Source organism: Sturnus vulgaris, unplaced genomic scaffold, assembly GCF_052056855.1.
Source record: "Sturnus vulgaris isolate bStuVul1 unplaced genomic scaffold, bStuVul1.hap1 Scaffold_198, whole genome shotgun sequence".
Classification (NCBI taxonomy): domain Eukaryota; kingdom Metazoa; phylum Chordata; class Aves; order Passeriformes; family Sturnidae; genus Sturnus; species Sturnus vulgaris.
This window is the reverse complement of record NW_028276185.1, coordinates 8,656,685-8,780,025: the sequence shown is the minus strand read 5'-3', so window position 1 is coordinate 8,780,025 and position 123,341 is coordinate 8,656,685. Positions and strand designations below refer to the sequence as shown.

The following is a 123,341-nucleotide window of genomic DNA, read 5'->3' as shown; positions in this document are numbered from 1 at the left end:
TTGTATTTTCTGAATGTGACCTTTTTTTCAGGGGACATTTTCAATGTTCATTTTACTTTATTTTTTACTCTATAGAAATAATTCCGTTGTATTTTGTTATGTGCAAAGAGGTATGTGCTGGAAAAGGTTGTGGGAAATGGAGTTTTTTCTTCAATATATTTTCAAATCTGAGATGTGACAAGTCCAGACTTTGACTCCAGCAGCAGTGTCTGGTTCCAGACTGCTCTGCTTTTCACGGTGACATCTCAGTTCATTCAATTCCAGCAGTCAAAGCCCTTGAAACACGGAAAAGCTGAAAATGAGGTTGAAGCCCTTGGAGGGTTTGCTGTGTCCGTACATTCCCCATCTCCCCTGGTTTCCGTTCAGCCTCTCCACTCCTGTCCTAGAGCACATTGCTGTATTCAGAGTTCAGTACATGCTTTTATAAATAGATAGATACATGTGATTATTGTGTACACGATTCTCTTGCAGTGAGTTATTGTGATGGTAATTCCATGATGCTCTGCTTGGTGCCCAAAGAATGGTTATTGTATCTAAACCCCGGCAGCCCGGGAGGGGATGTGTGCGGGGCCGGGGCGGGGAGAGGCTCCTTGTTCATTCCGCGGGCGTTTTGAAGCCTCGCTGCTCGGGTTTTCCGCGGCTCTCTCTGTGCACCGTGGGTTTCTGTTTGGCTGAAAAGCGTTTTTGGCACAGACAAACAATGGAATTTTTGGTTTTTCTCGGCTCGGAGAGGCTGCAGGGGCAGCCTTGCCGTGCCTGGAGGCGAACTGAGCAGCTGCTGTGTCGCAGCCCGGGGGCTCCGCGCCGGCAGGAGCGGAGCGGCGCCGCTGCAGCCCAAAGCCGCTGCGAGCCGGGCCGAGCCGGGAGAGAAAACAGCCCGAGGCTTCAGCCCCGCTGCTTCGCCTGCCGGGACCGTGCCCGCGGAGCCCGGCTGGGGAGGAGTTCAAGGGCAGGCGAGCCCCGGGCTTTCGTCTCCTTCGGGACAGCCCCTGGTTGGTTTTTCCCCTGGGGAAGAAGTCGGCGGCTGTACCGTGTGTTGTGAGCAGGGATTTCTCTGGCATTTTGGGTCTTTTGTCCCAGGTGTCTGTGTGGGATAAGATCGGACAATTTAATATCTAGCAGTTATTTACTTTTTTCCCCCTTGCCCTGTGGGCTTGCTGTTTGTTAATAAACTGTTGAAGTGTTTTCCACTTTATTCTATTAATATTAATTTCGTGTTGGTGGAAAGGGATTATTGGAACCCTGTAGAGGAGATGACACTCACTCCAGAGTGTCCTCTTAAAAACCATCTCTCAAACTGAGACACCCTACAAGAGCTTAGAACATGGAATGAGCTCCACCCAGAGCTCCCACTTGATCCGGCACCAGGAGATCCAAACTAGGAAATATCCCTGCTGGTGCTTGGAAGGCGGGAAGAGCTTCAGCAAGAACCCCCACAGCATCAAGGACCACAAGATCCACGCTGGGAAGAGGCCCTACGTGTGTGGGGAGTGTGGGAAGAGCTTCTCACCGAGATCAGCCTTGACCCAACACCAGCATAGAGACAACTAAGGGAAGCCCTGTGAGTGCCCCGAGTGTGGGAAGAGCTTCGTGCTCTGCTCCAGCTCCATCCCCCATGGGAGGATCGGTGTTGGATGATCCCCAGTGACCCCCGTTGGGCAGAGCCCTGGTGATCCGTGGTCCTGGTGATCCCCGTTGGGTGGGGGGAAGGGGTTGGAGAGATTTCTTTCCCTTCTCCTTGTCTCGCTGTGATTTGGTTATAATAAATTCCCTCGCTGTGCCCAGGCTGGCTCTGTTGTTCCCGTGCCGGTGCTCGGGCCGGGATCTCTCCTGTTCCTTCTCTCAACTCCCGGGCCTCTCCTCAGCCAATCAGACAATGCGATGAAGAAGATTCAGCCAATCAGAGAGAGCAGCTGTGATGACTCACCGGTTGCCGGGCAGACCCGCAGCACCCAGTGTTCCCCACCTGGACCCGCCCTCCCCGCCCAGTCACGATCCCCCCGCGGGGTCCCCCCAAGTCCTTCCCCAGTCCCGCCCCACAATAAACGGGACGGGGCGAACTGGGAAACTTTACTGGGGACACTGGGAGCAGCCAGGCTGGGGCAGAGTGACAGCAGGGGAACACACGACCCCCCCAAAATCAGCGTGGGGACGGAGCGGGGGGGTCCCGGCCGCACCCGAGGCCATGGGGAGGGGCTGCAGCAGCTGCTGGGTCAGGAGCTCTGTGGGCAGAGAAAAGGGGGCAGCACCTGACTGGGGGCCCCATGGGGAGCGCACACGCTCCGGGGTCGGAACACGACCCCCGGGACCCTCCCCTCACCCTTCTTGCACAGGTAGAAGCCGAGCCCCAGCTCCAGGAAGACGAAACCCAACACGGAGCCCCCGATCCTCATCAGCACCTTGCTGCGGGCAGTGTCCGGCGGCATCTCTGGGGGTCCACAGGCGTCAAGACCTCCCAAAATCTCTCACAGACACCCCAAGCTACTCCAGTCACCCTCCCAGTCACCTCTAACCCACCCAGGACTCCTTAAATCCTCCTCCCAATATCTTCCCAGCCTCCCCAGGACCCACCAACGCTCCTGCTTTCCATCTCAGCATCCCATAACCCCCTCCCAGTTGCCCCCCACCACCCCAGGACCCCCAAACCCTCTCCCAGTCCCTACCCGGTCTCACCAGGACTCACCAGAACTTCTCCCAGTCTCTTCCCATCACAGCCAACCTAATTCCAACCCTTGATTTCCAGCTCCAGATCTTTCTCCATCCCCTCCAGGCTCACTCAAATCCCTCCCTGTTCCCCCCAGCTGATCCCAGTGTGTCCCCACTCTCTCCCAGTGCCCTCCAGTGTGTCCATCTCACGGTGGCCCTCGAGCTCCCAGCCCGGGCCCAGCTGCCTTCTCTGCTCCATGGATTTCTACGCTGCTGAGATCCAGGTGAGGTGGTTCCAGGGCCAGCAGGAGCTCTCAGGGCATGTGGTGGCCACCAGGACCAGGTCCCCAACAGGAGAGGGCTGGTGTGGCACTGAGAGGGACTGGGAATGAAATTGGAGAGAGTGGGGGAACACTGGGAGAGAGTGGATTGGACTGGGACAATGGGAGAGAGGGTGGAGGTCTGGGAGCGGACTGGGAATGGAATGGCTGGGGACTGAGAGGAATTGGGAGGGACTCTGGTGACACTGGGAGGGACCGTGAGGACACTGGAAGAGACTGGGATGGACTGGGAGAGCCACTGGAGTCACTTGGGGTGAGGGGCAGGAGGCCCCGGGGATGGGCACAAGAAGGGCTGACGTGTCTCGGGTGATTCCCAGGGAGGTTTTGAGGGGCTCCAGGGTCATTCCCAGGGCAGGGCCCGAGGGGACACGCTCTGCCCCACGCTCACCTCTGCACTCCACGAGGAACGGGCTGGACAACTCGTAGTTGTGCCGGCAGTGCCTGTCCACCGCAGCCCGTCTGTACTCCATCCATTGCGGGTCGCTGTTCCAGTGCCTGGCAGCCTTGTCCCCAAAGGAGGTGTCCCCACGTGCAGCCCCACATCGCTGCCCAAGTGCAGGAACTGCTCCCGCTTGGAGATGTTCCTCTCCACGAACCTCAGCCGGTCGGTGCCGTGAATGAAGTGACACTCGGACTAAACCATCTCCTGGAACAGCGCTGTGTGTGCAGGACACAGGTCCGGGGGTGCGCCCCCAGCAGCCCCCCAGCAGCCCACAGTAGCCAAGAGCTCCGGGGCAACCGCGACTCCGCACCCCCAGTGCCCCACGGCCGCCATGGGACCCTTCTTCCTGCTGTCCCAGTTCCTCTTTTCCACTCTTCTCTGTATTTTCCTCCCCCTTTCCCAACATTCCCCAGTCTCCAGCCCTCCCCAACATCTGTTTGGGGGTCCCACCTCCCCATTTCCCTTTCTCTCCCCACCGTTCCCACCACTTCCCTTCCCGCCCCTCCCTCTCACCCGAGAGCTACGCGCCCGCAGCCCGGGGGGCTCCCAGTGGCACCAGTAGGGCCCCAGCTGCCCCACACGCCCCATGGCCAGCGCCGGGCAGGGTCTGACACCTCCCCCTGTTGGAAACCTGGAAACTGAGGGGTTTGGACTTTCTGTGCTGACAGGCATTGACATCCAGGAAAACACTGCTTTGACCTGAGGTCTTGAAGAAGCTTTCCAGAATTGTGTGATAGAACTGAAATCACTGGTGTGTAGTTTGAATAGAAGTGTGTAATGTCCCATGGTGGACAATTTACAGCTTGGGTTTTTAGAATATAGTAATATATATAAAACAAGATGGAGGGTTTAGGGTGGAGTTTTCTTTCTTTTTCACCTTCTTCACGGGTCTAGGTGGTACTTTTGTAATTGGATAGAATATTCCACATTGCACGTCATGGGTGATTGGTTGTTGGGTTAAAAGTAAAAAGAATTTAGCTGTCTGTTCTTAATTAGACAAATTGGCCCTTAAAAGGCCTTGGAGAGAGAGAGAGAGAGATACGTGTCCATTTTTAGCCTGTTAGCTAGAAATGCTGTAGAACTCACTGTAATATTGATAAGAATTAATAAATATCTGAGTCCAAACATGAAATTCCGTCTCTAGAGCATTTAATCCTGACTCTAGAAAAACACAAAAGAAGATAAAATGCGATAGCCCCTCCCCAAATTCTCCTGGCGGGGGGCGCTGGGGGCGGGGCGCGGGTGGAGTCCAGGTGAGGAGCTCTGGGCGCTCTGGGACTGCCTGAGGAGTCATCAGCGCCGCGCGCTCTGATTGGCTCAATTATTTTGGTGCCTTCTCTGATTGGCTGAGGAGAGGCCCGGGAGTTGAGAGGAGGACCGGGAGAGATCCTGCCCCAGGCTAGCGGTGGAAGAACATCCAATTAACAAGGCATGCAGATCATTTCCCAGTGGTGCCCACACTCCTGTAGGAACTAAATGCACCGAGGATCTCACGAGGGTCACCAACTCTCTGGCGGCCAAATCCAGCCCTGCGCTCCCTGCGGGTGCGGGCACTCTGGGAAGGGCTCGGCTGCGGGTCAGATGGCCGGAGAGTGGCTTGGTGGTCACCTCGTGTGTGAGGCAGTGATGGGCTGGGGAGATGCGTGGACACTGCAGATAATCACTTCCAAGCAAAAATCATTCCAGGAAGGAGCAACAGCTTCTGACAGAGACCAAGTGTTGCCCCCAGGTGCTCCTGCCAACAGCCGCCTGCAGAAAGGAGCACACACACCAACGCACGTGGGCTTTGGCTGTCCTCAGGCAGAGAAGTCCCCAGGGGACACAGGTCTCTGTGGCAGGAGCAGGCACCAGCATTGGCAGGCCTTGGGGGCGGCAGGTCTCCTTTGGCAGGGACTCTGCCACACCTGCTGATTTCACTGCTCCCAGGGCTCAGAGCAGCATTCGTGCCCTGGGCCATACGTCCCGTGTCTGTGTCACACTCCTGTGTGTGTGACGGCCACCCAGCACCGGGTCTTGTCCCAGAGAGGCCCTGGCAGCTGCTGTGGAAGGCCCCGATGCCCTTCCTGCTGCAGCTGCATCGGCAACCGTGGGGGCTCCTTCTGCTGCCCTGAGCAGGCAGAGCAGAGGAGCATCTGCTTGTTGTTTGAGCCATTCCTAAAATTCCTGTTGGGCTGTCCTCGAACCTTGGGGGAACGTCTTCCTTGCAAGCTGAGCCACTTTGTGGGGGGCTGGGGGTGTCCCCAGGGCACGTGGAGGTGTGTCCTAGGGCTCTTTGTGACACAGTGCACCGTGGTCACCGTGCAATAGGAAAGGGACAGAGCGTACAAGGGTGACCCTTTGTGACACGTCGTGACATAGGTGCTGGCGGTGACACGGCCACACCACAGTGCTCGGTGCACTCGTCGGGACAGGACGGAGAGAGCGGTGCTGTGAGGAGCCCCCACACAGCCAGCTTGCTCCTTACTGACCCGGAGCTTTTCCAAAGCGTTTCCTCTGCCGGTGACCTCGAGGACAGACTGCAGGACACGGTGTCCTGTAGCCTTCCCAAGGCTTCTCTGTTGCAGGTGCCCACAAGGCACAACTGCAGCACTTGCTCATCTGGAGCTTTTCCAAGACATCTCTCCTGCAAGCAGTCCCAACTCCAAACAGTGACATGGAGCAGACACCACCCAGAGTGCCCAAGCTGGCCTGGGTGAAGGAGGAGGAGGAGGCTGCAGCTCCCTCAGCACAGCAGCCTGAAGAGCTGGAGCAGATCCAGCTGCTGCAGGAGGGTGAGTAGCAGAGCTGGGCCACAGGGCTGGTGCCTGCAGCCAGCTTAGCCCCATCCCATCCCATCCCATCCCATCCCATCCCATCCCATCCCATCCCATCCCGTCCCGTCCCGTCCCGTCCCGTCCCGTCCCGTCCCGTCCCGTCCCGTCCCGTCCCCTCCCATCCCATCCCATCCCATCCCATCCCATCCCATCCCATCCCATCCCATCCCATCCCATCCCATCCCATCCCATCCCATCCCATCCCATCCCATCCCAACATGCCCATGGATAGGACAGAAGAGGGGCTGGGGCTGAACCCCCTGGCAGCCACACCCCATCCCTGGAGCATCCCAGGGCTGTCCCTGCCTGGGAATGCAGGGCTGGCCTGTGTTCTCCAGCCTCTCCACAGCCCCTCAGCCCTGGCTGCGCTCGCTCTTTGCCAGGTGCCGCCATGGACCCGACACAAGAGCAGGACCCTGCCCGTGGCCGCTTCCGCAGAACAGCGCAGGTACTGCAGCCATCCCCACCTGGGCTGGGCCTGCTGTCACTGCTCAGCCCAGCACCGTGCTTGGAGCACTCCATGGATTCTCCCTCTCTTCCTGCCCTTCTCCTGCAGATGATCTATGAATTCATCATGTGCATTTGGTGGGAAGAGACCACCGGTGTGGGCACTGGGCTCTTGGCAAACTTTCCCCTCTTCACTGCTGAGACCGGGGCTGCCATGCTGGATTTGCTTGTGGAGAAGGGTGTCTCCAATCCAAAGCAAGTAAGCAGCCTGTGGCCAGGGCTTGATCACCCCAGGAATTGTGTGACACCTCAAGCCAGCTCTGCTGGGTTCCTTCAGTCTTTGAGGCCCAGCCCAATAGGGTGGGAAGGGCAGCACTTCTCAGGGGAAGCTGGGGAACCTGCTGCTCGGGCAGGTGTCCAAGTCTCCCCGGGCCTTCTGCAGGTGCCAGCCATGGTGAGGTACATCCACAAGTGGCTCACGGCCAACGAGTCTGCTGGGCACAGGCTGGACAAGGCCCTTCTGGAGCTGACCAGGGAATATCCCTGCGATGTGCTGATGACTCTCTTGCGCTGGGCCCCATCGGGTGACAGGTACGGCAGCCCCACCTGCCTTGAGGGTTTAGGGTTCTCCGGCCCGTTACCCTGTAGAGCCTGTCCCTGGTGACTGCCAGACAGGGGGACAGTTCCAGGAGCCTCAGGCTCCTCCGTTTGCCAGTGCTGCCATGTCAGCCCCTGAGCGTGCTGCCACGCTCCCTCCCTGCCCCTCAAGATGCCTGCACCCCCGTGGGCTGGCTGGGTGCTGCCAGCGAGGGACAGTGGGCAGAGGCAGGGCTGACGGCCAGCGCGGGCCCCTGCAGCAGCCCAGGCCACAGTGCTGTGGCCCAGACCCCCCTGACACAGAGCTCTGACCCCACAGAGCTGCTACGGCCATGTGGGGAGTGATCATGTCCTCCACTGGGACTGCGGAGCCGGCGCTGCAGATACTCCTCAATGTGCTGAACGCCTGGCCAGTGGACAGTGTGTACACCTCCGATGGGGACAGCACAGGAGTCTTTGCCCTGGCTGTGAGTTCCTGCAACTGACCTTGGCTTGCCCCTAGGCCACCTCTCCAGCAGCTAGCTCTCTGTCCTCCCCCCAGCTGCATCTCTCTGCCTCAGGCACTGGGGTGAAACCTGCCTTAGGGGCAAAGTTCAGGGGCACCAGGCTGGGCGCCCCCGAGGTGTCTCCCCCGGCCTCTCCCTGGCATGCTCGGGCCCTGCCACACGGATGTCTTGGCACTGAGTGTTGTCTCTGGGTGATTCATTTTTTGCAGGCAACCGTGACACTGTGGAGGGTCTTCAACCTGATCTGGTGCCCACCTATAGTGTTGGAGTATTTTCCCCGTCTCTTTCTGTGTCTGCTCTTCCAAGTTTACATCAGCGCACTGGATACGCCAGAGGAGGTTGATACCTTCTGGAAGGGGTGCCAGGAGCAACTGGGCCTTGCCACCAACCCCCAAAGGTGCCCCATCCCAGTCCTCCCAGTCTCCCCATCCCTTCCAAGGCAGGAGCCAGGGCTGCCAGCATCACCTGGGCTTTGCTCTGCACACAGGTTTGCGGTGCAGACCCTGAAGGTCCTGCTCTGCCGAGTGCAGTGTGAGCGTGTTGTGGTAGCCATGGAAGGCAAGGCTGGCTGGGACACGCTGCTCTGTACTGACACCCACCACTATGCAGTTGGACTCCTGGCCAGGTGAGACCCCCTTCTCCCTGCTGCCCCCAGCACTTGTGCCCAGGGTGCCCCACACAGTTCCCATGGGCAGGGGTGAGAGGGCTTTGTCACAAAGAGACGGACGAGCAGACTGGAAAAGGCTGGCACAGGAGGGTGCCCGGGAACAGCCACCTCCCAATGCGCCCACGGGGGGCTTGGGAAAAGACCAGAGCTCCGTGGGTCACTCCTGGGAGAGCTTTGCCCTCTCGGCTCAGGGGCAATGATGCCTTTTCCCCCCACCAGGGAGATGCGCTGTGTCTCCATGATCTGGTGTTGCAGCTTCATCTCCTGCCTCTTGGAGCTCCTCAGCCAAGACATTTCAGACTGGCAGCTGCCCGCCATGGCGTTCCTTGTGGAGGTGAGCCCCATGGGCAGCACAGCTGAGCTGCCTCCCACCTCTCTGCCCTCTCACAGCCTCAGCTGCCTGGGACGGTGCCCGTGCCCTGTGCTGCTGCCTTGGCTCAGCCCTGTGCAGTTCTGAGCTCCTTCCAGCTGGGCAGCCCGGTCACTGCATTGTGCCTTTCAGGTCCTGGACCTCCTGGACATCAAAGAATGGGGTGACAGCGTCCTGGAGATCATGGCAAGGCGCCTGCAAAGCACGTCCAGGGAGATGCGTCGCCTGGTGCTCAGAGGCCTCGTGCAGCTCAGCAAGGACCCCTCGATGGTGAGAAGACAGCAGCGGCTGAAGCTGTGCTGGCAGCGTGGGGCTGGGGAAAGCAGCCCCTTGGGCTTGGCTGGCCTTTGGGAGCTGTGGCAGCTGCTCCCAGCTCTCCTGCGTTGCTGTTCAGCTGCCCGAGTGCTTCAGGACAGCCCTTCGGCCCCTGGGCTCCACGGCAGCAGCAGCAGCAGCAGCGTGGGCTTGCCCTGCCTTGTCTTCCGTGCAGAACATTAGAATGTACAGCCTGACAGAAAGCCTTGTGGACCTGTTGCGGGATGCAGATGAAGACATCGTTGAGATGACCGTCGCGGTGCTCAGCTTTCTGCTCTCGCACAGACACCTCGCAATACCCAGCCCCATCGCCCTGCGGCTGGCTGGCGCGCTCTGGCCACTGCTGGACAACGTAAGGCTCTGTGCCCCCAGCCACGGCCACTGGGTGCTGCCCCCAAGTGTGGGGCCCCGTGGATTTTTGGGCCTGTGCACAGAGGGGCCTGGAGCAGCTGATGTGGAGGGCTTTTGCTTCCTTTCCAACAGGACAACCGCCATGTGCAGCTGCTCTCCATTCGCCTCTTCCAAGAGGTGATGAGGTTGGTAGCGGACAAGGGTAAAAAGCCCCTCAAGATGCTTGTGAGCAAGAGCCTGCTGCCACTCTTCTTCAACTGCCACGATGAGAACATGCGTGTGGCACAGGTGAGGACTCCTGGGCGCTGCTGTCCTCCTGGCAGGGGGCTCAGCTGTCTCCCTGCACCCGGGCACCTCATGGGCTCCAGCCTCCTCCTGGCCTTGGCACAGGGAGGCAGCTCCTGTGCCCTGGGCTGCGGTGCCATCTCTGGGTCTCTGCTGCTCTGCAGGCCTCTTGTGAAACGCTGCTTTCAGCGCTAAGCTTCCTGAAGAGGAGAGATCTTGAGCACCTGCTGATGGCGGATCAGATGTGGAGGTTTGGCGAGTGCTTGGTAAGAACGCTGCTCCCTTCCCTGGGCTGCCCACGCGGGCTCTTCTCCAGGCTCCTCTGGCCCCAGGGCCGGAGCTGATGGAGCCCCGAGCTCCATCAAGCCCGCGCCTTGCCGGGCCCTCTGCCCCGCTCAGGGCTGTGCGGGCAGGGCAGGCCGGGGCCAAGGGACAGAGCCCGCGCCAACCCTTCCCTCCGTGCCCTGCCGCTCTCTCCAGCTGGCACAGGACAGGAGCCGAGCGGCCGAGCTGCTGCGCCAGGCGCTGCCGTACCTGCGGAGCCCACAGGAGCCCCTGCGAGAGGCGGCCCTCAGGTTTCTTGGTGAGCCACAAGCCCGGCTCCCTCCCCGCCCCGCCGCAGCTCGGCCCCAGCCCCGCCTGCTGCCCCGGCAGCGCCATCCGGGCCGGGGCTCTGGAGCCCCGCCTGCCCTCGGCGCCGCTGCCGCCCTCTCGCAGCCGTGTCCTTGGGCGTCAGGATGCGGCGAGGGCCCGGCCTGAGCCCTGCAGGGGAAGGCGCTGCTGTGGCCGCAGGGCTGGCAGCGCCGCTGCGGGGCAGCTGTGCGGCTGGGGCCGTGACAGGCTCTGTGTTGGCAGGGATGGCCGGGCGGTTCCTGAGAGAGCAGCAGCGAGAGTTGCAGCTCATGTGCAGGGGTGAGTGAGGCCAGCGGGCTGTCAGCGGGGGCTGGCGCTGGCAGCTGCGTTCCCTGCCCCGGCTGGGAGGGCTCTGCTCCCTGCGCGCACGAGGGGCGGCGTGGGCAGAGCACAGAGACCTTCCAGGGGCCTGCGGGAGGGACATTCGTGGCCAGCGCCTTCCAGCTGATCCTTGCTGTCTCCTGCTTCCTCCAGGCTATGGCAAGAGCTGCCGTGTGGGAGGGATGGGGCAGGAGGGTCTCCCCAGGTCCCTGCAGATGCAGGCTCTGACTGTGGCTCTGTTCCTCTCTCTTCCAGCCCTTCAGGACATGACAGATGACACCAGCCCTGCCATCTCATGCCTGGCTCTTCAGACTCTGTACATCACCAGAGTTGTACAGAGCATTCCCTCCTCCCGACTCCAGCAGGTGCGAGATGGATTCCGCCGGCTCTGGAAGTCACGGCCTTCCCTGTGTCGCAGGGGCTGGTTGTCCTGTGTGAGCACTGTGGAGAACTGATCTGGGAGGCTGCGTCTGCTGGGGCCACCTGAGCCTGCAGGGAACACCTCTGCACTTCAAGGACTTTATTTCACCCCACTGTAGGATTAGTAAATTGCTGTTGTCATACACAGAGGTCCAGGAGCTTTCTTTTGGTGCCCAGAGTCTTCAGGCCCATGGGGAAGAGGCCAAAAAGGGTGCTTGTGCTTGGCAAGTGGGCCAAGCGTGCGGAGTGGAAGGGAAAGTGGCCAAAAGGCCCTTGGCCTTTGGTGTTTCTGTGGAAGCCTTAAGGCTTCTGACAGAGCGGGCGGGCAGAGGCCGGAGCTGCGGCGGGGATCCCTGAGAGACCGGTCCCTGGAGATGGCCAGCACCCCTCTGCCAGCCTGGAAGCGCCATCTGTGTCCTGCCCGTGTGTTGCTGGCTGGATTGCTGAGGGCTCTGAGGTGCCTCTTGATGCGGCTCCTCTGGAGCTCCTTCAGCAGCCAGGCAGGCCTGGGGGAGGCGTGGAGGGCACGGGACAGTGGGAGGCCATGAAGGGCTGCGGTGCTGCCAAGGCCTGCCCGGAGAAGGCAGTGGGAAGGCGTGAGGGGGATGCGTGTGGCGCTGGGTGGCGGGAGGCTGTGATGGGCCAGGAGGACTTGTGTGGATGGGTTGGTGGGAAGCCCTGAGGAACTGGGTGGCAGAGGCCATAAGCAGCCCCCAGACAGCCACCTTCTTCCTGCCAGCCGGCTGCTCTGGCGCTTCCCCGACGCGTCTCTGCTGCCTGTGGCAGAAGCCCTCGAGGCCTGGCCTCAGCAGGACGGTGGGGACAGCCCCGAGGTGCCCAGGCTGCTTTGGCCAGGGATAAGGAGGGACAAGGAGGGACAAGGAGGCCCTGCTGGAGCACGGCCACTGGCTGCTGCCGGCAAGGAGCAGTGGGAAGTGGCATCGCTGGCGATCAGCCCAGGTCCCCAGAGCTGTCCAGGCCACTGTGCTGTGTGGCCAAGACTCCCCTGACACTGAGCTCGGGACCCACAGAGTTGCTGCCACCATGGCAAGAACGATGTCTCCTGGAGCTGGCCTGTGGAGCTGCTGCTGTCAACGTGGCTCTGGACACCAGAGAAAAATGAGCAGAGTGTGCACAGGAACAGCAGCACCCAGAAGGCTTGTACCTCCTCAGGAAGACATGCACACCAGACAGGATGCCAAAAGAGGGGATGCTGTGTGCACAATTTTTCGTGGCTTGGCAAAGGGTTTAAGGGAAAGTGGTCACCATGGTTTTCTCTTGCCTTGCCAGAATCACAGCAACGCTTGGCAGCTTCAGCTGCAGCCTGTCCCCCTGACTGACCTCAGCGGCTCTGCTCGAGGGCACACTCGCCTTCCAGAGTCGGCTGTTGCAAGGCAGCAGCTTTGGTGCCATCGTTAGAGACTCTGATGGGACACGAGCCCTTAGCTGCAGCTGCTGACACTCTCCTCCATTGTTATAGTTTTGCCAATTTAAATATACTAATTTTTCTGCTGTGAGACAGAACCAGGAGCAAAAGAGCAAGGCAGGCCTAAAACTTAAAAAGGGTATGAAAAACTTTATTAACTACACAAAGAAAGAGAAAGAAAAGCAAATTCAGAATAAGATCTCTAGAGCACTCCTTCCTTCCCTCTCCCAACCTTCATAACAACAAAACAAACATACAAAAAACTACTTCAGCCAGTTCCCAAGGTAAATAGTCCTTTTCAGTTCACTTTGGAGAGAGAAGTTTCCTCTTGTCAGGCCATAGTGACTTCACCACAAGAAGGGAAAAAACCAGTCCTCTCATGGCTTCACTTTCACGATTTACATCTGCCTGGGAAAAAACTTGCAAAGTCGTGAAGTTCCTCCCATCTTCACAGCTTTCCCAAAGCTGTGCTTATGGGCCATACTCACGGGGTATTTACTTTTAAGAATTAACTGTTCCAAACCAAACATTTTCTTCATCACTCTTTCTCTCTGTTCATGCTCCATCTCCAGAAAAAGAGATCCCCTTTTCTCCTCGGGGCGAAGGATTCTCAACACAGATGCCTTTGATTAACAATCTACCAAATGGAACATCTCCAACCTCCCCGTGTCTTTCTCCATGGTTTACAGGAATATTCAGTACATCAGTTCATCCCTACAATCTTACAAAAGGATTTTCAGCCATCTTCAAAGCATCTCCTCATTCTCCTTCCATCTAAAGAAACTTAGCTCTTGCTTCACCGACTTTGGAGCATCTCCTTTCCCCCTCTCATATTCAAAGGAAAGCCGGAGGTCTGCAAAATCTTACCTGAGCACTAAAGAGTTAAAGTTTCACCCAGAAGTCACGGCGCTGGGTGTGGGGGCGGCTGAGATGTTAATCAGCTTTTCTGGAGCTTGCTGCAGCCCCGCACTGCCCATGGCCACCCCTGCTTCCAGACAGGGCCCGGCTGCCTCCCCCAGGCCGTGCGGGGGCTGGGCGGGCTCGGCCCCTCCAAAGCTGCTCCGAGCCAGCAGCAGGAGCCGGGCCCCCCCAGAGCCGCGGGCTCGTAGGGGAGGAAGCCGGGCTAAGGTCTCATCAATGAGCCTTTCCTCCCCCCGGCCATCGGGTTCCCTGGTTTGCAAACGGGGCCCAGCGGCCTCCCGAGCTCCCCCCACATGGGAGGGAGCCCGGGCTGGGCCGTTGTTACCTGCTCAGCCACCGGAAATAAAAGAGAGTTTTTTCCCGGGTTACCGCCTTCAAAATGTGTGCTCACCGAGCGAACTAACTTTCTCCAATTGGTTGTTCAGGCTGTCAATAACCAAACCAGCCTCCAATTGGTCCCATCAACTCCCAGAGGGAGTTCTCACACAGAGAATTTCTCTCTTGAGTTTCTTCTCCCCAGGTGTAACTAGCACAGAAGTTGATATTAGGGAAGATCCTGGTGCTTTCCACCAGTTTTAGAGGGTCATAAACGCTTTGGGGGATTTCCCGGTTAGTTTATGGGCAGATGTGACCCCTTTTTTGGGAGAATCCTGATGGTTTCCGCCAATTTTGGGGGTTCTAAACGCCTTGTGGTGGACTCAGTTCCGTGGGTTCTGGTGCCGCCCGCCCACGCTCCCAACTGGTCCGGACTGGTGCTCCCAGTGCCGCGTGGGGCGGGGCCGCGGGGACCCCCCCAGGGCACAGCGCGGCTGCTTTGGGGCTGGCGGCACCGCCCGGCGCTGGGCATGGGGCGTGTCGGGGGAGCTGGGGCCCTACTGGTGCTACTGGTGCTGCTGGGAGCTCACCTGTCTGGGGGCCAGCGGGACTCGGGTGAACGTGTGTGCTCCCCCCGGGGACCCCCAGCCCGGTGTCACTCTACCCCCGAACAGCTGCTCCCAGTATTCCCAATAAAGCTTCCCAGTTTGCCTGGTCCTTTTTATTGGGGGCCAGTGGGGAAGGACTTGGAGGGACCCCGCAGGGGGAGCCATGATGGGGGGGGTCGCAGAACTGGCCCCAGCATGGATCAGGAATGGGGACCCCCAGGAATGGTGGTGTCCCCCCATTCTCACCCTACTCTGGGGGACCTTGGGGGGACCCTGAACCCCAACACGACACCGTGCCAAACCCAAAGGTGCCAGGACCCCAATAAACAAACAGGGGAATTTGGGGAGGGGGTGCATGGGGGGGTGCCCAGGCTGGCCCAAGAGCCCAGCGCTGCCCCAGCCCGACCTGCCCTGGCTCCATCCCAGCTCCTACCACAGGATGTGATGGTGTTGGGAAAACAGGGGGGGTGAAGGGTGGGTGCTGGGCCCAGGGGGAGCAAGAAAAGGGATGGAGGGGGGCTCAGGAAGGACTGGGAGAAGGACTGGAGAGGAGGCAGGACTAGAAAGGAGGAGGAGTGGGACATCTCTCAGTGCAATTTGGTGGTCCCAGGGCCCTGACCAATTCTTTAGGGGTACCAGCCACCTCTTTTCCCATGCTCTTCCAGCCCTTTTCCACTGTCCCCCACTCAACCACCCCGACCTCATGCTTCTTTTTGAGGTTTCCAGGCCCCTCCTGCTATCTCTGGGAGTCCCATTCCCCTTTCCTTCAATTCAGGCACCTCTTGAAATCTTCTTTCTGGTGGAATCCCAAAGTATTGCGATTTACAGTGTGCAGTTTTGGAGAAGGACAGCTGTGTCTGGCTTTCCTCTCCCTGTTGTGGCCTCTCACCTGCCCCTGACACCCTGGGGGTGCTGGGATTTCCCTGCTGGGGCCAAGGACGTTCATTCCCTTCCAGGAGCCCAATGCCCGGCTGGGGCTCCAGGGCAGGGGGTCCTTGAGCAGCTGCCCCAGAACCTCCGCCAGGGTCTCCCAGCGCAGCCGGAGCCGCTCGGCCTGGGGTCCCCAAAGGCCTCAGCGAGCCCCAAGTCCCTGCCAGGAACCCTCAACTCCCTCCAAGCCAGCATCCCCCACAGCCCCTGCAAGTTCCCCCCATGGCACCGGCCGTGGCCGTGTCCCCACATGTCACTGGCCATGTCCCACCATGTCCTCACCCATGGCTGTGTCCCCACCATGTTTCCATCCCTGTCACTGTCCCCCACATCTCCATCCACGCCCGTGTCCCCCCATGTCCCCAGGAATGGCCACGTCCCTCTCCATGTCCATGTGTCCCCATGTCACTCTCCATGTCTGTGTACTACCATGTCTTTCTCCCTACCCAAGTCTCAGTTCAGTGTCTTTATTTTTATCCCAAGATTGGATGTTTTAAAGAGATGAAGAGAAATGAAAAGCAAATCCAGCCCAAAATAAAAGGATTTCTGTGTCCATGCTGGCTGTGAATCCAGCAGGGAAGGAGTGAGGAAAGAATACTTTTGGAGGTGTTTCCACCCCACTGTCTCCAAAATCTTGGTCTTTGCCCCAGTTCATCACCATTTTGCTGTGGAAAACACCCTTGGACAATCAAAAAATCAAAAATCAAAATCCTGGAATCTCTGAGGATGGAAAAGACCACCAAGACCATTCAGTATTCCTTGAAGCCACCAGAAGATAGGACTGAAAACAGAAGATTTTCTGGGGTTGAACATCAACAAATTCACTCTCCCCAAGGAATTCCCAATGTTGGTTTCCATCCCAATGGACATTCCTGTCCCTGCATTCATCCAGGGAGACAGGATGATGCAGAGCTCCCCCAGCCGGGTGTCTTCCCAACACGGATCACCAGGACCACGGATCACCAGGGCCCTGCCCAACGGGGGTCACTGGGGATCATCCAACACCGATCCTCCCATGGGGGATGGAGCTGGAGCAGAGCATGAAGCTCTTCCCACACTCGGGGCACTCACAGGGCTTCCCTTAGTGGAGCCTCCGTTGGTGTCGGGTCAAGTCGGAGCTCCTGGAGAAGCTCTTCCCACACTCAGGACACTCGTAGGGCCTCTCCCCAGTGTGGATGCGCCGGTGCCTGATGAGGTTGGAGTTCTGCTGCAAGCCCTTCCCACAGTCGGGGCAGCGGAAGGGCCTCTCCTCTGTGTGAATCTGCTCATGTACAAGGAGATTGGAGCTTCTCTGAAACCTCTTCCCACACTCAGGACACTCGTAGGGCCTCTCCCCGGTGTGGATGCGCTGGTGGTATCTCAGGTTGGAGATCTGTCCAAAGCTCTTCCCACATTCCAAGCAGGTGTAGGGCCGTTCTCCTGTGTGGATCACCTGGTGCTGCATTAGACCAGAGATGTCTCTGAAGCTCTTCCCACATTTCCCACACTCGTAGGGCTTTTCCCCAGTGTGGATCATCTGGTGCCGGATCAGATGGGAGCTGTCTCTGAATCCCTTCCCACATTCCTCACACTCATAGGGCTTCTCCCCAGTGTGGATCACCCGGTGCCGGATCAGATGGGAGCTCCACCTGAAACCCTTCCCACATTCCAAGCACTTGTGGGGCTTCTGCCTTCCAGGAGACTTCTCCACCAGCTCTGAGCTCTGCCTGGATCTCCGGCCGCCTTCCCGGCTCAGGGAGGGTCTTTCCTCCTCACAGCTCACTGGGCTGGGTTTCCAGCCCCTCCTCCTGAGGGATCCCAGGAAATTTTCCTCCTCCGCCATCTGCCCACCCCATGGGAATGAAGAATCCTGGTTTGGGGAAAAAACAAGAGGGGACTGCCTTGAGCTAGAGGTTCTTCCAACCGATGTGCAGCTGAGGAAGACACTGGGCATCCTGTGTTTGTAAGGACCTCCCAAACACCCAGACTGATCACAAAAATCCTCCAAATATCAAGACGCAGATCAAAAACTCCCAAAAAACCAAGATTCAGCCAAAACCCCCTGCAAAATATAAAGATTCAGGCCCAGCAAAAAAACAAAGCACCACGTCTTAGCCCAATAAAGCTCAGAAACAACAAGGTTCACCCCTCTGAAAATGGTGGATCCCCCTCTCCAGTCACCTGCTGAATGTGGAGGGGGGGGCCAACACACTGGGAGTGGAGGGACGCTGTAGGTTTGGAATCCTGTGCTGCTTCCCATTTCTGCTCCTCCTGTGTCTCTGCTTTTCCTCACATTCCTCTTCCTCCTACTATTCCTCCTTCTCCTGCACAATCCCACCTTCTCCTCCGATATGCATCGTTTGATCATTTTGTTCTTCAACTCTGCTTGTCCCTCCCTCCTCCTGCTGCCCCCAGGCCCAGCACCCACTGCCGGCTCCCTCTTCCCCCCAAACCCACAGCATCCCAGCGCAGGGGCAGCGATGGAGCTGGGGCAGCTCGGGCTGGGGCAGCGCTGGGCTCTCGGCCGCTCCCGCCCGCACTCGCTCCCCACTGCAGCCGCTGCCGCCACCACAGCGCGGGGGGGCCCGGCCTTGGCGCTCCCCCCCTCCCACCTCCCCAAATTCCCATCCAGGGGGGCGCTGGGGCCAGGAGACAGACAAGTGACAGATCAGGGGGGCTGGGAAGAGTCGGCAGCCAGAGAGCACTGAAAATCTCAGCAGTGACTACAGTGGCATCTTCGGGGACTGAACATGGCAGGGCACCCGTGGAGGGTACAAAGGAAAAGCCAGGAAGGGCTCCTGGCCAGAGGGATGAGAATCCCAAAATATCTCTGAAGGGTCGCTTGGGAGCATGTTGAGGGAGTTTGCACATTCTACCAGAGGTAATCAAGGACATAGAAACCCAGCAGCACAATAAGGGAAGTCCAGAAGGGATTTAGACAACAGGGGATGGAGGTTGTTGGTGTGCTGGGAAGGGATTGGGTGAAGGGGAGTGTGCAGGAATATGGTTCAGGCAAGAAGAAGCAGGAAGAATCTTATGGTAAGAAAATGGAAGATGGAAAAGAGGAGGAAAGGAAAACACTGAGGATGGGGTTGTTTTTCAGCAGGGTTTGATTCTCAGAATTTCCCAGCTGCTGCAGATCCTTTGTATCCCCGGTTGCCAGGACAGGCACACAAGGAGGTCAGGATTGCAGGGGGTTTCTCTGTGCTGGGCAGCGGCAGGAGCGGGCGCAGAGGGGCGGCACCGGGAGCACGGGCTGGGGGCCTGTGGGGAGCTGCGGGGCCGGGCCGGGGCTGTGGGGCAGCCGGGGCTCAGCGCCGGGCGCTGCCTGAGCCCAGCACCCCCCGGCAATTGCAGGCCCGGCAGTGGCCCCCGGCCCCCAGGAGGCTGCGGGACGCCCCGGCCGCTGCCCGGCCCCGTGGAGCTGCCGGCCCTGCCCGCCGGGGGGGCCGCGTTTGGACACTGCGGCAGGACAGGCACCGGCTCTGGGATACGGGCTGGCCACGGCAGCCACAGCACAAGGAGCAGCACGAAGGAACAGCTGGGAAATGGGCATTGGACATGCAAGGATCCAGATTCGCTTTTAAACATTTTCCTTGGGTCACTGCAGAAAGGAATGATTTAGCAGAAAGCTCCGCAGCTGTCAGAGGATGAGCACCCCCAGGCACTGAGGGGGCTGCAGGAGGGGCAGAAGAAGCCCCTGGAGCACTTGGTCACAAAGGCACAGCAAGGGAATGCAAGAAGGGAGGAGGAAAAGGCCAAGGGGAAGGCAAAGGCCATGGCAGAGTTTCTACAGCCCCTGAGGGATGAACCCCAGGGCCCAAGGGGGCCCCAGCACCCAGGGGCTCTCACATCCTTACACCATCTTCAACCAGGTGCCCTCCTCACACTGACACCATTCAGTCCTTGATGGCAAAGATGCTTTCTGGGGATGCCCACTTACACAGGGTGGTAAACTGGATTTTGCCTTTGAGTGGGAACAAGAGGTAGAAGGGAAAATGGAAAAGACATGGACGGTCCTTCTGCAGGGATGCAGGGAAGCACCAGCCTTATTGGGGCAAGCCTTGCAGAAAATATCACACGAATTTACCCCACCCCCAGGGATTGGGTTAATGCAGGATGTGGATGACTTGCTGCAATCAGGAGGACAAGAAGTGGTAGAAGAAGCCTCTGTGAAATGGCTGAATGTTCAGGCTAAAAAGCATCTTTGATTATTTGAAAATACAGCGCAAATGGTGGAGAAAAAAGTAAAATATTTCGGACATATTTTGACTCAAGGTTTGTGGTGTATTAACCCAGGGAGGGACCAGGGAATCTCAGAAGCAATATTACCCAGCACTAAAATGGAACTGGGACAATTCTGAGGATTAACAGGGATTTGCAGAACCTGCACTGAGGATTCTCTGTTCCAGCCCGAATATTGTACGACTTTTTAACCCCAGACAGCCCTAGTATTATGGTATGGACATAAGAAAAAGAACAAAACTTGAGAAAATGAAAAAACAAAGTGATTGACGCCACAGCCATGGCTCTACCAGAGTCAGAAAAGAAATTGGAATGGGATGTGGATGTTAAATAGGGCCATGCCAAAGGAATTTGGAATTCCCGGCTGCAGGAGCAGCATGGGAGGGCACCACTGACCCTGCACTGAAGGCAACGCAGCAGCAGCCAGGGCTCCACATCGGGCCAAGCCCCTGGGCCTGCCCACAGATCCTCTGCTGAAATCCTCTGCCTGGGCACCCTCCTTTGGCATCTCCACACACTGGGGCCAATCCTTGCTGCCACTGCTGGAGCTTCGCTGCTTTCTGTGCCTGCACTGCCACAGCTGCTGGGGAAGACAACGGCACAATTCCACTCTGCCCCTCAGTTACACTCACACACTGGGCTGCCGGGGATTCCATGGTCGGAAAATATACCGAGTGTAATTTTAAAAATCTATTTCTATACTCAGGCTTCATGTGCTTTGCATTGGGGAAACGAATTTGAAAGAGATTTCTAAGGAATGTTCCTCCACTCAACAGAGAGGAGTTTAACATCTCAATAGACTGGGAATAGCCCAAAAGATACTCACAAAGATAACGACCATTAAGGCCATCAGCAAACATCAAGGAACACCCACCCCAGACACTGCCCCTGGCATAGTTGGAGATGCCTGGTCTGCAAAAGGCTGAGAAGGAAATCCAGGAGTGCGGACTTAATTAATATAGAGGGGAAGAAATTTGGGTCCGATAGGAAATTAAATAGTAACAACTACACAACTTGGAAGCAATGAACATTAAACCAATGGATTTCTATGGGTTCAAACTGTAAAAAGGGAAAATCTAGTAAAACTCACGTGTCATGGAATGATTTTCTCTGCACACCCGGGCTATTTGTGGATGAAATGATTTCTGCTACACATCCTGGCCAGAATCAAGCAATTCCTTGATTCTCTAACAGTAGAAAGGCTGTTGAAGAGTTTTAGTTCTTCCCGCAGTTTTGGTGACAAGACTACACCATTAGAAGGTTTTTTCTTAATAATCCTACTTTTATAAGATTCATTCCAGGCAGAGTCAGGAGAGCAGCTTTAGAAATGCAAATTAACTCTGCTGAAGAAATGTATGGACAATTTACCAAACTATTCTTGCCTGGGGGAGGAATTTTGCAGATTTCCTCTGTCCCCCACTCCAAGCTCTGCCTGCCTGCACAGATGGAATTTGCACAACTAAAGGCAGAGCCCATAGTGAGGATATCTGACTGCAACAGAAATTGGTTAAGCTGCAAAGGGAAACAGCAAACGCAGAATGTTGGGAAGACTTCATGAAAAAAAGCGGGGGGGAAATCATCCCTCTCCTCACTCCAACCTGTGCTGTCACTGTCCAGGTTATATAGGGTGTATTGGGGCACTGGGGTGTTTTTGCAGCCACAAGTTCAGGGAAATGAGTTGGAAATTCGAGTATGTGGCGATTTAATTAGAAATGCAAACTAACACTGCTAGGGCAATGTGTGCAAGATGTACCAAACTCTTCTAGCCTGGGGGAGGAATTGGGCTGATTCCATCTGCCCCTCACCCCAAGCTCTGCCTGCTTGCACAGATGGAATTTGCACAACTAAAGGCAGAGCCCATAGTGAGGATATCTGACTGCAACAGAAATTGGTTAAGCTGCAAAGGGAAACAGCAAACGGAGAATTTTGTGCAACCTTCATGAAAAATAGAGGGGGGGGGGGAGTATCATCCCTCTCTCCAGAGCACTGGGGTGTTTTTGCTAATCCAGAGAAACCAGTTGGGGATCCAAGTATTTGATGATTTCATAAGATTAACGTGGTCAATGGATGCAGCCCTGGCTGCAGGGAGCACCCCAAAACTGGAAAAAAGATGAACAGACACCAGAACAGATCCTACACCACCTGGACCAGCCCCAGGTAGCCCTAACGAATTCATATCAGGAGACAGAGAAGTCATTTATCATTTCAATGGCATAGTTAGATTACACAATGTCCTCGAAATAACACCCAACCAGACAGCTCCAGCTCCTCACCTTCTTCCCGACCAATCCACTCAGATGAGGAATGCAACGTTTCCCGATGGAATGGAATCAGATGATCTATTAACAGAAAGTGGAGAAGTTTGTGGAAAATTAAATGACTCAAACTTCTGTTTGCAAACAGATCACAAAGGAAAAGTGGTGAAACAGATAACAAAGGAAGTGAGAAAGTAGCTCATATTCCGGTCAAATGTGGAAAGGAAGGGAATGGGACACGTTTTCGTGGTTTCCTGGCAGACCATGGGTGAAACGAATGCTGCTCCTCCTCTGACGTGCTGCAGAAATTCTCATCTTTTTACCATGCACGACACCTTGCGTCAAACAGGATGCAGGAAAAGAGATTGAGTCGATGGAAATTAAAAGTTAGTAAAGGCAATTCTTGAGAAAATGAGAGAAGGAGGGATTGAAAGCAGTAAGATTAATATCGTAGTAGGAGTGCATATTAGGAGGGACATGCTGTAGGTGGATCGGGAAGTCTGAACCTTCCAAGTACCTCAGCCAGTAGGGAAGTGGAGAGGGAGGTGCAGAAGGGAAAATGAGGATAAAAAGGAGGCGGCGCTTTAGAGACCGCATGGCAAATGCCGCATGGCGTCTCCCTTTGTTCATCAATAAAGTCACTTTTACAGGACTCCTCTGTCTCCTGCGGGCACACAAACCTCTGGCCACGGGAATTTTCCCGCACAGCCCCGGGCACAGGGCAGACACCTCTGTGCCACCCACAGCAACCGGGACGAGCCAGCGCTGCTCCGGCACCGGCTCCTGCCGAGGCCCCAGCGGGAAGGAGACCGCGGGCAGCCGCTCCCGCAGCGCCCTCAGCCCAGCGCCAACACGGGCCGGCACCGGCACAACCAACCCGCCAGAGCCCCCTGCCGCCCCCGAGGCCCGCAGCGAGCCCCGAGCCCCCGCACAACCGAGCGCGGCTCCCACCTGCGCTGGGGCCGCCTCCGAGCTCCGCCGCCGCCTCCCCGGGCTCCGGCCGCTGCCGCCGCTGCCGGGCCCGCACAGACGCTGCCACAATGGCGCCGTTGCTGCTCTGCCCAATCAGCGCGCGAGCACCACGAGTGACATTGGCACAATCAGCCAATGGCAGCGAGGGCCGAGCTCTGCACACGGCCCAGCCTCGGCCCGCGCTCTCAGGGCCCCCCGGGCTGTGGGAGGGCAAAGGCGGAGATGAGGAACAGCCCTGGAACGGGCCCGGGCCCGAGCCGCCATTGGCCTGGAAACACAAACAAAGTTCTCCGCAGCTCCCGGCACGCCTTTCCCAGCCCTGCGTGTTCGCTGCCTCCGGCTCAGCGCGCAGCCTTGGAGCCTCAGTGCCGCTACCCCTAATTAGGAGCGTCTGTGCATGGCTTTAATTTTCCCCAAAAAGGGAAAACTGCCCCACAAGCCCTGTGGATGAGTGGGAGAGGGGAGAGATTTCTGTCAGAAAACTCCAAAAACTCAGAGCAGGATAATAATGAGAGGTAAATGAAGACCCTTCAAACCAGCTTTCCACACGTCTTCCTCCTTCCAACTGCACCTCCTACCCCGGCAGTGCAGGGTTGGATAAACGACTCTGACTTTGTAAAATTTTAAAGGTTTATTAAATCTTACCAAAAAAAATACACCAAAAGACTAAATAAAGAGAAAAATCAGCGCTGGGAGCACAGGACTAAAGCAGCAGACCCGGGTGTGATTTGGGGGCCCGGGGGCTCCCCGAGCCGCCCCCGCCCCCCCCCGATCTCGGCCAACGGGTGCGAGCGGCGCGGCCCCGCTGCTGAGCACTGACCCCGCCCCGGGGGCCGCCGGGACCCCCCCGGAAAAACCCGCACCTGCACCCCCCCTTCAGTCCCTCCGACCTTCCCAGTCCTGGGGGAAAAGGGGGAAAGGGGAGGACCTGGGGCGGGATCACCCGGAGACCCCCGGGGTGAGGAGCAGGAAGGGGGAGGGGGGGATTGGGCTCGCTCTGAGTGGGGGGTCCCGCGCGAGGATTTGGGGGGGGGTTCGCTCGAGGAATTTTGGGGGTCCTCGTGCGACGGATCCTCGTGCATAGGGCTCCTCTCGTGCCACCGTCTCCTCGTGTCACCCAGACCAGTTTGGGGGGCTCTTTGTGTCATCCAGAGGAATCTGGGGGATCCTAGTGTCACTGAGAGCCCCACGAGTGTCACCAAGAGCTCCTCGAGTGTCACCAGGAGGAACGGGGGGTTCCTCGTGTCACCGAGAGCTCCGCGAGTGACACTGAGAGCCCTGTGTCACCAAGAGCCCCTCAAGTGCCCCCAACTCCTTGTGCCATCAGGAGTCCCTGGAGTGCCACCAGTTCGTCGTATCACCGAGAGCCCCTCCTGCCACCAGGACCTCGTGCCAGAGAATTTGGGGAGAGTCTCTGTGCTACCCGGAGCCCCTGAGTGTCACCAGCCCCGTGCCACGGTCCCCAGTGTCACCGCGGTCTCTCTCTGTGTCACACACCAGGAACCGACCCCCCCTCCGAGCACCAGGACCCCCGAATTTAACCGTCCTCGTGCACCGGGACCCCCTCAGGACCCTCGAGTTTCCTCTCTCCCCTCCTCGTGCACCGGCATCACCGGACCGCCCCCCCCTTTCCCGAGGAATCGCCGGAGACCCCCTCCATCAATCACCGGGCACCGGGACCACCAGAGGACCTCCACCATCAATCAGCACCGTCACCGTGCACAGGGACTCCCCCCCACCATCAAGCAGTGACACCCCCTCATCGTGCACCGGGACCGCCGGACCCCCCCTCAAACATCGCCAGCCTCGGGCACCGAGATCACCGGAGACCCCTCCATGAGTCACCGGGACCCCCCCGTCATGCACCAGGACCACCGGAGACCTCCCCAGGAATCACCGGACACCCCCTCACGAATCACCGGGCACCGGGACGCCCCCTCGGGCACCGGGACTGGACCCCCCCCTCGTGTACCGACCACCCTCCGGTGCACAGGGCTCAGACCCCCCTTTGTGCCCCCCCAGCCCCTCGCCCTCGCATTGGGCCCCCCCGGGGCCGAGGCAGAGCCCTCCCTGAGGGACACCCCTCATCCCCGGCCTGCAGCCGCCCATGGAGCCGCTGACCACAACTCCCTGCCTGCGTCCATCCGGCCAATTCCTCTGGCCCCGCACAGCCCAGCCTGCAAAGCCAGCACCTGCTGGGCACCTGCTCCATGCCACTTCCAGGGGCTTGGGCTGCTGAAGGGCTGCTGGGCTGGGCCCTTTGTGACACAGGGCCGTTCTATCGGGTTCCTGGGTGCTGTTGGCCATTCTGTTGTCCTGGTGACATGGCACAGCCCCGCCCTGCAGGGGTATATACGGGGCACAGGGCCCTGCGCTGCCCAGGGCCAGGAGTGCCACTGGCTCAGGAGGAAGCAGCTCCTGGGACCTCTGTGCTCCAGACGACGTTACACGTGGAGGAGGAAAAGGTGAACCCTGTTATAAATGAGAGACAAAAGTCTCGATATTCAGCAAAATTTAGATTGCTTTATTTGATATAGAAAGAGCAAGCAGCGCTGGGGAACGTGAGGGGTCACCGCCCACTCCATGCTCCACCGAACCTCGGTTTGCAGCCTCTTCTTATACTGTGGGTTCTCGTTGTACAGAAATTCACAAAGCCTTTGGATGATAATCAGTCACAGATAGCCATCCGGTCCTTCTAGATAACCAGCAGAGAAGTTCTGGGAGTCTGGTCCTTGAAATAGGCAGTATTGATTAGACAAAGGCAGGAAGGGCTTTTTGGGAAGTCTGAGTTTGCAAGCTGGTAGTCGATACAACTTATTTGAAAAACATAACATAACATAACATAACATATTATAATGTAAGATAATACAACATAATATAACATAACAAGGTGATTTTAAACAGAATTATTTTATCATATAATTTCCTTTATCTAGTGTCCATGCTTCATTTCAGAGCTTAGTATTCTGGTTTATACAAACCCCAATGCTTTTGTGATTAACACGAATCTTTTATCAACTATCACACCAGTCAGATCCAAAACAGTGGGAACATTCTGACAAGTCTCCGAGAAAATCCTAATGTATTTAACACTAATGCTCCGAAGAAGATCAGATCTTAATCTGTAAACACATTCCTGGTAGTCAGAGGCCATCTCACTAGTAGAGGGGAGAAGCTTCCTGCAGATGCAAGAGCCTCCTTGGTTTCATGTGAATCTTTCCCGCTGCAAAGCGTGGGGGGTTTCCCACTGGAACAGGGACAGCGTTCTGGGAACTGACTGTAGGCTGAACACAAGTGGCTCCAGGACACTTCCTGCTGGGACACTTGCCTCTGGGAACAGCTTCTTGGAGTCAGATGGGCTCCCCTTTTTACTTCCAGGCATTTTCTGCCCATCTGCATCCTCAGGGATGAGGCTGTTTGTCTCATAGCCGTGGCTCTGAGGGAGCAGGGACGCCTGTCCAAAGGGCTGCCTCCCTCTGCACTCTGGCAGCTCTCACCCAGGCTCTGGCAGGGGTGAAGGCTCTTGCAGAAATATCCCAAGGCTGGAGATCTTCCTCACCCTGCTCCTCCACTGCTGATACCACAGAGTTCCCTGCACATAGGAACATCACCTTTTCTTCTGGAGGAACCTTTTCAGCACAACACCAAGGGTCTTCTCCTGCGGCACCACCACAGCATCCTTAAAGCTGTGGACAAGAAAGTGACAGTTCCTGGAAACTGCTGCTGTGTGTCTGGCTGCAGGAAACCCCTTCTGGAATGCCATTGGTCTCTATTTTTTGCTTTCTGGATTTTCCTGGCCAATCTGCATTGATTGCCAGCGAAAATCGCGAGGGTGCGGCGTGAGCAGCGGCCGAAAGCGCTGAGCGGGGCCATCAAACCCAGCCCAGCAACTCCCGGCGTTCGCCAGCCCAGAGGTGGCGCGGACAGCGCGGCCGAGGGTGGAGAACCAGCCCGGCTGTGCGGGAGGGCTCTCACGTGGGAATGTGGTTCTCTAAGAAGGCCATAACTAAATGCTTGCATGGGGGTTTTGGCTTCTGGAGCAGTGGGGTAGGGCTGTTGTTGGTTCCTACCCCTCCATCCCAGGATGATGCAAGGGGTGAGGGATGCCATGTGTGCTGTGCACTGGCAGTGATCCTCAAGAAATCCTTCTAATCCTCTCCTTCGAGCTAGTCAAGCTCCCGGAAATGACAGGACAGAAAAAGAAAAAAAAAAGCTCAGCTTTGTGCCCTCCTGCCCTTGTGGGGTGAGGGACAGGAGGCAGAGGTCCAGCTTGGTCTCTCTCTGACCTTTCCTTTGAGACAACACTGTCTGCTCCCACCACAAAGGCACAGAGGGTGCTCTTTGCCCCCACCAGTGGGAAGTGGCTCTGCTGAGCCCACTGAGAGTGCTGGAAGATGAGTCTGTGAACGAAACAGTTGAATATTGCCTAGAGGGGGGTAGCAGGCAGTAGATGTGCCACCATTCTCTTTCCAGGACCCCACGGGGAGTACTAGAACAGAGGTCTGTGAGGCTGAGAGGTTGAATATTGCCTGGGAGGGTGGCAAGCACTGGATGTGACTCGTCTCATGTGGGCACTGGCCTGGCCTTTCCTGTTTGTGCAGAACAAGCTCACTGTTCACCACGGGTGTTCTGTTTCCAGCACAGATTCTCTGCGTGTTGTTTGCACTGGGAAGGAGATTTCTAGGTTGCCTTTTGTTTCTTCATTAAAGGCGAATGATGGTGGGCAGAGCTCTGCAGAGAGTGAGATGAAGAAAGGAAAAGGGTTGGTTGCCCCTAAGAACATGAGAGGAGAGGAACAGTCCCCTTGTCCCCCCCCCCGAGCCTCGCCAGAGTGAAATAACTAAGAAATTGTCCCCAAAGACCGGGTTTTGTGAAGCCTTGTGCTGCCTGCAGGAATGCGGGACCTGTCTTCGAGTATGTGTGTGGGGGAGGGTTGGGGAAGTAAGAAGAACTTCTAGTGACATATTTTAACTAATTGTAGGCATGAACTGTGCCACAGTGTCCCACCCATACTCCCCTCTCCTGTCCCCATCCCCACCGTGTCATGATCCCACAGAGAGACCCACAGGGGGGTCGGGGCCAGGAGGGCTCTAGAAAAGTGCAGTGCACACGTGTGCCAGTGTGCAGAGCTCTGTGTGCACACACAGACACCGAAGTGCACACGTGTGTCAGTGTGCACAGCTGCACACACGGATATTTTCTAGCGTGTCCAGATGTAAGAGTGCCCGTCCCGCTTTGCACAGTGTCCATGTGTGCGGGTGTGCACAGCACTGTTCACATCTGTGCACTGCTGTGTACACGTGTGTGGAGTCTGTGCACAGCTCTGTGCTTGTAGGTGTGCACAGCTCCGCAAGGGTGAGCACGGCTCTGTGTGGGACATCCGTGTGTCAATGACACTGCACGTATTCGTGTGCACGAGCTCTCTAAGGACAACAGGTCTTGTGCTTGTGGGCAGGTGAGCATTAGTGGAGACTGTGCCTAGGTGGGTGTGTGTCTGTGTGTCTGTGTGTCTGTGTGTGTCTGTGTGTCTGTGTGTGCCCGTCTGTAAGAGCCAAAACGAGCTATGTGGGGCTCCAGACGGCTCTTTAAAATGCTGTTTTTTGTATCCAGATGATACCGCAATTCACAGGTCGTGGAGCCTTTTCAGCCACAGCTGTAGGTTCGTCTGAAGCTTCTCTAGTTCTGGTTACAGTGCATTCTATACTTTCCATTACAGAGCATCCTTTACTGTTACCTATAGCCTATCCTTACTACTAACATAACCATATTCATGTTACTATTGTCCAATCACCAAAGGTTAGTATGACACACTTTAAGCTAGAAGTACTTTTTCAGTTTTCTTGCACTGGAAAATTCTGAGATCTTTTCTCTACTTGCCACACCAGCTTTCTTGTTTGTCTGTGAAAATCTTTTTGCTTGTTAAGAACATCTTTTGTTTGAGATGGATTTATCCTTTGCTCTAAGTCACACAAGCCCCGTCCGCCTCGCTCGCTCTTTGTCTCCTGGTGGCGGCGGCCCCGGGGCCGGGCTCTCCCCGGATCTGCCCAATCAGCGCGCGAATTCGAGGAGTGACAGCGGAACCAGCCAATCGCCGCGAGGGGCGGGCTCGGCACGCGGCACGGACTCTGCTCCCTTTGCCCGAGCTCCGCCATTTCTCGGAAACCTCGCCTGAGGAGCGGGCAGGAGGCCAAGGAACCGCTGCTGCCCTGAACCGCCGGGAGCTCGGGGTGAGCGGGAGCTGAGGGCGCTGGGAGCTGGGGGTGAGTCCGGGATGGAGCCCAGACCCACCTGCAGCCTCGGCAGGAGCCGATGCCGGAGCAGCGCTGGCTCGTCCCGGTTCCTGTGGGTAGCACAGAGGTAGCTGCCCTGGGGAAGGGGGGTGGAAGGGGAAATCCCTCTACGGGATAATTCACGTGGCGAGAGGTTTGTGTGCACAAAAGAGACAGAGGAGTCCTGTAAAAGTCACTTTATTCATGAACAAGGGGAGAGGCCATGCGGCATTTGTAATGCGGTCTCTAAAACGCAGCCGCCTTTTTATCCTCATTTTCCAGGCCGGATCTCCCTCTCCCTTTCCCCACTGCCTGAGGTACTTGGAAGGTTCAGACTTCGCGATCCGCCTACTTCATGCCCTCGTTAATATGCACCCCTCCTTTTGTATAACATCCGGTATTCCCGGCTCTGTTAAGTGTTTCTCCTTCTCGAAGTTCAGGAATTGAGAAGGATCTTGGTTGAGCAGCTGTCCGTGCCAATTAGTTTTCTGAAACTGATGGTTTGTCTTGTTACTTCCTTTTGTACAAATTCCTGGCCCTGTCTCCGGGCACATTCATCTTACTCTGTTCAAACCCTCTTCTCATTTTCTCAATAATTATCTTCACTAACTTTATTACCATTGACTTAGTCTCTTTTCCTGGATCCTCTTTGATTTTGGGATTATTCTCAGTGACCTCATTCCCTGTCCTTTTGTAGCCGTTTCTGGATCAGGAGGCCTGGCTGCCACCTGCGTCCCCTTGCTCACCTGCTGAATGAGCTGCACTCAGTGCATGGTAAAAAGCTGAGAGTTGCTGCAGCACATCAGAGGAGGAACAGCATTCGTTTAACCCATGGTCTGCCAGGGAACCACGAAAACGTGTCCCATTCCCATCCTTTCTACATTTGGATTGGAATATGAGCTATTTTCTTCTTTCCTTTGTTATCTGTTTCACCACTTTTCGGTTATCATCTGTTTGCAAATAGCAGTTTCAATCATTTAATTTTCCACAAACTCCTCTCCTCCTTTTAATAGATAATCTGATTCTATCCCATGGTGAAATGTCTCATTGTTCATTTCCTTGGATTGGTGGGCAGTAAAGTCAGGAGCTGGAGCTGTCTGGTTGGTTATTATTTCGAGGACAGTTTTTAACCTAATTATGCCACTCAAATTATGATTATGATTTTTTGTCTCCTGATACGAAATCATTAGGGCTTCCAGGGGCTGGTCCATGGTGTTGTAGGATTTGTTCTGGTGGCCGTTCATCTTTTTCCCATTTTTGGGTGCTCCCTCCAGCCAGGGCTGCATCAATTGACCACTTTTCTCTAAATAATCATCAAATACTTGGATTCCCAACTGATTTCTCTGAACAGTGACAGCACATGTTGGACTGGGCAGAGGGATTATTCCCCCCTCCCACATTTTTCATGAAGTTTTCACAACGTTTTCCTTTGCTGTTTCCCTTTGCAGCTTAACCAGTTTCTGTTGCAGTCAGATATCCTCACTATGGGCTCTGCCTTTAGTTGTGCAAATTCCATCTGTGCAAGCAGGCAGAGCTTGGGGTGAGGGGCAGAGGAAATCAGCGAAATTCCTCTCCCAGGGAACAAGACCCTGGTACATTGTGCACACTTTGCCCTATCAGTGTTAATTTGCATTTCTAAAGCTCCTATCCTGGCTGTGCCTGGATCCAATGCTTCTATTCCAGAGCAGTCATTGGGTGATCCACAAGTGCACCCCCACAATCTGCATTATTTTTTGCCATTTTTTTTTCCTTTTTAACAATATTTCTTAAATGTTTATGCATTGAAGCATCACCTTTAAAGCTTTTCTGGTATTGCAAAATCCACCCTAAACGTGAACATGGAAAAACCCATATGGAAATGTTGCCATCATTAAGAGCCATTCAAAAATATACACAAAAATTTCCAATGCAATCAAGATTTTCCTACTTCTTCTCCAAGGAGTAAAAATTGCTTGTCACATCCTTGGCCCAAACCTAACTGACAACACAAAAGTAGGATTATTCTCCACTAGATGGAGAATTACCAGGGTAAAAAATTTCACACACCAATTCCAAGGGAGATAATGGAATATCTGCCCTGGATCTGGCACTTTTTCTGGCCAAAGCCAATGGCAAAAGCCATAGCCATGGCATCTTGGCTTCTATCACCAGCTTCCAAAGGTGTTTCTTTATTTCCTGTTTGTTCTTTCAACCTGACCTGAGCTCTGGGGGTGCAAGGGCTTGTGAAGGTCCCATTGTATTCCTAAAGCAGCCATGGATGCACGTGGGAGGAGCAGGTGGGATTGTGCAGGAGAAAGAGGAATAATAGGAGGAAGAGTAGGGACACAGGAGTAGGAAGAGAAGAAACAGGAAGGAGCACAAGGTTCCCCCCTCCCTGTATCTGCAGCCTCTCCCCAGGCCTCAGGAGCATTGTCCCCATCGCATGCAGCAGGTGACCGGAGAGGGGGATCCATGATTTTCACATGGGTTAATCTTGGTATTTCTGAGCTTTATTTGGCTAAATGTTGGTGCTTTGGTTTTTTGCAGCAGTTGAATCTTTCTATTTTGGAGAGGGTTTTGGCTAAATCTTGGTGTTTGTGGGGGTTTTGATCTGCGTCATGATGTTTGGAGGATTTTTGGTTTGAATCTTGGTGTTTTGGAGGTTCTTACAGACACAAGATGCCCAATGAGTTCCTGAGTTGCACTTGGACAAGGAGGAACACCCAGCCCAACACACTCTTCTCTTGTTTTTTCCCCAAACCAGGATTTTTCATTCCCAAGGCATTGGCAGATGGAGGAGGAAAAGCCCCGGAGATCCCTCTTGAGGAGGGGCTGCAAACCCAGCCCAGGGAGCTGCGAGGAGGAAAGACCCTCCCTGAGCCAGGAAGGCGGCCGGAGATCCAGGCAGAGCTCAGAGCTGGTGGAGAAGCCTCCTGGAGGGGAGAAGCCCCACGAGTGCTCGGAATGTGGGAAGGGTTTCAGGTACAGCTCCCAGCTGATCCAGCATCAGAGGATCCACACTGGCGAAAAGCCCTATGAGTGTGGGGAATGTGGGAAGGGATTCATCAACAGCTCCAGCCTGATCCGGCACCAGAGAGTCCACACTGGGGAAAAGCCCTATGAGTGTGGGGATTGTGGGAAGAGCTTCAGGAACAGCTCCAACCTGCGCCAGCACCAGATGATCCACACTGGGGAAAAGCCTTACGAGTGTGGGGAATGTGGGAAGGGATTCAGAGACAGCTTCTGCCTGATCCGGCACCAGATGATCCACACAGAGGAAGGGCCCTACGAGTGTGGGGAATGTGGGAAGAGCTTCACCGACAGCTCCAGCCTGATCCGGCACCAGGTGATCCACACTGGGGAAAAGCCCTACCAGTGTGGGCAATGTGGGAAGAGTTTCAACTACAGCTCCAGCCTGATCCGGCACCAGGTGATCCACACAGGGGAAGGGCCCTACAGCTGCTTGGAATGTGGGAAGAGCTTTGGGTGGAGCTCCGGCCTGATAAACCACCGGCGCACCCACACTGGGGAGAGGCCCTACGAGTGTCCCCAGTGTGGGAAGAGGTTTCAGAGAAGCTCCACTCTCGTCAGACATGAGCGGATTCACACAGATGAGAGGCCCTTCCGCTGCCCCGACTGCGGAAAGAGATTCAACCGCAACTCCACCCTCACTCTCCACCGGCGCATCCACACTGGGGAGAGGCCCTACAAGTGTCCCAAGTGTGGGAAGAGGTTTCAGACCACCTTTAATCTCCTCGTACATGAGCGGATTCACACAGAGGAGAGGCCATTCTCCTGCCCTGACTGCGGGAAGGGATTCAAGCAGAACTCCACCCTCACTGTCCACCGGTGCATCCACACTGGGGAGAGGCCCTACGAGTGTCCTGAGTGTGGGAAGAGCTTCTCCAGGAGCTCAACCTTGACCCAACACCAACGGAGTCACCACTAAGGGAAGCCCTGTGAGTGCCCCGAGTGTGGGAAGAGCTTCGTGCTCTGCTCCAGCTCCATCCCCCATGGGAGGATGGGTGTTGGATGATCCCCAGTGACCCCCGTTGGGCAGAGCTCTGGTGATCCCTGTTGGATAGGGGAAAGGGGTTGGAGAGATTTCTTTCCCTTCTCCTTGTGCTGCTGTGATTTGGTTATAATAAATTCCCTCGCTGTGCCCAGGCTGGCTCTGTTGTTCCCGTGCCGGTGCTCGGGGCGGGATCTCTCCTGTTCCTTCTCTCAACTCCCGGGGCTGTCCTCAGCCAATCAGAGAATGCGATGAAGAAGATTCAGCCAATGAGAGAGAGCAGCTGTGATGACTCACCGGTTGCCGGGCAGACTCACAGCACCCAGTGTTCCCCACCTGGGCAGGTGTAAGGGTCGGTCCGAAATTCCCCTCGATTTTGCCTCCCGACCGTCGCAAGGAGACCTCGAGGACCCCACCCAGGCTGACTCTGGACAATGGTTTACTGGCCGGGCCAGGTGGATGCTCGTGACTGTGTGCTGGTGTATTGTGTTCACTGGACTGTGCTGTTGTGGCACCAACCAGAGACTGTGTTGTACCAACTGAGGACTGCTTGTCCGTACCTGTCTCCTGCAGCACCACACAATGGTCCATAAAACTTCCCACCTCTTGGCCAGAGGCCACTCGCTTTGGAGAAGGACTATAAAAGAGCGACCCTCTGGGAAAGACCCTTTGAGATCTCTCCACTGATGAAGACCCCCTGGAGAAGACCCCTGAGATCTCCCCACGGACGAAGACTCGTCTATCGCATGACCCGTGAGGACGCCCGTCTCATCTGTTGGTAGCTATTCTCCCATCCCTTCCTTTCCTTCCCCTTTCCCTATACTTTGTTTCCTATACCTCTCCCCTTTACCGTAACTGAATTGTTGGCATTTGATGAAATGCATTGCTGTTGTTGAATAAACTGATTTTCTGCTGTTGAATAAACTGATTTTGTCCCCTGCATTTTGCCTGTTTGCACCTTTGAGATCAAAAGAACCATCACGACCCCCACTCTGCGTTAATAGCGGATGGTGACAGCAGGGTCTGCAGCGGCTGCTGGGACAGGAGCTTTGTGGGCAGAGAAAAGGGGGTAACACTGAGCCAGGGTTCCCCAGGGGGAGCACACAGGCTCTGGAGGAGGGGGCACACGACTCGTTAGGACCCCCTCTCACCTTCTTGCACAGGTAGAAGCCGAACTCCAGTGCCAGGAAGATGAAGCCCAGCACGGAGTCCCCAATCCCAATCAGCACCTTGGTGTCGACGGTGTCTGGCAACATCTCTGGGGGTTCACAAGTGTCAGAACCCCCCCAGACCTGTCACAGATACCCGAAACCCCTCTAAGCACCCTCCCAATTGCCTCCAGCCCACGTAGGACCCCTTAAAATCTCCTCCCAGTCTCTTTCCAGCACGACCAACCTCATTCCAACCCCTGCTTTTCCATTCCTGATCTTCCATCCCCTCCAGGCTCACTCAAATCCCTCCCAGTTACACCCAGCATCCCCAGACTCCCTCCCAGTGCCCACCAGGACCCCCGGAACCCCATCCCACCCTCCCCAACATCCTTCAGACACCTCAGCCATTCTAAAACCCTCAGCCTTACTCCCAGTTTAAACCAGGCTATCTCAAACTCTCTCCCTGTTACTCCCAGCACACCTCAATCCCCTCCCAGACCCCCCAGTGCCTCCCCACTCCCCCCACACTGTGGAGTCCGGGCCGTGCCCCAGTGCCGGCTCAGGGGGTGCTCCAGGCTGACGTGCTCCACCTGGAGCTGGAGCTGACCCCGTGCCGGGGGGGTTTCCAGCAGCACCTGGAGCTGGTAGAAATCCAGTCCCCATTGGGGACCAGGTTGGTGGCCACCACGTGTCCCGAGAGCTCCGGCTGGCCCTGGAACCAGCTCAGCTGGATGTCGGCAGGGTAGAAATCCATCAGGGAGCAGAGCAGGCAGCCGGGGCCGGGCTGGGAGCTCGAGGGAAGCAGCGAGATGGACACACTGAGTGGCGCTGGGAGAGAGTGGGAACACTGGGATAAGCTGGTGGGAACTGGGAGAGGTGAAGGAGGGCTGGTGTGGCACTTTGAAGGACTGGGAATGAAATTGGAGAGAGTGGGGGAACACTGGGAGAGAGTGGAGTGGATTGGGATAATGGGAGAGAGGGTAGCGGTCTGGAATTGGACTGAAAAGGACTTGGAACAGACTGGAAGGGACTGGGAAGGCACTGGGAGAGAGGGTGGAGGTCCCGGATTGGAATTAGAAATACTGGGAGTGGACAGGGAATGGAATACCTGTGGACTGAGAGGAATTGGGAGATACTCTGGTGACATGGGTAAGGACTGTAAGGACAGCAGGAGAGACTGGGATGGACTGGGAGAGCCACCGGAGTGACTTGGGGTGAGGGTGCAGGAAGCCATGGGAATGGGCACAAGAAGGGCTGACGTGTCTCGGGTGATTCCCAGGGAGGTTTTGAGGGGCTCCAGGGTCATTCCCAGGGCAGGGCCCGAGGGGACACGCTCTGCCCCACGCTCACCTCTGCGCTCCACGAGGAACGGGCTGGACAACTCGTAGTTGTGCCGGCAGTGCCTGTCCACCGCAGCCCGTCTGTACTCCATCCATTGCGGGTCGCTGTTCCAGTGCCTGGCAGCCTGTCCCCAAAGGAGGTGTCCCCACGTGCAGCCCCACATCGCTGCCCAAGTGCAGGAACTGCTCCCGCTTGGAGATGTTCCTCTCCACGAACCTCAGCCGGTCGGTGCCGTGAATGAAGTGACACTCGGACTAAACCATCTCCTGGAACAGCGCTGTGTGTGCAGGACACAGGTCCGGGGGTGTTCCCCCAGCAGCCCCCCAGCAGCCCACAGTAGCCAAGAGTTCCAGGGCAACCCCGACTCCGCACTCCCAGTGCCCCACGGCTGCCATGGGACCCTTCTTCCCGCAGTCCCAGTTCATCTTTTCCACGCTTCTAAGTATTTTCCTCCCCCTTTCCCAACACTCCCCAGTCTCCAGCCCCCCCCCCCCCCCATCATCTGTTTGGGGGTCCCACCTCCCCATTTCCCTTTCTCTCCCCACCGTTCCCACCACTTCCCTTCCCGCCTCTCCCGCTCACCCGAGAGCTCCACGCCCCCAGCCCGGGGGGCTCCCAGTGGCACCAGTAGGGCCCCAGCTGCCCCACACGCCCCATGGCCAGCGCCGGGCAGGGTCTGACACCTCCCCCTGTTGGAACCCTGGAAACTGAGGGGTTTGGGCTTTCTGTGCTGACAGGCACTGACCCCCAGGAAAACACTGCTTTTGACCTGACGCTGGGAAGAACGTTTCCAGAATTGAGTGATAGATCTGGGATCACTGGTGTGTTGTTGGAATAGAAATGTGCAGTGTCACATAGTGGAAAATTTAGAATTTGTGATTTTAGAATATAGTAATATATATTAAACAAGATGGAGATTTTAGGGCGGAGGTTTCTTTCTACTTCAATTTCTTCGCGGGTCTAGGTGGTACTTTTGTAATTAGATAGAAAATTCCACATTGCAGGTCACGGGTGATTGGTTCTTGGGCTATTATGGTGTCTTTTTTAAATTGGACTCATTGGCCCTGTGATAAATGTGATTCGTGCTAATTAAGTTGTAACTATATTAACAAAATTGTATTTAGATCAATAGAAGACAATTGTTACAGAGTGAGAAGGGGGAGATGGGTGAGACAGGATAAAAGACATCTTACAGATGTTGGGAGTTGAAGAAGGAGGTTGGAAGAAAGTCAGATAAGAATAGTCGAAGGACGAAGGTCTGATAAGCGGCATCTAGAAATACAGCTTCAACCGTGAAGCTGTCAAAAATGGAATGATCACAAGCATGGGACTTAATTAAAGTCATGTTATGGAAAACATCTGCTCAGTCACACAGGGCGCCTGCGCTACCTGCAGGTCACACCTCGGTCACTGATGATGATGATGGGCCTTCATCGGAAATAAGACCCTTAAAAGGATAAGAGACCCCCAACCCATTAGTAGAGCATGCGCCGTGCAGTATAGTTACGTAGATTTTAGGAATAGAAACTAGGAGGAGCTTTCTAGAAACTTCTGTAGCCTACAGTATATAAGTGGGATTGTTAGCCTGGATGCTTTGATACGTGAGGAATGGGAGCCACTCCCCGTATCCCCGGTCGGAGGGGGCCCCTCCCCGGTCGGTTTTACTTATGCTTTATACGAACCTCAATTATACTAAATTACTTACTGCCAAATTTTGTATATTCTTAAATATATGCACTTTGATTGTTTCATCTCCAATACTTTAATTGTCATCTCCAATACTTTGATTGTATTCATTTTGTTACTATTAAAAACTTACTATTAAATTTAATCTTGTTGCTTGATAAATTGAGAAAAATAGAACATCATTCATAACAGCCCTTAAAAACCCTTGTAGAGAGAGGTACGTCGCCATTTTTCGCCTGTTAGCTGTAAGTGCTGTAGAACTCACTGTAATATAGATAAGAATTAATAAACATCTGAGTCCGAACACGAAATTCCATGTCTAGAGCATTTAATCTCGACTCTAGAAAAACAAAAAAGAAGATAAAACGCGATACCCCCTCCCCAAATTCTCCTGGCGGGGGGCGCTGGGGGCGGGGCGCGGGTGGAGTCCAGGTGAGGAGCTCTGGGCGCTCTGGGACTGCCTGAGGAGTCATCAGTGCCGCGCGCTCTGATTGGCTCAATTATTTTGGTGCCTTCTCTCATTGGCTGAGGAGAGGCCCGGGAGTTGAGAGGAGGACCGGGAGAGATCCTGCCCCAGGCTAGCGGTGGAAGAACATCCAATTAACAAGGCATGCAGATCATTTCCCAGCGGTGCCCACACTCCTGTAGGAACTAAATGCACCGAGGATCTCACGAGGGTCACCAACTCTCTGGCGGCCAAATCCAGCCCTGCGCTCCCTGCGGGTGCGGGCACTCTGGGAAGGGCTCAGCTGCGGGTCAGATGGCCGGAGAGTGGCTTGGTGGTCACCTCGTGTGTGAGGCAGTGATGGGCTGGGGAGATGCGTGGACACTGCACATAATCACTTCCAAGCAAAAATCATTCCAGGAAGGAGTAACAGCTTCTGACAGAGACCAAGTGTTGCCACCAGGTGCTCCTGCCAACAGCCGCCTGCAGAAAGGAGCACACACACCAATGCACGTGGGCTTTGGCTGTCCTCTGGCAGAGAAGTCCCCAGGGGACACAGGTCTCTGTGGCAGGAGCAGGCACCAGCATTGGCAGGCCTTGGGGGCTGCAGGTCTCCTTTGGCAGGGACTCTGTCACACCTGCTGATTTCACTGCTCCCAGGACTCAGAGCAGCATTCGTGCCCTGGGCCATACGTCCCGTGTCTGTGTCACGCTCCTGTGTGTGTGACGGCCACCCAGCACCGGGTCTTGTCCCAAAGAGGCCCCGGCAGCTGCTGTGGAAGGCCCCGATGCCCTTCCTGCTGCAGCTGCATCGCCAACCGTGGGGGCTCCTTCTGCTGCCCTGAGCAGGCAGAGCAGAGGAGCATCTGCTTGTTGTTTGAGCCATTCCTAAAATTCCTGTTGGGCTCTCCTCGAACCTTGGGGGAACGTCTTCCTTGCAAGCTGGGCACTTTGGGGGGGGGGGGGGGGGGGCGCGGGGGGTGTCCCCAGGGCACGTGGAGGTGTGTCCTAGGGCTCTTTGTGACACAGTGCACCGTGGTCACCGTGCAATAGGACAGGGACAGAGCGTACAAGGGTGACCCTTTGTGACACGTCGTGACATAGGTGCTGGCGGTGACACGGTCACACCACAGTGCTCGGTGCACTCGTCGGGACAGGACGGAGAGAGCGGTGCTGTGAGGAGCCCCCACACAGCCAGCTTGTTCCCTACTGACCCGGAGCTTTTCCAAAGCGTTTCCTCTGCAGGTGGCCTCGAGGACAGACTGCAGGACACGGTGTCCTGTAGCCTTCCCAAAGCTTCTCTGTTGTAGGTGCCCACAAGGCACAACTGCAGCACTTGCTCATCTGGAGCTTTTCCGAGACATCTCTCCTGCAAGCAGTCCCAACTCCAAACAGTGACATGGAGCAGACACCACCCAGAGTGCCCAAGCTGGCCTGGGTGAAGGAGGAGGAGGAGGCTGCAGCTCCCTCAGCACAGCAGCCTGAAGAGCTGGAGCAGATCCAGCTGCTGCAGGAGGGTGAGTAGCAGAGCTGGGCCACAGGGCTGGTGCCTGCAGCCAGCTTAGCCCCATCCCATCCCATCCCATCCCATCCCATCCCATCCCATCCCATCCCATCCCATCCCATCCCATCCCATCCCATCCAACATGCCCATGGATAGGACAGAAGAGGAGCTGGGGCTGAACCCCCTGGCAGCCACACCCCATCCCTGGAGCATCCCAGGGCTGTGCCTGCCTGGGAATGCAGGGCTGGCCTCTGTTCTCCGGCCTCTCCCACAGCCCCTCAGCCCTGGCTGCGCTCGCTCTTTGCCAGGTGCCGCCATGGACCCGACACAAGAGCAGGACCCTGCCCGTGGCCGCTTCCGCAGAACAGCGCAGGTACTGCAGCCATCCCCACCTGGGCTGGGCCTGCTGTCACTGCTCAGCCCAGCACCGTGCTTGGAGCACTCCATGGATTCTCCCTCTCTTCCTGCCCTTCTCCTGCAGATGATCTATGAATTCATCATGTGCATTTGGCGGGAAGAGACCACCCGTGTGGGCACTGGGCTCTTGGCAAACTTTCCCCTCTTCACTGCTGAGACCGGGGCTGCCATGCTGGATTTGCTTGTGGAGAAGGGTGTCTCCAATCCAAAGCAAGTAAGCAGCCTGTGGCCAGGGCTTGATCACCCCAGGAATTGTGTGGCACCTCAAGCCAGCTCTGCTGGGTTCCTTCAGTCTTTGAGGCCCAGACCAATAGGGTGGGAAGGGCAGCACTTCTCAGGGGAAGCTGGGGAACCTGCTGCTCGGGCAGGTGTCCAAGTCTCCCCGGGCCTTCTGCAGGTGCCAGCCATGGTGAGGTACATCCACAAGTGGCTCACGGCCAACGAGTCTGCTGGGCACAGGCTGGACAAGGCCCTTCTGGAGCTGACCAGGGAATACCCCTGCGATGTGCTGATGACTCTCTTGCGCTGGGCCCCATCGGGTGACAGGTACGGCAGCCCCACCTGCCTTGAGGGTTTAGGGTTCCCTGGCCCGTTACCCTGTAGAGCCTGTCCCTGGTGACTGCCAGACAGGGGGACAGTTCCAGGAGCCTCAGGCTCCTCCGTTTGCCAGTGCTGCCATGTCAGCCCCTGAGCGTGCTGCCACGCTCCCTCCCTGCCCCTCAAGATGCCTGCACCCCCGTGGGCTGGCTGGGTGCTGCCAGCGAGGGCTGGTGGGCAGAGGCAGGGCTGACGGCCAGCGCGGGCCCCTGCAGCAGCCCAGGCCACAGTGCTGTGGCCCAGACCCCCCTGACACAGAGCTCTGACCCCACAGAGCTGCTACGGCCATGTGGGGAGTGATCATGTCCTCCACTGGGACTGCGGAGCCGGCACTGCAGATACTCCTCAATGTGCTGAACGCCTGGCCAGTGGACAGTGTGTACACCTCCGATGGGGACAGCACAGGAGTCTTTGCCCTGGCTGTGAGTTCCTGCAACTGACCTTGGCTTGCCCCTAGGCCACCTCTCCAGCAGCTAGCTCTCTGTCCTCCCCCCAGCTGCATCTCTCTGCCTCAGGCACTGGGCTGAAACCTGCCTTAGGGCAAAGGTTCAGGGGCACCAGGCTGGGTGACCCCGAGGTGTCTCCCCGGCCTCTCCCTGGCATGCTCGGGCCCTGCCACACGGATGTCTTGGCACTGAGTGTTGTCTCTGGGTGGTTCATTTTTTGCAGGCAACCGTGACACTGTGGAGGGTCTTCAACCTGACCTGGTGCCCACCTATAGTGTTGGAGTATTTTCCCCGTCTCTTTCTGTGTCTGCTCTTCCAAGTTTACATCAGCGCACTGGATACGCCAGAGGAGGTTGATACCTTCTGGAAGGGGTGCCAGGAGCAACTGGGCCTTGCCACCAACCCCCAAAGGTGCTCCATCCCAGTCCTCCCAGTGTCCCCATCCCTTCCAAGGCAGGAGCCAGGGCTGCCAGCATCACCTGGGCTTTGCTCTGCACACAGGTTTGCAGTGCAGACCCTGAAGGTCCTGCTCTGCCGAGTGCAGTGTGAGCGTGTTGTGGTAGCCGTGGAAGGCAAGGCTGGCTGGGACACGCTGCTCTGTACTGACACCCACCACTATGCAGTGGGACTCCTGGCCAGGTGAGACCCCCTTCTCCCTGCTGCCCCCGGCACTTGTGCCCAGGGTGCCCCACACAGTTCCCATGGGCAGGGGTGAGAGGGTTTTGTCACAAAGAGACGCACGAGCAGACTGGAAAAGGCTGGCACAGGAGGGTGCCCGGGAACAGCCGCCTCCCAAAGCGCCCACGGGGTGCTTGGGAAAAGACCAGAGCTCCGTGGGTCACTCCTGGGAGAGCTTTGCCCTCCCGGCTCAGGGGCAATGATGCCTTTTCCCCCCCACCAGGGAGATGCGCTGTGTCTCCATGATCTGGTGTTGCAGCTTCATCTCCTGCCTCTTGGAGCTCCTCAGCCAAGACATTTCAGACTGGCAGCTGCCTGCCATGGCGTTCCTTGTGGAGGTGAGCCCCATGGGCAGCACAGCTGAGCTGCCTCCCACCTCTCTGCCCTCTCACAGCCGCAGCTGCCTGGGACGGTGCCCGTGCCCTGTGCTGCTGCCTTGGCTCAGGCCTGTGCAGTTCTGAGCTCCTGCCAGATGGGCACCCCGGTCACTGCTTTGTGCCTTTCAGGTCCTGGACTTCCTGGACATCAAAGAATGGGGTGACAGCCTCCTGGAGATCATGGCAAGGCGCCTGCAGAGCACGTCCAGGGAGATGCGTCGCCTGGTGCTCAGAGGCCTCGTGCAGCTCAGCAAGGACCCCTCGATGGTGAGAAGACAGCAGCGGCTGAAGCTGTGCGGGCAGCGTGGGGCTGGGGAAAGCAGCCCCTTGGGCTTGGCTGGGCTTTGGGAGCTGTGGCAGCTGCTCCCAGCTCTCCTGCGTTGCTGTTCAGCTGCCCGAGTGCTTCAGGACAGGCCTTCGGCCCCTGGGCTCCATGGCAGCAGCAGCAGCAGCAGCGTGGGCTTGCCCTGCCTTGTCTTCCGTGCAGAACATTAGAATGTACAGCCTGACAGAAAGCCTTGTGGACCTGTTGCGGGATGCAGATGAAGACATCGTTGAGATGACCGTCGCGGTGCTCAGCTTTCTGCTCTCGCACAGACACCTCGCAATACCCAGCCCCATCGCCCTGCGGCTGGCTGGCGCGCTCTGGCCACTGCTGGACAACGTAAGGCTCTGTGCCCCCAGCCACGGCCACTGGGTGCTGCCCCCAAGTGTGGGGCCCCGTGGATTTTTGGGCCTGTGCACAGAGGGGCCTGGAGCAGCTGATGTGGAGGGCTTTTGCTTCCTTTCCAACAGGACAACCGCCATGTGCAGCTGCTCTCCATTCGCCTCTTCCAAGAGGTGATGAGGTTGGTAGCGGCCAAGGGTAAAAAGCCCCTCAAGATGCTTGTGAGCAAGAGCCTGCTGCCACTCTTCTTCAACTGCCACCATGAGAACATGCGTGTGGCAGAGGTGAGGACTCCTGGGTGCTGCTGTCCTCCTGGCAGGGGGCTCAGCTGTCTCCCTGCACCCGGGCACCTCATGGGCTCCAGCCTCCTCCTGGCCTTGGCACAGGGAGGCAGGTCCTGTGCCCTGGGCTGCGGTGCCATCTCTGGGTCTCTGCTGCTCTGCAGGCCTCTTGTGAAACGCTGCTTTCTGCACTAAGCTTCCTGAAGAGGAGAGATCTTGAGCACCTGCTGATGGCGGATCAGATGTGGAGGTTTGGCGAGTGCTTGGTAAGAACGCTGCTCCCCCTTCCCTGGGCTGCCCACGCGGGCTCTTCTCCAGGCTCCTCTGGCCCCAGGGCCGGAGCTGATGGAGCCCCGAGCTCCATCAAGCCCGCGCCTTGCCGGGCCCTCTGCCCCGCTCAGGGCTGTGCGGGCAGGGCAGGCCGGGGCCAAGGGACAGAGCCCGCGCCAACCCTTCCCTCCGTGCCCTGCCGCTCTCTCCAGCTGGCACAGGACAGGAGCCGAGCGGCCGAGCTGCTGCGCCAGGCGCTGCCGTACCTGCGGAGCCCACAGGAGCCCCTGCGAGAGGCGGCCGTCAGGTTTCTTGGTGAGCCACAAGCCCGGCTCCCTCCCCGCCCCGCCGCAGCTCGGCCCCAGCCCCGCCTGCTGCCCCGGCAGCGCCATCCGGGCCGGGGCTCTGGAGCCCCGCCTGCCCTCGGCGCCGCTGCCGCCCTCTCGCAGCCGTGTCCTTGGGCGTCAGGATGCGGCGAGGGCCGGGCCCGAGCCCTGCAGGGGAAGGCGCTGCTGTGGCCGCAGGGCTGGCAGCGCCGCTGCGGGGCAGCTGTGCGGCTGGGGCCGTGACAGGCTCTGTGTTGGCAGGGATGGCCGGGCGGTTCCTGAGAGAGCAGCAGCGAGAGTTGCAGCTCATGTGCAGGGGTGAGTGAGGCCAGCGGGCTGTCAGCGGGGGCTGGCGCTGGCAGCTGCGTTCCCTGCCCCGGCTGGGAGGGCTCTGCTCCCTGCGCGCACGAGGGGCGGCGTGGGCAGAGCACAGAGACCTTCCAGGGGCCTGCGGGAGGGACATTCGTGGCCAGCGCCTTCCAGCTGATCCTTGCTGTCTCCTGCTTCCTCCAGGCCATGGCAAGAGCTGCCGTGTGGGAGGGATGGGGCTGGAGGGTCTCCCCAGGTCCCTGCAGATGCAGGCTCTGACTGTGGCTCTGTTCCTCTCTCTTCCAGCCCTTCAGGACATGACAGATGACACCAGCCCTGCCATCTCATGCCTGGCTCTTCAGACTCTGTACATCACCAGAGTTGTACAGAGCATTCCCTCCTCCCGACTCCAGCAGATGCGAGATGGATTCCGCCGGCTCTGGAAGTCACGGCCTTCCCTGTGTCGCAGGGGCTGGTTGTCCTGCATGAGCACCATGGAGAACTGATCTGGGAGGCTGCGTCTGCTGGGGCCACCTGAGCCTGCAGGGAACACCTCTGCTCTGCAAGCACTTTGTTTCACCCCACTGTAGGATTAGTAAATTCCCGTTGTCATACACAGAGGTCCAGGAGCTTTCTTTTGGTGCCCAGAGTCTTCAGGCCAATGGGGAAGAGGGCAAAAAGGGTGCTTGTGCTCGGCAAGTTGGCCAAGCATGCGTTGTGGAAGGGAAAGTGGCCAAAAGGCCCTTGGCCTTTGGTGGTTCTGTGGAAGCCTTAAGGCTTCCGACAGAGCGGGTGGGCAGAGGCCGGAGCTGCGGCGGGGATCCCTGAGAGACCGGTCCCTGGAGATGGCCAGCACCCCTCTGCCAGCCTGGAAGCGCCATCTGTGTCCTGCCCGTGTGTTGCTGGCTGGATTGCTGAGGGCTCTGAGGTGCCTCTTGATGCGGCTCCTCTGGAGCTCCTTCAGCAGCCAGGCAGGCCTGGGGGAGGCGTGGAGGGCACGGGACAGTGGGAGGCCATGAAGGGCTGCGGTGCTGCCAAGGCCTGCCCGGAGAAGGCAGTGGGAAGGCGTGAGGGGGATGCGTGTGGCGCTGGGTGGCGGGAGGCTGTGATGGGCCAGGAGGACTTGTGTGGATGGGTTGGTGGGAAGCCCTGAGGAACTGGGTGGCAGAGGCCATAAGCAGCCCCCAGACAGCCACCTTCTTCCTGCCAGCCGGCTGCTCTGGCGCTTCCCCGACGCGTCTCTGGTGCCCGTGGCAGAAGCCCTCGAGGCCTGGCCTCAGCAGGACGGTGGGGACAGCCCCGAGGTGCCCAAGCTGCTTTGGCCAGGGACAAGGAGGGGCAGGGAGGGACAAGGAGGCCCTGCTGGATCACGGCCACTGGCTGCTGCAGGCGAGGAGCAGTGGGAAGTGGCAGCTCTGGCGATCAGCCCGGGTCCCCAGAGCTGTCCAGGCCACTGTGCTGTGTGGCCAAGACTCGCCTGACACTGAGCTCGGGACCCACAGAGCTGCTGCCACCATGGCAAGAACGATGTCTCCTGGAGCTGGCCTGTGGAGCTCCTGCTGTCAACGTGGCTCTGGACACCAGAGAAAAATCACCAGAGTGTGCACAGGAACAGCAGCACCCAGAAGGCTTGTACCTCCTCAGGAAGACATGCACACCAGACAAGATGCCAAAAGAGGGGATGCTATGGGCACAATTTTTCGTGGCTTGGCAAAGGGTGTAAGGGAAAGTGGTCACCATGGTTTTCTCTTGACTTGCCAGAATCACAGCAACGCTTGGCAGCTTCAGCTGCAGCCTGTCCCCCTGACTGACCTCAGCGGCTCTGCTCGAGGGCACACTCGCCTTCCAGAGTCGGCTGTTGCAAGGCAGCAGCGTTGGTGCCATCGTTAGAGACTCTGATGGGACACGAGCCCTTAGCTGCAGCTGCTGACACTCTGCTCCATTGTTATAGTTTTGACTTGCCAATTTAAATATACTCATTTTTCTGTTGTGAGACAGAACCAGGAGCAAAAGAGCAAGGCAGGACTAAAACTTAAAAAGGGTATAAAAAACTTTATTAACTACACAAAGAAAGAGAAAGAAAAGCAAATTCAGAATATCTTCAGACCACTCCTTCCTTCCCTCTCCCAACCTTCATAACAACAAAACAAACATACAAAAAACTACTTCAGTCAGTTCCCAACTTAAATAGTCCTTTTCAGTTCACTTTGGAGAGAGAAGTTTCCTCTTGTCAGGCCATAGGGACTTCACCACAAGAAGGGAAAAAACCAGTCCTCTCGTGGTTTCACTTTCAGGATTTGCATCCGCCCGGGAAAAAACTTGCAAAGTCGTGAAGTTCCTCCCATTTTCACAGCTTTCCCAAAGCTGTGCTTATGGGCCATGTTAAACCCATGAGGTATTTAGTTTTAAGAATTAACTGTTCCAAACTAAAATTCTCTTTATCTCTCTTTCTCTCTGTTCATGTTTCATCTCCAGAAAAAGAGATCCCCTTTTCTCCTCGGGGTGAAGGATTCTCAACACAGATGCCTTTGATTAACAATCTATCAAATGGAACATCTCCAACCCCCCATGTCTTTCTCCATGGTTTATAGGAATATTCAGTACATCAGTTCATCCCTACAATCTTACAAAAGGATTTTTCAGCCATCTTCACAGCATCTCCTCATTCTCCTTCCCTCTAAAGAAACTTAGCTCTTGCTTCATTGACTTTGGAGCATCTCCTTTTCACCCTCTCATATTCAAAGGAAAGCCGGAGGTCTGCAAAATCTTACCTGAGCACTAAAGAGTTAAAGTTTCCCACAGAAGTCACGGCGCTGGGTGTGGGGGCGGCTGAGATGTTAATCAGCTTTTCTGGAGCTTGCTGCAGCCCCGCACTGCCCATGGCCACCCCTGCTTCCAGACAGGGCCCGGCTGCCTCCCCCAGGCCGTGCGGGGGCTGGGCGGGCTCGGCCCCTCCAAAGCTGCTCCGAGCCAGCAGCAGGAGCCGGGCCCCCCCAGAGCCGCGGGCTCGTAGGGGAGGAAGCCGGGCTAAGGTCTCATCAATGAGCCTTTCCTCCCCCCGGACATCGGGTTCCCTGGTTTGCAAACGGGGCCCAGCGGCTTCCCGAGCTCCCCCCACATGGGAGGGAGCCCGGGCTGGGCCATTGTTACCTGCTCAGCCACCGGAAATAAATGAGAGTTTTTTTCCTGGGTTACCGCCTTCAAAAGGTGTGCTCACCGAGCGAACTAACTTTCTGCAATTGGTTGTTCAGGCTGTCAATAACCAAACCAGCCTCCAATTGGTCCCATCAACTCCCAGAGGGAGTTCTCACAGAGAGAATTTCTCTCTTGAGTTTCTTCTCCCCAGGTGTAACTAGCACAGAAGCCGATATTAGGGAAGATCCTGCTGCTTTCCACCAGTTTTAGAGGGTCATAAACACTCTGTATAATTTTGAAATTAAGGGGCTCTCAGGCAATGATATGGAAATAGGAATAACAGCAACTATGAAATTAACAACAAACAGAACAGGAGCCCAGTTCCAGTCTCTGGGCCACGGGCACTTTCCCCTTTGGTGCAGTTGCTGTCACAGCTGGCAGTGAGCTCTGGCAGGCTCCTGATGGGCAGGTGCGACGATCCCCGTGCGGCTGCAGGGGCACTGGGGTGATGGCAGCTGTGTCCCAGATGGGAAGGGATGGAGGAGAGGCAGGATGCTGGGAAAACAGCAAGCTGAAGCAGGAGGGCGTCCAAGCAGGGGTGAGGGGTCCAAAACAGAGAGGCAGCTCCCGGCATTGGGATGGTGGGGGGGTAGCAATGACCTTTCTGCTCCGAGAGCCAAAAGCGAGCGAGAGCCAGCAACTGCCCCCCACCCTCCTTTACCTGCTTCTAATTCCACAGTGTTCCCCCTTTCCTTCCCCCCTGTCTCCCCTGGCACTCCAAGAGAAACCCCCAAAATACCAAGAAGGCTCTGCCTCCCCCTGTCACTAACCATCACTGCTGAAACCTAGCCATCAGTGCTTGTTGGCATGTCTATGGGAAAAAAAATCCATAGGCAGAGAGGAAAGGAGAAAGCCAACCCCCAAGTCATGGTGATCTCATGGTCATGCTCATCTTGTGCTCGTCTTGTGGTCAACTCATGGCCACAATCATATGATGGTCATGTCAGGATCACAGCTGAGTCATCGTCATGGCCATCTCATGGTCATGTGTAGCAATGAGGAACAAAGACACATGGACTTGATTGCTTGCTCCGAAGAAGATCGTTTATTGTAACCAACTGAGGCTTTTTATACTCGAAACTTAACCCAAACTTAACCCAAACTTTACTGAAACAAGCCCACATTGGCTGCCTGTCACTGCGGTGTCGCTGTTGCCGTGTCCCTTTACCCAGTCAGCTCTCTGATCATGTGGTGTCCACGCATCTCCCCAGCCCATCACTGCCTCACACACGAGGTGACCACCAAGCCACTCTCCGGCCATCTGACCCGCAGCTGAGCCCTTCCCAGAGTGCCCGCACCCGCAGGGAGCGCAGGGCTGGATTTGGCCGCCAGAGAGTTGGTGACCCTCGTGAGATCCTCGGTGCATTTAGTTCCTACAGGAGTGTGGGCACCGCTGGGAAATGATCTGCATGCCTTGTTAATTGGATGTTCTTCCACCGCTAGCCTGGGACAGGATCTCTCCTGCTCCTCCTCTCAACTCCCGGGCCTCTCCTCAGCCAATCAGAGAAGGCACCAAAATAATTGAGCCAATCAGAGCGCGCGGCGTTGATGACTCCTCAGGCAGTCCCAGAGCGCCCAGAGCTCCTCACCTGGACTCCACCCGCGCCCCGCCCCCAGCGCCCCCCGCCAGGAGAATTTGGGGAGGGGGGATATCGTGTATTATCTTCTTTTTTGTTGTTCCAGAGTGAGGATTAAATGCTCGAGAGATGGAATTTCGTGTTCGGACTCAGATGTTTATTAATTCTTATCTATATTACAGTGAGTTCTACAGCACTTACAGCTAACAGGCTAAAAATGGACACGTATCTCTCTCTCTCTCTCTACAAGGCCTTTTAAGGGCCAATCTGTCCAATTAAGAACAGACACCTAAATTCTTTTTACTATTAACCCAACAATCAATCAGCTGTGACCTGAAATGGGGAATTATCTATCCAATTACAAAAGTACCACCTAGACCCGTGAAGAAGAAAGAATCCGCCACCCTGAAATCTCTATCTTGCTTTATATATATATATATTAATATATTCTAAAACCCCAAGCCCTAAATTTTCCACCATGGGACATTACACACTTCTATTCAAACTACACACCAGTGATCCCAGTTCTATCACTCAATTTTGGAAGCCTTTTTCACGGCCTCAGGTCAAAAGCAGTGTTTTCCTGGGGTTCAATGCCTGTCAGCACAGAAAGCCCAAACCCCTCAGTTTCCAGGGTTTCAATAGGGGGGAGGTGTCAGACCCTGCCCGGCGCTGGCCATGGGGCGTGTGGGGCAGCTGGGGCCCTACTGGTGCCACTGGGAGCCCCCCGGGCTGGGGGCGCAGAGCTCTCGGGTGAGCGGGAGGGGCGGGAAGGGAAGTGGTGGGAACGGTGGGGAGAGAAAGGGAAATGGGGAGGTGGAACCCCCAAACAGATGTTGGGGAGGGCTGGTGACTGGGGAGTGTTGGGAAAGGGGGAGGAAAATACAGAGAAACCTGGAAAAGAGGAACTGGGACTGCGGGAAGAAGGGTCCCATGGCGGCCGTGGGGCACTGGGGGTGCAAGGTCGGGGTTGCCCCGGAGCTCTTGGCTACTGTGGGCTGCTGGGGGGCTGCTGGGGGGACACCCCCGGACCTGTGTCCTGCACACACAGCGCTGTTCCAGGAGATGGTTTAGTCCGAGTGTCACTTCATTCACGGCACCGACCGGCTGAGGTTCGTGGAGAGGAACATCTCCAAGCGGGAGCAGTTCCTGCACTTGGGCAGCGATGTGGGGCTGCACGTGGGGACACCTCCTTTGGGGACAAGGCTGCCAGGCACTGGAACAGCGACCCGCAATGGATGGAGTACAGACGGGCTGCGGTGGACAGGCACTGCCGGCACAACTACGAGTTGTCCAGCCCGTTCCTCGTGGAGCGCAGAGGTGAGCGTGGGCAGAGCGTGTCCCCCCCTCGGGCCCTGCCCTGGGAATGACCCTGGAGCCCCTCAAAACCTCCCTGGGAATCACCCGAGACACGTCAGCCCTTCTTGTGCCCATCCCCGGGGCCTCGTGCACCAGCACGGGAACAACAGAGCCAGCCTGGGCACAGCGAGGGAATTTATTACCAACCAAATCACAGCAGCACCAAGAGAAGGGAAAGAAATCTCTCCAGCCACTTCCACCACCAAACGGGGATAACCAGGACCACGATTCACCAGGGCTCTGCCCAATGGGGGTCACTGGGGAATCATCCAACACAAATCTTCCCATGGGGGATGGAGCTGGAACAGAGCACGAAGCTCTTCCCACACTCGGGACACTCTCAGGGCTTCCCTTAGTGGTGCCTCTGTTGGTGTTTGGTCAAGGCTGAACTCTGTGAGAAGCTCTTCCCACACTCAGGACACTCGTAGGGCCTCTCCCCAGTGTGGATGCGCCTGTGCCTGATGAGGGTGGACTTGTGCTTGAAGCCCTTCCCGCAGTCGGGGCAGCGGAAGGGCCTCTCCTCTGTGTGAATCCGCTCATGTTTGAGGCGATTGGAGCTGGTCTGAAACCTCTTCCCACACTTGGGACACTCGTAGGGCCTCTCCCCAGTGTGGATGCGCTGGTGGTATTTCAGGGCAGAGCTCCACCCAAAGCTCATCCCACATTCCAAGCAGGTGTAGGGCCGTTCCTCTGTGTGGATCACCTGGTGATGCATCAGATAAGAAATAGTGCTGAAACTCTTCCCGCATTTCCCACACTCGTAGGGCTTTTCCCCAGTGTGGATCCTCTGGTGTCGGATCAGCTCAGACCTCCAGCTGAAACCCTTCCCACATTCCAAGCACTTGTGGGGCTTCTCCCCTCCAGGAGGCTTCTCCACCAGCTCTGAGCTCTGCCTGCATCTCCGGCCGCCTTCCCGGCTCAGGGAGGGTCTTTCCTCCTTGCAGCCCCCTGTGCTGGGTTTGCAGCCCCTCCTTGTGAGAGATCTCCGAGGCTTTTCTTCCTCCTCCATCCACCCACGCCTTTGGAATGACAAATCCTGGTTTGGGGGAAAACACAAGAGAGCACCTTGGGGTGGGGGTTCCTCCTTCCAAAGTTCATCTCAGGAAGTCATTGGTCATCTTGTGTCTATAAGAACCTCCAAAACACAATGATTCAGCAAAAAAACTATCCAAACATCAAGACACAGATCAAAACCTCCCCAAAAAGCAAGTTTCAGCCCAAATCTCCTCTAAAATATAAAGATTCAGCCCCTGCAAAAACAAAAGCACCAACATTTAGCCCTATAGAACTCACAAACACCAAGTTTCACCCCTGTGAAAATCATGGATCATCATCTTCAGTCACTTGCTGCAGGTGGGGGGAGCAACGCTCCTGGGGCTGTGGGAGAGGCAGCAGATACAGGGAGGAGTGGAACATTGTGCCGCTTCCCATTTCTGCTCCTCCTCTGGTGTCCCTACTCTTCCTCACACTCCTCTTCCTCCCATTAGTCCTCTTTCTCCTGCACAATCCCACATTCTCCTCCCACGTGCAGCATTTGACCAATTTGTTCAACCCTGCTTCTCCTTCCCTTCTCCTGCTGCCCCCAGGCCCAGCACCCACTGCCGGCTCCCTCTTCCCCCCAAACCCACAGCATCCCAGCGCAGGGGCAGCGATGGAGCTGGGGCAGCTCGGGCTGGGGCAGCGCTGGGCTCTCGGCCGCTCCCGCCCGCACTCGCTCCCCACTGCAGCCGCTGCCGCCACCACAGCGCGGGGGGGCCCGGCCTTGGCGCTCCCCCCCTCCCACCTCCCCAAATTCCCCTGCCGGGGGGCGCTGGGGCCAGGAGACAGACGAGTGACAGGTCGGGGGGGGGGGGGGGGCCGGGAAGAGTCGGCAGCCAGAGAGCACTGAAAATCTCAGCAGTGACTACAGTGGCATCTTCGGGGACTAAATATGGCAGGGCACCCGTGGAGGGTAGAAAGTGAAAGCCAGGAAGGGCTCCTGACCAAAGGTATGATGATCCCAAAATATCTCTCAAGGGGCCCTTGGGAGCATGTTGAGAGAGTTTGCACATTCTCCCAGACGTAATCAAGGTCAGGGACACCCAGGGAGGCATGAAGAGAAGTCCAGAAGGGATTTACACAACAGGGGATGGATGCTATTGGTGTGCTAGAAAGGGACTGGGTGAAGGGCAGTGTGCAGGAATATGGTTCCGGCAAGAAGAAGGAAAGTTGCCAGCTGACTCACATCTTTTCTATCCCCGGTTGCCAGGACAGGCACACAGGGAGGTCAGGATTGCAGGGGGTTTCTCTGTGCTGGGCAGCGGCAGGAGCGGGCGCAGAGGGGCGGCACCGGGAGCACGGGCTGGGGGCCTGTGGGGAGCTGCGGGGCCGGGCCGGGGCTGTGGGGCAGCCGGGGCTCAGCGCCGGGCGCTGCCTGAGCCCAGCACCCCCCGGCAATTGCAGGCCCGGCAGTGGCCCCCGGCCCCCAGGAGGCTGCGGGACGCCCCGGCCGCTGCCCGGCCCCGTGGAGCTGCCGGCCCTGCCCGCCGGGGGGGCCGCGTTTGGACACTGCGGCAGGACAGGCACCGGCTCTGGGATACGGGCTGGCCACGGCAGCCACAGCACAAGGAGCAGCAGGACAAAGGAACAGCTGGGAAATGGGCATTGGACGTGCAAGCATCCAGATTAGCTTTTAAGCATTTTCCTTGGGTCACTGCAGAAAGGAATGATTTAGCAGAAAGCTCAGCAGCTGTCAGAGGATGAGCACCCCCAGGCACTGAGGGGGCTGCAGGAGGGGCAGAAGAAGCCCCTGGAGCACTTGGTCACAAAGACACAGCAGGGGAATGCAAGAAGGGAGGAGGAAAAGGCCAATGGGAATGCAAAGGCCATGGCAGAGTTTCTACAGCCCCTGAGGGATGAACCCCAGGGCCCAAGGGGGCCCCAGCACCCAGGGGCTCTCACATCCTTACACCATCTTCAACCAGGTGCCCTCCTCACACTGACACCATTCAGTCCTTGATGGCAAAGATGCTTTCTGGGGATGCCCACTGACACAGGATGGTAAACTGGATTTTGCCTTTGAGTGGGAACAAGAGGTAGAAGGAAAAATGGAAAAGACATGGACAGTCCATCTGCAGGGATGCAGGGAAGGAACAGCCTTATTCGAGTAAGCTTTGCAGAAAGTATCACAAGAATTTACCCCACCCCCAGGGATTGGGTTAATGCAGGATGTGGATGACTTGCTGCAATGAGGAGGACAAGAAGTGGTAGAAGAAGCCTCTGTGAAATGGCTGAATGTTCAGGCTAAAAAATATTTTTGATTATTTGAAAAAACAGCGCAAATGGTGGAGAAAAAATAAAATATTTCGGACATATTTTGACTCAAGGTTTGTGGTGTATTAACCCAGGGAGGGACCAGGGAATCTCAGAAGCAATATTACCCAGCACTAAAAAACAGCTGGGACAATTCTGAGGATTAACAGGGATTTGCAGAACCTGCATTGAGGATTCTCTGTTCCAGCCCGAATATTGTACGACTTTTTAACCCCAGACAGCCCTAGTATTATGGTATGGACATAAGAAAAAGAACAAAACTTGAGAAAATGAAAAAACAAAGTGATTGACGCCACAGCCATGGCTCTACCAGAGTCAGAAAAGAAATTGGAATGGGATGTGGATGTTAAATAGGGCCATGCCAAAGGAATTTGGACTTCCCGGCTGCAGGAGCAGCATGGGAGGGCACCACTGACCCTGCACTGAAGGCAACGCAGCAGCAGCCAGGGCTCCACATCGGGCCAAGCCCCTGGGCCTGCCCACAGATCCTCTGCTGAAATCCTCTGCCTGGGCACCCTCCTTTGGCATCTCCACACACTGGGGCCAATCCTTGCTGCCACTGCTGGAGCTTCGCTGCTTTCTGTGCCTGCACTGCCACAGCTGCTGGGGAAGACAACGGCACAATTCCACTCTGCCCCTCAGTTACACTCACACACTGGGCTGACGGGCATTCCATGGTCGGAAAATATACCGAGTGTAATTTTAAAAATCTATTTCTCTACTCAGGCTTCATGTGCTTTGCATTGGGGAAACGAATTTGAAAGAGATTTCTAAGGAATGTTCCTCCTTAAACTCAACAGAGATGAGTTTAACATCTCAATAGACTGGGAATAGCCCAAAAGATACTCACAAAGATAACGACCCTTAAGGCCATCAGCAAACATCAAGGAACACCCACCCCAGACACTGCCCCTGGCATAGTTGGAGATGCCTGGTCTGCAAAAGGCTGAGAAGGAAATCCAGGAGTGCGGACTTAATTAATATAGAGGGGAAGAAATTTGGGTCCGATAGGAAATTAAATAGTAACAACTGCACAACTTGGAAGCAATGAACATTAAACCAATGGATTTCTATGGGTTCAAACTGTAAAAAGTTAAGGGAAAATCTAGCAAAACTCACGTGTCATGGAATGATTTTCTCTGCACACCCGGGCTATTTGTGGATGAAATGATTTCTGCTACATATCCTGGCCAGAATCAAGCAATTCCTTGATTCTCTAACAGTAGAAATGGTGTTGAAGAGTTTTAGTTCTTCCCGCAGTTTTGGTGACAAGACTACACCATTAGAAGGTTTTTTCTTAATAATCCTACTTTTATAAGATTCATTCCAGGCAGAGTCAGGAGAGCAGCTTTAGAAATGCAAATTAACTCTGATGAAGAAATGTATGGACAATTTACCAAACTATTCTTGCCTGGGGGAGGAATTTTGCAGATTTCCTCTGTCCCCCACTCCAAGCTCTGCCTGCCTGCACAGATGGAATTTGCACAAATAAAGGCAGAGCCCATAGTGAGGATATCTGACTGTAACAGAAATTGGTTAAGCTGCAAAGGGAAACAACAAACGCAGAATGTTGGGAAAACTTCATGAAAAACAGCGGGGGGGAATCATCCCTCTCCTCACTCCAACCTGTGCTGTCACTGTCCAGGTTATATAGGGTGTATTGGGGCACTGGGGTGTTTTTGCAGCCACAAGTTCAGGGAAATGAGTTGGAAATTCGAGTATGTGGCGATTTAATTAGAAATGCAAACTAACACTGCTAGGGCAATGTGTGCAAGATGTACCAAACTCTTCTAGCCTGGGGGAGGAATTGGGCTGATTCCATCTGCCCCTCATCCCAAGCTCTGCCTGCTTGCACAGATGGAATTTGCACAACTAAAGGCAGAGCCCATAGTGAGGATATCTGACTGCAACAGAAATTGGTTAAGCTGCAAAGGGAAACAGCAAACGCAGAATTTTGTGCAACCTTCATGAAAAATAGTGTGTGTGTGGGGAATCATCCCTCTCTCCAGAGCACTGGGGTGTTTTTGCTAATCCAGAGAAACCAGTTGGGGATCCAAGTATTTGATGATTTCATAAGATTAACGTGGTCATTTGATGCAGCCCTGGCTGCAGGGAGCACCCCAAAACTGGAAAAAAGATGAACAGACACCAGAACAAATCCTACACCACCATGGACCAGCCCCAGGTAGCCCTAACGAATTCATATCAGGAGACAGAGAAGTCATTTATCATTTCGATGGCATAATTAGATTACACAATGTCCTCAAAATAACACCCAACCTGACAGCTCCAGCTCCTCACCTTCTTCCCGACCAATCCACTCAGATGAGGAATGCAACGTTTCCCGATGGAATGGAATCAGATGATCTATTAACAGAAAGTGGAGAAGTTTGTGGAAAATTAAATGACTCAAACTGCTGTTTGCAAACAGATCACAAAGGAAAAGTGGTGAAACAGATAACAAAGGAAGTGAGAAAGTAGCTCATATTCCGATCAAATTTGGAAAGGAAGGGAATGGGACACGTTTTCGTGGTTTCCTGGCAGACCATGGGTGAAACGAATGCTGCTCCTCCTCTGACGTGCTGCAGAAACTCTCAGCTTTTTACCATGCACGACACCTTGCGTCAAACAGGATGCAGGAAAAGAGATTGAGTCGATGGAAATTAAAAGTTAGTAAAGGCAATTCTTGAGAAAATGAGAGGAGGGATTGAAAGCAGTAAGATTAATATCGTAGTAGGAGTGCATATTAGGAGGGACATGCAGTAGGCGGATCGGGAAGTCTGAACCCTCCAAGTACCTCAGCCAGTAGGGAATGGGAGAGGGAGGTGCAGAAGGGAAAATGAGGATAAAAAGGAGGCGGCGCTTTAGAGACCGCATGGCAAATGCCGCATGGCCTCTCTCTTTGTTCATCAATAAAGTCACTTTTACAGGACTCCTCTGTCTCCTGCGGGCACACAAACCTCTGGCCACGGGAATTTTCCCGCACAGCCCCGGGCACAGGGCAGACACCTCTGTGCCACCCACAGCAACCGGGACGAGCCAGCGCTGCTCCGGCACCGGCTCCTGCCGAGGCCCCAGCGGGAAGGAGACCGCGGGCAGCCGCTCCCGCAGCGCCCTCAGCCCAGCGCCAACACGGGCCGGCACCGGCACAACCAACCCGCCAGAGCCCCCTGCCGCCCCCGAGGCCCGCAGCGAGCCCCGAGCCCCCGCACAACCCAGCGCGGCTCCCACCTGCGCTGGGGCCGCCTCCGAGCTCCGCCGCCGCCTCCCCGGGCTCCGGCCGCTGCCGCCGCTGCCGGGCCCGCACAGACGCTGCCACAATGGCGCCTTTGCTGCTCTGCCCAATCAGCGCGCGACAACCAGGAGTGACATTGGCACAATCAGCCAATGGCAGCGAGGGCCGGGCTCTGCACACGGCCCAGCCTCGGCCCGCGCTCTCAGGGCCCCCCGGGCTGTGGGAGGGCAAAGGCGGAGATGAGGAACAGCCCTGGAACGGGCCCGGGCCCGAGCCGCCATTGGCCTGGAAACACAAACAAAGTTCTCCGCAGCTCCCGGCACGCCTTTCCCAGCCCTGCGTGTTCGCTGCCTCCGGCTCAGCGCGCAGCCTTGGAGCCTCAGTGCCGCTACCCCTAATTAGGAGCGTCTGTGCATGGCTTTAATTTTCCCCAAAAAGGGAAAACTGCCCCACAAGCCCTGTGGATGAGTGGGAGAGGGGAGAGATTTCTGTCAGAAAACTCCAAAAACTCAGAGCAGGATAATAATGAGAGATAAATGAAGACCCTTCAAACCAGCTTTCCACACGTCTTCCTCCTTCCAACTGCACCTCCTACCCCGGCAGTGCAGGGTTGGATAAACGACTCTGACTTTGTAAAATTTTAAAGGTTTATTAAATCTTAGCAAAAAAAATACACCAAAAGACTAAATAAAGAGAAAAATCAGCGCTGGGAGCACAGGACTAAAGCAGCAGACCCGGGTGTGATTTGGGGGCCCAGGGGCTCCCCGGGCCGCCCCCCCCCCCGATCTCGGCCAACGGGTGCGAGCGGCGCGGCCCCGCTGCTGAGCACTGACCCCGCCCCGGGGGCCGCCGGGACACCCCCGAAAAAACCCGCACCTGCACCCCCCCTTCAGTCCCTCCGACCTTCCCAGTCCTGGGGGAAAAGGGGGAAAGGGGAGGACCTGGGGCGGGATCACCCGGAGACCCCCGGGGTGAGGAGCAGGAGGGGAGGGGGGGGGGGATTGGGCTCGCGCTGAGTGGGGGGTCCCGCGCGAGGATTTCGGGGGGGTTCGCTCGAGGAATTTTGGGGGTCCTCGTGCGACGGATCCTCGTGCAAAGGGCTCCTCTCGTGCCACCGTCTCCTCGTGTCACCCAGACCAGTTTGGGGGGCTCTTTGTGTCATCCAGAGGAATCTGGGGGATCCTAGTGTCACTGAGAGCTCCTCGAGTGTCACCAGGAGGAACGGGGGGATTCCTCGTGTCACCGAGAGCTCTGCGAGTGACATTGAGAGCCCTGTGTCACCAAGAGCCCGTCAAGTGCCCCCAGCTCCTTGTGCCACCAGGAGCCCCTGGAGTGCCACCAGCTCCTCGTATCACCGAGAGCCCCTCGTGCCACCAGGACTTCGTGCCAGAGAATTTGGGCAGAGTCTCTGTGCCACCCGGAGCCCCTGAGTGTCACCAGCCCCGTGCCAGGGTCCCCAGTGTCACCGGGGTCTCTCTGTGTGTCACACACCAGGAACCGACCCCCCCTCCGAGCACCAGGACCCCCGAATTTAACCGTCCTCGTGCACCGGGACCCCCTCAGGACCCTCGAGTTTCCTCTCTCCCCTCCTCGTGCACCGGCATCACCGCACCTCTCCCCCCCTTTCCCGAGGAATCGCCGGAGACCCCCTCCATCAATCACCGGGCACCGGGACCACCAGAGGACCTCCCCCATCAATCAGCACCGTCACCGTGCACCGGGACTCCCCTCACCATCGAGCAGTGACACCCCCTCATCGTGCACCGGGACCGCCGGACCCCCCCTCAAACATCGCCAGCCTCGGGCACCGAGATCACCGGAGACCCCTCCATGAGTCACCGGGACCCCCCCGTCATGCACCAGGACCACCGGAGACCTCCCCAGGAATCACCGGACACCCCCTCACGAATCACCGGGCACCGGGACGCCCCCTCGGGCACCGGGACTGGACCCCCCCCTCGTGTACCGACCACCCTCCGGTGCACAGGGCCCGGACCCCCCTTTGTGCCCCCCCTGCCCATCCCGGGGATTCCGCCCCTCCCCTTTGACTTCCCCCGGGAACAGGAGCGGGAATGGGGGGGGGGGCCGTGCGCTGGGGGGGCACCGGGGTGTCCCCAGCACCGGGGGGAGTCCCTTGGGGCTCGCTCCTTTCCCCCCATTTCCTCCTCCGGTTATCACCAGGGACCCTCCCAATTTACCGGGGCTCCTTCTATTCACTGCGCCCCCGTTCACCGACCCCCCCAAAGCGTTGGGACCCCCCCCCTCACTCACTGCCCCTGCCCCACCCATGGGACCCCCCGCTACTCACCGCTCCCCCCGTCACCAGGACCCCAAAATCCATGGGACTGCCCCCACACTCATCAAGACTCCCCCCAAATCCATGGGACCCCTCCCTCCCCCCCACTCACCACCCCCTTCTCAGCACTCCCCGGGCCCTCCCCATTGATCGAACGCCCCCATGGCCCCCCCAGCCCCTCGCCCTCGCATTGGGCCCCCCCGGGGCCGAGGCAGAGCCCTCCCTGAGGGACACCCCTCATCCCCGGCCTGCAGCCGCCCATGGAGCCGCTGACCACAACTCCCTGCCTGCGTCCATCCGGCCAATTCCTCTGGCCCCGCACAGCCCAGCCTGCAAAGCCAGCACCTGCTGGGCACCTGCTCCATGCCACTTCCAGGGGCTTGGGCTGCTGAAGGGCTGCTGGGCTGGGCCCTTTGTGACACAGGGCCGTTCTATCGGGTTCCTGGGTGCTGTTGGCCATTCTGTTGTCCTGGTGACATGGCACAGCCCCGCCCTGCAGGGGTATATACGGGGCACAGGGCCCTGCGCTGCCCAGGGCCAGGAGTGCCACTGGCTCAGGAGGAAGCAGCTCCTGGGACCTCTGTGCTCCAGACAGTTGCACATGGAGGAGGAAAAGGTGAACCCTGTTATAAATGAGAGACAAAAGTCTCGATATTCAGCAAAATTTAGATTGCTTTATTTGATATAGAAAGAGCAAGCAGCGCTGGGGAACGTGAGGGGTCACCGCCCACTCCACGCTCCACCCAACCTTGGTTTGCAGCCTCTTCTTATACTGTGGGTTCTCGTTGTACACAAATTCACAAAGCCTTTGGGTGATAATCAGTCACAGATAGCCATCCGGTCCTTCTAGATAAGCACCAAAGAAGTTCTGGGGGTCTGGTCCTTGAGATAGGCAGCATTGATCAGACAAAGGCAGGAAGGGCTTTTTGGGTAGTCCGATTTTGCAAGCTGGTAGCTGATACAATTTATTTGAAAAACATAACATAACGTATTATAATGTAACATAATACAACATAATATAACATAACAATGTGATTTTAAACAGAATTATTTTATCATATAATTTCCTTTATCTAGTGTCCATGCTTCAATTCAGAGCTTAGTATTCTGGTTTATAGAAACCCCTAATGCTTTTGTGATTAACAGAAATCTTTTATCAATTGTCACAATTTCCCCACTTCTCTTTTTTTATCCCATTGATTTGTGTTCTGGTTTCAAATTTTGTCAGTACCTCTTGTACTAGATTTAATTCATGTACTGTTATTAATTTTGTTGCCTTCTCAGGGTCTGTTGGTATTGTAGCAACTTGCATTCCTTGAACCACCGACTGGATTAGTCGAATGAAGCATGGAACAAGACAAGGGATGAACAGTAGTTCTAATAATGCACATGTTAACATAAACCCTAATTTCTTCCACCAAGCTCCCCCCCAACAGGTTATTCCACCAATTATCATTAAGCATAGTGTTTCAGTTTTGTACAGGTACATGGGCTATTCGTTTTATTTCTTCTGCAATTTTAGTAATTACTTCACTATTATCATAAATTTCTAATCAGTATTCAGAATTATTAAATTTCCCACACACTCCCCCTCGATATTTTTGTTTGATTTCACTCTAGCAACTGTTCTGGCCCTAATCCTTCACCCCACCTCCTTGGCCATTGTTCAGTCATCTGCATTCCTCTACAGATCCAACAGTGAGTTAAGATCAGTAGTAATTTCTTTCATTAATTCTACAAATAATTTTTTCCCGAGGTGGGTAATTCCCGTTCGCTGAGTTGTTGTTTTATTCTCTCATAGAAGTTAAAACTTCCCCCACGGTTTGTCCTTTTTCCCTTGAACATTTTAGTTTTTTTTTTTTAATCAATTCCTCCTTGTAGTGATCTTGCACTCCTCCCTGATCTGAATATCCCCACATACCTTCTTTTGGGAAGCAGAGGTGTGTCTCTCCTACTGGGCAACTTTGGTATGCTGATGGAGCCCACCCTCCTTTTTCCAAATTGGTGGCTACCCAATTTTTTCCATAATAGTGCATAATGTGTTTATTACAGCAGGCCGAATTGATGTGTGTGTGGAAGGCAAGGGTGGATACCGTGCATCCCCGTACCCAATTGTCTGGTGACACTTGGAACAAGCATCAGCATTATTTCCTTTTATCATCATTAGCAATAGGATGACTCCCATGACCATTTTCATCCCTCTGCCTCCCTCAAGGCCTACGGGGTTGCTGCCAGTAGCCGAGGTTTGTTTGATCTTCTCGGCAGCAGGGAATATGTCCTGGGGTCTCCCACTTTGTCTTTCTCTTTTGGTAGTGTTTCTTAATTTTGTCCCAGCTTTTAGCTTTAACATTCCAGTACGAGGTACAGCAGTAACAGCTCGGTATACACAACCCTTCTGACACTCTATTGCCAATACCTCTGCTCTGGCTTTCTTTTTTTGCCTTGTTCCATTCTCAAATTACTCCCACCAGTTATGATCATCAATTTCGATTTCTCCTTGTGCTGATAGGGTATTAAGTACCTTAATAGTTTCCTTACATTCATTTCTTCTACACTGAACACATAATGCGAGTGGGGGATACCCACCATAGGAATGACACCACAACAACTCAGTACAATATGGACTCCCTTTTTTTTTCTTTTAATGAACGGGCTACAATCACACCCCTTCACTGCATTAATTCTTCTAGGGCTTGTCCAAACAGATTGGGGGATTCTGTAAAGCCCTGAGGCAATACTGTCCAACTCAGTTGTTGTTTCCTGCCCTTATCAGGATATTCCCATCCAAAGGCAAAGCAATCTCTGCTACTTTCCTCTAATGGGCATGCCCAGAAGGCATCTTTTAGATCTATTACACTATACCAAGTGTAGTCAGGGGACAGCTGGTTTAAGAGAGTGTAAGGATTTGCTACTACCAGAAATTTGGTAACAGTTCGCTGATTTATAGCTCTCAAATCCTGTACCAATCTGTAATTCCCGTCTGTCTTTCTGACAGGCAGAATAGGAGTATTATGTGGGGACATTCATGGTTCCAAAGCCCCCTGTTGCAAAAGGTTTTCTATGAGAGGCTTAAGGCCCCGTCTCCCTTCCAGAGATGTTGGATATTGATGAACTCGGATAGGTAAATCGGGATCAGTGATTTGCACTTTGATAGGTTTCATTTTTAACTTCCCTATTTCCCCAGGGGTGTACCACACCTCAGGACATATTTGCTCCTCGTCCTTTTGGGTTAAAGCAAAAATTTTAAGCTGCCCTTGTGATACTTCAATTTTCAAATCCTATGCTATTATTAAAACCCTCCCCAATAAATTCTTTTCTGCCTCTGGCAGTAACAGCAGATCTTTTAATTCAATTTTGTTCTTGGTCTCAATTTGCACATTTTTAATAATAGGGACCCGAAATGGTTCACCTTTTGCTCCAACCACGAGTGCTGTTTCCCTACTAGGTTTACAGCCTTTTGGTAGGTGTTTAATTGTGGATTTTTCGGCTCCTGTATCTACTAAAAATTCCACCTCTTTCCCCTGGGGACCAATCTTTAAATTTATCAAGGGCTCTTTGGATGGTATGGTCCCTAATACATACAGCCCCTGACACCCCTATTCATCTTTCTGGAACATTTTTTCATCCTGTATCCGTTCTTTGCAGTTTTTCTTTATAGGACCTTTCTTGTTACAGTAAAAGCAGGTTCGCCTTGGTGAATTCTTTCCTGCTTCATTTTCTTGTTTTGGTGGGGGTTTTCGTGGTTTCCCTCCCCCTTTCTGCTGGGTTTCTTTCTGTGTTTCATGAACTGCAGCTATAAAGATTTTTGCTTTTGCTTTCTGCTTCTCTTAGCAATTCTTGTAACCCCTAATCTTGCCAATCATCTAACTTTTAAAATTTCTTTCTAATATCTCCCCACGATCACCCATGATCGAGCAACAAATTGGGTTTTGAGGAGTGCCTGACCCACTTGTGTGTCAGGGTCTATCCCGGAGTACATTTGGAGATTTTTCCTCAGTCGCTCCAACCAGTCAGTCGGGAATTCGTCCTTTTTTTCTTGTTCACTAAAGGCTTTATTAATATTTTGTCCTTTAGGAACTGATTCTCGGATACCTTTAACGAGTGTCCATCTTAAGTCCATCATATTCTGGCGATGGACATCATTTTGATTATCCCAGTTAGGATTATTTAATGGCCATTTCTGGTCTCCCCCAGGTCCAATCTGATGCTCCCGGTCCCATACCCTCATTCCAGCCTGTCTGATCATTTCCCGTTCTTCCGTGGTGAACAGGATACTTAATATAGATTGTAATTCCATCCAAGTATACATACTTGGTCTGAGGAATTGATCTAGTCTCTCTGACACCCCTATAGGATCTTCTAATAGTTTTCCCATTTCTTTTTTAAAGTTTCTCACTTCCCCTGTGTTCAAGGGAACATTTACAAATCCAATTAATCCAGCCTGTTGTCCTGCTAATGGCACTTCCCTCAGGGGGTAAAGGCGAGCCTTTGTGTCGTTATCTCCCTCCTCTCTGGTGATACCATCTCTCCTGGTATTCCTTTGACTGGAGCCAGTTCTTAGAGCTATGGGAGTACCAGGAGGAGAAGTGGGTGCGTGGGGGGGTCTCCTGTATTTTCTGTATTATACGGAGGTGGGAGATTATCGAGAGATTCCCAGGTAACCTTTTTTTTATTTACATCCTCTTTTTCTTTTGAAGTATATATCAAGGATGGCTTGGACTGTTTTGCCCACAGGGCAGCATACTCACATTCCTCTCTGTTAAATGGTTCTTTACAAGCCACATATGTGTTTCATGCCCGACAAATTCAACCCTCAAATGATCCGAACATGGGCCAGTATAGGTTATCTTTACGGATCATTTCTCTGGTCCATTCCACCATGCAATATTGAATCAATTTTTCTTTACTTTTTCCTTTGTATAACACCCCTGTGTCCCAACATTTTAATATTACTCCCAAAGGGCTGCCTGGTGGTATTTCTGGCAACCTACTTGTCTTGTCTTTATTTTCCCGGTCCCTTTGTGGACCAAATGAACTTGAACCTCTTCGTGGGTCCCTGGGACTCAGAATCTTACTCTCTCTTTGTCCCATTTTTACCTCAAGGGACTGTCTTGAGGTGTTTGTGCTCCCCGATGTGTTCTGCCCGAACCCTTGCCTCTCCTTGGGTCAGGATGGACTGGAACCCGCCTCTACCTGGGCTGGGATGGGAAAAGCAGCTTTTCCCTTCTCCCTCCGTGACTGGTGTGTTGCAATCTGCTTTTCTTTTCCTCCCCCTTCCCCCTCTCCCCGGGTCCCGCCTCTTCCAGGACTAGGATGGGAAGGACCCAGCCTCTACCTGGGCTAGGACAAGAAAAGCAGTCTCTCCCTTTGTGCTCACTCGCTTCGTCCGGTCACCGGCCAGGTCCCTCGCGGGATGCTGGAAACGCGGATAGAAGGACTCCACTCTCGCTTCGCAGCAAAGGCCACGTCTCATTCAGGCAAGCACACAGTCATCCCCACCAAACCACACAGATACTCACAGTCCGATGCTCCTGTCTGGCTCTTCGTGCACGAGAATTCCAGGTGATTTTGCCGCGGTCTTCCGGGGAGATTTTCCTTGCTCAGTCTCTATGGTGCGGGACGTCGATGGGTCCCGAGAATCACTGACGAACCGGGGCCACAGCAGTGGAGCGCCTCCCCGAAATCGCAGTGCCTCTCAGGGCTCCAAGGACGTCCCGGGTTTCGGCACCAAATTGTTATAAATGAGAGACAAAAGTCTCGATATTCAGCAAAATTTAGATTGCTTTATTTGATATAGAAAGAGCAAGCAGCGCTGGGGAACGTGAGGGGCCACCGCCCACTCCACGCTCCACCCAACCTTGGTTTGCAGCCTCTTCTTATACTGTGGGTTCTCGTTGTAATCAATAATTTTTGGATTTTTGATGTCATAAGCAGTGGTGGTTGAATAAACATCCTTACACAGATTCACAAAGCCTTTGGGTGATAATCAGTCACAGATAGCCATCTGGTCCTTGTAGATAACCACCAGAGAAGTTCTGGGAGTCTGGTCCTTGAGATAAGCAGCATTGATTAGATAAAGGCAGGAAGGGCTTTTTGGGAAGTCCGATTTTGCAAGCTGGTAGCCGATACAACTTATTTGGAAAACATAACATAATATAACATAATATAATGTAACATAATACAACATAATATAACATAACAAGGTGGTTTTAAACAGAATGATTTTATCATATAATTTCCATTATCTAGTGTCCATGCTTCACTTCAGAGCTTAGTATTCTGGTTTATACAAACCCCAATGCTTTTGTGTTTAACACGAATCTTTTATCAATTATCACACAAAGAAAAACCTTTTAAGTTCCGCTTTTGATAACTTAAGAGTGTTCACAACTTGGTAATAAATGTCCTTTTGAGGAGGGCTGAACTTAGCACTACTGATCAAATTGCCCATCCTCAAAACTCCAATCTCCCACCCAGCAGTAAAAGAAAAAACTAAAGGAAGAAGACCCCGGTATTTCTTAACTCACTCTTTTCTTCGGGCTAAGCAAAGCCCACTGGGTCAACAGAAAAGCTGCTGGGGAGGCCGTCGGGCCGGCGATTGGTCTCCAGAGATGTTCCACAGAAGGTCCCAGTCACCTCTCAGACGGCTTCCAGTAGAACGCGGAGAGCTGTGCTCGGGGAGCTGGCCGTCCCGAAAAGCAGCTTGTGTCCTGCAGTTGGTGCTGCAGGAGAAGCTTCTCCAGGAACTCTTTCGCGGAGGTCCCGGTCTTTGGGCTCCGGTTATCGCGGCGGCACCGGCTGGAAGGAGCCGGTGGGCGCGGGGCGAGCGCTGGTGCCGAGACCTTCCAGAGAAGCGTCTTTAGAAAGACGGCCTGGGGGTTACAGGCACGTTCCCGCTCTCGGGACGAGAGGGATTTCAGCTCTCTTGTGTGAGCCCCGCTTCTGCCGACGGTGGAGAGAGGGACGGGAGCCACGTGTGGTGATCCAAGGCGGAGTTTGTTCCTTCTCGAAGGGTCCAGGGACGAAATGGCTCGAAGGGGCAGAGGGAATGGGGACACTGGGGTGGTGCCATGGGTGGCACCGGTGACGCTGTGATGGCACTGGGGACACTGGGATGGAACTGGGAGCACTGGGAGGGGACGTTGGGATGGGGACATTAGGAAGGGACAGGTGACACTGGGGTGGTGACACCGGGATGGCACTGGGGGCACTGGGACAGGACCAGTGACACTGGATTGGTGACACTGGGACAGAACTGGTGGCACTGGGATGGAACTGGGGACACTGGGATGGTGACACTGAGAGCACTGGGCTAGTGGCACTAGGACAGGACTGGTGGCACTGGGCTGGTGACACTGGTATGGGTCAATGACAGGGTGGCACTGGGCTGGCACGGGGACACAACTGGGAGAACTGGGACAAGAACACTGGGACAGGATGGGGGACACTGGGATAGCACTGGGGACACTGGGCTGGTGATGACATTGGTATGGGGACCCTGGGGATGTGGTACTGGGACAGGACTGGTGGCACTCCGATAGGACTGGGGACACTGGGCTGGAACTGGGTTAGTGACACCAGGCTGGTGGCACTTGGGTGGTGACAGAACTGGTGGCACTGGGTTGGTGACAGTGGTATTGTGACAATGGGGCAGTGGCACTGGGACATAACTGGGAGCACAGAGACAAAACACTGGAACAGGATGGGGGACACTGGGCTGGCACTGGGAGCACTGGGAGGGAACTGGTTTGGAGACATTGAGATGGTGACATTGGTATGGGGACAATGGGGTGGTGGCACTGGGAAGGAACTGGGGACACTGGGATTGAACTGGGAGCACTGGGATGGTGACACTGGGACACAACTGGTGGCACTGGGACACAACTAGGAGCACTGGGACAGGGACTCTGGGACAGGATGGGGGACATTGGGATGGGACTGGAGACACTGGGAGGGAACTGGGAGCACTGGGATGGTGATATTGGTATGGTGGCAATGGGGCAGTGACACTGGGCTGGCACTGGGACCTCTGGGAAGGAACTGGGAGCACTGGGCTGGTGACACTGAGACAGGACTGGGGACACTGGGGTGGGAGTGGCTTGGTGGCACTGGGTTGGTGACAATGGGTTGGTGACAGTGGGATAGAACTGGTGGCACTGGGATGGAACTAGGGACACTGGGCTGGTGGCTCTGGGGTGTCCCTGGTGCCACTGCTCAAGTGCCACTGTGCTGGTTGCCCTGCTGCCGTGTCCCTGGTGCCACCTGTGCGGTGTCCCCATGTCCCCCCAGTGTCCCTGGACTCGGCGCGCTCTGCCCTGGGGGTGGCCAAGGACAGTCACCTGCTGCTGGCCCTGGGCACGGTGGCCGTGTCCTGCCAGGTGATCCTGCAGGCCTCCGTGACATCGTGGTGACACCTGGCCACCACCGCCCATGAGCACTGGGCCATGGCCCAGCGCCTGCGTGACCATGCCCAGTGGGTGGCGACCGCCAGGGCCAGTGCTGAGGCCACTGCGGCCACCAGCAAGGTCACCACAATGTCCAGGGGTGGCTGGACAGGGTGACATGGCATGTGGGGACCTTGGTGAACTTTGTTAACCAGGACATGGTGGTGGCATGTGGGGGACATGGCGACAGGGGTTCCCCAGAGCTGCCCGGGCCCTCGGGGACATCGTGGGGGTCTTGGGGACATCGGTGGAGGGACACAAGGAGGTGATGCAAAAGCGGGAGGCAGCCCGGGATGCAGGGACATGGTGGGGACACGGGGTTGTACTGTCACCCCGAGGGACACTGGGGACCTTGGTGTCCTTGCCTTGGGGACATCGGGGCCACCCTGAGGTCGCCTGTCCTGTTTTGGGTCACTACGATGTCCCTGCAGTGTCCCCACGTGACCGCAGTTTGTCCCCCTGAATTGTTAAAAACCGGAATAATCACGGACAAAGGCGCTGTAACTAATTAAAGTTACAAAGTGGTGTGTTTATTCACCGGCACGGGAGTCACCTCCCAAAGGCGTGACCGCCCCGAACAAGGTTCTTTGCCCTCTATTTATTGCCCAAGATCTTACATACAATACATGTGCATAACCCCAGCACCTCCCATCCCCACCCCATATTAAAATGAGCCCATTCGTCCTTCATGCGTGCGCAGTTCTTCTCTTGAATTGGGTCGGTGGTCTCGAAATGGGTCAGTGGTCTCGATGGATGAAGTCAGGAGAGTCTTCATCAGGTCTCTGTGACCCTCTGGCACGATCCAAGGCCTCGTGCTTCATGATTAACGCATTATTATTTTATTTATTATTTTATGTTCTTCTATACCTAAGTTCATAATAGCAGATAATTATACCAATTAGCTCTTGCCTAAGCATCAAGTAATTACCTACCTAACTCACATCTTGGCCATGGAAACTCCTTCTACCCTTCGCAAAAATCTTAACTCTTTCAAACCATGATTCAACTCTCCATGTCTGTGCCCCACCATGTCTTTGTCCCTCCATATCCCCACCCATGTCTCAGTTCAGTGTGTTTATTTTCAACTGTGTTACTTGTTTTAAAAGGATGAAGAGAAATGAAAAGCAAATCGAGGCTAAAATAAAAGGATTTCCTTGTCTGTGTGAGCTGAGGACCTATGTGCTTGAGTGGGAGGGAAAAATATTTTTTGGAGGACTTTTCACCCCACTGTCTCCAAAAGCTTGGTCTTTGCCTCAGTTCATCACCATTTGGCTGCCGAAGACAACCTTGGGCAATAGGAAATGAAAATCCTGGAATCAGTGAGGTTGGAAAAGATCTCCAAGACTGTTCCTGGATATTCCTGGATACCACCAGGAGATAGGATTGAACACAGAAGATTTTGTGGGGATCAAAGTCAACAAATCTGCTCTCCTCAAAGAATTCCCAATGTCAGTTTGGGCCGTGATGGACGTTCCTGCCCCAGCATTCATCCAGGTGCCCACAAGGAGACAAGATGATGCAGAACCCCCTCAGCCAGGTGTCTTCCCAACACGGATCACCAGGACCAAAGATCACCAGGGCTCTGCCCAACGGGGGTCACTGAGGATCATCCAACACCAATCCTCCCATGGGGGATGGAGCTGGAGCAGAGCACGAAGCTCTTCCCACACTCGGGGCACTCACAGGGCTTCCATTAGTGGTCACTCCGTTGGTGTCGAGTCAAGTGAGAGATCTGTGAGAAGCTCTTCCCACACTCAGGACACTCGTAGGGCCTCTCCCCAGTGTGGATGCGCTGGTGTTTTCTCAGGTCAGAGCTCCATGCAAAGCTCTTCCCACATTGCGAGCAGGTGTAGGGCCGTTCCCCTGTGTGGATCACCTGGTGCTGGATCAGGTTGGAGCTGTTGCTGAAGCCCTTCCCACATTCCCCACACTCATAGGGCTTCTCCCCAGTGTGGATCCTCTGATGCTGGATCAGCTGGGACCTGTAGCTGAAACCCTTCCCACATTCCAAGCACTTGTGGGGCTTCTCCCCTCCATGAGGCTTCTCCACCAGCTCTGAGCTCTGCCTGGATCTCTGGCTGCCTTCCCGGCTCAGGGAGGGTCTTTCCTCCTCGCAGCTCCCTGGGTTGGGTTTGCAGCCCCTCCTTGTGAGAGATCTCCGGGGCTTTTCTGCCTCCTCCATCCCTGCACACCTGGGGAATGAAAATTCCTGGTTTAGGGGGAAATAACAAGAAGAGAGCTCCATAAACTGGGTGTTCCTCCTTCCCCAATTCATCTCTGGTAGTCATTGAGCATCTTGTGTCTGTAATAACCTCCCAAACACCAAGATTCCTGCCCAAAATCCTCCAAACTTTAACACACAGATCAAAAACTCCCCAAATATCAAGATTCAGCCAAAATCCCCTCCAGACATGTGCTGGTTTGAAAGCAAAACCAATGAGAGAATCAGTCAGAAATACAATTGGATAGGAAAAAGATAAGAGAAAAAAATACATGCAATAGTACAAAAGAAAACACCTGACAGAATCAGAATACAACCTGACACCCTGCTAGTTAGGGTGGTGGTAGCAGTCCCGATGAAGTGGTCTTGTTGTAGTAGTGATGCTGTAGAAAGGTCTGGTAGCTCTTGTCCTCTGGAAACCAGTGGGTAAGGGCTGCCTTGGTGTTCCCAATCTCAGATTTTATATAGGTAGGAAAGGCTTGGCTCCTCCCCCTGGCTGGAGCATCTCCCAATGGGATGATGGAATTTTATCAGTCATGCAGTGGGACTCAATGGCCCATTAACAGAAGATATCTTCCTGGAGGAAGGATGGGTTGTGGAAAAGATAAAGAACACTGCCCCACCTGGTTTTAACAGATGGCCCATTAGCAGAGGATATCTCCCACAGAGATAAGGATCACTGCTCCACCTGGTTTTTTCCACCACTCTTTGTTCTTTTGTTTCTTCCTGGGACCTCTGACTGGTTACTTCATGTTTGCTGCTGATTTCCTCTCCCTTTTGAAGATGAAAATGGTAAAAGTGTCTTTGACCTGCCTTGCTGAATATTGTGAAGAGGAACAGTCATCTACTGCAAGTGGAAGTGTCACAGGTGGAGCAGAGTTCTGTGAGTGCTGTATCAAACCAGACCTCGTCAGACCTGCCAGAACAACTGGTCCATGCTGCCCTTCACTGCTCTGCCTGTTCCCCACTGTTTCATGCCAGAGTAATTTAACTGCTGTTAATTGGGTGTGTGTTTCACTCGAGCCAGTCCAGCAGAACCAGCAGAAAGCAGCCCCAGAATGAATGGGGCTCTGCAGAGGAGCCCCAGACTATTCATCAGCCTGCCCGCAGAACTGGCTCCAACTCTGAACCCTTGTGACCACACTCTGAAGAAGACACACTTCTGATATTTCTGAGGCACTTATGACCGAGGCACTGCACGTGCTTGTGCAGGTAAGAATCCCCAAGTTCTTTCTGTCAGGAAAATTAATCCACAAACACCAGAGGTTTATGTCCAAAAAGGAGACAGAGGAGTCCTTTTTGCTTTATTCAAATAAAGGGAGAGGCCATTGGACATTCCCCTGCGATCTCTCAAATTTTTGGAGGACGCAGCCGCCTTTTTATCCTATTTTCCCGGCTGCATTTCCCTCTCTCTTTCTCCTTTGGCTGAGGTACTTGAGAGGCACAGACTTCCTGGAACGCCTGATACCTGAAATTCCCCTCTAATGTATAACCCTCCCTTTTCATTTTTAATTCTTAGAGAATTCATAGTTTTCCCCCCGTTGCTTCTTTCATCTTTCAATATCCAATTTCATTTATCAGCAGCCTTACAGTTTGTTTGTAAAGGCAAATATCTCTTTCCATTCATCAATCAGTAGAATCCATCCCATTGTTTCTTTTATCTCTCAGTGCTAGCCTTATCTACAAGCAGATCCACAGCTCATTTGTAAAGACAAATTCAACATTCCTCTCAGCTTTGATTTCCCCCAAAATGGGAAAACTGCCCCAAACCCCAGGGGATGAGTGGGGGAGAGATTTCTGGCAGAAAACTCCAAAAACTCAGAGCAGCATAATGAGAAGTAAATGGAGACCCTTCAAACCAGCTTTCCACTCACCTCCTTCCTTCCAGCTGCACCTCCTACCTCGGCAGTGCAGGGTGTGAGAATTGGCACTTGCTCTTTTAAAACTTTCAGCAATTTCTTAAATCTTAGAAAAATACAGCAAAAGACTGAATTAGGAGAAAAATCAGCACTGGGAGCACAGGACTAAACCCCCACGTGCTCCCCTACAGAATGGATGTTCTGCCTTTTATGCCCCTGGGCCCTCCCAAAGTCTTGTCGCCGAACTCCTTCTCTGCCGTCCATTGCTGGAGACTCCTTTCTTACATCTGCACTGGAGGTCAGGTGTAGGAACAAGCCGGCCCTCCCCAAATGCCCCGACTGCCTGAGCCATGTTGTGACAACAATGCAAGGGGGAGGGGAAAGAGGACTATGGGAGGATATATTACAATAACATCATTATACATCCACAAAACTTATCTTAACATACACACACTGTTCATCCTTTAATTGTGAGAGCCAACCACCACATTGCTCATCTGTAACAACAGCGACTGCACTGGCCCCCCTAGATCAGAGGGGGATGGAGCCAGTGCCAGTCCTCCCGAATCGGTGAGGGCAGAGACTACCCCCTGCCCACCTGGGTATTGCATCAGCCCAATACATATTTACAAAAGGCTATACATATTCAAACACTTAAACAGAGTTTCTCCCCTGTCCTACCTTTTTCAAGCATTTGCAGTTTTCCCAGTCCTCATCATTTGTTACTTTTCAATACATTCAACAGGTGTGAATTCCTTCACTGGTTAAATCTTAACATTACAACAACTCTTCACCAACATTCACAACACAACACTCGCATTAAAAGATCTCTAAACTTTAGGAAAACTTCTTTTACAAAAGTCAAGCTTAGAAAACACATAGTATTCACTCTAACAATTGCTAAAGCCAGCAGTGTAATATATTTATCACAGTGGCCTTGAGATTAGAGCCAGGATTGGGCTAGGGAGTGTGACTGGGGCTACCATTGGGCTTAGGACTAAGAATGGTGTTGGCCTTAGGGCAGGAACTGGGGCTGAGTTTGGGAATTCAAGCTAAAGCTGGCATTGGAGTGTGGGGTGGCACTCAAAACTACCCTTAGGGCTTGAGACTGCCATTGGGGTTGGGCTTAGAGTTGCTATTGGGGCTGGCTTTGGGCATAGGGCTAAACGTGGCATTTGGTTTTAGAATTGGGGCTGGGCTTTGCGGTTAGGGCTTGGTTTTAGATTAGAGCTGGAATTGGGGTTAAGGCTAAATGTGCCATTTGCCTTAGGCCTGGCCTTGAGATTGGCTCTGGGGCTGCACGAGTCTGGCACTGGGATGAGATTAAATCCAGGAGAGTGAGTGTGTCTCAACATGGAGTGAGATTGAGATCAGGATCAGGGTGAGCTTTGGGACCGAGCGCACGCCCAGACGGACAGGGGAGATGTCACTGCAGGATGTCCCTGGCATTGTCACAGCCCTGCTCAGGCACCACCAAAAGGCAGCAGGAGCTGGCTGGTCCAACATCCAGGTGCTTCCAGCTCCGAGAATATCCCTCTGTCCAGTCCCTTCGGCTGTCCTGGACAGGCTCCCTCCGGGCTCTTTGTCACCTCCTCGATGGCAGAGCATGGGATATTGAGTGGCTTCTAGGACCTTGCAGAGTCCTTGAGGAGGGCAAGCCTTGCTTAGCCACAACCAAATTCTCTCCCTGTCATACACAGCATTCCCATCCTGCATCCAATCCCATCCCTGTGCCACTTTCTGGGAAGAAAGGAAGCCCAGTCAAATCCAGAAGAGTGGGAACATTCAGACAGTTCTTGAGAAAATCCTCATTTATTTAACACTAATGCTCCTAAGAAATCAGATCTTGATCTGTAAAAACATTCCTGGTAGTCCAGCTTTGCTTTCAAGGACCTGTAATTGTCTGTCGGGAAGGCGGCTTTTGTTGTGAGAACCAGTGATTGGCGGGAAGAATGGGACTAAGAGCAAGGCAGAAATTCACCAGGGGAAAAAGAAATGGAAATATGTCAACAGATAGACTCTTAAATAGCTCCCTGGGAAGAAAACTAGCCCGGTGGAAATATGACTCCAACACCAAAGAACTTAAGATGATATAGAGTTGTGTAATAGAATAGACTAAGAGAGTAATTAAGTCCAGCTATGTTTACTGGTCGTGGGATGAGTCACATGAGGAAAGGATATGTCAGGTTTTAAACATCCATGTAAAATCTAAAGAACAACTCTTGTACAGATCTGGGAGAGGGCATTTCTCACTGAAAAACTTTTCCATCTCTGGCCTCTCAGTCCTGAATCTCAAGGGAAAGCTACTCTGCACCCCATTCCCTACGAACAGAAAATCCTGGATTTGGGAAAAACACTGGCTTGGGGTGTGCTTTCTTTTCCTCCTCTCTTTTGCTACCTCCTGACTTTTCTCTCTCTCTGTGAACACTAATTTTGCTGTACACTTTCCCTCTGATAATTGAACTGTTTACCACATCAAATGTAACAGTTGTTCTTCCCCCAAATTAAACACAAGAAGGTGCTACTTCCCTTTCAGGTTAAAATAAGAGCCTGAATGCAGTGATTTCCAAGTGAATAAATTACCTTTCCCTCTTTCAGTCTGAAATGAGCTACTGCCACCTGCACTTGCCCTTCCCTTCCTCTCCTGAACCACCGAACAGCCCCACTGGGATGGCAGGAGCTGGGCCTGGGAACTGCTGCCTTTGGAGTTGCATCTCCTCCTCCCGTGGCCGCTGCTCAGAGCCCAGAAGTGCTCTGAGAACTTGAAGTTGTGGCAGCTGGGTTAGAGCCTACATGGGAGGAGGAGAAGGTTCACCAGAGCCCTTCTCCTGCCGTGCCAGCTCCAGGGCAAGGAGTGCAATGGAAGCCAGCCAATGTCCAAAGCCCATCTGCTCTGCCAGTTCCCGTGGGAATGAGCTGCTGCAGAGGGGAAGATTTGGGTGGGAATGTGGTTCTCTAAGAAGGCCATAACTAAATGCTTGCATGGAGATTTTGGCTTCTGGAGCAGTGGGGTAGGGCTGTTGTTGGTTCCTACCCCTCCATGCCATGATGATGTAAGGGGTGAGGGATGCCATGTGTGCTGTGCACTGGCAGTGATCCTCAAGAAATCCTTCTAATCCTCTCCTTCGAGCTAGTCAAGCTCCTGGAAATGACAGGACAGAAAAAAAAAATAAAAAGGTACTCAGTTTTGTGCCCTTCTTCCCTTGTGGGGTGAGGGGCAGGAGGCAGAGGTCCAGCTTGGTCTCTCTCTGACCTTTCCTTTGAGACAACACTGTCTGCTCCCACCACAAAGGCACAGAGGGTGCTCTTTGCCCCCACCAGTGGGAAGTGGCTCTGCTGACCCCACTAAGAGTGCTAGAAGATGAGTCTGTGAACGAAACAGTTGAATATTGCCTAGAGGGGGGTAGCAGGCAGTAGATGTGCCACCATTCTCTTTCCAGGAACCCACTGGGAGTACTTGAACTATCGACGATGAGAGAGAGACGGGGACGCTGAATGGTGATCAAAATCCAATTTTTACTGAGCACTACATGTGCTTATATACCATTTACAGGAAGGCTGGTAATATTTTACTGCAATCACATAGACAAACCTTACATAGACAAACTCTCACATAGACAAACTTTACATTTGGACTCAGTAAAATCTTATTTCCCATAACCCAGACTTGATCCAGTCCTCCTGCAGTCAGATCTCTCTTTGCTCTTGCCAGGAATCCTCGTTGTCAGGCTGCATTTGCTGATTAAATCTGCAGTACTATCAGTCTCATTTGCATTACCCATATCCACATCTCCCCCGTTTCTTTTAACTAAAAATACACTCTTAAGCGATTTGTCTATTAAATTCTTAACACACTGTAAAATACAAGGAATAACTACTACAATGCATAATATGATGCCTAATACATACAAACCTATTTTAACTAAATTCCTGATCCAGCCAGTGAGTCCCCAGTGCCCTAAGAGCCAGTTCAGCCAGTCGTACCCATTATCTACCCGAAGTTTATTCACACCTTCTTTCAGGGCTTGAATGCTGGCATAGATGGGCTGGGAGTGGTCAGAAAGGTTAAGGCAACACATCCCATCGAATTCCTCAGCCACAGGCGGCGGCGGAGCTCGGAGGCGGCCCCAGCGCAGGTGGGAGCCGCGCTCGGTTGTGCGGGGGCTCGGGGCTCGCTGCGGGCCGAGGGGGCGGCAGGGGGCTCTGGCGGGTTGGTTGTGCCGGTGCCGGCCCGTGTTGGCGCTGGGCTGAGGGCGCTGCGGGAGCGGCTGCCCGCGGTCTCCTTCCCGCTGGGGCCTCGGCAGGAGCCGGTGCCGGAGCAGCGCTGGCTCGTCCCGGTTGCTGTGGGTGGCACAGAGGTGTCTGCCCTGTGGCCGGGGCTGTGCGGGAAAATTCCCGTGGCCAGAGGTTTGTGTGCCCTCAGGAGACGGAGGAGTCCTGTAAAAGTGACTTTATTGATGAACAAAGAGAGAGGCCATGCGGCATTTGCCATGCGGTCTCTAAAACGCAGCCTCCTTTTAATCCTCATTTTCCCGGCTGCGTCTCCCTCTCCCTTTCCCCACTGGCTGAGGTACTTGGAAGGTTCAGATTTCCCGATCCGCCTACTGCATGTCCCTCTCAATATTCACTCCTACTACGATATTAATCTTACTGCTTTCAATCCCTCCTCTCATATTCTCAAGAATTGCCTTTACAAACTTTTAATTTCCATTGACTCAATCTCTTTTCCTGTGTCCTCTTTGGAGAAAGGTGTCGTACATGGTAAAAAGATGAGAGTTGCTGCTGCATGTCAGAGGAGGAGCAGCATTCGTTTAAGCCATGGTCTGCCAGAGAACCACGAAAACGTCTCCCATTCCCATCCTTTCTCCGGAATACGAGATATTTTCTTATTTCCTTTGCTATCTGTTTAAGCGCTTTTCGGTTATCATGTGTTTGCGAACAGCAATTTGAATGATTTAATTTTCCACAAACTCCTCCTTCTTCTGTGAATAGATAATCTGATTCTATCCCACGGTGAAATGTCTCGTTCCTAATGTCAGTGGATTGTTTGGCAGGAAGTTCAGGAGCTGGAGCTGTCTGCTTGGTTATTATTTCAAGGATACTTTTAAACCTAATTATGCCACTCAAATTACGGATGGATTTTCTGTGTCCTGATATGAATTCGTTAGGGATCCCAGGGGCTGGTCCATGGTGTTGTAGGATTTGTTCTGGTGGCCGTTCATCTTTTTCCCATTTTTGGGTGCTCCCTCCTGCCACGGCTGCATCAATTGAACACTTTTATCTTATGAAATGATAAAATGTTTGGATTCCCAACTGATTTCTCTGGACTAGCAAAAACACCTCATTGCTTTGGGGAGAGGGATGTTCCCCCCACACACACTTTTTTTCATGAAATTTGCTCAATATTCTCCGTTTGCTGTTTCCCTTTGCAGCTTATCCAATTTCTGTTGCAGTCAGATATCCTCACTATGGGCTCTGCCTTTAGTTGTGCAAATTCCATCTGTGCAAGCAGGCAGAGCTGGGGGTGAGGGGCAGATGGACTCAGGGAAATTCCTCCCCCTGGCAAGAAGGCCCTGGGGCATTGTCCACACTTTTCCAGAGCAATGTTAATTTGCATTTCTAAAACTCCTCTCCTGGCTGCCTGGAACTAGGATTTTCTTCCAGAGCAGCCTTTAGGTGATTCACACGTCCACCCTCACAACCTGCTTTATTTTTCTTTTTTATTTTTTTAACGCTTTTTTATTAACTATTTATGCGTTAAAGCCTCACCATTAATACTCTTCTAGGTTTGCAAAATGCAACTTAAAGGTGAGCTTCTAAAGATTCATTCTGAAATTCTGCCGTCAGTAAGAGCCACCACAAATATATAGAAAAATATTCCAATGCAATCAAGTCTTTTCTGCCTCTTCTCCTAGCAGTGAAAATTGCTTGTCACACCCCTGGCCCAAACCTAACTGACAATCTAAAAGTAGGATTAATGTGAAAAATTTTTCTCATGGTGTAATCTTGTCACTGAAACTGCAGGGACAATAAAAAACTCTCCAACAATATCTTTAGTGTTAGAGAGTTAAGGCATTACTTGATTCTGGTCAGGATGTGCAACAGAAATAATTTCATCCACACATAGCCCGGGTGTGCAGAGAAAATCATTCCATGAGATGTGAATTTTACGGGATTTTTCCTGAAATTTTACAGTCTGAACACATTGAAATCCATTGGTTTAATGTTCATTGCTTTAAAGTTGTGTAGTTATTAGTTTTTGGTTTCCTATTGGACCTGGATTTCTCCTCCTGTGATGTTAATGAGGTCCCAATCCTGGATTTCCTTCTCAGTCTTTTCCAGACCAGGTGTCTCCATCTATGCCGGGGCAGTGTCTGGGGTGGGTGTTCCTTGATGTTTGCTGATGTTTGCTTGATGTTTTGTTGAATGTTGTTATCTTTGTGGGAATCTTTTGGGCTATTCCCAGTCTGTTGAGATGTTAAACTCATCTCTGTTGAGTGGTGCAACATCTCTTAAAAAAAACCTTTTAAAATTTCTTTCCCGGAACAAGGGCAAACCGAGCCTGACTAGTAAAATGAAAGGTAAAAAAAATTTAAAGCTTGTATATTTTCCAACAGTGGAATCGCAGGCAGCCCAGTGTGTGAGTGTAATTGAGAGGCAGAGTCCTGGGTGGATGCTGTGAACAGCAAAGTGCCAAGGTAGGCTCTGTGCCAGCCCAGCTTCCTGTGGCAGAGATTTCACAAGAGACAGGATTCTGGCCACAGACTGCTTGAAATATACATCCCTTATCTCCAGCCCGCGCTAGGTGGAGAATTCCCAGGGTAAGGAATTGCAAAGATCAATTCCAAGGGAGATAATTGAATATCTGCCCTGGCTCTGGCCAAAGGTTATAATGGCCGGATGCTTGGCCTTCAGCCAAGGGCACACACTGACTCAGAAAACACTTCCTAAATGCAGCAACATGTTGCATATTCATAGACCTTCCTGCATTATTCAGAATCATTCCCCTCCAACCTGTAAATCATTATTTTTGCCTTCCCTGGGGTTTTAGTGTCCCATAATCCAGGAATGTGAAGAATTTCCTGATTATCATTTTTACCATTCTCTGAGTTAGTTACATGAAAAAAAGCTTTTTACATCAAAATGTTGTAGTCCAAAAAAATATATTTATCACTACTATTTCTAAGTTCTTTTAATCGCAGTACTAAAAGAAACTACGTTCATGCAGCAATGTTTTCCAACATATAACACTCATTTTAATACTTGCTAAACGCCAATAATATAATATGTACTTATAACACACGTAGGATTCAGATTTCTTTCCTGAGTCTTGAAGAGCCATAGGTGGGGCACCAATCATTTTGTTATTTTTCATTTTCTCAGATTTTATTCCTTTTCTTATGTCCATACCACAACATTGAGGTGATTGGGGTTTAAAAAGTGATACAATTTTATGGGTAGAACAGAGAATCCTCAATCCAGGTCCTGCAAATTCCTATTAATGCTCAGAATTCTTGTACCTCCTTTTCAGTCCTGGATTACTTCTGACATTCCCCAGACCCTCTCTAGGTCAAGACACCACCAAACTTCAGTCAAAATATGTCCCAAATTTTCTCTGGCATTTGCTCTTTTTTTTTCAAATACTCAAATATTATTTCTAGAGGCTTCTTTTCTTCCTGATTGGAGCAAGTAATCCACATCCTGCATTAACCCAATCCCTGGGGGTGGGGTAAATTCTTGTGATATTTTCTGCAAGGCTTGCCCCAATAAGGCTGGTGCTTCCGTGCATCCCTGCAGAAGGACCGTCCATGTCTTTTCCATTTTCCCTGGAAAAACACAGCCCCTTTGGCCCTGGGGATCATCCCTGAGGGGCTGTAGAAACTCTGCCATGGCCTTTGCCTTCCCTTTGGCCTTTTCCTCATCCCTTCTTGCATTCCCCTGCTCTGCCTTTGTGACCAAGTGCTCCAGGGGCTTCTTCTGCCCCTCCTGCAGCCCCCTCAGTGCCTGGGGGTGCTCATCCTCTGACAGCTGCTGAGCTTTCTGCAAAATCATTCCTTTCTGCAGTGACCCAAGGAAAATGCTTAAAAGCTGATCTCGATGCTTGCACGTCCAATCCCCATTTCCCAGCTGTTCCTTTGTCCTGCTGCTCCTTGTGCTGTGGCTGCCGTGGCCAGCCCGTATCCCAGAGCCGGTGCCTGTCCTGCCGCAGTGTCCAAACGCGGCCCCCCCGGCGGGCAGGGCCGGCAGCTCCACGGGGCCGGGCAGCGGCCGGGGCGTCCCGCAGCCTCCTGGGGGCCGGGGGCCACTGCCGGGCCTGCAATTGCCGGGGGGTGCTGGGCTCAGGCAGCGCCCGGCGCTGAGCCCCGGCTGCCCCACAGCCCCGGCCCGGCCCCGCAGCTCCCCACAGGCCCCCAGCCCGTGCTCCCGGTGCCGCCCCTCTGCGCCCGCTCCTGCCGCTGCCCAGCACAGAGAAACCCCCTGCAATCCTGACCTCCTTGTGTGCCTGTCCTGGCAACCGGGGATACAAAGGATTTGCATCAGCTGGCAACTTCTGAGGATAAGAGCCTGCTGAAAAACATCCCCATCCTCAGTATTTTTCTCTTTCTCCTCTTTTCCATCATTCTTTGTCTTCCCACATAGATTCTTTCTGCTGCTTCTTGCCTGAACCATATTCCCTGCACTTCTCATCACACCAACAGCATCCATCCCCTGTTGTCTAAATCCCTTCTGGACTTCCCTTATTGCCTCCCTGAGTGTCCATGTCCTTGATTACCTCTGTGAGAATGTGCAAACTCCATCAACATGTTCCCGAGGGACCCTTCAGAGATATTTTGGGATCATCATCCCTTTTCCCGGGAGCCCTTCCTGGCTTTCCCTTTCTACCCTCCACGGGTGCCCTGCCATGTTTAGTCCCCGAAGATGCCACTGTAGTCACTGCTGAGATTTTCAGTGCTCTCTGGCTGCCGACTCTTCCCAGCCCCCCTGATCTGTCACTCGTCTGTCTCCTGGCCCCAGCGCCCCCCGGCAGGGGAATTTGGGGAGGTGGGAGGGGGGGAGCGCCAAGGCCGGGCCCCCCCGCGCTGTGGTGGCGGCAGCGGCTGCAGTGGGGAGCGAGTGCGGGCGGGAGCGGCCGAGAGCCCAGCGCTGCCCCAGCCCGAGCTGCCCCAGCTCCATCGCTGCCCCTGCGCTGGGATGCTGTGGGTTTGGGGGGAAGAGGGAGCCGGCAGTGGGTGCTGGGCCTGGGGGAAGGAGAAGCAGGCTTGAAGAACCAAGTGGTCAAATGATGCACGTGGGAGGAGCAGGTGGGATTGTGCAGGAAGTAGAGGAATAGTATGTGGAAGAGGAATGTGAGGAAGAGCAGGGACACAGGAGGAGGAGTAGAAACGGGAAGCAGCACAAGATTCCAAACCACCATATATCTACAGCGTCCCTCCAGTCCCAGGGCTTTGGTTCCCCCCCAACATTCAGCAGGTGACCGGAGAGGAGGATCCATGATTTTCAGAAGGGGTAAATCTTGGTGTTTCTGAGTTTTTTGGGCTAAAAGTTGGTTCTTTGGTTTTTTGCTGGGCTTGAGTCATTATATTTTGCAGGGAGTTTTGGCTGAGTCTTGATGTTTGGTGAGTTTTTGATCTTTGTCTTGTTGTTTGGAGGAATTTTGGGCTGAATTTTGACATTTTGGAGGTTCTTATAGACCGAAGATGCACAGTGACTTCATGAGTTGCAATTGGGCAAGGGGGAACTTCCAGTCCAAGGTGCTCTCTTCTCATGTTCTCTCCCCAAACCAAGATTTTTCATTCCCAAAGGCATTGGCAGATGGAGGACGAGGAAAAGCCCCGGAGATCCCTCTCGAGGAGGGGCTGCAAACCCAGCCCAGGGAGCTGCGAGGAGGAAAGACCCTCCCTGAGCCGGGAAGGCGGCCGGAGATCCAGGCAGAGCTCAGAGCTGGTGGAGAAGCCTCCTGGAGGGGAGAAGCCCCACAAGTGCTTGCAATGTGGGAAGGGTTTCAGCCAGAGCTCCAGGCTGATTCGGCACCAGAGGATCCACACTGGAGAAAAGCCCTACGAGTGTGGGGAATGTGGGAAGGGCTTCACCCTGAAGGGCAACCTAAAGCAACACCAGAAGATCCACACTGGAGAAAAGCCCTATAAATGTGGGAAATGTGAGATGAGCTTCAGACACAGTTCCATCCTGATGCAGCACCAGGTGATCCACACAGGGGAACGGCCCTACACCTGCTTGGAATGTGGGAAGAGCTTTGGATGGAGCTCCAACCTGAGAAGACACCAGCACATCCACACCGGGGAGAGGCCCTACGAGTGTCCCAAGTGTGGGAAGAGGTTTCAGACCAGCTCCAATTGCCTCAAACATGAGCGGATTCACACAGAGGAGAGGCCCTTCCGCTGCCCCGACTGCGGGAAGGGCTTCAAGCAAAATGGCAACCTCCATGTCCACCGGCGCATCCACACTGGGGAGAGGCCCTACGAGTGTCCTGAGTGTGGGAAGAGCTTCTCAAAGAGCTCTAACTTGACCCAACACCAACGCAGCCGCCACTAAGGGGATCCCTATAAGTGCTCTGAATTTGGGAAGAGCTTCTTGCTCTGCTCCAGCTCCATCTCCCATGGGAGGATCGGTGTTGAATGATCCCCAGTGACCCCCGTTGGGCAGAGCCCTGGTGATCCGTTTTGGGAAGACACCTGGCTGGGGGGGCTCCACATCTTCCTGTCTCCCTTTGGGCATAGGGATGAATGTAGGTGCAGGAACGTCCATCGGGACCCAAACTGACATTGGGAATTCCTTGGGGAGAGCAGATTTTTTGAATTTCAAGCCCAGAAAATCCTCTATCTTCATTCCTACCTTCTGGTGGCATCCAGGAATACTGAGTGGTCTTGGAGGTCCTTTCCAACCTCAGTGATCTCACAGTTTTGATTTCCTATTACTAAAGAGTGCCTTCCATAGGAAAATGGTGATGGACTGGGGCAAAGAACTAGATTTTGGAGACATTGAGGTGGAAATTCTTCCAGAAAAGGTTCTTCCCTCCCACCCAAGCACGTGGATCCTCAGCCAGCAGGGACACAGAAATCATTTTCTTTTGGCCTGGATTTGCTTTTCATTTCTCTTCATCCCTTTAAAACATCCAACACTGGCTTGAAAATAAAGACACTGCACTGAGACATGAGTGGGGACACGGGGGGACAGTGACATGGTGGAGACACAGCCATGGGTGAGGACATGGTGGGACATGGCCAGTGACATGTGGGGACACGGCCATGGCCGGTGCCATGGGGGAAACTTGCAGGGGCTGTGGGGGATGCTGGCTTGGAGGGAGTTGAGGGTTCCTGGCAGGGACTTGGGGCTCGCTGAGGCCTTTGGGGACCCCAGGCTGAGCAGCTCCGGCTGCGCTGGGAGACCCTGGCGGAGGTTCTGGGGCAGCTGCTCAAGGACCCCCTGCCCTGGAGCCCCAGCCGGGCATTGGGCTCCTGGAAGGGAATGAACGTCCTTGGCCCCAGCAGGGAAGTCCCAGCCCCCCCAGGGTGTCGGGGGCAGCTGAGAGGCCACAACAGGGAGGGGAAAGCCAGACAGAGCTGTCCTCCTCCAAAACTACACCCCAAAAATCCCAAAATTCAGGGATTCCTTCCAGAAAGAAGCTTTCAAGAGGTGCCTGAATTGAGGGAAAGGGGAATGGGACCCCAAATGTAGCAGGAGGGGCCTGAAGGCATTAAAAACAAGCATGGAGGATGGGAGTGTTTGACTGGGGGGCAGTGGGGAAGGGGTGGGTGAGCAGGGGAAAAGAAGGGGAACCCTTATATAGTTGGGCAGGGGGATGGGATGCACAAATTGCATTGGGAGGGGTCCCAGTCCTTGTCCTTTCTAGTCCTGCTTCCTCTCCATCCCTTCTCCCAGTCCTTCCTGAGCCCTCCTCCTCCGCCTCCATCTGTTTTCATGCTCGCCCGGGGCCTAGTGCTCATCCTTGCCCCCCCGTTTTCCCAACATCATGCTATCCCATGGTAGGAGCTGGGATGGAGCCAGGGCAGGTCGGGCTGGGGCAAAGCTGGGCTCTTGGCTCAGCCTGGGCGCCCCCCATGTGCCCCCTCCTCAAATTCCCCTGTTTGTTTATTGGGGTCCTGGCACCTTTGGGGTTGGGGCGGTGCTGTGTTGTGTTTCAGGGTCCTCCCAAGGTCCCCCAGAGCGGCGTGACAAGGGGGGGACACGACAATTCCTGGAGGTCCCCATTCCCAATCCATGCCAGGGCCTGTTCTGCCCCCTCCCCAACGATGACTCCCCCTGTGAGGTCCCTCCAAGTCCTTCCCCAATAAACAGGACCAGGCAAACTGGGAAGCTTTATTGGGAATACTGGGAGCAGCTGTTCGGGGGCAGAATGACACCGGGCTGGGGGTCCCCGGGGGGAGCACACACCTTCACCCGAGTCCCGCTGGCCCCAGACAGGTGAGCTCCCAGCAGCACCAGTAGCACCAGTAGGGCCCCAGCTCCCCCGACACGCCCCATGCCCAGCGCCGGGCGGTGCCGCCAGCCCCAAAGCAGCCGCGCTGTGCCCTGGGGGGGTCCCCGCGGCCCCGCCCCACGCGGCACTGGGAGCACCAGTCCGGACCAGTTGGAAGCGTGGGCGGGCGGCACCAGAACCCACGGAAGTGAGTCCACCACAAGGCGTTTAGAACCCCCAAAATTGGTGGAAATCATCAGGATTCTCCCAAAAAGGAGGTCACATCTGCCCATAAACTAACCGGGAAATCCCCCAAAGCTGTTTATAACCCCCTAAAAGTGGCAGAAAGCAGCAGGATCTTCCCTAATATGGGCTCCCCAAGTCCTTCCCTGTGGGGCCCCACTCCAATGTCAGAGCCTGTTGGAATGTGTAAAATTAGAAGCCTCTCTGAGTCACTCAGAGAAAAGAATGGAGGGATTTTATTAAAGCCTTTAGAGAAATTAAAATATATTAAGCCACACAGACATGAAGTAGAAGGTTAAGTTTTAGTTTTAATTCAGTAGGAATATTATTTAATCACATAGATATGAAGAAGAAGTTTTAGTTTTAAATAAGAATATATTTTAAGTGCCTTAAGAGAGTTTAAACCCCTAAAATCGATTTTAAAGTTCAGAAACTTAGCCCCGGACTGTGCTAGGTTACAATGGAAGGATATGCCCAAAATGATGTATTCTGTGACCTCTTCATGAGCTGTGGAAACCAGGTGGGGCAGTGACCCTTGTCTCCATGGGAGATATCCTCTGCTAATGGGCCCTCTGTTAAAACCAGGTGGGGCACTGTTCTTTATCTTTTCCACAACCCATCCTTCCTCCAGGAAGATATCTTCTGTTAATGGGCCATTGAGTGCCACTGCATGACTGATAAAATTCCATCATCCCATTGGGAGATGCTCCAGCCAGGGGGAGGAGCCAAGCCTTTCCTACCTGGATAAAATCTGAGATTTGGAACACCAAGGCAGCCTTTTTCCATTGAATTCCAGAGGAAAAACCAGACATTTCCATTTTTCATCACTGAACCTTTGGAGGAAAACTGCACCCTTCTAGAGGACCAGTGCTCAACTGAACAACATCTGTCATCCAGGAGGACTGCAGCCACCATTTAATGGGACTGCTACCAACACCCTGACTGACGGGGTGTCAGGTTGTATTCTGACTCGGTCAGTGTTTTGGGTTTGTTCTTTGTAATACTGTAGTTCCATTTTAATTTTTCCTCGTAAAGAACTGTAATTTCTATTCCCATATTTTTCCCTGAGAGCCCCTTAATTTCAAAATTAAAATAACTTGGAGGGAGGGGGTTTACATTCACCATTTTAAAGAGAGGTTCCTGCCTTTCTTAACAGACCCCTGTCTTTCAAACAAAGACAGGAGGTTTTTGGTTCTGAATCCTGGTGTTTGGGAGGTTCTTACAGACATGACATGCCCAGTCCTCCTGAATTCTGGAGATGAACTTAGGCAAGGAGTTTATGGAGCTCTCTTCCTGTTTTTTCCCCAAACCAGGATTTTTCATTCCCAAGGCGTGGGGGGATGGAGGACAGTGAAAAGCCCCATAGATCCCTCATGAGGAGGGGCTGCAAACCCAGCCCAGGGAGCTGCGAGGAGGAAAGACCCTCCCTGTTCCAAGAAGGTGGCCAGAGATCCAGGCAGAGCTCAGAGCTGGTGGAGAAGCCTCCTGGAGGGGAGAAGCCTCACGAGTGCTTGGAATGTGGGAAGGGTTTCAGCTACAAGTGCAGGCTGATCCAGCACCAGATGATCCACACTGGGGAAAAGCCCTACGAGTGTGGGGAATGCAGGAAGAGCTTCAGCAACAGCTCCACCCTGATCCAGCACCAGGTGATCCACACAGGGGAACGGCCCTACACCTGCTTGGAATGTGGGAAGAGTTTTGGGTGGATGTCCTCCCTGAGATACCACCAGCACATCCACAGTGGGGAGAGGCCCTACGAGTGTCCCAAGTGTGGGAAGAGGTTTCAGAGAAGCTCCAATCTCCTCCTACACGAGCGGATTCACACAGAGGAGAGGCCCTTCCGCTGCCCCGACTGCGGGAAGGGATTCAAGCAAAATGGCAACCTCACTGTCCACCGGCGCATCCACACTGGGGAGAGGCCCCACGAGTGTCCTGAGTGTGGGAAGAGCTTCTCACAGAGCTCTAACTTGACCCGACACCAACGTAGGCACCACTAAGGGAAGCCCTGTGAGTGCCCCGAGTGTGGGAAGAGCTTCGTGCTCTGCTCCAGCTCCATCCCCCATGGGAGGATGGGTGTTGGATGATCCCCAGTGACCCCCGTTGGGCAGAGCCCTGGTGATCCGTGGTCCTGGTGACCCCACTGGGTGGGGGGAAGTTGTTGGAGAGATTTCTCTCTCTTTTCCTTCTTTTGTTATGATTTGATTGTTAATAAATTCCCTCGCTGTGCCCAGGCTGTGTCTGTGACACCCATTTTGCTGTTTGCTCTGTTTGCTCGTCCTATCTTAATCTGATCCTGGAGCTCCTGGTTAAACTTTCTCTTCCCTTGCAGCTGGAGAGGCAGGGTCAGTGGCTTTGGTGGGTGCCTGGCATCGGGCCAGCGTCACCCAGGCCATGGGCACCCCTGAGATCCCAGTGTGGGGATGCATTCCCCCACTCCTAGAGAAAGTGCCGACCCAATCTGTGGCTGGGATGAAACATGGTTATGACTGGAGCCCACTCTCTTGTGACCCTCTCAACAGAAATCCAAAAGGAGACCTTTGAGCTCTCCTGGGCCACCGTGGGCTGTGACCAGCAGTCTCCCTCTGAGGGGCCTCTCAGAGCCAGCAAACCCTCGGCTTTGCTGTGCCTGGAGGATCGCTGAAACACGACGTGTCCTGGGCCCATACCCTCACTGCTCAAGGCCCCATCCTTCGGCCAGTGGGAGATGCAAAAACATCTGAAGGGAGGATTTCACTGAGCTCTGGGGGGAATTTTTCACAGGTACCTTGTTTGCACTGACTGTTCTGTCTGTGTGTGTGCCCCTGCACATATGCTATAGCAAATCTGGGAGAAATACACCTTTCCTAGATGAGGAAGTAGTGTGGATATCTAAGTTAGGCCTGTAAGCAAGGTTTAGTTATAGTTATGAACTTACTTATATTTTGTAATTCTTAAATGTTTTGCTAAGTTTTTAAATGTAAATCATAAGCTAAGTGTTGTTCTTCCATTAAATTACTAAGTACAACATGGAAGTTATAGCTATAAGTTAGGTTAAATGCTGTTAAGTGTTAGTGCTCTGTTGAATTGTTAATCTTAAATTATAAGCTAAGCCAGGTACTAGTTCATTGTTGTACCTCTGTTGTATTGCTGGGGCTAAGGTATAAGTTAAGTGACAAATTAAGGAAGCAGTTAAAGTACTGCTTAGCATTGATTAGTTTTTAGGCCATGTTCCTTTTAATCCTTGCCTGCACTCTCTTTTGGCCCATGCACGTAAACACAGCACACACCCACCCACACTTCCCTAGAGAGTTCTCAGTTCATTTCTGTTTTGGTTGCCTGGATTTTTTTGGTTTTGTTGTTGCTTGTTTTCCCTTGTTGTGCCTTAGCTGTTCTGTAGGCAGTACAGTGAATCTTGCCATTAAACTTGTTGTATTTTGTCGCTCAATATTAAATCTGACTTTTGTTCATGCCCTTGTAACCAATTTCTAAGCGATCTCAAACGCTCTCATTCATGACAGCACCACAATGTCCCGCATCACCGAGGGCCCTGACACACGCCCGTGTCACCGCACCGAGGATCTCACGAGGGTCACCAACTCTCTGGCGGCCAAATCCAGCCCTGCGCTCCCTGCGGGTGCGGGCACTCTGGGAAGGGCTCAGCTGCGGGTCAGATGGCCGGAGAGTGGCTTGGTGGTCACCTCGTGTGTGAGGCACTGATGGGCTGGGGAGATGCGTGGACACTGCACATAATCACTTCCATGCAAAAATCATTCCAGGAAGGAGTAACAGCTTCTGACAGAGACCAAGTGTTGCCCCCAGGTGCTCCTGGCAACAGCCACCTGCAGAAAGGAGCACACACACCAATGCACGTGGGCTTTGGGTGTCCTCTGGCAGAGAAGTCCCCAGGGGACACAGGTCTCTGTGGCAGGAGCAGGCACCAGCATTGGCAGGCCTTGGGGGCGGCAGGTCTCCTTTGGCAGGGACTCTGCCACACCTGCTGATTTCACTGCTCCCAGGACTCAGAGCAGCATTCGTGCCCTGGGCCATACGTCCCGTGTCTGTGTCACACTCCTGTGTGTGTGACGGCCACCCAGCACCGGGTCTTGTCCCAGAGAGGCCCTGGCAGCTGCTGTGGAAGGCCCCGATGCCCTTCCTGCTGCAGCTGCATCGGCAACCGTGGGGGCTCCTTCTGCTGCCCTGAGCAGGCAGAGCAGAGGAGCATCTGCTTGTTGTTTGAGCCATTCCTAAAATTCCTGTTGGGCTGTCCTCGAACCTTGGGGGAACGTCTTCCTTGCAAGCTGGGCCACTTTGGGGGTGGGGGTGGGGTGGGGGTGTCCTCAGGGCACGTGGAGGTGTGTCCTAGGGCTCTTTGTGACACAGTGCACCGTGGTCACCGTGCAATAGGAAAGGGACAGAGCGTACAAGGGTGACCCTTTGTGACACGTCGTGACATAGGTGCTGGCGGTGACACGGCCACACCACAGTGCTCGGTGCACTCGTCGGGACAGGACAGAGAGAGCGGTGCTGTGAGGAGCCCCCACACAGCCAGCTTGTTCCTTACTGACCCGGAGCTTTTCCAAAGCGTTTCCTCTGCAGGTGGCCTCGAGGACAGACTGCAGGACACGGTGTCCTGTAGCCTTCCCAAGGCTTCTCTGTTGCAGCTGCCTACAAGGCACAACTGCAGCACTTGCTCATCTGGAGCTTTTCCGAGACATCTCTCCTGCAAGCAGTCCCAACTCCATACACTGACATGGAGCAGACACCACTCAGAGTGCCCAAGCTGGCCTGGGTGAAGGAGGAGGAGGAGGCTGCAGCTCCCTCAGCACAGCAGCCTGAAGAGCTGGAGCAGATCCAGCTGCTGCAGGAGGGTGAGTAGCAGAGCTGGGTCACAGGGCTGGTGCCTGCAGCCAGCTTAGCCCCATCCCATCCCATCCCATCCCATCCCATCCCATCCCATCCCATCCCATCCCATCCCATCCCATCCCATCCAACATGCCCATGGATAGGACAGAAGAGGGGCTGGGGCTGAACCCCCAGGCAGTCACACCCCATCCCTGGAGCATCCCAGGGCTGTCCCTGCCTGGGAATGCAGGGCTGGCCTCTGTTCTCCGGCCTCTCCCACAGCCCCTCAGCCCTGGCTGCGCTCGCTCTTTGCCAGGTGCCGCCATGGACCCGACACAAGAGCAGGACCCTGCCCGTGGCTGCTTCCGCAGAACAGCGCAGGTACTGCAGCCATCCCCACCTGGGCTGGGCCTGCTGTCACTGCTCAGCCCAGCACCATGCTTGGAGCACTCCATGGATTCTCCCTCTCTTCCTGCCCTTCTCCTGCAGATGATCTATGAATTCATCATGTGCATTTGGCGGGAAGAGACCACCGGTGTGGGCACTGGGCTCTTGGCAAACTTTCACCTCTTCACTGCTGAGACCGGGGCAGCCATGCTGGATTTGCTTGTGGAGAAGGGTGTCTCCAATCCAAAGCAAGTAAGCAGCCTCTGGCCAGGAATTGTGTGGTGCCTCAAGCCAGCTCTGCTGGGTTCCTTCAGTCTTTGGGGCCCAGCCCAATAGGCTGGGAAGGGCAGCACTTCTCAGGGGAAGCTGGGGAACCTGCTGCTCGGGCAGGTGTCCAAGTCTCCCCGGGCCTTCTGCAGGTGCCAGCCATGGTGAGGTACATCCACAAGTGGCTCACGGCCAATGAGTCTGCTGGGCACAGGCTGGACAAGGCCCTTCTGGAGCTGACCAGGGAATACCCCTGCGATGTGCTGATGACTCTCTTGCGCTGGGCCCCATCGGGTGACAGGTACGGCAGCCCCACCTGCCTTGAGGGCTTAGGGTTCCCCGGCCCGTTACCCTGTAGAGCCTGTCCCTGGTGACTGCCAGACAGGGGGACAGTTCCAGGAGCCTCTGGCTCCTCCGTTTGCCAGTGCTGCCATGTCAGCCCCTGAGCGTGCTGCCACGCTCCCTCCCTGCCCCTCAAGATGCCTGCACCCCCGTGGGCTGGCTGGGTGCTGCCAGCGAGGGCCGGTGGGCAGAGGCAGGGCTGACGGCCAGCGCGGGCCCCTGCAGCAGCCCAGGCCACAGTGCTGTGGCCCAGACCCCCCTGACACAGAGCTCTGACCCCACAGAGCTGCTACGGCCATGTGGGGAGTGATCATGTCCTCCACTGGGACTGCGGAGCCGGCGCTGCAGATACTCCTCAATGTGCTGAACGCCTGGCCAGTGGACAGTGTGTACACCTCCGATGGGGACAGCACAGGAGTCTTTGCCCTGGCTGTGAGTTCCTGCCACTGACCTTGGCTTGCCCCTAGGCCACCTCTCCAGCAGCTAGCTCTCTGTCCTCCCCCCAGCTGCATCTCTCTGCCTCAGGCACTGCGCTGAAACCTGCCTTAGGAGCAAGGTTCAGGGGCACCAGGCTGGGTGACCCCGAGGTGTCTCCCCCGGCCTCTCCCTGGCATGCTCGGGCCCTGCCACACGGATGTCTTGACACTGAGTGTTGTCTCTGGGTGGTTCATTTTTTGCAGGCAACCGTGACACTGTGGAGGGTCTTCAACCTGACCTGGTGCCCACCTATAGTGTTGGAGTATTTTCCCCGTCTCTTTCTGTGTCTGCTCTTCCAAGTTTACATCAGCGCACTGGATACGCCAGAGGAGGTTGATACCTTCTGGAAGGGGTGCCAGGAGCAACTGGGCCTTGCCACCAACCCCCAAAGGTGCTCCATCCCAGTCCTCCCAGTCTCCCCATCCCTTCCAAGGCAGGAGCCAGGGCTGCCAGCATCACCTGGGCTTTGCTCTGCACACAGGTTTGCAGTGCAGACCCTGAAGGTCCTGCTCTGCCGAGTGCAGTGTGAGCGTGTTGTGGTAGCCATGGAAGGCAAGGCTGGCTGGGACACGCTGCTCTGTACTGACACCCACCACTATGCAGTGGGACTCCTGGCCAGGTGAGACCCCCTTCTCCCTGCTGCCCCCGGCACTTGTGCCCAGGGTGCCCCACACAGTTCCCATGGGCACGGGTGAGAGGGCTTTGTCACAAAGAGACGGACGAGCAGACTGGAAAAGGCTGGCACAGGAGGGTGCCCGGGAACAGCCGCCTCCCAAAGCGCCCACGGGGTGCTTTGGAAAAGACCAGAGCTCCGTGGGTCACTCCTGGGAGAGCTTTGTCCTCTCGGCTCAGGGGCAATGATGCCTTTTCCCCCCACCAGGGAGATGCGCTGTGTCTCCATGATCTGGTGTTGCAGCTTCATCTCCTGCCTCTTGGAGCTCCTCAGCCAAGACATTTCAGACTGGCAGCTGCCTGCCATGGCGTTCCTTGTGGAGGTGAGCCCCATGGGCAGCACAGCTGAGCTGCCTCCCACCTCTCTGCCCTCTCACAGCCGCAGCTGCCTGGGATGGTGCCCGTGCCCTGTGCTGCTGCCTTGGCTCAGGCCTGTGCAGTTCTGAGCTCCTGCCAGCTGGGCAGCCCGGTCACTGCTTTGTGCCTTTCAGGTCCTGGACCTCCTGGACATCAATGAATGGGGTGACAGCCTCCTGGAGATCATGGCAAGGCGCCTGCAGAGCACGTCCAGGGAGATGCGTCGCCTGGTGCTCAGAGGCCTCGTGCAGCTCAGCAAGGACCCCTCGATGGTGAGAAGACAGCAGCGGCTGAAGCTGTGCTGGCAGCGTGGGGCTGGGGAAAGCAGCCCCTTGGGCTTGGCTGGGCTTTGGGAGCTGTGGCAGCTGCTCCCAGCTCTCCTGCGTTGCTGTTCAGCTGCCCGAGTGCTTCAGGACAGCCCTTCGGCCCCTGGGCTCCACGGTAGCAACAGCAGCAGCAGCGTGGGCTTGCCCTGCCTTGTCTTCCGTGCAGAACATTAGAACGTACAGCCTGACAGAAAGCCTTGTGGACCTGTTGCGGGATGCAGATGAAGACATCGTTGAGATGACCGTCGCGGTGCTCAGCTTTCTGCTCTCGCACAGACACCTCGCAATACCCAGCCCCATCGCCCTGCGGCTGGCTGGCGCGCTCTGGCCACTGCTGGACAACGTAAGGCTCTGTGCCCCCAGCCACGGCCACTGGGTGCTGTCCCCAAGTGTGGGGCCCCGTGGATTTTTGGGCCTGTGCACAGAGGGGTCTGGAGCAGCTGATGAGGAGGGCTTTTGCTTCCTTTCCAACAGGACAACCGCCATGTGCAGCTGCTCTCCATTCGCCTCTTCCAAGAGGTGATGAGGTTGGTAGCGGCCAAGGGTAAAAAGCCCCTCAAGATGCTTGTGAGCAAGAGCCTGCTGCCACTCTTCTTCAACTGCCACGATGAGAACATGCGTGTGGCAGAGGTGAGGACTCCTGGGCGCTGCTGTCCTCCTGGCAGGGGGCTCAGCTGTCTCCCTGCACCCGGGCACCTCATGGGCTCCAGCCTCCTCCTGGCCTTGGCACAGGGAGGCAGCTCCTGTGCCCTGGGCTGCGGTGCCATCTCTGGGTCTCTGCTGCTCTGCAGGCCTCTTGTGAAACGCTGCTTTCAGCACTAAGCTTCCTGAAGAGGAGAGATCTTGAGCACCTGCTGATGGCGGATCAGATGTGGAGGTTTGGCGAGTGCTTGGTAAGAACGCTGCTCCCTTCCCTGGGCTGGCCACGCGGGCTCTTCTCCAGGCTCCTCTGGCCCCAGGGCCGGAGCTGATGGAGCCCCGAGCTCCATCAAGCCCGCGCCTTGCCGGGCCCTCTGCCCCGCTCAGGGCTGTGCGGGCAGGGCAGGCCGGGGCCAAGGGACAGAGCCCGCGCCAACCCTTCCCTCCGTGCCCTGCCGCTCTCTCCAGCTGGCACAGGACAGGAGCCGAGCGGCCGAGCTGCTGCGCCAGGCGCTGCCGTACCTGCGGAGCCCACAGGAGCCCCTGCGAGAGGCGGCCGTCAGGTTTCTTGGTGAGCCACAAGCCCGGCTCCCTCCCCGCCCCGCCGCAGCTCGGCCCCAGCCCCGCCTGCTGCCCCGGCAGCGCCATCCGGGCCGGGGCTCTGGAGCCCCGCCTGCCCTCGGCGCCGCTGCCGCCCTCTCGCAGCCGTGTCCTTGGGCGTCAGGATGCGGCGAGGGCCGGGCCTGAGCCCTGCAGGGGAAGGCGCTGCTGTGGCCGCAGGGCTGGCAGCGCCGCTGCGGGGCAGCTGTGCGGCTGGGGCCGTGACAGGCTCTGTGTTGGCAGGGATGGCCGGGCGGTTCCTGAGAGAGCAGCAGCGAGAGTTGCAGCTCATGTGCAGGGGTGAGTGAGGCCAGCGGGCTGTCAGCGGGGGCTGGCGCTGGCAGCTGCGTTCCCTGCCCCGGCTGGGAGGGCTCTGCTCCCTGCGCGCACGAGGGGCGGCGTGGGCAGAGCACAGAGACCTTCCAGGGGCCTGCGGGAGGGACATTCGTGGCCAGCGCCTTCCAGCTGATCCTTGCTGTCTCCTGCTTCCTCCAGGCCATGGCAAGAGCTGCCGTGTGGGAGGGATGGGGCAGGAGGGTCTCCCCAGGTCCCTGCAGATGCAGGCTCTGACTGTGGCTCTGTTCCTCTCTCTTCCAGCCCTTCAGGACATGACAGATGACACCAGCCCTGCCATCTCATGCCTGGCTCTTCAGACTCTGTACATCAACAGAGCTGTACAGAGCATTCCCTCCTCCCGACTCCAGCAGATGCGAGATGGATTCCGCCGGCTCTGGAAGTCACGGCCTTCCCTGTGTCACAGGGGCTGGTTGTCCTGTGTGAGCACTGTGGAGAACTGATCTGGGAGGCTGCGTCTGCTGGGGCCACCTGAGCCTGCAGGGAACACCTCTGCACTTCAAGGACTTTATTTCACCCCACTGTAGGATTAGTAAATTGCTGTTGTCATACACAGAGGTCCAGGAGCTTTCTTTTGGTGCCCAGAGTCTTCAGGCCAATGGGGAAGAGGGCAAAAAGGGTGCTTGTGCTCGCCAAGTTGGCCAAGCGTGCGGAGTGGAAGGGAAAGTGGCCAAAAGGCCCTTGGCCTTTGGTGGTTCTGTGGAAGCCTTAAGGCTTCTGACAGAGCGGGCGGGCAGAGGCCGGAGCTGCGGCGGGGATCCCTGAGAGACCGGTCCCTGGAGATGGCCAGCACCCCTCTGCCAGCCTGGAAGCGCCATCTGTGTCCTGCCCGTGTTTTGCTGGCTGGATTGCTGAGGGCTCTGAGGTGCCTCTTGATGCGGCTCCTCTGGAGCTCCTTCAGCAGCCAGGCAGGCCTGGGGGAGGCGTGGAGGGCACGGGACAGTGGGAGGCCATGAAGGGCTGCGGTGCTGCCAAGGCCTGCCCGGAGAAGGCAGTGGGAAGGCGTGAGGGGGATGCGTGTGGCGCTGGGTGGCGGGAGGCTGTGATGGGCCAGGAGGACTTGTGTGGATGGGTTGGTGGGAAGCCCTGAGGAACTGGGTGGCAGAGGCCATAAGCAGCCCCCAGACAGCCACCTTCTTCCTGCCAGCCGGCTGCTCTGGCGCTTCCCCGACGCGTCTCTGGTGCCTGTGGCAGAAGCCCTCGAGGCCTGGCCTCAGCAGGACGGTGGGGACAGCCCCGAGGTGTCCAGGCTGCCTTGGCCAGGGACAGGGAGCGACAAGGATCCCAAGCAGGCCCTGCTGGAGCACGGCCACTGGCTGCTGCCGGCGAGGAGCAGTGGGAAGTGGCAGCGCTGGCGATCAGCCCGGGTCCCCAGAGCTGTCCAGGCCACTGTGCTGTGTGGCCAAGACTCCCCTGACACTGAGCTCGGGACCCACAGAGCTGCTGCCACCATGGCAAGAACCATGTCTCCTGGAGCTGGCCTGTGGAGCTCCTGCTGTCAGTGTGGCTCTGGACACCAGAGAAAAATGACCAGAGTGTGCACAGGAACAGCAGCACCCAGAAGGCTTGTACCTCCTCAGGAAGACATGCACACCAGACAGGATGCCAAAAGAGGAGATGCTATGGGCACAATTTTTTGTGGCTTGGCAAAGGGTGTAAGGGAAAGTGGTCACCATGGTTTTCTCTTGACTTGCCAGAATCACAGCAACGTTTGGCAGCTTCAGCTGCAGCCTGTCCCCCTGACTGACCTCAGCGGCTCTGCTCGAGGGCACACTCGCCTTCCAGAGTCGGCTGTCCCAAGGCAGCAGCGTTGGTGCCATCGTTAGAGATTCTGATGGGACACGAGCCCTTAGTTGCAGCTGCTGACACTCTCCTCTATTGTTATAGTTTTGACTTGCAATTTAAATATACTCATTTTTCTGTTGTGAGACAGAACCAGGAGCAAAAGAGCAAGGCAGGACTAAAACTTAAAAAGGGTATAAAAAACTTTATTATCTACACAAAGAAAGAGAAAGAAAAGCAAATTCAGAATAAGATCTCTAGAGCACTCCTTCCTTCCCTCTCCCAACCTTCATAACAACAAAACAAACATACAAAAAACTACTTCAGTCAGTTCCCAAGTTAAATAGTCCTTTTCAGTTCACTTTGGAGAGAGAAGTTTCCTCTTGTCAGGCCATAGGGACTTCACCACAAGAAGGGAAAAAAACAGTCCCTCGTGGCTTCACTTTCACGATTTGCATCTGCCCTGGAAAAAACTTGCAAAGTCGTTTCCCAAAGCTGTGCTTATGGGCCATACTCATGGGGTATTTACTTTTAAGAATTAACTGTTCGAAACCAAACATTTTCTTCATCTCTCTTTCTCTCTGTTCATGCTCCATCTCCAGAAAAAGAGATCCCCTTTTCTCCTCGGGGTGAATGATTCTCAAGACAGATTCATTTTGATTAACAATCTATCAAATGGAACATCTCCAACGTCCCCGTGTCTTTCTCCATGGTTTACAGGAATATTCAGTACATCAGTTCATCCCTACAATCTTACAAAAGGATTTTCAGCCATCTTCACAGCATCTCCTCATTCTCCTTCCATCTAAAGAAACTTAGCTCTTGCTTCACTGACTTTGGAGCATCTCCCTTTTCCCCTCTCATATTCAAAGGAAAGCCGGAGGTCTGCAAAATCTTACCTGAGCACTAAAGAGTTAAAGTTTCCCACAGAAGTCACGGCGCTGGGTGTGGGGGCGGCTGAGATGTTAATCAGCTTTTCTGGAGCTTGCTGCAGCCCCACACTGCCCATGGCCACCCCTGCTTCCAGACAGGGCCCGGCTGCCTCCCCCAGGCCGTGCGGGGGCTGGGCGGGCTCGGCCCCTCCAAAGCTGCTCCGAGCCAGCAGCAGGAGCCGGGCCCCCCCAGAGCCGCGGGCTCGTAGGGGAGGAAGCCGGGCTAAGGTCTCATCAATGAGCCTTTCCTCCCCCCGGCCATCGGGTTCCCTGGTTTGCAAACGGGGCCCAGCGGCCTCCCGAGCTCCCCCCACATGGGAGGGAGCCCGGGCTGGGCCGTTGTTACCTGCTCAGCCATCGGAAATAAAAGAGAGTTTTTTCCCGGGTTACGGCCTTCAAAAGGTGTGCTCACCGAGCGAACTAACTTTCTCCAGTTGGTTGTTCAGGCTGTCAATAACCAAACCAGCCTCCAATTGGTCCCATCAACTACCAGAGGGAGTTGTCACACAGAGAATTTCTCTCGAGTTTCTTCTCCCCAGGTGTAACTAGCACAGAAGTCGATATTAGGGAAGATCCTGCTGCTTTCCACCAGTTTTAGAGGGTCATAAACACTCTGTATAATTTTGAAATTAAGGGGCTCTCAGGCAATGATATGGAAATAGGAATAACAACAACTATGAAATTAACAACAAACAGAACAGGAGCCCAGTTCCAGTCTCTGGGCCACGGGCACTTTCCCCTTTGGTGCAGTTGCTGTCACAGCTGGCAGTGAGCTCTGGCAGGCTCCTGATGGGCAGGTGCCACGATCCCCGTGCGGCTGCAGGGGCACTGGAGTGATGGCAGCTGTGTCCCAGATGGGAAGGGATGGAGGAGAGGCAGGATGCTGGGAAAACAGCAAGCTGAAGCAGGAGGGCGTCCAAGCAGGGCTGCGGGGTCCAAAACAGAGAGGCAGCTCCCGGCGTTGGGATGGTGGGGGGTAGCAATGACCTTTCTGCTCCGAGAGCCAAAAGCGAGCGAGAGCCAGCAACTGCCCCCACCCTCCTTTACCTGCTTCCAATCTCACCGTGTTCCCCCTTTCCCTCCCCCCACCCTCCGGGAGAAATTCCCAAAAAACCAGGGAGGCTCTCCCTGGTGCTGGGACCCAACCATCAGTGCTTCTTAGCATGTCAATGGGAAAAAAATTCCACAGGCAGAGAGGAAAGGAAAAACCAACCCCCAAGAGAGGCTTATCCAGTTCTTCACTGATTTGAGGTTTATCAGGTGTTGCAAACACTGGGATGATGGTACAATGTTTAAATGTTTGGTAATAATCTAATTTCACAAGTGTTTTTAATTATATCTGTTATCGGAAATGTTTTGGTTTGTTGTAGCAGAATTATTCCCGATTACTGTAAGTTTTGCTTTTACTACATGTATTGTTTTGTTTTGAACTTCCCTTCATGTTCATGGCAAGAGTCATGCATGCTGTTTTTAAAACAAGGAAGGGGGAATTAACTCCTAAATATTTACGTATTTATAAAGATTTTTTTTGCTATATTTATACCAAAAAAAGGTAAAATATTTTAATGTAAGGCTCTTCAATTGAAGGTACAATGACAAAGTCTAATTAATTCATTAACTTAAGGAGAAGGTATGCATGTGTTTTTATCATCAACAAGTTCAAAGTAGTCACCTGTTCATTCAGCCAAACATCAAATGCGTCCAAGAAAATGAAGCCCAGGGAGAAGAAAAAGAACCTAATCACCATGCAGCCTTCGTGGCCAGAACAAAACCAGAAGCAGGACTGCCAAGACATGGCTGTGTCTGGAAATTTACAGGCAAATTGCCAACAAAAGCCTTGTGTCATCATCATGGAATAGTGTTCCTACTAACCTTCTTCAGTTATTCCCTGTTCCAGGATCCAAGAGCACATTCAGTGATGTCAAAGATCAACATTTCCAGCTAATGGACTATTTGGACTTTAAAACAATGGTCATTTATTCCCATTTGCTCCGACACACTGGACATTATTCTTTTGTTTTCTCATGCTGTGAAACCCTGTGTCAATGACATGATAGAATTTGCTAAGTTTTGTTGATTGTAATCGGTCTTTTATGTATCTTATCCCTTATCTAACAGATAACCTTATCTAACCATATCTAACTGTAATAAACTTAATGAGATAACACCCTCACAAGAGAGAGCTATTTTAACATCAGAACATATGAACCTTCTTTGAATTAATTAAAAAAGGTGAGATGTTGCAGTCAGGTAGACGAATTATAAAAGGCTTCATAAAATCAGGTCTTGCTCGCTGCTAAATTAACAGCTAACCTGTCACTTCTTCTATGTGCAGCTAAGTAACTTGCTTGTTCCCAGGTGAAAACAATCTTAAGCATGAAAACAATTAACACAACAAGCTATTCTGGTAAGAGAACCATTTGCACCTGCAAGAAATAAGAAATCTGTCCTGCTGGGGACAAGGACGTTCATTCCCTTCCAGGAGCCCAATGCCCGGCTGGGGCTCCAGGGCAGGGGGTCCTTGAGCAGTTGCCCCAGAACCTCCGCCAGGGTCTCCCAGCGCAGCCGGAGCCGCTCGGCCTGGGGTCCCCAAAGGCCTCAGCGAGCCCCAAGTCCCTGCCAGGAACCCTCAACTCCCTCCAAGCCAGCATCCCCCACAGCCCCTGCAAGTTCCCCCCATGGCACCGGCCGTGGCCGTGTCCCCACATGTCACTGGCCATGTCCCACCATGTCCTCACCCATGGCTGTGTCCCCACCATGTTTCCATCCCTGTCACTGTCCCCCACATCTCCATCCATGCCTGTGTCCCCCCATGTCCCCACGAATGGCCACGTCCCCCTCCATGTCCATGTGTCCCCATGTCACTCTCCATGTCTGTGTCCCCACCATGTCATTGTCCCCCCATGTCCCCACCCATGTCTCAGTTCAGAGTCTTTATTTTTAGCCAGTGTTGGATGTTTTAAAGGGATGAAGAGAAATGAAAAGCAAATCAAGGCCAAAATAAAATAATTTCTGTGTCTGTGCAAGTAGAGGATCCACGTGCTTGGGAGGGAGGGAAGAACATTTTTTGGAGGAGTTTCCACCCCACTGTCTCCAAAATCTTGATCTTTGTCCCAGTCCATCACCATTTGGCTCCAGAAGATACCCTTGGGTAAAAGGAAATCAAAATCCTGGAATCACTGAGGTTAAATGTAGTAGTTTTGGTTTCTTAATTTGAATTTTTTTGTTGTGAGAGAGGATTAAGAAGTAGACAAAAAACAGCTTTTACTTTAAATGGTATAAAGAGAAATTTTATTACTAGAAACTATAAGAAAAAACCCTTAGAAGAAAACTTTAGTCTACTGCTTTTTCTTCCATACATTTTTTTAAATACTAAACACGTACAAAAACAACTCAGTCTACCATCTCTAAAATAGTTTTTCACTCATTTACTTGAAAGAGGAGACTTTTTTTCAGTCTATGGAGATTTCTTCATAAGAAAACGGATTCTTCTTGTTTTGATGTTACAGTGATTAGCTTCCCAGGAGAATGAAAATCTGATTACTATCTAAAAAGCCTTTATACAGACTTACAGTTTTTCTCATAACTTTTATTGAGGACTATATTAACTTCTGATGCACAGTTTAAAGATTATAACAGTTTAAACAAAACCTTACTTCATTTTTGAGAATAGAGTTTTTTCCTTTTTGTTTTATTGGGGGGGACAGCAGAGGTTTTCTTATTATTTAAACCTAGGAGATTACTGCAATTTTAACATTTGTTTACTTTAATATTAATGCTTTTCTTTATATCTACAGTTGGAACAGTCATATTCACTTCAAAATATTTTTACACGTTTTAGAGGAAACAAGAGTTTTATCTCCATAGTTTAAAAAAAAGAGAAATGTTAGCTCATGACTTTTCTCCATTCTTTATTTCGAAGCTGACTATTCCTTTTGTTTGATTTCGGTGTTTTTATATTGCTTCTGTGCGTATCACTATTTTGGTGGGTTTTTGGGTTTGTGTTTTTGGGGATTTTTTTGTTGTTTTGTTTGTTTGTTTGTTTGGGGGGGGGGGGGTTTGTTTGTTTGTTGTGTATTTTTCTACCATCCAACACCAATCCTCCCATGGGGGATGGAGCTGGAGCAGAGCATGAAGCTCTTCCCACACTTGGGCACTCACAGGGCTTCCCTTAGTGGTGCCTCCGTTGGTGTTGGGTCAAGTGAGAGCTCTGTGAGAAGCTCTTACCACACTCAGGACACTCGTAGGGCCTCTCCCCAGTGTGGATGCGCTGGTGAAGAGTGAGATGGGAGTTGCGGTTGAATCCTTTCCCACAGTCGGGGCAGCGGAAGGGCCTCTCCTCTGTGTGAATCCGCTCGTGTAGAAGGACACCGGAGCTGGTCTGAAACCTCTTCCCACACCTGGGACACTCGTAGGGCCTCTCCCCGGTGTGGATGCGCTGGTGTTTTCTCAGGTTGGAGCTCCATCCAAAGCTCTTCCCACATTCCAAGCAGGTGTAGGGCCGTTCTCCAGTGTGGACCACCTGGTGCCGCATCAGGTAGTTGCTGTCCCTAAAACTCTTCCCACATTCCCCACACTCATAGGGCTTTTCCCCAATGTGGATCCTCCGGTGCCGGATCAGCCTGGATCTCTGGCTGAAACCCTTCCCACATTCCAAGCACTTGTGGGGCTTCTCCCCTCCAGGAGGCTTCTCCACCAGCTCTGAGCTCTGCCTGGATCTCCGGCCGCCTTCCCGGCTCAGGGAGGGTCTTTCCTCCTCGCAGCTCCCTGGGCTGGGTTTGCAGCCCCTCCTCGTGAGAGATCTCCGGGGCTTCTCTGCCTCCTCCATCTGCGTACACCTGGGGAATGAAAATTCCCGGTTTAGGGGGAAATAACAAGAAAAGAGCTCCATAAACTGGGTGTTCTTCCTCGCCCAAGTTCATGTCTGGAAGTCATTGAGCATCTTGTGTCTGTAATAACCTCCCAAACACCAAGATTCCTACCCAGAATCCTCCAAAGTTTAAGACACAGATCAAAACCTCCCCAAATATCAAGATTCAGCCAAAATCCACTCCAAAATTGTGCTGATTTGAAAGCAAAACCTGTGAGAGAATCAGTCAGAAATACAATTCTATAGGAAAAAAGATAAGAGAAAAAAAATACATGCAATAGTACAAAAGAAAACAACTGACAGAATCAGAATACAACCTGACACCCCGCTAGTTAGGGTGGTGGTAGCAGTCCAGATGAAGTGGTCTTGTTGTAGTAGTGATGCTGTAGAAAGGTCTGGTAGCTCTTGTCCTCTGGAAACCAGTGGGTAAGGGCTGCCTTGGTGTTCCCAATCTCAGATTTTATCTAGGTAGGAAAGGCTTGGCTCCTCCCCCTGGCTGGAGCATCTCCCAATGGGATGATGGAATTTTATCAGTCATGCAGTGGCACTCAATGGACCATTAACAGAAGATATCTTCCTGGAGGAAGGATGGGTTGTGGAAAAGATAAAGAACACTGCCCCACCTGGTTTTAACAGATGGCCCATTAGCAGAGGATATCTCCCACAGAGATAAGGATCACTGCTCAACCTGGTTTTTCCCCCACTCTTTGTTCTTTTGTTTCTTCCTGGGATCTCTGACTTGTTACTTCATGTTTGCTGCTGATTTCCTCTCCCTTTGGAAGATGAAAATGGTAAAAGTGTCTTTGACCTGCCTTGCTGGATATTGTAAAGAGGAACAGTCATCTACTGCAAGTGGAAGTGTCACAGGTGGAGCAGAGTTCTGTGAGTGCTGTATCAAACCAGACCTCGTCAGACCTGCCAGAACAACTGGTCCATGCTGCCCTTCACTGCTCTGCCTGTTCCCCACTGTTTCATGCCAGAGTAATTTAACTGCTGTTAATTGGGTGTGTGTTTCACTCGAGCCAGTCCAGCAGAACCAGCAGAAAGCAGCCCCAGAATGAATGGGGCTCTGCAGAGGAGCCCCAGACTATTCATCAGCCTGCCCGCAGAACTGGCTCCAACTCTGAACCCTTGTGACCACACTCTGAAGAAGACACACTTCTGATATTTCTGAGGCACTTATGACCGAGGCACTGCATGTGCTTGTGCAGGGAAGAATCCCTAAGTTCTTTCATACTTCAGGAAAAATCCTGCAGCAGTGCATACCCAGCATCTGCTATCAGCACATCCTGGCTGCACGTGCAGGAGAAGCAGCAGCAGCATTGTACACGTGGGTTTGTTAAGCTGAAATCCCCTACACTTTGAACAGTGCTCATCACAAACATATTTAATGGCACACCGGTGCCCTACATTTCTCCTAAAAGCCTCCCTTGTAACTAAACTTTGCTAGAAATTAATACCGAGGATGAAGGAGCAACTTCGGTCTCAGTCCGGAGGTGGAGGGGTTCTAAACACTGACTTTCTGAGAGCAGCATCTCTCCTGAAGCGCTCGGGGCCACCCGAGGCGCCGCCGGGAGCGCGGTGCAGAAGCCGGCCCGGACTCAGCCGCAGCGCCGGGCACCGCGCATCGCTGCTCTGCAGGGCGGCCCGCACGTCCTCCAGCAGCTGCCGCAGGCTGCCCTTCTCCTGCTGCAGCTCGGCCATGCGCTCCTCGGCCCGCTCCAGCGCCACCATCTCCTCGCAGCGCTCTCGGGAGCAGGGCCCCGGCGGCCGCCGCTCGGGCTCGGCGGGGGCTGCGCGGGCGGATGTGGCTCTCGATGTGCTCGCCCTCCCGGCGCAGCGGCAGCCGCGGCCCCGCGCGGGTGCTGAAGTGGCCGCAGAGCCGCGCGTGGAGCTGGCGGAAGGTGAGCTCGGCCCAGAGCCCGTCCCACAGCCCCGCGCACTCCTCGGGTTCCGCCGCCTCCTCCGGCCCCAGCGCCCGGCACAGCGTGCGGGACTCCTCGCCGGGGATGCGGCGCGGCCGGCCCGGCGCAGTCCCGCTGCTGGAAGATCTCCTGCAGGGACTGCTCCGGGCCGCTGGCCAGCACGACCATCTCGTTCTCCACGCCGCGCTCCAGCCCGTAGCGGTGGCCGAGGGCGCTGAGCAGCCACTGCGTGCACCGGGCCGGCCGCCCGGAGGGGTCCCAGCCCTCAGGCGGCTCCATCGCGCCCGCCCGGCCCGCGGCGCTGCCCGAGCATCCTGAGCGCCGCCCGCCCGAGCGCTCGGCCCCGGCCCCGGCACGGAGCGCCCGGCTCGCCCCGCACGGAGCCGCGTCCGCCTTTGTCCGGCAGGAGCAGGGACTCGGGCAAAGCGGGCAGGTGCCGCCCTGCTCCCTTTGTCTGCCAAGCCCGAGCCCCAAGTGTGGTTCTTATTTCTTAGCTGATTTCTCCCTGGTTTCTCTCTGACACAAGCAAGACAATAGCATCGCACAATCCAGTTTGACAAGTAAGGCTTGTGAACGAGTGAGCGCTTCCACTAAATTAAAAACCTGATGTGCTTGAACGTCGACCTTCTGTTCGCTCAGTCTTCCTCACCTCTGTAGATGAGGTGACTTCCTGGTGTTGTGTGTGTGGGTGTTAAGAGGTCTGTGTTAGAGATGAGTAAGTGTTCAACTCGTTCAAACGAGCTGCCCAAAGCAGTGATTTTGGTCTCTCTTTGCCTGGGGAGCAGGACCGGGGTTGTTGAACGCAGGCAGTGGCACGAGCAGGGCTCCTCCAGCAGCAGGGACTCGCCAGGAGCCAGAGGGGACCGTGGCACCAGAGGGGACCGTGGCACCAGCCGTGCCCGAGGTCTGAACAGGCTGCCAAAGTCAGGTGGTGCTCACAGGCTGCGTTAACAGCCCAGGCAAGGCGTGGTGAGGAGCCAGGGCTGGGGGCCACCCAAGGAGTCCTGTCAAGAGCAAATCGTTCTAATATTCTCTCTAGGACAAAAAAGGAGCAAACCAGTCCAGACGATATATGAGGAAAAAGAATTCAAGTTCGTTTAAAACGCTGCTTAATACAGGTTTGGGTTTCTTTTGAGTGAACTGGTGTTAATAAATATTCGGGCCCATATGATGGGGTTTCTCTGCAAATAGGCCTTGATGGGAAATTTCTGACCACCTTTAGTTTTGCTCTTTCTTAAGTTGAGCACCTGAGTAGCTTTGTTGAGGAATGGAGAACTATTTGTAGGTCAGTATTTTCTCAGGAGGAGCCTTAAATTTTAGCACAGGAGGAAGGAAAGGCAAAGGTTTGAAAGCCTAACCGTGCTGAAGTGATACATTTGAGAGGAGTCTGTGAGGAGATGTCCCCTCAGGCACTGCCAGGGCTGTTTGCCTCCTCTGCAGGCTCAGTATTCTGGGAGTTCCACAAGTCTCAGCTGCCACAGTATTTTCCCCTGAATATTTTTTGTCGTGCAGTACACAGGGAGAATATTTTGTGCTAGATTCTCCTCTGGGCTGAGAGGAATGTTGAATTTATCTTTACAAATGAGCTCTGGATCTGCCTGTAGATAAGGCTAGCACTGAGAGATAAAAGAAACAATGGGATGGATTCCACTGATTGATGAATGGAAAAAGATATTTGCCTTTCCAAACAAACTGTAGGGCTGCTGATAAATGAAATTGGATATCAATAGATGAAAGAAGCAAAGGTGCGGGGAGGGGGGGAAACTATGAATTCTATAAAAAATAAAAAGGAAAAGGGAGGGTTATACATTAGAGAGGAATTTCAGGTATCAGGGGTTCCGGGAAGTCTGTGCCTCTCAAGTACCTCAGCCAATGGGGAAAGAGAGAGGGAAATGCGGCCGGGAAAATAGGATAAAAAGGAGGCTGCGTCTTCCAAAAATTTGAGAGATCCCAGGGGAATGTCCCATGGCCTCTCCCTTTATTCGAATAAAGCAAAAAGGAGTCCTCTGTCTTCTTCTTGGACATAAACCTCTGGTGTTTGTGGATTAATTTTCCTGACAATTTTGGGGGTTCGTCCGGGATCTTTCCACCGTCCGGGGCAGCGAGTGGAGCTGAAGGCGCCTCACCCAGTTTGGGTGATCAGCTCCCCTTGGTGCCGGCCGGTACCGGGCGATCCATTGGGTTCCCGAGACTGTCCAGGAGACAGACGAGTGGCGGACCAGGGGGGTCCGTGAAGAGTCCGCAGGGAAGGACCACTGAAAATCTCACCGGTGAGTAAAATGGGATCTTCGGGGAGCAAACCTGGGAGGGCAACCATGGAGGGTAGCACAGGTAAAACGGGGCACCCAGAGAGGGTTGGAAAGGTGAAGCCGCGAAGGGGCCCCGGAAAAAGGGATGACGATCCCATAATACCCCTGGAGAGTCCCTTGGGGTGAATGCTGAGGTCTTGGGACAGATTGTATATTCACCCAGAAGTAACTATGGAAATGATGGTAAAATATTGTTATTTTGTGTGGCCAGAGTATAAGTTGGCAAGGGGACTTATATGGCCACCCTATGGAACAGATAAAATTCATTTGTGTCGAATTTTGTGGAGGTATTTAGAGGAGAATTGGAAAGGATGGATTGAAAGGGAATGTGGATTAATATGGGTCAGACAAGAAACAAGAGAAATGTATATGTTAAGAAAAAAAGGAGAAGAGGAAAAAGAGGAGGAAGAGGAGAGTGGTGAGGATTGGGATGTTTTTCAGCACCTTCCCCCGTCTTGTCCTCCAGTGTTGCCAGCTGCAGGTTGTCTGTATCCTCAACTTTCAGAGCAAGGGGATCAGGAAAATGTTATTCCTGCAGCCCCACCTGAGAAGGATAATGGTGTAGGGGGAGGGGAGCAGCATGTTGTATCACCCCCCAGAACTAGAAGAGGAACTCAGTTTAGGGCATCAGAAGCCCCCCAAGAGACAGGGGTACACCAGATGCCACTCTGTCAAGTTCCTTTGGGGGGTCAAGGGGGAGGATTTGGGTTTGTAATTGTACCACTTACTACCCAGAATATAAGAGGGTTGGAAAAAGAATTACCCCCATATTTGGATGATCCCATAGGGGTGGGGGAAAAGATAGAGGAATATTTGGGAAATGCGGATTATACATGGAAGGATTGTGATTTTCTTTTGGGAATTTTGTTTGGGTAATCAGAGAAACGAATGATTTTGCAGAAAGCTCGGCAGCTGTGGGGGCTGGACCCAATGCACCTACGGTGGGTGATGCCATCCCCCAGGCAGACCCCCAGTGGGACCCAAATAACCAGGCCAGTCTGGCTCACCGTGATTGCCGTGCTTATTTGATCAGGGCAATCAAGTCAGCGGCTCCCAGAACTAACAACATAGCTAAGGCTCTGTCGTTAGAACAGGAGAAACAGGAAAGCCCTCATTGGTTGGAGAGGATTAGGGATGCCTTGAGGAAGCACGGGGGGATGGATCCTGAAGGGCCAGCCTTCAACACATTGCTTAAAGTACAATTTGTTACTAAGGCCTGGCCTGATATAAGGAAAGGGGTACAAAAAGATAAAAAGTGGCAAAATAAGCCTCTAAAGGAATTGGTTAGAAAACCGCAGCAGATATGTGTAAGAAGGGATGAGGGAAAGGCAGAAGCTAAAGCAAAGATGATGGCAGAGTTTTTGCAGCCCCAGAGGAATAAACCGCAGGGTCCAAGGGGTCCCCAGGGACAGAGGGGACGGGGTCGGTCACAAGGAAGTGGCAGAGGGATTCCCTCCTCGGCAGGGGACAGCCGACCCAAACAGCTGCTGGGGAAGAACCAGTGTGCTGTCTGCAGGGCAGAAGGGCATTGGAAAAACGAGTGTCTGCAGAAACAACTGGACCCTCAGGAGGAGGAAGTCCAGAGAATAATAGAAATGGATTGTTAGGGGTGTCAGGGGCTCCTATTATACCAAAGACCCACCACTCAAGAGCCCTTGATAACTTTTAAGGTGGGTCCGGGTCGAGAGGAGGTGTGTTTTCTGGTAGACACGGGGGCCTCTCGGTCCAACTTAAATTTTATACCTAAGGGGGGGAAATTGTCAAAAAGATCCTTGGTTATTCAAGGAGTAAGCGGGAAGGATGAGCGAGTGCATTTTATTCAACCGCTGTTAATAGATGTGGGGGACAGATTTGAACTGCATGAATTCTTGTTTGTTCCTAATTGTGATTGTAATTTACTGGGAAGAGATTTGATGGCTAGAATGGGAATGCAAATTAGCATTGTAAGAAGTGACACGGAGTCCGAAACTGTAATATCTTTGTGTAAAATGCCTGAAAAGGCTTATGCTAAAATAAATCCAGAAGTATGGGCAGCTCCAGGGAAATATGGGAAACTGGACATAGAGCCTCTCCAAATTACTTTGAAGCAACCAGGACAAGTGGTGTCTAAAAAGCAATACCCTTTTTCAAGGGAGGGAAAGAAGGGGTTACAGCCTGTTATTGAGTCCCTGCTAAAAGCAGGTCTTTTAGAGCCGTGTATGTCTCCCTATAACACTCCTATCCTGCCGGTTAAGAAACCAGATGGAACCTACAGAATGGTGCAGGATTTAAGAATAATAAATGAGATTGTCAAACCAAGGCATCCCACAGTTCCAGATCCATACACAATCCTAAATCAAATCCCTTCTTCACATCAGTATTATTCTGTACTGGATTTGAAGGATGCTTTCTGGGGGTGTCCAATCACAGAAGATGGTGGGCGGTGTTTTGCTTTTGAGTGGGAACAAGAGAAAGGAGCGAAAATGATGGAACAGCAATTGCCATGGACGGTGTTCCCTCAGGGATATACAGAGTCGCCGGTTCTGTTTGGGCAAGCTTTGCAGAAAATATTAAGAGAGTTTACTCCACCCTTGGGAGTCGGGTTGTTGCAGTGTGTAGATGATTTGCTCTTGTCGGGGGAGCAGGAAGGGGTGGTTGAAGAGGCTACTGTAAAGCTGCTTGGTTTTCTTGCAAAAAAGGGATTTTGCAGGTGCCATTGCCCCAGACTGAAAAGGAGTTGCAGCGGGTTTTGGGGTTGGTGGGGTGCTGTGGAGCGTGGATCGAGGGTTTTTCTGTGGTGGCCAGACCTTTATGTGGCTTTTTGGCTCGGGGCAGTCCTGGTGTCGTGGTGTGGACACCAGAGGGAGAGAAGAGCTTTGGGAAATTGGGAGACAAATTGGTTGGGGCCCCGGTCTTGGCTCTTCCAGATGCAGAGGGGGAATTTCGGCTATGTGTGGATGTCGAGCAGGGTCATGCTGGAGGAGTTTTGGTGCGGGAGCATGGAGGAACGCGGGGGCCTGTTGCCTATTTTTCTGAATTGTTGGACCCGGTGGCCAGAGGCTGGCCCCATTGTCTGCAGAGCTGTGCAGCCACAGCTCTGATGGTGGCTGAGGCCCGAAAGCTGACAAGGGGAGGGCATCTCATTGTTAAAGTCCCACATCAGATTAAAGCTTTGCTAACTGAGAGAGCCTCTAAGTGGATGACGAGTGCTCGATTATTACAGTATGAATCTTGTTTAATGGAACAGGAGGATTTAAAATTTAAAGGTGGGGAAATTTTTAATCCAGCCTCTTATTTAAATGGCCCTGGAGAAAAGGGGGGGCAGAAGAAATCCATGATTGTATCCAGGTTATAGACCTCCAGACACGGGTTAGGGAAGATCTACGGGATATTCCCTGGCCTGAGGGAGAGAATGTGTTCATTGATGGGTCCTCCAAGGTGGTAGAAGGGAAACGATTTACAGGATACTCTATCGTGAATGGGAAGCAATTAAAGGAAGGGGGGAGGTTACCACACACCTGATCAACTCAGACAGCAGAGCTGTACGCGCTTGTGAGAGCCTGTGAATTATACCAGGACAAGACAGTAAATGTATTTACTGATTCTAAATATGCATATGGGGTAATACATGCATTTGGAAAACTATGAGAAGAAAGAGGTTTATTAAGCTGCAAAGGAACGACATTAGCTCACGAGAACTTAATCTCTTGCCTATTGGAGGCAGTGAATTTACCAAAAAAAAGGTGGCGATAATCCACATTAAGGGGCATCAGGCAGGATGGTCGGAGGAGGCAATAGGAAACCGACTAGCTGATGAAGAAGCTCTCAAAGCTGCATTGTTGCCAGAAGTCTCTAAGATCCTGCCTATGCTCCCAGTAACTGCACCGCTGCCAGAAAAACTCTCTTTTCCACCAGAAGAACTTGAAATAATTAAAAAGAGTGGGGCAGAAGAAAGAGAAAATAATTGGTTTACAAGGGATGGTAAGCAGTGGATACCAAAAGCTCTAGCCTTATAATTGTTAAAACAACTTCATGAAGGGAGTCATTGGGGCTCCCGAGGACTGGCAGAAGCCTTCCTCAAAATGAACGCTGCTGTTGGTCTCTTTAGTCTGGCAAAGCGAGCCACTGAAGGCTGTTTGACTTGTGCTAAAACCAACAACAAAGTTACAAAGAAACTGGCCAGGGGAGGGAGGCGTTGGGCAGTACGTCCCTTCCAGAGATGCCAGGTGGATTTTACTGAAATGCCTCGAGTGGCAAGATTTAAATATCTTCTGGTAATAGTATGTCAATTAACCGGGTGGCCAGAAGCATTTCCAACTGTGTCAGCAACTACAGGATCAGTTGTTAAAATATTTTTGGAACAAAAAAATTCCAAGATATGGGATGGTGGAAGCGATAGATTCAGATAGGGAAACTCATTTTACAGGAAAAATTCTTCAAGGAGTTATGACTGCTTTAGGAATACGGTGGAACCTCCATACCCCCTGGCACCCACAGAGTTCGGGCCAGGTTGAGAGGATGAATGGAGAAATAAAGAAACATCTCCTGAAGCTGGTGATAGAAACTAAAATGCCATGGGTACGGCTCCTGCCCCTGGCTTTAGCAAGGATAAGAGCCAGACCCAGGGGAGATATTCAATTATCTCCCTTTGAATTGATGTTTGGAATTCCTTACCCTTGTAATTCTCAGCCGAGTGGGGGGATAGAGATAAGTGATGTGTATTTGAAACAATATGTGGCTCGGATACTGTCTCCTGTGAAATCTCTTCGACAGGAAGCTCAGCTGGCACAGACCCTACCTTTGGACTTTGCTGTTCACAACATCCAGCCGGGACACTGGGTCCTGGTTAAGGAGTGGGAAGAAGCACCACTGGTGGCCAAGTGGCGTGGACCTTTCCAGGTGTTGCTGACCACAGAAACAGCCGTCAAGACAGCTGAACACGGGTGGACCCATCACACTCCGGTCAAGGTCTCTGCAGCCCCAGAGATTTGGACATCTCAGCTGGAGGAGAAGGACGGGAAGCCGCGACTGACACTCGGCAGGAGGGGACTGGAGCAGCAGCCAGGGCGTCGACATCGGGGGAAGCCTCGTGTGCCCACCCACAGAGTGCCTGCTGAAATAGTCTGTGTGGGCATCCCTCCTCTCAGATCTCCAGGCACTGGGGGCCAACCCTTGCTGTCATTGTTTTCTTTATGTTAAGCTGTTTCTGTGCCTTCACTCGCCACAAGTGGTGTGAAAGACAACGTGAAAGTAAAAATTAAGTTAGGAAATTAGATTACACAATCAGAATGTTTCTCTTAATAATGTTACCTTTATATTATCAGTTAGGTTGGAGCCAAAAATGGGAAAATAATTGTTTTGACCTTAGGAGAAAAAGTAGCAAAAACCTTTATGGGAATGGGACATGTTTTCTTGGCTACCTGGTGGACTATAGGTTAAACAATTACTTTTTTCCTCTTATGTGCTGTAGCAACTCTAATCTTTTTACCATGCACGATCCCTTGCTTAGTACAACTTATTCAACATGTGATCAAAGGGATGCAGGTAATAGCCACGCCTACTAATCCAGAAATGGTTACAAAAGGGTAGAAATTGATGTCACTCCAAATAATTACAAAACCAAAAAAAAAAAAAAAAGACTCAGGAACAAAAAATTAAGTAAATGATAGCTAAAGTTTGTAAAGACAATTATTAAAAATAAAAGAGGAGGGATTGAGAGGAATGTTGAATTTGTCTTTACAAATGAGTTGTGGATCAGCCTGTAGATAAGGCTAGCACTGAGAGATAAAAGAAACAATGGGATGGATTCCACTGATTGATGAATGGAAAGAGATATTTGCCTTTACAAACAAACTGTAGGGCTGCTGATAAATGAAATTGGATATCGAAAGATGAAAGAAGCAACGGGGGGAAAACTATGAATTCTATAAGAATTAAAAATTAAAAGGGAGGGTTATACATTAGAGGGGAATTTCAGGTATCAGGCGTTCCGGGAAGTCTGTGCCTCTCAAGTACCTCAGCCAATGGGGAAAGAGAGAGGGAAATGCGGCCGGGAAAATAGGATAAAAAGGAGGCTGCGTCCTCCGAAAATTTGAGAGATCCCAGGGGAATGTCCCATGGCCTCTCCCTTTATTCGAATAAAGCAAAAAGGACTCCTCTGTCTCCTTTTTGGACATAAACCTCTGGTGTTTGTGGATTAATTTTCCTGACATATACAAATCCATTGGTTTTATGTTCATTGCTTCCAAGTTGTGTAGTTCTGAGTATTTAATTTCCTATCGGCCCCGGATTTCTTCCCCTCTATATTAATTAGGTCTGCACTCCTGGATTTCCTTCTCAGCCTTTTGCAGACCAGGCATCTCCAACTATGCCAGGGGCAGTGTCTGGGCTGGGTGTTCCTTGATGTTTCCTGACGGGCCTTAATGGTCGTTATCTTTGTGAGTATATTTTGGGCTAGTCCCAGTCTGTTGAGATGTTAAACTCCTCTCTGTTGAGTGGAGGAACATTCCTTAGAAATCCCTTTCAAATTCGTTTCCCCAATGCAAAGGCACATGAAGCCTGAGTAGAGAAATAGATTTTTAAAATTACACTCGGTATATTTTCTGACCATGGAATCCCCGGCAGCCCAGTGTGTGAGTGTAACTGAGGGGCAGAGTGGAATTGTGCCGTTGTCTTCCCCAGCAGCTGTGGCAGTGCAGGCACAGAAAGCAGCGAAGCTCCAGCAGTGGCAGCAAGGATTTGCCCCAGTGTGTGGAGATGCCAAAGGAGGGTGCCCAGGCAGAGGATTTCAGCAGAGGATCTGTGGGCAGGCCCAGGGGCTTGGCCCGATGTGGAGCCCTGGCTGCTGCTGCGTTGCCTTCAGTGCAGGGTCAGTGGTGCCCTCCCATGCTGCTCCTGCAGCCGGGAATTCCAAATTCCTTTGGCATGGCCCTATTCAACATCCACATCCCATTCCAATTTCTTTTCTGAGTCTGGTAGAGCCATGGCAGGGGTTCAATCACTTTGGTTTTTTTCATTTTCTCTAGTTCTGTTCTTTTTCTTATGTCCATACCATAATATTAAGGCTGTCTGGGTTTAAAAAGTCATACAATATTCGGGCTGGAACAGAGAATCCTCAGTGCAGGTGTTGCAATTGCCTGCTAATCCTCAGAATTGTCCCAGCTCCATTTTAGTGCTGGATAATGTTAGTTCTGAAATTGTATGGTACTTCTGTGGGTCAATACACTAGAAAATTTCAGTCAAAACATGTCCCAAATATTTAACCCTTTTCTCCAGCATTTGCACTTCTTTTCAAATAATCAAAGATGGTTTTTAGCCTGAACATTCAGCCATTTGACACAGGCTTCTTCTACCACTTCTTGTCTTCCTGATTGCAGCAAGTCATCCACATCCTGCATTAACCCAATTCCCTGGGGGTGGGGTAAATTCTTGTGATATTTTCTGCAAGGCTTGCCCCAATAAGGCCGGTGCTTCCGTGGTGCATCCCTGCAGAAGGACCGTCCATGTCTTTTCCATTTTCCCTGGAAAAACAGTGACCCCATGAGCACAGGAGCTGTAGGAATTCTGCCATGGCCTTTGCCTTCCCCATGGCCTTTTCCTCATCCCTTCTTGCATTCCCCTGCTGTGCCTTTGTGACCAAGTGCTCCAGGGGCTTCTTCTGCCCCTCCTGCAGCCCCCTCAGTGCCTGGGGGTGCTCATCCTCTGACAGCTGCTGAGCTTTCTGCTAAATCATTCCTTTCTGCAGTGACCCAAGGAAAATGCTTAAAAGCTAATCTCGATCCTTGCCCGTCCAATGCCCATTTCCCAGCTGTTCCTTCGTGCTGCTCCTTGTGCTGTGGCTGCCGTGGCCAGCCCGTATCCCAGAGCCGGTGCCTGTCCTGCCGCAGTGTCCAAACGCGGCCCCCCCGGCGGGCAGGGCCGGCAGCTCCACGGGGCCGGGCAGCGGCCGGGGCGTCCCGCAGCCTCCTGGGGGCCGGGGGCCACTGCCGGGCCTGCAATTGCCGGGGGGTGCTGGGCTCAGGCAGCGCCCGGCGCTGAGCCCCGGCTGCCCCACAGCCCCGGCCCGGCCCCGCAGCTCCCCACAGGCCCCCAGCCCGTGCTCCCGGTGCCGCCCCTCTGCGCCCGCTCCTGCCGCTGCCCAGCACAGAGAAACCCCCTGCAATCCTGACCTCCTTGTGTGCCTGTCCTGGCAACCGGGGATACAAAGGATCTGCAGCAGCTGGCAACTTCTGAGGATGAGAGCCTGCTGAAAAACATCCCCATCCTCAGTATTTTTCTCTTCCTCCTCTTTTCCATCACCCTTTTTCTTCCCACATATATTCCTCCTTCTGCTTCTTGCCTGAACCATATTCCTGCACGGTCTCCTTCACCCAATCCCTTCCCAGCACACCGACACCTTCCATCCCTTCTCGACTATCCTTATTGCCTCCCAGGGTGTCCATGTCCTTGATTACCTCTGGGAGAATGTGTAAACTCCCTCAACATATTCCGAAGGGACCCTTCAGAGATATTTTGGGATCATCCTCCCTTTTGCTGGGATCCCTTCCTGGCTTTCCCTTTCTACCCTCCACGGGTGCCTTGCCATGTTCAGTCCCCGAAGATCCCACTGTAGTCCCTGCTGAGATTTTCAGTGCTCTCTGGCTGCCGACTCTTCCCAGCCCCCCTGATCTGTCACTCGTCTGTCTCCTGGCCCCAGCGCCCCCCTGGATGGGAATTTGGGGAGGTGGGAGGGGGGGAGCGCCAAGGCCGGGCCCCCCCGCGCTGTGGTGGCGGCAGCGGCTGCAGTGGGGAGCGAGTGCGGGCGGGAGCGGCCGAGAGCCCAGCGCTGCCCCAGCCCGAGCTGCCCCAGCTCCATGGCTGCCCCTGCGCTGGGATGCTGTGGGTTTGGGGGGAAGAGGGAGCCGGCAGTGGGTGCTGGGCCTGGGGGCAGCAAAAGAAGGAAAGGAAAAGCAGGGTTGAAGCACAAAATGGTCAAATACTGCACGTGGGAAAAGAAGGTGGGATTGTGCAGGAGGAGCAGGAATAGTAGGAGGAAGACGAGTGTGAGGACATTTGGCGAAAACAGAGGAGGAGGATGAGCAGAAACGGGACACAGCACAAGGTTCCACCCTTCCCTGTATGTGCAGCCTCCCCTCCAGCCCTAGGAGTGTTGTTCCTCCCACCTGCAGCGGGTGACAAGGGAGAGGGTTCCACGATTTTCACAGGGATGAATCTTAGTGTTTCTGAGCTTTATTGGGCTGTTGGTGCTTTAGTTTATTTGCAGGGCCTTAATCTTTCTATTTTGGAGAGGATTTTGGCCCAGTCTTGTTGTTTGGGGGGGTGGGGTTTGAGGTGTATCTTGATCTTTGGAGGATTTTTGGGCTGAATCTTGGTGTTTTGAAGGTTCTTACACACAGACACAAGATGCTCAGTGACTTCCTGAGATGATCTTGGGAAAGGAGAAGCCCCCAGCCCAAGTACCTCTTATCTTGTTCTTTTCCTCAAACTAGGACTTGTCATTCCGAAGGTGTGGGCAGATGGAGGAGGAGGAAAAGCCCCATAGATCCCTCAGGAGGAGGAGCTGCAAACCCAGCCCAGGGAGCTGCGGGAAGGAAGGACCCTCCCTGAGCCGGGAAGGCGGCCGGAGATCCAGGCAGAGCTCAGAGCTGGTGGAGAAGCCTCCTGGAGGGGAGAAGCCCCACAAGTGCTTGGAATGTGGGAAGGGTTTCAGCTGCAGCTCCCACCTGATCCAGCACCAGATGATCCACAATGGGGAACAGCCCTACGAGTGTGGGAAATGTGGGAAAAGCTTCAGGACGATTTCTGATCTGATGAAGCACCAGGTGATCCACACAGGGGAACGGCCCTACACCTGCTTGGAATGTGGGAAGAGCTTTGGGTGGATGTCCTACCTGAAGAAACACTGACGCATCCACGCTGGGGAGAGGCCCTACGAGTGTCCCAAGTGTGGGAAGAGGTTTCAGACCAGCTCCAATCTCCTCCTACATGAGCGGATTCACACAGATGAGAGGCCCTTCCGCTGCCCCGACTGCGGGAAGGGATTCAACCGCAACTCCACCCTCATCAGGCACCGGCGCATCCACACTGGGGAGAGGCCCTACGAGTGTCCTGAGTGTGGGAAGAGCCTCTCACAGAGCTCTCACTTGACCCGACACCAACGGAGTCACCACTAAGGGAAGCCCTGTGAGTGCCCTGAGTGTGGGAAGAGCTTTGTGCTCTGCTCCAGCTCCATTTCCCATGGGAGGATCGGTGTTGGATGATCCTCAGTGACCCCCGTTGGGCAGAGCCTTGGTGATCCGTGTTGGGTGGGGGGAAGGAGTTGGAGAGAACTTTTCACTCTCCTTGTCTTTGAGCTATTTGGTTGGTAATAAATTTCCTCCCTGTTCCCAGGCTGGGTCTGTGATGCCTGTTCTGCTGTTTTTGGACAATCTCTCCCTGTCTTAATCTGACCCAGAAATTCTCTGTTAAATTTTCTGTCCCCTGTGCAGCTGGAGGGGCAGGGTCATATTGGCTTTGATGGGTGCTTGGCATCGGGCCAGCATCACCCAGGCCATGGGCACCACTGAGATCCCAGTGTGGGGATGCATTCCCCCACTCCTAGAGAAAGTGCCAACCCACACTGAGGCCAGGATGAAACATGGTTATGACTGGAGCCCACTCTCTATCAACAGAAATCCAAAAGGAGACCTTTGAGCTCTCCTGGGCCACCGTGGGCTGTGACCAGCAGTCTCCCTCTGAGGGGCCTCTCAGAGCCAGCAAACCCTCGGCTTTGCTGTGCCTGGAGGATCGCTGAAACACGACGTGTCCTGGGCCCATACCCTCACTGCTCAAGGCCCCATCCTTCGGCCAGTGGGAGATGCAAAAACATCTGAAGGGAGGATTTCACTGAGCTCTGAGGGGAATTGCCTGCACTGACTGTTCCTGTCTGTGTGTGTGCCCCTGCACATATGCTATAGCAAATCTGGGAGAAATACAGCTTTCCTAGATGTGGAAGTACCTTGGATATCTAAGGTCTGTATGCAAGGTTTAGTTATAGTTATGAACTTACTTAAATACTTCTGTTATTCTATTGCTAAGTTGCTAAATGTAAGTCATAAACTAAGTGTTGTTTTTCTGTTAAGTTGCTAAGCACAACTTGGTAGTTACAGCTATAAGTTAGGTTAAATGCTGTTAAGTGTAATTGCTCTGTGGAATTGTTAATGTTAAGTTATAAGTTAAGTTAGGTATTAGTTCAGTGTTGTACCTCTGTTGGATTGCTGGGGCTAAGGTATAAGTTAAGTAATAAATTAAGGGAGAAGTTAAAGTGCTGCTCAGAGTTGTTAAGTTTTTAGGCCGTGTTCCTTTTAATCCTTTCTCACACTGTCTTTTGTCCCATGCACCTCAACACAGCACACACCCACCCACACTCCCCTAGGGAGTTCTCAGTTCATTTCTGTTTTGGTTGCCTGGATTTTGTTTGGTTTTCTTGTTGCTTGTTTTCCCTTGTTGTACCTTAGCTGTCCTGTAGGCAGTACAGTGAATCTTGGCATCAAACTTGTTGTATTTTGTCGCTCAGTATTAAATCTGACTTTTGTTCATGCCCTTGTCACCGATTTTTAAGCGATCTCAAACACTCTCATTCATGACAGCACCACAATGTCCCGCATCACCGAGGGCCCTGACACACGCCCATGTCACAAAGGGCCACCCCCGGCACCCAAGAGCAGAGGGACAGCCTGGAAGCGGCCCGGAGCAGCCCCGGCCTCGTGGCCTTGTAGCCCCTGGCGTGGCCAGAGCCCTGGGAGGCTTTGGCCACGGTGGGAGCCGGCAGCCCCAGCCCCGGCCTGCAGAGCCCTGGGGCTGCAGCCCGGGCTGGCCGGGGCAGGAGGAATTGGCCGGGCCGGACGTGCCAGGGCCTTGTGGGCAGTGGCTCCGTGTCCCGCGGGAGGCCGGGGACGAGGGGTGTCCCTCAGGGCTGTGCCCGGGCACCGGGGCTCGTCAGTGCCTCGCTCAGTGACACCCAGGGGCACCGAGCGCAGCCTCGGCGCCTTTGCAGGGCACGGGGAGCTGAGCGGGGCAGCGGCACCACGGAAACACCGAGTGCCTGCCCGGGGCAGAGCCGGGGCAAAGCCGGGCTGGAGAGCCGGGAGAGGCTGCTCAGAGCTGGCCCGGGCACTTGGGCACCTGGGAGACAGAGCCCGGCTCGGAGCTGACACTGAGCCCAATACCTGAGAAACCACAGCCGGCTTTTCTAGACACACTTCATTATTTTGTATTTTCTCAACGTCACTTTTTATCAGGGAACATTTTCAATGTTCATTTTACTTTATTTTTTAGCCTATAGAAATAATTCCGTTGTATTTTGTAATGTGCGAAGAGGTATGTGCTGGGAAAGGTTGTGGTAATGGAGCTTTTTCTTCAATATATTTTCAAATCTGAGATGTGACAAGTCCAGACTTTGACTCCAGCAGCAGTGTCTGGTTCCAGAGTGCTCTGCTTTTCACAGTGACATCTCAGTTCATTGAAATCCAGCAGTCAATACCCTGGAAACACGGAAAAGCTTAGAATGAGCTTTATGCCCTTGGAGTGTTTGCTGTGTCCGTACATTTCACATCTCCCCTGGTGTCCATTCAGCCTCTCCACTCCTGCACTAGAGTACATTGCTGTACCCAGAGTTCAGTACGTGCTTTTACAGATAGATACATGTGATTATTGTGTACACGATTTTCTTGCAGTGAGTTATTGTGATGGTAATTCCATGATCCTCTGCTTGGTGCCCAAAGAATGGTTATTGTATCTAAACCCCGGCAGCCCGGGAGGGGATGTGTGCGGGGCCGGGGCGGGGAGAGGCTCCTTGTTCATTCCGCGGGCGTTTTGAAGCCTCGCTGCTCGGGTTTTCCGCGGCTCTCTCTGTGCACCGTGGGTTTCTGTTTGGCTGAAAAGCGTTTTTGCCCCAAGCAAACAAAGGATTTTTTCCCTTTTCTCGGCTCGGAGAGGCTGCAGGGGCAGCCTTGCCGTGCCTGGAGGCGAACTGAGCAGCTGCTGTGTCGCAGCCCGGGGGCTCCGCGCCGGCAGGAGCGGAGCGGCGCCGCTGCAGCCCAAAGCCGCTGCGAGCCGGGCCGAGCCGGGAGAGAAAACAGCCCGAGGCTTCAGCCCCGCTGCTTCGCCTGCCGGGACCGTGCCCGCGGAGCCCGGCTGGGGAGGAGTTCAAGGGAAGGCGAGCCCCGGGCTTTCCTCTCCTTCGGGACAGCCCCTGGTTGGTTTTTCCCCTGGGGGAGAAGCGGCGCCACCTGTACAATGTGTTGTGAGCAGGGATTTCTCTGGCATTTTGGGTCATTTTCCCTGGTGAGTGTGGGGAAAGGTCTGATAATTTAATATCCAGAGTCTGGGAGGTTTTTTTGCTTTGTAGGCTTATTGTTTGTTAATAAACTGTTGGAGTTTTTTCCTCTTTCATCTATTAATATTTATTTCCCATTGGTGGAAAGGGACTATTGGAACCCTGCAGAGAAGACAGCACTCACTCCAGTGTGCTTTTTAAAATCGTCTCTCAAACTAAGATACCCATCCCTGTGGCCTCCTGTCCACTCACCCCAAGGGACTCCGGTGGCTCTCCCAGTCCATCCCAGTCTCTACCAGTGTCCTCACAGTCCCTCCCAGTGTCACCAGAGTCCTTCCCAATTCCTTTTAGTCCACAGACATTCCTTTCCCAGTCCACTCCCAGACCTCCAGCCTCTCTCCCACTGCCATCCCAGTGCCTCCCCAAATCTCTCCCCTCTATCCAAGTGCCCTCTCAAATCCTTTTCAGTCAAATCCCAAACCTCCAGTCTTTCTCCCATTGCCCCAATCCACTCCACTCTCTCCCAGTGTTTCCCTACTCTCTCCAATTTCATTCCCAGTCACTCTCAGTGCCACACCAGCCCTCTCCCATCTCTCCCAGTCCCCCCCAGCTGATCCCAGTGTGTCCCCACTCTCTCCCAGTGTGTCCATCTCGCTGCTTCCCTCGAGCTCCCAGCTCCGGCTGCCTGCTCTGCTCCCTGATGGATTTCTACCCTGCCGACATCCAGCTGAGCTGGTTCCAGGGCCAGCAGGAGCTCTCGGGACACGTGGTGGCCACTGACCTGGTCCCCAATGGGGACTGGATTTCTACCAGCTCCTGGTGCTGCTGGAAACCCTGCCCGGCACGGGGCCAGCTCCAGCTCCAGGTGGAGCACGTCAGCCTGGAGCACCCCCTGAGCCGGCACTGGGGCACGGCCCGGACCCCACAGTGTGGGGGGAGTTGGGGAGGCGCTGGGGGAGCTGGAAGAGGGATTGGGCTGTGCTGGGGTAACTGGGAGAGAGTTTGAGATAGCCTGGTTTAAACTGGGAGAATGGATTGGGTGTCTAGAATGGCTGAGGAGTTTGAAGGATGTTAGGAGGGTGGGATGGGGTTCCGGGGATCCTGGAGGGCACTGGAAGGGAGTCTGGGGGTGCTGGGTGTAACTGGGAGGGATTTGAGTGAACCTGGAGGAGCTGGAAAAAGATCAGGAATTGGAAAGCAGGGGTTGGAATTAGGTTGGTTGTGCTGGGAATAGACCTGGAGGGGTCTTGGTGAGTCCTGCTGGGGTTGTGAAGGGACTGGTAGAAGGTTTGGGGGTCCTGGGGCAGCGGGGAGCAAATGGGAGGGAGTTATGGCATTTTGAGAAGGACAGGAAGGGCTTTGGTGCATCCCAAGGAAGCTGGGAAGACATTAGGAGAATGTTTTAGGGAGCTCTAGGTGGGCTGGGGGAGATTGGGAGGATTCTTCGAGTGGCTTGGAATGTCCATGAGAGGTTTTGGTTGGTCCTGACCCCTGTGGTCCCCTAGAGATGTCGCCCGACGCTGCCCACAGTAAAGTGCTGATGGGGATGGGGGCTCTGTGTTGGGCTTCGTCTTCGTGGCACTGGGGCTCAGCTACTAACTGTGCAAGAAGGAGAGGGGGGGTCCCGGGGGTCGTGTTTCCCCTCCCCGAGTGTGTGTGCTCCTCCTAGGGACCGCCAGCCGGGGGTCACCACCTTTTCTCTGCCCACAGAACTCCTGAGCCAGCAGTGTCTACAGCCCCTCCCCGTGGCCTCGGACCCAGCCAGGATCCCACGCTCCGTCCCCACGCTGATTTTGGGAGTGCAGTGCGTCCCCTCCAACCCTGTGTTACTCTGTCCAAGCCAAGCTGCTCCCAGCGCTCCCAATAAAGCTTCCAAGTTTTACCCAGTTCCATTTACTTGGGAGCGGGACTGGGGAGGGACTTGGGGGGACCCCGCGGGGGGATCGTGACTGGGCGGGGAGGGCGGGTCCAGGTGGGGAACACTGGGTGCTGCGGGTCTGCCCGGCAACCGGTGAGTCATCACAGCTGCTCTCTCTGATTGGCTGAATCTTCTTCATCGCATTCTCTGATTGGCTGAGAACAGGCCCGGGAGTTGAGACGGAACAGGAGAGATCCCGCCCCGAGCACCGGCACGGGAACAACAGAGCCAGCCTGGGCACAGCGAGGGAATTTATTACCAACCAAATCACAGCGGGACAAGGAAAAGAGAGAGAAATCTCTCCAACACCTTTCCCCCACCCCACGGAGATCACCAGGACCACGGATCACCAGGGCTCTGCCCAACGGGGGTCACTGAGGATCATCCAACACCCATGCTCCCATGGGAAATGGAGCTGGAGCACAGCACGAAGCTCTTCCCACACTCGGGGCACTCACAGGGCTTCCCTTAGTGGTGACTCCGTTGGTGTTTAGTCAAGTGAGAGCTCCTGGCGAAGCTCTTCCCACACTCAGGACACTCGTAGGGCCTCTCCCCAGTGTGGATGCGCCGGTGCCTGATGAGGTGGGAGTTATCCTTGAATCCCTTCCCGCAGTCGGGGCAGCGGAAGGGCCTCTCCTCTGTGTGAATTCGCTCATGTTTGAGGAGACTGGAGCTGGTCTGAAACCTCTTCCCACACTTGGGACACTCGTAGGGCCTCTCCCCAGTGTGGATGCGCTGGTGTTGTCTCAGGGCAGAGCTCCACCCAAAGCTCTCCCGACATTCCAAGCAGGTGTAGGGCCGTTCCCCTGTGTGGATCACCTGGTGCTGCATCAGATAAGAAATACTCCTGAAGCTCTTCCTGCATTTCCCACACTGATAGGGCTTCTCCCCTGTGTGAATCCTCTGGTGTTGGATCAGGTGGGAGCTGTAGTTGAAACCCTTCCCACATTCCAAGCACTTGTGGGGCTTCTCCCCTCCAGGAGGCTTCTCCACCAGCTCTGAGCTCTGCCTGGATCTCCGGCCGCCTTCCCGGCTCAGGGAGGGTCTTTCCTCCTCGCAGCTCCCTGGGCTGGGTTTGCAGCTCCTTCTCGAGAGGGACCTCTCAGGAGTTTCCTCGTCCTCCATCTGCCAATGCCTTGGGAATGAAAAATCCTGGGTTGGAGGAAAACACAAGAGAGCACCTTGGGCTGAGGGTTCCTCCTTCCAAAGTGCAACTCAGGAAGTCATTGGGCATCTTGTGTCTATAAGAACCTCCAAAACACAACGATTCAGCACAAAAATTATCCAAACATCAAGACACAGATCAAAATCTCCCCAAAAAGCAAGTTTCCGCCCAAATCCCTTCCAAAATATAAAGATTGAGCCCCTGCAAAAAACCAAAGCACCAACATTTAGCCCAATAAAGCTCACAAACACCAAGATTCACCCCTGTGAAAATCATGGATCATCCTCTTCGGACACCTGCTGCATGTGGCGGGAGCAAGGCTCCTGGGGCTGGGGCAGAGGCTGCAGATACAGGGAGGGGTGGAACATTGTGCTGCTTCCCATTTCTGACCCTCCTGCGGTGTCCCTACTCTTCCTCACACTCCTCTTCCTCCCATTATTCCTCTTTCTCCTCCACAATCCCACCTGCTCCTCCCACAGGCATCGTTTAATCCTTTTGTTCTTCAATTCTGCTTCACCTTCCCTTCTCCTGCTGCCCCCAGGCCCAGCACCCACTGCCGGCTCCCTCTTCCCCCCAAACCCACAGCATCCCAGCGCAGGGGCAGCGATGGAGCTGGGGCAGCTCGGGCTGGGGCAGCGCTGGGCTCTCGGCCGCTCCCGCCCGCACTCGCTCCCCACTGCAGCCGCTGCCGCCACCACAGCGCGGGGGGGCCCGGCCTTGGCGCTCCCCCCCTCCCACCTCCCCAAATTCCCCTGCCGGGGGGCGCTGGGGCCCGGGCCGGGCGCAGGTGGCTCCAGGTGGGCAACGCTGGGAGCTGCGGCTCTGCCTGGACACTGCTGCGTCATCACCGCCGCGCGCTCTCATTGGCTCAGCGCTGCCCGAGGGGCGGGGCTGCACCAAGCCGGGACACCCTGCTCCAGGGGGGATGGCCCCAAAACGGGGGACCCCCATGCAAGGAACAACAGCAAAGGGTCTCTACAAACACAGGCTGCGAATCCGCTTGGACACAGGGCCGGGGACGTGGACATAAGGAAGTGACAGCAGAAGCCATCAGGGTCAGAAAATGTTATTAATTGACCACACAGACTGCTGCTCAGCCAAGGTCCTGCTCAATTCAGGAACTCCCAGAAGAAGAACAAACACTAAACAGATCCGTGAATATCGTTAGCTATACAAAACTGGGGTGCATATTCAGGGGATGAAGCAGTGAGTGCATTGGGAAATCTGTACGTCTCAAGTACTTCATCCAATGAGAAAAGGGAGAGGGAGATGAGGCTGGTAAAATTAGGATGAAAAGGAGGCTGTGTCCTCCAACAATTTCAGAAGCCCCATGGGAAATGGCCAGTGCTCTCTTCCTTTTTTTATGAATTAAATTACTTTTACAAGACTCCTCTGTCTTCCTAGCAGACAGAAACCTCTGGTGATGTGAATTTTTCCACACACCTTGGGGCTCGGCACGAATTCCTTCCCCCGTCCGGGGCGGAGGCAGTGAGTGGAGCTGAAGGTGCCTCACCCAGTTTGGGTGATCGGCTCCCTTGGGTGGCGGTGGCACCGGGCATGGATTGGGTACCCGAGAGTGACCAGGAGACAGACGAGTGACAGATCAGGGGGGCTGGGAAGAGTCGGCAGCCAGAGAGCACTGAAAATCTCAGCAGTGACTACAGTGGCATCTTCGGGGACTAAACATGGCAGGGCACCCATGGAGGGTAGAAAGGGAAAGCCACGAAGGGCTCCCAGCAAAAGGGATGATGATCCCAAAATATCTCTGAAGGGTCCCTGGGGAGCATTTTGAGGGAGTTTGCACATTCTCCCAGAGGTAATCAAGGACATGGACACACAGAGGGGCAATAAGGGAAGTCCAGAAGAGATTTAGACAACAGGGGATGGATGGTGTTGGTGTGCTGGGAAGGGATTGGGTGAAGGGGAGTGTGCAGGAATATGGTTCAGGGAAGATGCAGCAGGAGCAATCTATGTGGGAAGAAAAAGGATGATGACAAAGACGACGAAGAAAAAAATACTGAGGATGGGGATGTTTTTCAGCAGGGTTTGATACTCAGAAGTTGCCAGCTGATCCAGATCCTTTGTATCCCCGGTTGCCAGGACAGGCACACAAGGAGGTCAGGATTGCAGGGGGTTTCTCTGTGCTGGGCAGCGGCAGGAGCGG

The 123,341-nt window shown here is 54.0% G+C and overlaps 1 protein-coding gene and 1 pseudogene across 1 annotated transcript; both read left to right on the top strand.

The window, feature by feature from the left end:
- Nucleotides 1–28,973: 28,973 nt before the first annotated feature.
- On the top strand, nt 28,974–87,116 carry LOC148217960 (uncharacterized). The gene is made up of 5 exons (XM_088158334.1): nt 28,974–29,032; nt 31,818–32,934; nt 81,023–81,599; nt 85,305–85,510; nt 87,106–87,116. The coding sequence occupies exons 2-5, from the start codon at nt 31,845–31,847 to the stop codon at nt 87,114–87,116; spliced, it is 1,884 nt and encodes a 627-aa protein (XP_088014460.1). The 5' UTR covers nt 28,974–29,032; nt 31,818–31,844.
- Nucleotides 87,117–114,272: 27,156 nt separating this feature from the next.
- Nucleotides 114,273–115,038, top strand: LOC148217959 (uncharacterized; annotated as a pseudogene).
- The last annotated feature ends 8,303 nt before the right edge of the window (nt 115,039–123,341 follow it).

Excerpts from the sequence above, each read along its gene's own strand:
- LOC148217960 (XM_088158334.1), top strand. The coding sequence starts at position 31,845 with ATGGAGGAGGAAAAGCCCCGGAGATCCCTCTTGAGGAGGGGCTGCAAA. Across the intron at positions 32,935-81,022 it reads TGGGGAGAGGCCCTACGAGT|GGGAGAAGCCCCACAAGTGC; the intron begins GTCCTGAGTGTG and ends AGCCTCCTGGAG. Across the intron at positions 81,600-85,304 it reads AACTTGACCCAACACCAACG|GATCCACACTGGGGAAAAGC; the intron begins CAGCCGCCACTA and ends CCAGCACCAGAT.